The following is a 144,179-nucleotide window of genomic DNA, read 5'->3' on the forward strand; positions in this document are numbered from 1 at the left end:
TTAACTCAGAATCGTCCCCCTTAATATATTCGTTACGATGTCACTAACACCCTGTATAATATGCCTCAGCCATTTCACATCTTCTTCCTAGCGTGAATCCCGCCGTCTTGCGCCGGGGTCCGCTTTCCTACTGTTCTTCCTCCACTTTGCCCTATCCTGGACATCATCTTCGGATAACCCGCAACTCTCCATGTCTTTCTCCACGACATTCAACCATCTCAGCTTAGGTCTTCCTCTACGTCGCTGACCAGTAATATTGAAGTCGAGTGCCACGTTGCTAATGTACCCAGGCGGTCTTCTTTTAACATGCCCATACCAACGCAGCCGGTTTTCCTGCAGTTTGTCAGCCACGTCACGTACACCGAGGCTACTCAGCCATTTCACATACATTTTTGAATAATGACATGAGACTATAGGTAATAATCATGTTTTTAAAACTATACCTACAGCGCCACCTATTTTTTTGACGTCATTGGGTTAAAGTTGAGGCCTAACGTAATGTTGTTTCTATAAAATATCAATAAAGCACAAGTCATAATAAAAACACATAAATCTTCTTCTTCGTGTGGTTTGCGAGGTGGAGTACCAACCTCATCAACCCTGGTGTCAGGGTTACTATTGAGCCGCCAAAACCCTCTGACATGGCTCACGTAACAACTACTTACTTACATCAGTAAGTAGTAACCGGGACCAACGGCTTAACGTGCCTTCCGGAACATCTTACTTTCGGACAATCCGGTGATCAGCCTTTTAATGTCCTAACCAAACTAGGGACCACAAAGTATTTTTTGTGATATGTCCCCACCGGGAATCCGGATCGTGTAAACGTAAATTAACGTGAAAAGTGGGGTATAAATACGTAAACCTTCACGTAGTGAGTAAACGGGACGGTATTTAGCAAGAACCGCCGAGTCACTCAAACGGTATTTGTGTAACACCTGGGGTCGGCCCGGTTGCACACTTAGGGTTAGTGGTGCTAATTCCTGCAGACGCCATCTCATCACCAGCCCATTAACGTCCCTACTGCTGGGGCACGGGCCTTCCCTGTGGATGGATAGGGAGATCGGGCCTTAAACTACCACGCGGGCCCAGTGCGGATTGGTGGTTATTAACGACTGCTAATGCAGCCGGGACCAACGACTTAACGTGCCTTCCGAAGCACGGAGGAGCTCGAGATAAAAACTTTTTTTTTGTTGGCACCCATCCTATGACCGGCCTTTGCGAAAGTTGCTTAACTTCAACAATACAAAACCGAGCGCGTGAACCGCTGCGCCACCGAGCTCCTCATATAAGATATAATAATATTATCCGAGGTTTTTTTTAGTTAACCGTAGTTAACCAGTTAAATACGTTTGTGCAATCGGCGTTCAGAAATGACACCCCTCGTGCAAGATGGAAAAAGTTGGCCCAACTTTTTGTCACAACATTTATTTGGGCCATTAATTAAAATATAACCTTCTCTAGTACGATATAATAAATATTCTTATCTGTCTACTAAATTAGGTTAAAAAATGTTTAGCGATTTGGAAGAACCGTGGTAGCCTAGTTGGTAGAACTCTTGCCTCTCACTTTCAGGTCGCAGGTTCGAATCCCAACACAAGCCTAAACCAATAATTGTCGAATTTGTTTTCGAATTCATGTTTGGATCATAAATGATTATCACGTGCTCAGCGGTGAAGAAAAACATCGTGAGGAATCCCGAGAAATGTATTTTATTTTATTTATTATTTATTAAAAATAAGTACAGCACTTAATACATTTTTTTACAATTGACGGTGCAACAAAAACCAACTTTGGTTTGTCCGTACACCGACATTCACCATCGTTGCTTACAATTTGCAACATAATATCATGCTCGAACAAATAGGTACTTACAATAAATAAAGAACATGTATTTTAGGAGGTATGTGACCTGACCTGTATTAGACTGGTTTTCCCTTCGCGGGTTGGAAGATCAGACAGACAGTCGCTTCTGTAAAAAAACCGGACCTGTCAAATCTTCAGGTTAGGTAAGCGGACCCAGTGAAAAACGGGGTAATTCTAGAGAGCTGATGATGGAAAGTCCCGCATTCAATCTCTGGTCTAATTCCATCCAGGTGTCAGCCAGGTCTATCCAGGTACAATAGGTAGCCTATTTTCCAAGATGGCTTCTCGTTACCTGCCCGGGGTAGGTGATTAGCCACGTTTTTATGCGAACACACGCCTGGTTATGCCCATATGTATAGAGCTCGGTGTCTTTTAAAGGACGGAGTGTTGGAAAACTAAAAAACTAAATTCTTGTGTGGTCAGTACTGGTTGGAGGCCGAGGAAAATGGATTCTGGTAGGGCTCTAGCTAGAACATCACCGATTGAGAAATTGGTCGGTGCACTGCGGAACGGAAGGCGATTGGGGCAACCACCGTTCTACACGCCCTATCTATGGAGTAATGAAGGCGATTATTCCACAATAAAATATTTATTAAATAAAGAGAGAGAGAGAGAGAATACCGGGAATTCTATATAAATAACATAACATAAACAGCCTATGTACAGTCATGAGCAATATAATGTACCCACTTTAGGACTCCGTCGCACTAACATATTTGATATTTAGTGAGACTTACAGTTCAATTTGTTGAAAAGTTAATGTGACATGGTGCCAAAGTGTATACATATTAAAGCTCGTGACCGTACGTCCTACTGCTGGCCTGCAGGCCTCCCCTCAATCAACCAGAGGGGGTATGGAGCGTACTCTACCACGCTGCTCTACTGCGGGTTGACTGTATAAATAATTAGAATAAAATAATTTCTTCTATTCTGGGAGAAAATAAAAAACATAGAACACGTTCAGCTGCCTGTCTCCCCGGGCATGTCGTAAAAACCGACAGAGGGATTGTGTCCTCTAACATGATGGACTGATGTTATGGGCGATGGGCTGATCCCTTATCACCACAAGGTTCATCATATCCAGCTTACGACTTCGTATCAACAGTGGCTGCAAGTTGTCTTTGATTACTTGTGGCTCTACCCACCCCTGGGATTACGGGCGTGAGTTTATATATGTATGTAGAATAAAATAATGTAGATATTGATAGTTTATGGTCATTTTTAATAATGCATATTCGAATCTGTTACGACTATTATACTGGCGTACTAAGTGCTTCTCAACGGCCTCCGTGGTCCATTGGTTGAGCGTTAGGCTCACGATCCGGAGGCCCCGGGTTCGAATCCCGGTGGGGACATATCACGAAAAGCAATTTGTGATGCCTAGTTTGGTTAGGACATTTACAGGCTGATCACCTGATTGTTCGATAGTAACATAATCCGTGCTTCGGAGGGCACGCTAAGCCGTTGGTCCCGGTTACTACTTACTGATGTAAGTTAGTAGTCGTTACATGAGCCATGTCAGGGGCCTTTGGCAACTCAATAGTAACCCTGACACCAGGGTTGATGAGGTTGGTAATCCACCTCACAACCCACACGATAGAAGAAGTGCTTCTTCACGTTTCGGTTGAAGGATCCCATGTTGTAAGGGAACACCTGAGCCGAGAAACCTCTTAAATGTTGTGGCAGAGATACATATGACTTGCCGAATTTTTTTGTGCGCGATAGAATCTCTGTCCTGCTGTCATTTAAATCATAACATAGCCTCACGACTATATCCCAACTGGGGTAGTCAGAGGTACGAAAAGCTGCAAAAGTCCAATAAATTTCTTGCAAAGTAATAAATTAACTGGTTGCACTTAAGACCTCCTGGTTACATGTCGTTTCTGTAATAGACCAAAAACACCTACGAAAATATACATTTTATAATTATGACAATTAATGGTTCAAAATTGTACCACTGTTTACAAATAATTCGCTGGGCTCAGTGACTGAACTTTTGCTCTTTGTTGTACATCCATCGCGAGATGAACTAAGTACCCACACATCACCGAGCGTTCTGTTAGACCAGCGTGATAGTTAATCATAGTACATTAAATAGGTAGATATAAAAGTAAGCGATTCACAAATAGCAAATTACTTGCGCGCACTCCTCGTTTTATCTTTCTTTACTCTGTGTAATTTTTTATTCCGCATCTTTTTTGAGTACAATAAACTATTAAATAATGTGTATAGAACCTCATTTTAGAATTTTATAGTTCCTAAATGGTGCAAGTTTTATCAATTTATATATTTATATTTAAACGAAAACTTCATAATTGGCTCGTCACTAAATATTATTATAGTGTAAAAGAATATTATGCTGACAAAAACTCAAAATTAATTTTATGACGTAAAAACATAATGTAAGAACTTAGTTTATTTATTTTACTGTTTATAGACATTTACCTGTTGACTTGTTTATGACATTATATATTATAATGCCAATAATTGCATTATTTCCTATGATAACCGTTTGACATTTAGTTTAATAAAATTATAATGTTCTTTTTATATTGGATCGGGGAGTCATATCATATAACGAAACATTTTTTGTATGCTACTATAAGCGAAATGTGTGAAACTATATTTTTTATTACTTTCACTACCAAAGGTATGTATGTACCACATTTTTTGCAATAAACAAATTTGAATTTGGAACCACCATTGCACCAGTTTTATCAACCACCTAGTATCTATAGTGAAGTCTGAGATAGTCTTCTTTGGAGTAGTATCACTGGTTAGAACCCCGAATCGGGCGCGAAACCACTTCTTCTTCTATCGTGTGGGTTGTTAGGTGGATTACCAACCTCATCAACCCTGCTGTCAGGGTTACTATTGAGCCGCCAAAGGCCCCTCATGGCTCATGTAACGACTACGTACTTACATCAGTAAGTAGTAACCGGGACCAACGGCTTAACGTGCCTTCCGAAGCACGGATCGTCTTCCTTTCGGACTATCGGGTGATAAGGCCAGAGTAACTTGTAATGTATACCCTCATTGATTTAAAAGATGTGTTGCTGTTGCAGTTTCTTGTCATTTCTCCTCCTCAGCCATAACACCTTGCGAAATGACGTAAATTCAAAAATGTTATATTGACCTTCAACAAGTTTATCCATGATAATTACGTTGAATAAATTATTCTGATATCTGATTTCTGAATAGGTACTGCTTCCATACTTAAAAGGTTTCATTGTAACATTTGAACAATTCAGCAAAGAGATGAACGGGCGGGATCAACCGGGCATTACCAATAACGGCAGATTATGAGGTGTATTACTATGTCGCAGGGCACGGAGGAAAACTGACAGTTTTCGTAACGACCAACTTAAAAATATTTTTCGTTTTTCCACACACCGGACACTTCATACAAACAAAGTTTTACACAGACACCACACATTGACGTTATCGTATAGCGAATGTGTGTGACGTCTGACGCCATACGATTCAAGTCTAAACTCTCTTCGAGGGGGGGGTTAGGTAAATCTAGCTCAGGCGCTGGTGGGGGGGCGGAGAGTTGCTTATTCTAAGGTTTTTCGATTTTTCCACTATCGTGCACTGAAACTAAGCTTGATTCTGTATAGCGCCATCTAGAGACGGATAGCGGAACTAACAAACTTAGAAACTAAAGCTCGCAATAAACAGGGTTACTTACTTAGTCATAAACAATTTAAAGTAACCCTGACACCAGGGTTGGGAAGGTCGGCCATTAATGCAACCTATATGAGCAAATAATATATGAAGTAAACTGTAAAAAGCAGCGTTTATAATAGCGAAGCATTTTTGATTCCTTACTCTTCTAATTTGTCAGTAAGGTCGATGACCTAGCTAACCAACCCAGCCCCCGTAGCTGTTGCACTCATATCGCATGCGTAATATAGTATAACTAAGTACGCGATAAATAGAGCAATTCTATTGGTTTAATTTAAGTATAATTAGCTACCCTCACCGGGATTTGAACCTGGGACCTCCGGGTCGTGAGCCCAACATGAGATTATTGGCCCAAACACCTCCACCAACCTGACTGGAGCGTGATGGAGTATGCTCCATACCCCCTCCGGTTGATTGAGGGAGGCCTGTGCCCAGCAGTGGGACGTATATATGTTATTTTACCGTATACCGGGTATTTTGCCTACATACCTACATTATGACAATAAATAACTATTATAAGACATATTCAAATTTGTCTGAATATGAAAGTTTCACCGTAACAGTGATAGTCTCTTACAAATCCAGACTTATTGCAGAGCGACTGGTGAGTGGCGCGAATCATTCAGGGATGCACTTATTTGGGAACCACATGGAGCTGTTAATACCTCCTTTATTTTTTATACATCTCCCAGAAAATAGAACCTTGTCGAAAAAAAAGCAAAAGATTAATTTACTAATAATTATGATAGTGAAGTGAAAGCCACTGTCCTGACACAAATAAAAAATGAATCATTTAAAAAAAATAACACAAACTCACGACTATATCCCAATTGGGATAGTCAGAGGTACATCCATTGCAAGATAACCTAAGTACCCACATCTCACCGAGCTTTCTGAAAATAAATCTAATAGGTATGACGTGTGTTATCAACTTAATTCAGTCGGTTTATCAGCCAGTGTTAAACTTTGAGAGAGTTGTTTAAATTTCTGCCGAAAATTGACGTATGTGTTCCATAAATTTTATGCCTGTCGATTATACTTCCCTTTCATTTTCGGCGGGCAAGAAAATGACAGATATAACTTAAAATTAAGATTGTGCGTACTGGGTTCAGCGCCATTATGTCAAGAGCTTTATTTTAGTAATTTTCCTAACTTACGCTGCTGTGTGCACCTACAATTAAATAAATGTTTTATTATATAAGCTGTTGTATGATGTACCTTTCATAAATAAATAATTAAATAAAGCTGGTGTGCGATTATTTTATTTTAATAGCAGCTCTATATAAATCCCACATTGTAATAATTTTGGATTAAAAATATGCAGCCACAGGCATGCGTTTTCTTTCAGCCGTCTCCAGTTGAAGTCTAACTTAGGTCTAGAATGTATCTAGAAATCTAGATAGGTCACATTGGACCTCCGGTTCCGGACTTGCACCAATGAGTTACTAATTTATCTTAAGTGCAGTTTTCACTAACACAGTTGACACTCGACCATAACAGACGGCGATACGGCTCACCTATCACGTTGGTCTAACAGAAAGCTCGGTGTAGGTACTTAGTTCATCTTGCAATAGATGTACGATAAGCTGAAAATGTCCAGTCAGATCCTTGCCAAGCAATAATTTAACTGGTTGCACTTAAGACCTGGTTACATGTCGTTTCTAGTGGTTAGAGCGTTGGGCCCACGATCTGGATGTCCGGGTTCGATTCCCGATGGTGACATTGTGGAAATCACTTTCTGAGACTATCCTTTGTTTGGTAAAGACATTGCAGGTTTGAATCACCTGATTGTCTAAAAGTAAGATGATTCTGTGTTTCGAAGGGCACGTTTAACTGTTGGTCGCGGTTATTAGACGTAAACACCATCAACCCGCAGTGGAGCAGCGTGGTGATGATTGATTGTCCCGTTGATTGAGCGGAGGCTTGTGCCCAGCATGGGGACGTATATAGGCTTTTTACGTTATGTTTTGTAGGAGCTCGGTGGCGAAGTTAAGCAACTTTCGCAAAGGCCGGTCATAGGATGGGTGACCACAAAAAAAAGTTTTCATCTCGAGCTCTTCCGTGCTTCGGAAGGCACGTTAAGCCGTTGGTCCCGGCTGCATTAGCAGTCGTTAATAACCATCAATCCGCACTGGGCCCGCGTGATGGTTTGAGGCCCGATCTCCCTATCCATCCACAGGAAAGGCCCGTGCCCCAGCAGTGGGGACGTTAATGGGCTAATGATGATGATGTTATGTTTTGTTTAAAATTTTACTAGACGCATCTAGAATATTTTAACTCTACAATCGACCCTTTTCCCGCCCACAATTTCAATGTTTGAGCAACGCTACTTTCTCCATTTGCTAACAAAAGTAATATTGCACATATGTACATAATTTTTATACATTATTTTTTTATATTCTTAGTAATGAAACAGAGTTGAAGAAAAGAGAACCATAATGAAGACTATAGAGAACCGGAGAGGGAATATAATTGGCCACCTGATACCGACACGATTCATTTATAACAAACATCATAGAAGGAAAAATTTAAGGGAAGAGAGGAAGGGATAGACCTAGGAGAACATTTATGAAACAAATAAAAGAGAAGGTGCAGGTCGTCTCGTATCGGGAGGTGAAGGATTTGGCGGGAAGAGAGGAATGGCGATTACTCCACCGACAAGAGCGCAGCTCTTGAATAGAGAGAGAATGAAACGGTAAATTAACGGCCTCCGCGTTCCGGTGGTTGAGCGTTGTGCTCACGATCCGGAGGTCCCGGGTTCGAATCCCGGTGGGGACATCACAAAAATCACTCTGTGATCCCTAGTTTGGTCAGGACATTACAGGCTGATCACTTAATTGTCTGAAAGTAAGACGATCTGTGCTTCGGAAGGCACGTTAAGCTGTTGGTCCCGGTAATTACTTACTGATGTAAGTAGTCGTTACATGAGTCATGTCAGGGGTCTTTGGCGGCTCAATAGTAACCCTGACACCAGGGTTGATGAGGTCGGTACTCTTACAACCCACACGATAGAAGAAGAACCATTTGTCCGGCCAAGTAGTTAATGCGATCTCACCTCATTAAAGATCATAAGCGTGAATATATGTATGAAAGTAATATTTCCCTTTTTTGTATAACAAAATCAACATATTTTTACGTTTTATCCCGTTATATGTTATCTTGGCAATCAGAAATCAGAATCATTTATTCAACGTAATTACCATAGATAAACTTGTTGAAGGTCAATGTAACATTTTTGAATTTACGTCATTTCGCAAGGTGTTATGGCCGAGGAGAAGAAATATGACAAGAAACTGCAACAGCAAAACATCTTTCAAATCAATGAGAGTACATCACAAGTTATTTAATAACTAGAGAAACACATGCAATACCAGACATTTTTATCATTTAGGTAGTCATTAATCTTATACTTAATTAGCTTTTTTACATAATGTAAGCTTCACGTGAGCTTTAAATTTATTTTCTGACATATTTAAAATATTATCTGGTATTTTAAATTTGTTTTCACTACATGGCCGGCCAAGTGGACTAAGCTTTACGGTGCCGAAACTGCAATGCGTGTACAGTGCAGCGGGTTCACACGTCGTATGACAAACAGCGGTTAACTGTACCGCTGTATAACTTGTTCTACTAGAGGGCTATGAAACCAGCGGGCAGTGATAAGCGGCAGGTATAATAATAATTTTGTTTTTCTTCTTTTTCAAATGCTTTAATCCCCTGTCGGGATGTATGGCTCGAATAACAAATTTCGACTCCTCACGAGCTTTTACACGATCTTTTTCAATAACTAATTCGGTGACAGAACGCTTCGTAAACGAATACCGTATCTGTTCAAAATGCTGCCGGTCGACATACGTCAGGAGTGCAATAAAAATAAATTTAGTAAAACTTTATTTAAACATCTTATGCAAAAGATCTCTTAGCTGTAAGTTAACTGTAAGTATTTAAAAATATAATAACATTAAGCGAACTCCACTCCCACAGACAAACCGGGGTTTTTATTGTCCCAATATTTTCTGTCTTTTCTGTTCTGTGTTTTCTGTGTTTTTTTTTTTGTTTTTTTTTTATTATTTTCTGTATTTTTTATGAAAAAAATAAACATTTTACTTACTTACTTTTTTAGCCTCTGTAGCTTGTTCCCATGACATGCCGAGAGCACAAAGCGACGTCATCAATAAACGTGCTCAAAAATCATACTCAATGTTTAAAAAAAAAACAAAATTCGTAAAAAAATCATAACAGAGATGTCACTATCTCTACAAGAATCATCATCATTAACTTAAGAGCCACGCTCTTTTCGCATTCTCCATGCTACATTTTTTTGGGAAAAAGTGGTTTCTCTCTTGCCTTCCGCACAGTACTCTGTCTGACACGAGTGGGATGGCGCCCAGAGTAGTCTATTTCAAAGTCGTACTAGGACTCCTCCGCCTCTGAATAGTACTGACAGTTACTGCTGCCCTCTGTCAGGTTTCAAGTTACAGTCCCTGTGACTTAGCTACCCCTATCGTCCTGCATTGCCGAAGCGAACCGTGCCGCCGTTCGGTTTTGAAGTTTCGTAAGTCTACTTTCATTAATAGATTGGCATATCTATTTCAAAGCCGTACAACTCCTGTCGCGCTAAGGCGATGCAATTTTATTTATTTAAGTATATAAACATCGTCCACTACAAGGTGGACCAACGATCTGGTGAAGGTCGCGGCAAGCCGCTGGATGCGGGCAGCGCAGGACCGATCGTCGTGGAGATCCTTGGGGGAGGCCTATGCCCAGCAGTGGGCGTCATACGGCTGATGATATAAACATCCTCCGTGGTCTAGTGGTTAGAGCGTTAGGCTCACGATCTGGAGGTCCGGGTTCGATTCCCGATGGGGACATTGTCGAAGTCACTTTGTGAGACTGTCATTTGTCTGGTAAGGACTTTTCAGGCTTGAATCACCTGATTGTCCGAAAAAGTAAGATGATTCCGTGCTTCGGAGGGCACGTTAAACCGTTGGTCCCGGCTATTAGCCGTAAAAACACCTCCACCAACCTGCATTGATGCAGCGTGGTGGAGTATGTTCCATACCCCCTCCGGTTGATTGAGGGGAGGCCTGTGCCCAGCAGTCTGACGTTTATAGGCTGTTTATGTATGTATGTATATAAAACCTTATTACTACCATAACAGACGATGGGTCGTAAGTATACCTCAAACCGCTCGTTCTCTAGCCCTAACATAATCAAGTACTATTTGCCATCAGCAGATTAACTTTTTTCGACATCAGTTCATTGGCTCTGTTTCGACATTTTTCACTACCACAGAATATATAACTAGTTTTTTTAAAATTCTGTTGTAGACATTGGCCTGTCCAAATATTTTTTTGTTTCGTTGACGTGTTTTGATGCCATGGGCGATAATGGGGATCGTGAACTGTCCATGATGGGTTTTGACGTAACTTATTGTAGATTACGGCCTCGGTGGGACAGTGGTTCAGAGTTGGACTCACGACCTTCACCGTCTTGGTTCGATTCCCGGTGAGGGCACAAAAAAAAAATAACACTTTATTTAAACTGTCCGTGGAGCCGTGGTAGCCTAGTTGGCAGAATGCTTGCCTCTCACTTTGAGGTCGCAGGTTCGAATCCAGCACTGCACAGGTGGTTTACCTAAATTTGACAATCTAATTCATCATATCTCCCTAGCATTATCCCGTTTTTTCACAGGTTCCACTTACGTAACCTGAAGATTTGACAAGTCCGGCTTTTTACAGAAGCGACTGCCTGTCTGACCTTCCAACCCGCGAAGGGAAAACCAGCCCAATCACAGGTTAGGTCACAGACCTCCGAAAATGCATTTCTCGGCAATGTGGGTTTCCTCACGATATTTTCCTTCACCGCTGAGCACGTGATAATCGTTCATGATCCAAACATGAATTCGAAAACAAATTCGACAATCTTTGGTTTAGGCCTGTGCTGGATTCGAACCTGCGACTTCAAAGTGAGAGGCAAGCGTTCTACCAACTAGGCTACCACGGCTTAATTGATTTTTTTTTTCATACCTATAAAAGGAGTGAAGATAATTAAAATATCCCTTTTCAATTTTATATCCCACATAAATATACCTAAACCTATAAACACAACCTCATCTGGTGTCTGGTACACCAGCTCATATAAAAGTGCGCAATGCACACAGATGTCAAATAGCAATATTGCTTTCTTAGATGAATTGCTTCAATGTGGCCATTTTAACCCCCAAGGTATGCTCAATCCTATGACAAGGCGTTATTGCTAGCCCTTTGATGACGTAAGCGTTACCACTGTGTTACCATTAAATTGATATCTCCAACATTCCGAGGACGTAAATTTTATTATTGAAAATTAAGTGAATTACTAACTAATGTATTTAATTACTATTATTTGTCATATATATAAAAATCATACTACAAACTGTACGTAAATCTTTTAATAAAAGTTAAATTTTCCTTGCGAAGTAAATTAAAAACATTGGTCGTGGGTAATTTATTTTTTACGAAATGTGTTGTGCAATCAACAAGATATTATATATTTGTATGTATGTTATATATTTATTGGTAAGTTTCACTTATAGTTTGTACTCACAATCTTTCAATTCAATTTTTTTTTACATTTTTCCTCACCCTATGGTTGTCTGGAAGAAATCGCTTTAAGCGATAAGGCCGCCATTTGCCATGTACTTAGTTAAGTCTTTTTGTAATTATTTATTTTTATTTTGATGCACTAAAGTGTATTTCTATTGTATTGTATTGAATTGACATTTTGTTGGTATGGCAACTTTATTGTCCCAGAGAGAGCCCTTTCCGAATACTTTCCCACCAAGACGGGAACCGTCTCGATTCAAAAACAAACACCATTATGTTTCGTTCAAGATAATCTACTAATCCTCTCCAGTCGGCCTCTGTGGTCCAGTGGTTGAGCGTTGGGCTCACGATCCGGAGGTCCCAGGTTCGAATCCCGGTGAGGACATATCACAAAATCATTCATGAACCCTAGTTTGGTCAGGACATTACAGGCTGATCACCCGATTGTCCAAAAGATGATCCGTGCTTCGGAAGGCACGTTAAGCCGTTGGTCCCGGTTACTACTTACTGATGTAAGTAGTCGTTACATGAGCCATGACAGGGGACAGGAGCCTTTGGCGGCTCAATAATAACCCTGACGCCAGGGTTGCTGAGGTTGGTAACCCACCTCACAACCCACACGATAGAAGAAGATCCACAAATAATACTAAAGTTTACTTAATTACGCAAGATATGTCAATGTAACTTCAAGTGCTAACTCCACTATACAAACGGACGGACAGACAAATATTGAGGTCAACGGCTGTTAGGCCGTATACAGAAAGAAAGCTGGAGACTTGTAAGCGCTTACCGACGCTTGAGAGCGCTGCTCCGGTCTATCCAAAGGAAGCAGGTTGAGGCAGACCATGCAAAATGTACCTAATGCAATTTTAAATAGCAGCGCCCAGCGCTGACCAGCGCGTGTTGAAGCTTCTCGGAACTTGTCGGCACCGTTCAGTGCTTCTATGCGCGCGTTCATATATTCTCCTGCGCGGGTCACCAGCGCTGTCAAGCGCTGGTAAGCGCTTATAAGTTTCCAGCTTTCTTTCTGTATACGGCCTTAGATAGCATATATTTATCTACGTTGGGAAATGGTCTTTCGAAGGGCCTTCGAAGGGAATAGCGTTTGTATGTGACATATCGACTATAGGCTAGTTTCCAAGCAATCAAATCAGTTGGTTTTTACTTTTTTAACGTCAAAACACGAAATCTATATAATCCAATGTACGAAATAATGGGGGGGGTAGAGCATATTCCACCACACTGCACCACTGCGGGTAGGTGGAGGTTATTTTTACGGCTAATAGCCGGGATCAACGGCTTAACGTGCTTTCCGAAGCACGTAATCTTTTTTTTTATATAAAGGTACATACAACATTACAGTGTAATCCAATGCGCTGTATGACGAGAAAAAAAAAACAATATAAAAACTAATATAACACAAAATAAACAATGAATGAAAAAAGAAACAAAAAGAAAAATAAAGACTATGAACATGAAAAACACTAAAAAAAAACAATCATATACTTTTTTATTAAATTTATTAATAAAATAAAAAATAATAATTATTAATCAACTATAATAATATATATAATAGTAAACCTACTTAATTTGATATTAACCATCGTTAATGAAGGCTATTATAAAACTCCTAACTAATTTATATTGCATCTTTGCATCTCATAAAATAAGAATTAAATGTAGGTAGGTAATCAACATTTATTATGTGAAGCTTAGAACTCTCGAGTTGGCTTTGTTGGTAGACTCTCGAGCTTTTGGGTGTGGACGCAGTTACAGCGATCTAGCTGAGTAGTTTAAACCGAAACCAAACGGCTTCTGTGGTCCAGTGGTTGGTCGGTGGGCTCACGATCCGGAGGTCCCGGGTTCGAATCCCTGTGGGGATATATCACAAAAATCACTTTGTGATCCCTAGTTTGGTTAGGACATTACCATGCTGATCACCTGATTGTCCAGACCGTCGCATTTGAATTCACAGTCCTGCGCCAGGCGCTTCAGTTCTGCCGTGTCAGTCGCTATGGATTCACCCAATTCTTGAATGAACGATATGAATTTGTGTTGGCACCCAGATGCTAGGTTTTAGGGTCTAAATAGTCTGATAAGGTCTTGATCAGTTCTTCGTACTCTTGCTTGCGTGGGTCTGCTTCAGAAGGCACGTTAAGCTGTTGGTGCCGGTTACTAGGTACCTACTTACTGATGTGAGTAATCGTTAGTACATGAGCCATTTCAGGGGCCTTTGGCGGCTCAATAATAACCCTGACACTAGGGTTGATGAGGTTGGTAATTCACTTCACAACCCACACGATAGAAGAAGACCGACACCAAAGAAGACCATCGATTTTAATGGAGCTATTTCATGATCTCCCTAACGTCATACCGTTTTTCACAGGGTCTGCTTGGCTAACCTGAAGATTTGACAGGTCCGATTTTTCACAGAAGCGACTGCCTGTCCTGACCTTCCAACCCGCGAAGGGAAAACCAGCCCAATACAGGTTAGGTCACGTATCTACCTCCGAAAATGCATTTCTCGAGAATGTGGGTTTTTTCACGATGGTTTACTTCACCGCCGAGCACATGATAGTCATTTACCTACCTATGATCCAAACAAGAAGTGGTTAAACCGAAAACCTCTACCAATGAAAAACGGAAGTAGGTACCTACCTACCTAAATTTCTCAAAAAAGTACCTAAGTAGATAGCCTAGAAGAGATTTCTACTTAGCAATAACTCATTCTATTTCTCTTTTGTTTTGTATTTTGTTTTTTCCTGTTAGTGCAATAAAGTATTTGTTATACATCTAAATTAATTGTTTAAAAAAGTGAAGTAAATTTCTTTAGGAGAAAAAAAACAATTGGGGTGTAGGTAGGAACTAGATAAAAAAATAATGAAATTCTGTTTAATACTAAATAAAGACTGATTTAAAACTAACAAAATTAAATGTTTTCTTTTTTCTATTCAACTTGAAAGAATTTTGATCAAGAAAAACGGAATAATCTCACTCAAGACATTTTATCACGTTTTTTTATGGCGTCACAAGTGTGCTTTTTCATACAAATTCCATAGTAATTTCGTGTTTTGACGTTTAGTAAAAAGTAATTAATTTGACTAGTTGGACACTAGATAGAAAGAAACATTTATTACTCCCGGATACCACAGACACAGAGAGACGGGTACGGTCACGAGCATTAATATGTACATACACTTTGGTACCATGTCACATTAACTTTTTTGACAAATTGAACTGTCAAGTCTCACTAAATGTCAAATATGTTAGTGCGACAGAGTCCTAAAGTGGGTACATTATATTGCTCATGACTGTACATTACAACTCTAAGTACCTACGGCTTTTTGTCGGGAAACGGGAACGGGACAGTTGCATTCTTCATTGAATAATCTAAATAATTAATACGAAATGGTGTTTTGTGGTTAATGATCGCATTAAGTTAGTCGGAAGACATTCGCGAGTGTTATTATATCGGAGTATTCAATAAACAAAGTGTATCTGCCTATTTTCGCTTCGTGCCAAGAAGCAAACAAAAAAAAAATCTAAGTACCTACTCACCGGAATCGACGGCGCCACTGCTCCTGCGGTCCAGCAGGTTCAGAAACAGAAAATTGCACCACGCATGGTTTACACAGTCATCACCATCATCATCACCATATACACAGTCACACATAGAGTCAAGACACGAATGTGATAGGTACTGGCTCGGGCTCCTTCCCATTTCACATTACGCGACTCCCGCCAAAAACCGACGAGGCGACGTCTGTCACCCTCCGCGTTCCGATCGTAACTAAACTCTCTGCCTGATTTGATTAGTCCCCCCACCAACCCTCTATTACTCGCGCCATCTACCGGCGGGTGGCAGGTGGTTCTTTTCTAAACCAATTTACCTTGATAAGCTATTTATATGCACGTATTTAAATCTGTTATAAAACACAACTGTTTGTTTCCCAAATAAACTAAAATAATATTGGCATTTGATAGACAAGAATGGAGAATGCTACACCGACAAGGGCGAGGCTCTTAAATTAGCGATGATGATTTTAATTGGTAGGTATTAGTATTCCTGTGGTATAGGTTCCTTATATGCAATAAGAATTGTGTAACAAATGCGGCAAATCTACAATATGGTATAACAATATATATCTAAAAAAAAAAAGAACGTCTAGGGCCCTGTGCCAAGATTATTCTGGCAGCTTCTTTTTCCCGGCTATACAGGTTGTGAGCAGCTGCAGTAGTTTTATGCGGATGAGACGTTCTTTATGTAAAAATTGACGCTTCAAATGTAACTATGTTACTTCATCATCACCAGCCCATTAACGTCCCCACTGCTGGGGCACGGGCCTTCCCTATGGATGGATAGGGAGATCGGGCCTTAAACCATCACGCGGGCCCAGTACGGATTGGTGGTTATTAACGACTGCTAATGCAGCCGGAACCAACGGCCGGAAACCTTTTTTTTGTGGTCACCCGTCCTATGACCGGCCTTTGCGAAAGTTGCTTAACTTCAACAATCGCAGGCGAGCGCGTTTACCGCTGTGCCACCGAGCTCCTCCTGTTACTTACTGAATAAATATAATTTAATTTGGATTTTTTGACTAATTTAGTGTATTAGGGTCATGTGTGGAAGTGCTACATAGAAAAAATTATTTTAGAATAATATTCCATCGGTAAGAAATTCCAATGTTTTTGATTTGCCCAATGTTTATACTAACAATTTCCTCTATTTTTAAAAAGAAGTATCTTAAACGTTATCCAGTGCTATTTATGAGTGTTATATCCTTTTATAGTATTAAATGTTTGTGGTGTTACCAGTTTCTATAAAGAAACTGTATAAACTCGAGCGAGAACGCGAGTATAAACTCGCTTTAAGTGTCACCGCACCTCTTGTAGCGGTCAGTGTCAAGGCCTCTATATAACTCCCGGAGTTATGCAATTTCACTATTTTCACCTGCCATCTTGCCGTGTATACACGTACGTACATTTTTTTTTTTATTAGTAGATAATTTAGTTAATGATTAGTAGGCAATGTGTGTGTAACCGTGGTTATTGGTTTTATTTCCTGTTTTATTACCTGTGCTTAGGGAATCTCACAAACAGAAAATTTAAATCGAAAAATTTCTGTATCGGAAGCAGCGCTCATACACGCTCGTCCCGGTTTGACAAGAGCTACAGGATCAAGTCCAGTCCGAGTCAGAATGTATTTCGATTTAAATTTTCTCTTTGTCTTCTTCTGTCGTGTGGGTTGTAAGGTAGATTACCAACCCCATCAACCCTGGTGTCAGGGTTATTATTGAGCCGCCATAGGCCCCTAACATTTTCATGTCACTCTGTCGTGTTTCTCTTTTAAAAAAAAGGGTTTTTTTTCTAAATAAATCGTTTCTTTTATATTATACTGCTAGCAACTTCGTTCGCGTGAAGTTAATATTAAAAATACCAAGGACGGATATTGACCAAATTGGAGATGTCCCTAGAAAAGGTTTAGTACGATCTACTCTGAACCGGCGTGCGTGTATGAAACGATTGATGAATGTGGAGGAAGCAAGAGAAGTGTGTCAGAATCGAAGCAAGTGGAATTCCATAGTCTCTGCTTACCCTGCCACCCCTTAGAGCAGTAGTTCCTAACCTGGGGGTAATTACCCCGTCAGGGGTAAAACGCAGATTCTAGGGGGTAACACGGGATGGCACGAAATAGTATTAAAATAGCAATACACAAAATAAAAGCGAATGCAAAGCAATTTCAACCTTCACACTAATTAACTCCGAGATTTATATATTACCTTACTAGTTACCATACCCGATTACTCTAGCCATAGAGGCAGCCAATCAGCTCGCAACACCAAACACTTCAGGACCCCGATACCGACACCGCCGGCGTGGTCGACGATTTCCCTCATTCAGCGCTTATCGCTATCGACCCACTAGGGTCGATTAATTCTTTCAAATATTTTTCCTCTCAGACGACGCCCTGAGCCGAAGTTCGCGCCCAACTGGGCACCCTCAGGCCTGTTGTCTTAAACGTTGTACCGGGTGAGAGCCTTCAGCGCTCCCCATTTGTCCGGCCAAGTAGTTAATGCCATCTGCGGCAAATCTACAATAAGTCACGTCAAAAAAAAATCAAATCAAATATACTTTATTGCATAGAACTAAAATTTCAACTGTGTGGTTTTAATTATTTTAAATTAGGGGTAAACTCATTTTCCATACTTGTTCACCGGGGCATTAAAAAGGTTAGGAACCACTGCTTTAGAGGTTGAATTTCGCATGGTATTTGGCGTTATCTTGTGAAGAAACTATAGAAACAATCGGCCAGTTAGCTGCCTAGAATGGACCGTTAGCCGTTGACCTATAGCTTGACCGAGGTACTATATATTCGAGGTTATATAGCTTGAAGCATAACTTGCTCGTAAAATAACACTCGTAATTCCTGTCAAGATTATGCGACGTCACTAATTCGTCTTAGACGCAGTCTTATAGTCTTCTATCGTGTGGGTTGTGAGGTGGATTACCAACCTCATCAACCCTGGTGTCAGGGTTATTATTGACTCGCCAAAGGCCCCTGACATGGCTCATGTAACGACTTCTTACTTACATCAGTGAGTAGTAACCGGGACCAACGGCTTAACGTGCCTTCCGAAGCACGGATCATTTTACTTTCGGAAAATCAGGTGATCAGCCTGTAATGTCCTAATCAGACTAGGGATCATAAAGTGAATTTTGTGATATGTCACCACCGGGATTCGAACCCGTGACCTCCAGATCGCGAGCCCAACGCTCAACCAGACAACAACTGGGCACCTTCAGGCCTGTTGTCTTAGACGTTGTACCGGGTGAGAGCTTTCAGTGCTCCCTTCTTGTCCGGCCAAGTAGTTAATGCCATCTGCGGCAAATCTACAATAAGTGACGTCAAAAAAAAGTTATTTGACATTTGTTTGTATTGCGCACTTACTTTTACATGCGCGCAATATTGCTTTTTAAGATGAATTGTTTCGATGTGGCGTTTTTAACCCCCCTGAAGAGCAATTTTCACTAACATAGTGGACTCGACCATTATAGACGGCGATACGGCGATAATTTTATAATAAGGTGGTGCATCTAATCCCTGTTTTTACCGACTTCAAAAAAAGAGGAGGTTCTCAATTCGACCGTATATTTTTTTTTTATAAATAGAAGATATGTCCAAATGTGGGATGTTGGAAAATACCATTGACCCTACTTTCATCGTGTTCCGATAACATAAAAAAATAATTTAAGTTATTTTTAGAATAATTTATGATAATTTTATTAATTTACATAAAATATGCGTCGGAAATGTCATAGAAAGTAAATACATTAGAAAATTATGTTCCCGATTTTTATGATTGATCATAAAGTTTATTTAAAAACTTAAATATTAGGTTTTTAATTAAGATATTAATAGTTTATTGGTCTTCTTCTTGTCTTGTTTGTTCACTTGTGTATTTCACCAATTTTATGTTTTTGTTAAGACAGTCTAGGGCCCTGTGCCGAGGTTTTTCTTGCAGCTTCTTTCCCCCGGCTATACAGGTTGTGAGAAGCTGCAGTAGTTTTAGGCGGATGAGACGTTCGTTATGTAAAAATTGACGATTCAAAGTGTAACTATGTTACCTACTGAATTAAGGTATTTTTGAATTTGGAATTTTTGATCAATTTAGTGTATTAGTCTCAATACCCCTAGGCCTAAATACACTTTGGTACCATGTCGCATTAACTTTTTTGACAAATTGAACTGTAAGTCTCACTAAATGTCAAATATGTTAGTGCGACAGAGTCCTAAAGTTCAATATAAATTATGAAATTCTGATTACTAAATAGATACAGATCTAAAGCTAACGAAAAACATTTTCTTTTTTCTATTTACTTAACTTATTTTTATGAATTTTAATCAAGAAAAACGTAATAATAAAGTCCGACATCTTATCACGTTTTTCTATGACGTCACAGTGTGCTTTTTCATACAAATTCCATAGTAATTTTGTGTTTTGAGGTTTATTATTTATTTATTTATGTAATCGTTAACAATTTTTACATTGTGTTCGACATTATATATAATAATAATAATCCATTTAACATATTTAAACATTTCATGACAAGAACATAATAATTTTACATATACAAAAATAATTAATAACATAAAATTTATAGCAATTAATAATAATTTAAATAGCAAAAACAAAGTAACAATGTCAATGAATTGAATTGAATTAAGCAATAATGTCAAAATTTTAAAGGTATTAAAAAGTAACTGATTTGATTAATTGGAAAGTAGAATATTTATAACATACATCATTATGGCCTCCGTGGTCCAGTGGTTTGAGTGTTGGGCTCACGACCCGGAGGTCCCGGGTTCAAATCCCGGTGGGGACATATCACAAAAATCACTCTGTGATCCCTAGTTTGGTTAGGACATTACAGGCTGATCACCTGATTGTCCGAAAGTAAAATGATCCGTAGTTCGGAAGGCACGTTAAGCCGTTAGTCCCGGTTACTATTTACTGATGTAAATGAGTAATCGTTACATGAGCCATGTCAGCTCTTTGGCGGGTAAATCATAACCCTTTTGAGGCAGAGGCTGGTATTTCACCACACAACCCACACGATAAAGAAGACATTCATGATTCATTTTTAATTTATTTATTTACACAGGTAACATTTTTTTTTGACGTGACTTATTTATTGTAGATTTGCCAATAACAGCGTATCAATAGTGGCTGCAAGTGTCTTTGATTGCTTGTGGCTCTGCCTACCCCAATAGGGATTACGGGCGTGAGTTTATGTGTATGTGTTATATAAAACGCTACCTACAAGATGTACTTGGTTGCGCTAGACTCCTCTTAGCCAAGTTGAAAATAAAAAAACTTTATTGCAGTAACATTTGGTACATAGCATTAATTAAGGGTTGGAATTTCTTTTTAAGCAGGCATATTGATTGTATTAGGAGACTTCGCTCTACCGTAACTATTTTGTGTTTGTACCTATTTCATAAATTTCAACTTATAATTATGACAATCAAAAATTACAGTTAATAATTGTAACAAAATAAATATAATAATTATATTTATTTACCAAATGTATTCAACATCACCATTTTAAGAACCACACTCTTGTCGGTGTAGTATTCTCCACGCTACTTTTTAGGGAAAAATAGGGCAGTGGTTTCCCTCTTGCCTTCCGCCCCGCAGTACTCTGTCTGACGCGAGTGGGATGAGACGGTCAAAAAACAAGAAAGCTATTTGACACTAAACTTACTTTTACGTACGCAAATGTCAAATTGCTTTAAACAGATTGCTTCAATGTGGCTTGGACCGCTTTAGTATATTGCGTATTTAATCTGTCTCTTGTGAGATAATAAAAAAATGGAATTCCATAGTCTCTGCTTACCCCGATTGGAACTAGGCGTGAGTTTATGTATCCTATGTGTCCCGAGATTCCAATACCAGTTACGTTTAATGACGCCAAATGGATGGTTACACCTAGTGGTGTGCTCGTCCCGGGAATTTTCCCACTTTGGGAATTTTCCCGGCAGTAAAAAAGCGCGAAAATTATGTAAAAAGACCTTTATTACCTAACTTTTAGGCAAATAACATACATAAACAGCCTATATACGTCCCACTGCTGGGCACAGGCCTAAATCAACCTGAGAGGGTATGGAGCATACTGCGGCACGCTGGGTGGTGAGGATATGGTATCCCGACATGCCGGCAGAGTAGGGGAGTGATTGGTGATAACGATGATGAATTAGAAGCAAGCAGCAAGCAGGAACATACGTATACAGTTTATTAAAAACACTTCACAAAAGAATCAAGAATTAGAGGGCACGGCCCTAAACAGTATAATACACTTGTGTTGTTTTAATGAAGGTCGGGGATGCAGTGAGTCAAAAGAAAGGAAATGCGGAATGAAATGAGAATTTCGTAATTTAAAATGATGATGGTCAGAACGAAAGGCCAGTATGTGCAGTCTGCTACAATACTCCACCACGCTGCTCCACTACGGGTTAGTGGAGGTATTTGGGCTAGTAGCCCAGGACCAACGGCTTAGCGTGCCTTCCGAAGCACGGAATCATCTTACTTTTTCGAACAATCAGGTGATAAGGCGAGTAACTTGTATTGTATACCCTCATTGATTTAAAAGATGTGTTGCTGTTGCAGTTTCTTGTCATTTCTTCTCCTCAGCCATAACACCTTGCGAAATGACGTAAATTCAAAAATGTAACATTGACCTTCAACAAGTTTATCCATGATAATTACGTTTTATAAATGATTCTGATTTCTGTAAAAGAAACAACAATTTGAAAAAGAAAACCGGTCAATTTCTTTACTATTAAAGAGTTTTTACAACGGGAATGTTTCCAAAGTGGGAATATTCTCGTTTGCGCCACATGACTGGGTACATCTAATCTTGAACGTCAAATACATATTATTGGCCAACTTAACTGTTGTGAAATAGCCCCGACAACCGGTCCCTAGTTCACTGAACTTAATATTAGTAGAAAATGAGTTACCAATGCACGGCTACGGACCGTTATGTCGATTGATTATGTTTTTAAGTTGACAAGTTTTGGCTGTTTTCTAAAAATAGAAGGAATAGTTGGTCGCGTTCCCTTTTTTGATGTGTTTGCTTCTTTAGACATTTTGAAGCGCATGCGGCTAATGCTCCTAATCGTCAAAATGGCCGATCACTGTATCCGGTCGGAGTATTTAATTATTTATTTTATTAATTAATATAATAAAAAACCGTCTATGTGGCCCAGTGGTTGAGCGTCGGTCTCTCCGTAGGCCCCGGGTTCGAAACCGTGGCGACATATCATGACTTTGTGATCCCTAGTTTGGTTAGGACATTACAGGCTGATCACCTGATTGTCTGACAGTTAGATGAACCGCACGGAAGGCACGTTAAGCCGTTGGTCCCGGTTACTACTCACTGATGTAAGTATGTAGTCGTTACGTCAGCCATGTCGAGGGCCTTTGGCGGCTCAATACTAACCCTGTCACCAGGGTGGATGAGGTTGATAGAAGAAGATTGACTTGGAAATAATAACAATTTCTTGTGAGAACAAAGTTATATTAATAAGTCGTTTTGCAAATGTCATTAAGTTGAAAATGATTTTATGTTTTATATTTACAGTTACTCTTTATGACATCTTGTCATATTCATGTTCTTGTCTGTAACTAGTTATCTCGACTGATCATCATCATTAATTTAAGAGCCACGCTCTTGTCGGTGTAGCATTCTCCATGCTACTTTTTAGGGATAAATAGGGTAGTGGTTTCCCTCTTGTCTTCCGCCCCGCAGTATTCTGTCTGACGCGAGTGGGATGGCGCCCAGAAATCAGAATCTTTTATTCAACGTAATTATCATGGATAAACTTCATCATCATCAGCCCATTAACGTAACGTGGATAGGGAGATCGGGCCTTAAACCATCACGCGGGCCCAGTGCGGATTGATGGTTATTAACGACTTCTAATCCAGCCGGGACCAACGGCGACGTGCCTTCCGAAGCATGGAAGAGCTCGAGATGAAAACTTTTTTTTTGTGGTCACCCATCCTATGACCGGTCTTTGCAAAAGTTGCTTAACTTCAACAATCGCAGACCGAGCGCGTTTACCGCTACATTTTTGTATTTCAATCATTCGCAAGGTGTTATGGCTAAGGAGTAGAAATGACAAGAAACTGCAACAGCAACACATCTTTGAAATCAATGAGGTCATACATTACAAGTTATTTAATAACTAACGGAACACATTTAATACCAGACATTTTTATCATTTACATAAAGTAACAGCATTTTTACATAAACTTCACATGAGCTTTCTGACAAATTCAAAATATTATCCGGTATTATATTGTAAAAACGTATAAAACATAATCCCAAAAAATATGAATTTAATTTACTTAATCTAGAATTTTGAATAGTAGTCTATTTCAAAGCCGTACTAGGACTCCTGTCTGCCGCCTCTGAATAATACTAACAGTTACTGCTGCCCTCTGTCAGGTGTAAGGTATCAAAATTATTGATAAGATTCTCTTTCATTTTTTGACCTAAGTATACACTGATGTACTTAGGTATGGCCAGTACAAACCAACTTACACAAATAGGTAGATATATTGACTAGTCAGATTTTATTTGCTATTGTTGTACACTTTCGCATTTTCAATAGGAAAATTTCCCGTACACATAGTAGGTAGTATATGCAGTATACGAAATATCTGCTTACCTACTAGCTTATTGTGTTGAAATTCGAAATTGGAAAGTTTTTGTTATATACGAACGGTCACGAGTACTAATAATCACACTTTCAAACCATGTCACATTAACTTTTTTGTCAAATTAAACCGTAAGTCACATTAAACAAATATGATAGTGCGACAGGGTTCTATAGTGGGTACATGATAATGATACTGCTCATGACAATGACTACGTACATACTACTTATTATAAGTACATACGTAATTAATAGACGGCAATACCGCTCACCATCTATCACATTGGTCAAACAAAAAGCTCGGTGAGGTGTGGGTAATTAATTTATCTTGCGATGGATGTATTGAGGAGCTCGGTGGCGCAGCGGTAAACGCGCTCGGTCTGTGATTGTTGAAGTTAAGCAACTTTCGCAAAGGCCGAACATAGGATGGGTGACCACAAAAAACAATAAGTTTTCATCTCGAGCTCCTTCGTGCTTCGGAAGGCACGTTAAGCCGTTGGTCCCGGCTGCATTAGCAGTCGTTAATAACCATCAATCCGCACTGGGCCCGCGTGATGGTTTAAGGCCCGATCTCCCTATCCATCCATAGGGAAGGCCCGTGCCCCAGCAGTGGGGACGTTAATGGGCTGATGATGATGATGATGATTGACTAACCCAATTGAGATATAGTCGTGACGTAACTTTTGGTGGTCATAAACGGCGGTGCCCAAAAACTATTTATACTTCCAACATAATAGCAAAAGTATTTGTTGCTTGCTAGCTGGTTCTGTCTACCCCGTTAGGCACAATAGCGTATTTTATTCAGTATCAAAACCTCTTGTTTTTTGTTTCAGTTACTTGACGAAAGATGGCGTTAAATTCTCTAGGGAGATTACTTGTGCTATTAGCCGCTGCATATAGTGGCGCAGAAGCTAATAATCTCTTTAGATGTAAGTAGTTTTTCTATTCCACCACAGATGGCGCTGTAAAAATATTTTTTGTAATATTTAATTTTATTTTCTTTTTTACCAGCCCCTAGGCAAGCTCCGGGAAGTATATTTACTGTGGGTAACGGTGAACAATGTCTGGGCTCCGACAGATCAACCGGCGGTGTTTGCTTGTCTAGAAATCAATGTAACACTCAGGGAGGAAAAGCCATTGGATTTTGCGGTGTTTTCGCGACATGCTGTTCTTGTAAGTAGTTAAAATATGTATTATGTCCTAATTTTAATATTGACTATTCAAATTCAAGTATACATATTCAAGTATGCATGAAAAATTAAAATATTTTCGTACAAAATAGTTCTGCAGAATCAAACTAGATGGCGCTATACTTATTTTTCAGTGAACGCCTGTGATGTCCGTACAAACACAAAAGTGGCAATTTTCATCAATCCCCCGCTAAATAGAGAGTCTTCCGGTTTGGAGTGCTCATACAATGTGGAGATTAACAATAATAACGTGTGTCAAATGAGAATCGACTTCGAGACTTTCAACCTTGCGCCTCCTACTACAGTAAGTACTGTACTACTCCTTCCCACTAGACAACACTAAGCATGTTATAACTATTCAATAACAGATGGCGCTTATTTCAGAAGTAAAGCTTTTTGTCACTAGATGGCAATAGTTATAATAATACCACTATTTGGCAATAGATGTCACTACAAAAACTTGTAGCTATTAAATAATAGATGGCGTTATAAATGATACAGCTTTTCAACACTAGATGGCCGAGTAATTTAAATATTATATATTTAGGTTGAACCGGTAGAAAATGTGACCCAGAGACCAGGCTTCACCTGCAGGAATGATATCTTCCAAGTGACCAACCTTCAGGCCAACTCCGACTTCTTGCCGCCATTGTGTGGCGACAACAACGGTCAACATTGTGAGTACCTTGACACAATACTTTCTTCCGCATACACGTAAGTAATCCCTATTAGGGTGGGCAGACACACAAGATACCAGAAGATCACACGTAACTACACTTAGTACTTATATGAAGTTCTAACACACGCATAAACCGTCCGTATATTTGTTACACAGATTGTTAGTGACATCGTAACGATAACTTTGCGGGATGATTGAGACCATGATTCTGAGTTGATAGGTATCAAGTGCAATTTTCCGTCGCAAAATTCATGATTTTTGGTTTTTCAAATTATTTTCAGTTCTATACTTTTGCGACGGACACTTCCACTTGATATCAACTCAGAGTCATGGTCTGAATCATCCCTCAAAGTTTTCGTTACGATGTCACTAACACTCTGTACTTATAATTTGTGCAACTACCTTCCCCCGCAGTGTACGTGCGCGTGAACGCCTCCACCAACAGCCGGTCCATCCGCATCAACTTCAAGATCGCGGACCGCAACACGCAGCCCAACCTGCCGCAAGCAACCTGGAAGATCAAGGTCACACAGCTCGAGTGCTTCAACACGCTGGGGTAACTTACATCCATACAAATACAAAATACAAATCACATCATCAGCCGTATGACGCCCACTGCTGGGCATAGGCCTCCCCCAAGGATCTCCACGACGATCGGTCCTGCGCTGCCCGCATCCAGCGGCTTCCCGCGACCTTCACCAGATCGTCGGTCCACCTTGTAGCGGGCCTACCCACTGAGCGTCGTCCGACACGTGGTCGCCACTCCAGAACCTTTCCGCCCCATCGGCCATCGGTTCTCCTCGCTATGTGTCCTGCCCACTGCCACTTCAGCTTTGCAATTCACAAAATACAAATATAGGTACTTTATTGAACCAAAAAAAAAACGAAATCATTACAATGACTCACTAAAAAACTAGTTTATTTGTTGGATTTTATTAATATTACTCATTATAATTCGTAGTAATAATAATTGGTATTCAGTTTGTTAATATACGTTACAGAGTGTTAGTGACATCGTGACGAATACTGAGGGGGATGGTTCAGACCATGATTCTGAGTTGACGTCTAGTGGAATTTTCAGTCGGAAAATTCATTAAATTTTTTGTTTTTTTTTTTAATTATTTTAAGTTCTGCACTTTTGCGACGGAAAATTCCGCTTGATATCAACTCAGAATCATGGTCTCAATCATCCCTCAAAGTTTTCGTGACGATGTCGCATACATTAACAAACTGAATACCAATTATTATTACTACGAATTATAATAAGTAATATTAATAAACTCCAATAGGTAAATAAACTAGTTTTTCAGTTTACACTTCTCACGACAAAATCCGTCTTCATTTGTTTTTGTTTTTTCTTTGAAGTCCCATACGGAAGACCCGCCAAAACTTTTTTTCTTTCTTAAAAATCGATGTGACGTTCCTTTTTTGAAATGGCCAACACATATTACATATCATAACTTAAACAGCCTATATACGTCCCACTGCTGGGCACAGGCCTCGCCTCAATCAACCGGAGGGAGTATGGAGCATACTCCACCACGCTGCTCCACTGCGTTGGAGGTGTTTTACGGCTAATAGCCGGGACCAACGGTTTAACGTGCTCTTTCCTTTTACTTTATCTGACAATCAAGTTCAATTCAAGCCTGCAATGTACTTATCAAACAAAGGACAGTTTCACATTTTTTTTTATTTTGCACCGCTACGTTTTTATTAAGTAAATTTTTTTCCTATACCCAAAGGTTGCTTGGAAGAGATTGCTACCTTAGCAATAAGGCCGCCTATTGTACTACCTATCTATTTATAACAATGTATTTTTAATATTTGTTTTAAGTGCATTAAATAGTTTTGTATTGTAAAGTGATTTCGACAATGTCCCAGTCGGGAATCGAACCCGGACCTCCAGGCCGTTATCCCAACGCTCTAACCACTCATAGCGCTGTCTCTACTTAAAGGGTTCCCCATGGCGGTCTAGTAATTTAATCATGCGTAATTTAACCCTTTTACGGACATGGGTCATTGATGGTTCATAATAGGTAATAATGACACCTTGGAATCGGAACGTCATTAGATTTTCTGTCCTTGAAAGTTTTAATTGATTTACAGCAAATATCGCGACGGTCTCTTCGAAGCCATCACGTCATCTCTCCCTTCCACGCCGCTCAGCTCGTCAGCCGACAGGGACGAATACCTTATTGGTAAGCAACTTGATTACTTAGTAATTAAATTCGTGGGTGACTTTGCAAACTGACGTGTCTGCAATTATTTGCTAAAATAATTGAAATCTTAATTAAAACAAATAATGGTGCTAATTCCTGTAAATACCATCTAATTTCATTTTAAGGTATATCTGTCATTTTCTTATCTGCTGAGAAGGAAAGGGACGGGTAATCGACAAGCATAAAATTTATGGAACACACGTCAATTTTATGCACAAATCTAAAACAACCGTCTAAAAATTTTACATCAGTCAATAACCCGACACAGTTAAGTAGACAGCACGTCAAACGGATTGCAAACCAGCGACGTACCTTTTTGATTCGCCCGGGTTATTCATTCATTTACTCATTCTTCCTAAAATTAAGAGCTGTGAATCATCCGTCCCTTTCCTTTTCGACGGATATGAAAATGACGGATATAACTTAAAATAAAATTAGGCGGTGTCTGCAGGAATCAGGGCCAATAACGGGTTCTTACCGCGTTTAAATCAGGGATATAAGACTCTCGATATTTCGACACTGTTTCAAGTGCCATGATCACGGGATGACTGATGAGATTGGAGTGGAGTAGGTAGATCCATAATTTTCTACGGGCAAATATATCTGTCTACCCTCTTTCTTTGCCGCTTGTTTATGTATTTGATATCGGAATGTTCGGAACCATTTGCAAACAGTGTCGAAATATCGGGAGTCTCATATCCCTATTTCAAACGCGGTAAGAACCCGTTTTTATGTGTTTTAATTATGATAATGGTGCTAATTCCTGTAAATACCATCTAATTTTATTTTAAGTTATATCTGTCATTTTCTAATCCGCCGAAAAGGAAAGGGACGTGTAATCGACAAGCATAAAATTTATGGAACACACGTCAATTTTAAGCACAAATCTAAACCAACCGTCTAAAAATTTTACATCCGTCAATAACCCGACACAGTTAAGTAGACAGCACGTCAAACGGATTGCATACCAGCGACGTACCTTTTGATTCGCCCGGGTTATTCATTCATTCACTCATTCTTCCTAAAATTAAGAGCTGTGAATCATCCGTCCCTTTCCTTTTCGCCGGATATGAAAATGACGGATATAACTTAAAATAAAATTAGGCGGTGTCTGCAGGAATCGGGGCCAATAACCGCGTAAACTTAAAACAATTTATGTCTTATTGACAATCAAGAAGAAGATTGACAATAGCAAAGGGTGCAAATCAGACTCGCCAAAAATTTCACATACGTCAGTTAGCGATGTCGGCGACAAATTATCTACAAGATATGAATGCATGGGATTAGCTGTCTGGGAACTGATATTACACAGCCAAATTACTAAATTATATATCTCTAAAGCTGCCCCCCACACCCGAAGTGGAGCAAAATAGTTATAAGTACCTGTTATAACACAAACAACCTATATCCGTCGCACTGTTGAGTACACTCCCCTCAATCAACCGGAGGGGATATGGAGCATACTCCACCACACTGCTCCACTGCGGGTTGCTGTAGCGGCTTAACGTGTCCTCCGAAGCACGGAATCATCTTACTTTTTCTCACAGTCAGTTGATTCCAGCCCGCAAATCTCTTACCAAACAAAGGACAGTCTCATAGAGTGATTTCGACAATGTCCCCATCGGGAATTGAACCTGGACCTCCAGATTGATGTTACCACACAATCATAAATAGCCTATACCGGGTGTCAGTGACATCGTAACGAAAACTTTGAAGGATGATTCAGACCAATTTGAGTTATACTTTTGCGACGGAAACTTCCATTGATATTCTCTCTGAATCATGGTCTTAATCATCCCCCTCAGTATTCGTTACGATGTCACTAACGCCCTATACATATGTCCCACTGCTGGGCACAGGCGCCCCCTCAATGAACTGGAGGGGGTATGGAGCATTCTCCACCACGCTGCTACACTGCGGGTTGGTTTTGTTTGGTGTTTATGTCACTACAATAACACTTTTAAAATGAGTGCTTCCCCCTCCCCAGCGCCGCCCGGCTGCCTGCAGTACTACCCGGACAGATCCGGGTCGTTCGAGTCGTTCAACTACAACCGCGGTGCTGGCCCCTACATCGCCAACCTCGCCTACTCAACCTGCTTCAAGCGCACACCTGACGTGTGTGGTGTCAAGTAAGTCGCTTCATGGACCAATTGAAAAAAAAAACATACATACATAAACTCACGCCTATTTCCCACCGGGGTAAGCAGAGACTATAGAATTCCATTTGCTTCGATCCTGACACACAAAAAAAGAGAAAAAATAAGAAAGAAATAAATACCTAGTTAGATAACATTTTGCGCTTCCTATAACCTCGTAAGAACCGGATTTGAAGACACAATAGTTTCTTCTTTTATCGTGTGGGTTGTGAAGTAGATTACCAACCCCATCAACCCTAGCGTCAGGGTTATGACACAATAGTTAAACAATGATATTTGGATTTTAAAAGGCATCTGGTTCTTACGAGGTTAAATAAAAATTCTTGATTGTACCTACACATTAAAAAAGTAACAAAACTCAATATGAAAATGTATAACCAAAAGTGGGCTTATCTCTAAAAGAGATCTCTTCAGCCAACCTTGCCTTTTGTAAGTAACATGTAATTTTTACGACTTTTCATGATTTTCGTGCAACACCCGCCATTTTATCCCCTTAGGGGATGAATTTTTAAATGTCACTTTTGAAGTTTAACAGTTATATACTTCACTTACCGCAATATAAGACAGTGGTTAAACGCAAATATAAAAAAAAAAATAAGAAAAAACTTAACCCACTGGTTTTACCTTCAGACTAACATCAGCAAGCTTCGAGATGGCGTACCGCGACGAGCAGAACCTGTACCTAGACACGGACTGTCAGGTGAACCCTGTCACCCAGGGCGCGCCTCAGAGCGAGGACTACCTCTTCATTCCCGAGGCTGAAACAGCTGATGGACTGCGAGGAACTAAGTTCTGCGGCTCTAGCGCTTCGAATCAGATTATTGCTTGTGAGTATTTTTCTCCTTCTCGTCACTAATTTAAGAGCCACGCTCTTGTCGGTGTAGCTTATCCATGCTACTTTTCTTCTTCTTCCTTTTATTTAAACTAAGTAAATGTGTTTTTTTGGCATTGACACGAAAAGAAGAAGAGTCATTTTATATACATTGTTTTAAGTTTACTCGGTTATTATCATAATTAAAACACATAATAACGGGTTCGAAATATAGGGAGTCTCATATCCCTGCTTTAAACGCGGTAATAACCCGTTATTATGAGAATCATTTTATGTTGGGATGTAGGACTCGAATAACAGATTTTCACTCCTCCCGATCTTTTGCAGCCTCTGTAGCTTGCTCCCATAACATGCCGAGAGTTTACAATAACTTGTCTTTATGACGTGACTTATTGTAGATTTTCCGCATGTTGTATTAACTACTTTGCCGAACAAATGGGGAGCGCTGAGGGCTCTCACAAATATGTATATATTTTATTAAAACAAAGTGCTCACGATACAGAAATATAAAATAAAAACACAACAAATGGCCAGACAACCTTTGGGCATGTCGTAGAATACGACAAAGGGAGGATTGTGTTATTTCTAACATGATGGACCGCATTATGGATTCCGGGTGTCAGCTTATGCATGTGTGTAATATTATGTTGGTATCGAAGTACTAAAATGTATTTCCCAACTCCAGCGAAGGAGTGACCTGGCGCTGCAATAAATTACAATATTTTTAACTAAATTAATTACCAAATCAGTAGAATTGAAGTGTGCAGTAGAATTTGCCGATCCAGAATTGGCTTGCACAGTCATGAAAAAGTGCATGACCGCAGAGTCAGTCAGTCTGAATCAGACGTATGAGACCTAGGACCACATTTTTACCACACTACATAAACTCACAACTATATCCCAATTGGTGTAGTCAGAGGTACATCCATCGCAAGATGAATTAAATCACTCCTTTCCGAGCTTTCTGTTAAACCAACGTGATAGGCGGTGAGCTGTATCGGTGTATTTTAATCAATTCTTTCCATTTTCCAGCGACACCCCCTGGGCCGCTGAGCGTGCATTTCCGCAGTGACAACCTGGTGACAGACGATATCCCTGAGTCCGGCTACAGATTCAACTACAACGTCCTTAACAACTGCTATCTTAAGACGTAAATTTAAAAAAATAAACTCTAAAAAAGTAACTTGAAAGTCATAAAATTTAAAAATGTCTTGACCTGATAAACATTATGGTAATTCATAAATTAAGATTGCGAACTTTTTTATAAAATTATATTATAAATTAAAACACAAAATCATATTTTTGGTTATATGCTGAACCGTTTTCTAATTGAGTACATAAATTGAATAAATATTAAAAATGTATATCAGGTTGACACTTTTTCAATTTTTTATAAGTTCATTTACATAATTAGTAAATTATTTTTTAATATAATTATTTTCTATTGCCAGCAGTTGCATTTATAGGTAAGATAAATATTATTTTAGATCTGTGCCAATACTCGATATGTGAACTAGAATATTGTGTTTTTTAAATAATAAATCGTATATTTTAAATATGTTTCTTTTTCTGTATTGGACCCTATTCGCCATCTATCATATTTTTTATGCACTGTAGGCATGCACTTGACCACACCTGACCATAAATTTTATGCCTGTCGGTTACCCGTCCCTTTCTTTTTCGGCGAATAAGAAATTGACTATAACTTAAAATAAAATTAGATGTTGTGTCCTGGAATCGCACCAATATTAGTATATACCTTCGGGCTAATTTCAAGACTCCACTTAACGGATTTGCATGCACTTATTTACTTTTATAGCAACAGACAGAACAGATAAGGAAGATAATAAAGCTTTGATTATGAGATGCAATTGTCTAAGATAATAAGGTAAAATTTTTACCGAGACGAAATTGAACCGGGTCACTAGTAGCTATAACATAAATGAAGATAAACAAAACTATTTCGATTTAATATAAAATATATTAAGTATGTAACTGTTTTCTTAAATAATTACTTACTACTACTTAAATACAATAGTGACAAAATGTACAATATAAATGCATTCTGTTTATTTTCATTTTATATAATTAATTACTGTAAATTATTTATATATTGTAAATATAAAAATAAGTGTATTTCAAATGCGAAATTTTAAAAATGTATCCCCTAAGGGGACGAATTTCCACGATATTATAATTTTATATGTATAAATATTTTTCACCCTTTTTTAACATAATCTCCCCTAAGGGGATAAATTTTAAAGTTTGTAGAGGTCGCAACAGAAACGCGAACTAAATTCCGGGTGTATGACTGTATGGTTGTATATAATATCTGACTATTCAGTAATTAATTTGTTACACGACACATTTTTAAATACAAACGTCAAATGCTATTGGAGCGATAAATATTATTTACAATTAAAATTTGACTTAAAAATTACAATTGTATAAAAATAAAAAAATCTTCAGTCTATAGATTTTCGATGAATAAATTTTAAAAACGTGGTTTTGTATCGATGGCCAGTGAAATAATATTGAAAACAATAAAAAAATAATTATATATGTAACCACCATAAGATTATTTTATTTACATCATAAAATATTATTAGTAATTTCTCTTAAATTTTCAAAATTACTCATTATTTTCATTGATTAATCATGCAATAATTTTAAGTATTTTTTTCATATCAATTATAGGATTTAAAACTAATACTAAAATCATAAATATGCTTAATTATCTAATAAATTGATCACATAATTATTAATAAAAATCGTTGAAAGCAGTCTTATATACATTTTTATACAATTAAACTTATTTTTTATTTATTCGTTATTAATTACTTTATCGTTGTTTCACGGTATGTTTTTAAGATTATTATTTTTATTTATTTAATACATTTTACAAAAATATCAATGTAATAATTTCGACAATTGTATTCAATATCATTTAATTTGTTCGGTTCCTTTTTAACATTTTTTCTCCATTATTATGTCATAAGCACTTCTTCACCACGTTGATAAAAATAACAGGAATTCTAATCTAATCTAATTTTAAATAAATGTAAAAGAGTCAAAGTCTTGTTAATTACAAAACTATACCAATATTAAAATACGATATAAATCGATTTGTTCCTGATCATCATCAATTTAAGAGCCACGCTCTTGTCGGTGTAGCATTTTCCATTCCAGATAAACACAACATAAAGGACAATTACAAAATGACAACAGAAGTAAAATCGGCGGCCATACTGCTCATAATCTCCCTAGCGTTATCCCATTTTTCACAGGGTCCACCGCAGGAAGCGACTGTCTGTTTGACCTTAAAACCCGCAAAGGGAACACCAGCCCAATACATAAATTACTCATCGTTACCGTATGCCACTGGGTAAGTGCGAGCGAGACAATCTATCCACGCTTGCTCCCTCACTCCTTCGTGGCTCACTGCTATTTAGACTAAAGTAAGACCCAGAGGGGGTGAGGTCGGCACCCGATACGAATTGGTGCGGGGCGTAGAGTTACCGTTTGATGTTCGTTATCTAACTCTTCCAGATTAGACGGAAAAACTCTTTTACATTTACTCAAATTCCATAAGATAGGCCAACGATACTTAGAAATACTATGTCCTATAGAAGGGGGGACCCCTGCTGACTGTGTAGGTTGACAGGGGAATTCCCTTGGTGCCGTAGATAGCTTCCGGTGCGTTCTCATACTCTACATCGTAGTAGATTCCGGTTTGGTTCTGAAAAGTTTTAAAAAGGAAAAAAATTGTGAGACATAATTTGCATCTATAATTGCAATATTTATTTATATCTGTACCTACCTACATTTTTGTACAAGAAAAATATCTGTGTTTCTCTTTAAATCTAATCAAAATCTCACAACCCACACGATAGAAGATAGGCCCGGTTACTACTTACTGATGTAAGTATACATGAGCCACGTTAGGGGCGTTGGCGGCTCAATAGTAACCCTGAGTTGATGAGGTTGGTACTCCACCTCACAACCCACACGATAGAAGAAGAACGTATCTTGATCTTTCGAAATTAGCTATATCCTCCAGTGTGAGTACTTACATGCATACTTCTAGCCCGAGACTTGGGCCTTGGCACGAGCAGGTCAGCTCGCTCTTGCACGTGGCTGGACGCTTCTGAACTGGTGGAGTCTGTCGCCATGTGGTTTGTGTAACCTGTAAATATAACCATAACCGTAGCGTCACGCCTGCATCTATAGGTAGAGGTGTATAGTATATATACCCACTCCTCGCCTGCTATGTTTAAGTCTGCTATGTTAATGGGGTTTGGATTTTAAAAGGACATTTGGTCTTACGACTTTAAACATCCTATGTATGCTTCGTTGTTACATACTAGTCTCTTCATCAACCAAAGAAATAGATATCAATGAAAGCACGGCAAGTCTTTCGTCCAAGCTATTATTTACATAATTATTGTTATTGTTAAGTCAGTACGTTTTTAAGTCTGAAGCCTATGAAATGTTAAGATTTATCTTTTATTATCTTTACTTTTTGTTTCGTTAATTTGTAAATATTATTTATTACATGATTTACATATTTTGTTTTATATATTAATTTTCTTTTTAATTTTGTATATCTATGTTTAAAACATTTTTCATTATCCAAATCTAAAAAAACGTGATGATGATTTATGCAGAAATTGTTGTTTAACAATAAGGCCGCCTATTGTGCTTATTTTATTCGTCTGTACATATCCTGTGTTTATGTTTTTGTGCAATAAAGAATTATTGATTGATTGATTTAAATGATGATTGTACTCACCATATAAGTTATGATGCGAGGCAGCTGTGTTGGCTCTAGACGCCACAGTGTTCAGGGTACCCGTGTGATGAGGCCCGTGAAGACCCATCCTAGGAAAATAATAATTGACTGTAATATAATAATAGTGAAGCCCTAACAGTGAAAACCTCTTCTTTTTAATTTATTTATATCATGTATTACATTATTAGGTACACCACTGATACCGTTAAACCACAATACGGTTTGTCTCGGTACCAGTCTCCTCAGTTCGTTCGTCTCACAAACATCAGTAAGTTTTATTATCTAAAGATGATAATAAATGTAGTTATTGATATTAAAAGATTTGAGTGCGTTTGACCGCCATCCAGACTGGTTTTAGGCAGCGATGTGATCTAAGGTGGAGTACGCAAACTCAAATAGTGCCTATTTACTCTTGGCTTAAAATCCCTAAATGTATGTATCGGGGAACAATGATGCAAGAAAAGAATTCCATTGTTTAACAGTTTAGAAGGAGGAAACGAGCCTAGCGATTCGAAGAGGAAGATTTTGTTTTTTTTTTGACGTGACTTATTGTAGATTTGCCGCAGATGGCATTAACTACTTGGCCCGACAAATGGGGAGCGCTGAAGGCTCTCACCCGGTTCGAAGAGGAAGAATGTCGACCTATATGGATGGAATAGCGTGCCGCCCCGCGCCGTGGCCTCCAATGGTAGAAAGGTGCAGGAGGAACCACTTCGTGCAATTCCTGAGCACATTAAGCGTAACAAGCGTCTTTGTAAAAAATCGCATTCAGATGTGATTTTTGTTAACAAAACCTCACAATAGACACGCTAGTTTTAATCCGAGTAAAAAATCTCACTTTTTTTGAGAGAGACAAGATTGAAATTATTTATTGAAAAATATAATGTAATTATTGAAATCTCTTTAAATGGAAATTGTATCGACTACCTTATTATACTGATACCAATTTTAACCATTTAAACCATTTATAAGTACTTAAATAAATCAATCAATCATAAATATATTTTTATATAACATACCTGGGTAGAGGAACGGGTGGTAAGGTGGGGTATGCGCCGAACATAGCGGACGAAGGTCTAGTAGGCATCGTCTGCACCGGCTCTGGTTGCTGTAATAGAATATGCGTATAAGTAATACGCATAAAGTTGGCAAGTTATAACACATAACGTAAGCTCACGACTATACTCCGAATTATGTTAGTAAGAGGTACATCCATCGCAAGATGAACCGAGGACCCACGCTAATGCATAACGAAATTACCAAGTGAAAAAGATCTATTAACAACAACAAAATGTAAATTTTACAATAATATATATAAAAAAGAAAAAAACTGATTGGTATTGGTAAGTCGACAAAGGCAAACGCCAATAAGATTTTTTGGAAATTCATCCCCTAAGGGGATGAAAAAATATTCCGCGCGAAATCACGGGTGACAGCACCCGCTAGATAATATATAAAAAAAATCACATGACTCACCGCATAATGATTAGCCTGTGCCATGGCTTCAGCAATTTGTGCCCAGCGCATTCTTTCTTCCAACGTCACCTGAAAATAGTACATTTTATAATTAATTGTATTCAACCGTTAACAACCTCCGTGTTGTTGTAATAATGATGCGTGAGGTGTTTCTTGCTTGGCCTCTACATACCTGATAAGGTGGCCCCCCTACCGGCGGCGTTTTGATGGTGCTAGCTGCCATGTAGTTGAACACTGGGGACCCCATGCCCGCCGCCTTCTGCTCTCGAGACCATTTACGACTGAAAAAGATAATGATTTTAATTGATTTTATCTTAAGTTCAGTCTTCACTAACACAATCGGCTCACCACCTAGCACTTTGGTCTAACAGAAAGCTCGATGAGGTGTAGGTACTTAGTTCATCTTTCTATAGGTGTATCTTTGACTACACCAACTGGGATAGAGTCGTGAGCTTATGTTATATGTTAAGTTTAGTTGGACGTCAAATCACGACCATAGGTTAGAATCAAGGAGGCAAATATAAAAACCATGGATATATCTTCGAACTACCCGGCACATTACTACAAAAAATACACGTACTTCAAGGTACTGTTTCCATGGAGAAAAGTTGGAGAACCAGGTGGAGAAGAGTCAGCTGAACGGTAGGTGCGTCCTGTTATTCCGATCACTGATCACACAGAGTTAGTTCCGCAAAGGTTGCAGGTATATGATCATTATCTAAACTTGTACAATCAGCAAGCAAATCCAATTATCTCCTGAAAACCACTGCTCACCTCCAAGACAGTAGAGCAGCTAGTGTGAGCGCGATGACGAGCGCGGCAGCTAGAGACGCTCCTACTGCTACGCCTACCACTTCGCCGTCAACCTCGCACGTGGACCCGTAGTAGCCCGAATTGCAACTGGGAAATAATTAAAAAAAAGTTTTAAAATGTAAAATAAATTGTTATTGTTAAATAAAAATGTTTATTTTAAATTATTCTTTATTAGATGTTAGCTGTAATGTTATATTATACGCATGAACTTTTTTTCATCTCCTGAATATCAATAGATATGAATACATAAAAGCATCCCCTTAGGGGATAAATTTCTGAAATTCCCGCTTTATGCTTGTAAAATTCAAAGCCTTTTGTAAAAAATAAAATTCTAATCCAAGCGGTTTTAGTTACTCTAAGACGCAGGAAATGCTGCATGAATATTGATTAAAGACATAATCATGAATTACATAATTAGTGATTTTTATTTCAACGCATAGGTCGTTGTAGTAAGTCACTAGTAGATAGCAAATTCCTTTCTTATTTCCTTCTATCTCTATTTCCTTCTCACCTGCAGTGCGGCTGCATGTTCTGGTAGCGACAGACGCCGCGTTCGTTGCAGTGGGAGGCGGCGCACGCTTTGCACTGCCTGCCTGCTTGTGTGATGGAACCCTGTGACGTGTCTAGCGTTGTGTCTGGGCAGGCGCATCTGTCAGGTACAAATTAAATGTCAAATCATAATTCGTTATATCGACACATTTGCTTGATTGCTGCCCGCGATTTTGTCCGCGAAAAATTATTTTCATACCCTTAGGGGATAAATTCTCAGAACTTATACATACATGCACATACATAAAACCACGCTTATTTCTTTTTGGGGTAGGCAGAGACCACGGAATTCCAGCTACTACGACCCTGGCGCATCACTTTTAAGCATGTATTATTGGAAATACTAACGACCTCCGTGGTCCAGTGGTGAGCATTAGGCTCACGTACCGGAGGTCCTGGGTTCAATTTCCGGTGGGGACATATCACAAAAATCACTTTGTGATCCCTAGTCTGGTTAGGACATTACAGGCTGATCACCTCATTGTCCGAAAGTAAGATGATCCGTGCTTTGGAGGGCACGTTAAGCCGTTGATCCCGGTCACTACTTACTTATATAAGTAGTCGTTACATGAGCCATGTTCGGGGCCTTTGGCGGCTCTATAATAACCCAGACACCAGGGTTGATGAGGTTGGTACTCCACCTCACAATCACAACCCACTTTGTTTGCTCTTGGCTCCAGACTTGCCAGAAGGCATTCGAAAATACAGAAGACGGCAGAGAATTCTACTCCCTTTCCAGATTAAAAATACTTTGTTCAGGATGAGATTTGCACTTAAATTGACGCCCAACTTCACTCACCTAAAACCTCCAAATGTATTAGTACACGTCGCCAACGGATGACAGTCATTGAACTCTGTAGATGCACACTCGTCCAAATCTGGAACAAAACAATAATATTACATAAATGCTATGTTACAACATCTGCACACCTGCATCCCCGAACTATTCCCGGTGTATATTACACCCCACTCCTCGCCAGCTATGTTTAAGAAGAATCCTTACTACAAGCCTCTTAAAAACCCTTCACCTCGATGATAAACATAAAAAAGAACATAAACAGCCTATATATATAATGTCTTCTTAAAGACACAATGAAATATGAAATATGCTTGTGAAATAAAAACTACGTTGAGTTTCTCTGAAATAGAGAGTTTTTATTAACACACTTGTTTTATAAGTAAATTACATTATTCTATACTTAATAACTAAATCTCACCTGAAATAGACAACATTCGAAGCAAATAATTTCACATTCAGATCTATCTAGTTTTACATAACCTCTTCTAGAAAATAAAATTATGATTTTAACATTTGATAAAACAAAAATATTTTGAATAACATAGAGAACGAAATGAGTCCATGGATCTCATTTACATTATATATATCCCATTGCTGAGCACAGGCCTGCCCTCAATCAACCAAAAGGGGGTATGGAGCATTCTCATACATCATACTTCCACACTACTCCACTGCAGGCTAAACCATTAGTCTTGGCTTTTAGCGGTAAAAACACCTCCATCTTGATTATAATGATGATATAATTATATGTGTAAATAGCATGGAAAATGCTGTACCGACAAGAGCGTGGCTCTTAAATTGATGATGATGATAATTATATGTGTACTTACCGTTAAGAGGCAGCACGCTGCCATGTGGCGTGTCGACCCACAGCGCAGACGCACCGACGTTGTTGGAACGTCGTCTGATCACACCCAGCAGGTGTTTCTGGATCTCTGTTGTTATTGACGACCGAATTGTTTCTGGGGTTTCTTGCATCTGTAGGGAAATATATTAAAAATACTTATTTTATTCAAAAAGAAAGCTACGGAGGCTGCAAAAAGTCGCGAGTAGGAAGGTAGGTAGGATTAAAAGAAATAAAGGGAAGACAATATATTTTTTGCTATTGACAGAAACAAAAAATAAATAAAAACTGTTTTTTAATTAATTAAATAAAAGTTAAAACATTACAAAAAAGTGCAACGCACTAAACTCTAAAGTTACTGTTTCTTTTTTGTTCTGCATTTTTGTACTTCCTGTGTGTACGAATACTGAGAGGGATGATTCAGCTCATTACTCTGAGTTAACGAACTCAGAGTCATGGTCTGTATCATCCCCCTCAGTATTCGTTACGATGTCACTAACACCTGTATAACGCTTTGCGTCTGTTGTGTCAGCTCGTCCACACTTCAGTCCAGGTCTTACCAGGATGGTATAGTTGACGAAAACCCCTGGGTTGTGCTGGTCCCCGCGGTGCACGGCGTTGACTGTACCGCTCACGAAGTCATCAGAGAATGGAGTCATTGAAAACGCTGAGTCGATCTGATAACGAAAAAGAAAATGTAAATAAACCCGCATCAGAAATCAGAAATCATTTGTTCTCTTAGGATAGGTAGGTTACAGCATCTCTATCCTGCTAATTATTATTAGCATGCAAATGTCGAAAATTCAAAAATTCTCTAATACTATAAAAACAATTAGTAATTAGCCATTCGCGTAATTTAAAAGTCATAACTTTAGTGGGTCCGTTTTTAAATTTATCAGGTATCTTATTGTATACTTACTTCTATGCACATGTTATGAGGACTTTCTAAACAAAGTGTAGTTTTTGGACAGTAGTTGCTAGTTCGTGAGGTAGCCGTCTCTTTCTAGGATTAATATCAGCTGCTGTCTTAAACAAATGTCCATGCCTTTTAACACATTTTAATACTTCTACTATGAACATACAAGGGACTGTAAAAATTCGTAAGTTTACAAACAGCGGGCGACACGAAATATAAGGCGCTTTGTTACAGATGGCTCTAACATCCTTTCGGCCATCCTTTTTTTGCCGCAAATGGCATTAACTACTTGGCCAGACTTATGGGGAGCGTTGAGGGCTTTCACCCGGTACCAACAGATCATCCGTTCTGGAACTACGATACTATGTTTTTTTAATAAACGTCTAGGGCCCTGTGCCGAGGAACGGCCTCCGTGGTCCAGTGGTTGAGCGTTGTGCTCACGATCCGGAGGTCCCGGGTTCGAATCCCGGTGAGGACAAATCACAAAATCACTTAGTGATCCCTAGTTTGGTTAGGACATTACAGGCTGATCACCTGATTGTCCAAAATTAAGATGATCCGTGCTTCGGAAGGCACGTTAAGCCGTTGGTCCCGGTTATTACTTACTGATGTAAGTACGTAGTCGTTACATGAGAGAGTCATGTCAAGGGCCTATGGCGGCTCAATAATAACCCTGACACCAGGGTTGATGGGGTTGGTAAGTCACCTCCAAACCCACACGATAGAAGAAGTAGATAGGTAGGCATTATAATATATGTACTTACAGCTCGTATGGCTTCGTAGCTTAGCTGCTGGTAGGGGTCTGAATCCTTGTCCAGAAGTTTGTTGTCCCAAGCGACCTGCAAAATTAAATGTTTAGAAAACTCGACCATAGTAGACGGCTCACATATCGCGATGAAAATCTGCACATTAACCCAGGTCATTTTTTTTAAAAGAACGTCTAGGGCCCTGTGCCGAGGTTTTTCTTGCAGCTTCTTTTCCCCGGCTATACAGGTTGTAAGAAGCTGCAGTAGTTTTAGGCGGATGAGACGTTCGTTGTGTAAAAACTGACGATTCAAAGTGTAAACATGTTACCTACTGAATAAAGATATTTTTGAATTTGAATTTTTGTCTGCCAACAATTGCCCAATGGCTCAAATTAGCTTCAAAACGTTTTTCGATTCTGCTCCGCACCACCCAAATCCCCTGGTAGTTGCGGCTTCCGCTTACAGCTGTGTACGAATGTACACCTAAACAAGCGCTATATTAATGATATAGCAGTAAGTAACTACGAGGTGCCAGATATACTTAAATCGCCCAGGCCCGGTCCTGCGCCACGGAAGCGCGCGCAGCTGGCTACGCCGCCCGCGCCCGCGCACGCGGTGGCGCACTCGCAACCCCCCGTGCCGCGCGATCATGGCACTTGCAACAGTGTCGAAATATCGGGGGTCTCATATCCCTACTTTAAACGCGGTAAGAACCCGTTATTATGTGTTTTAATTATGATAATAACCGCGTAAACTTAAAACAATGTATAAATAAATAGCAATAAAATTGACCTTGACCTCTTTAACACTGGTTGTGAGTCGGTAAGACGCGAACTCTCTCGTTCTTTTTTTAATAATATTTTATAAGCAACTTGCATTATATATATTTATTCAATTATTTTGTCATCGTTACTGTAGTTTCACTTTGTTATATAGTTTTCAATATTAAGATAGTAGCGTTATTTTTATTGTTTAAGTCAGCGTTTGTCTTTGTACTGTCTTAGGCATCTGTGCATGTCCTTAAACCTTCGCAGTGCGCTTAAGTTTTAAGTTTTAATATTTTTATACTGTTTTATATAGGTGGAAATCTGTTATTGGCTTAGTTTTTAAGTATGATTTTCTTTTTGCTATAGTTGTTAAGAGCTGTTGGTCTCCCAAATATAAAATAAATAAATAAATAAATAAATGATAAATGTTTTCGCCGCATTTTTGTATCGAGCGCTGTATCTACGGTAGTGGTAAAGCAATGGGCGCCACTGTCATCGATTTAGGCGCATTAGGGCTAATTCTCATTATGGCAACCGACTCGCAAATGGACTACTTCTCATTATGGCAACTTCTCATTTTGGCTACTTCTGATTAGGGCTACTTCTCACTTGGGCTTCTTCTCACTAGGGCTACTTCTCATTAGGGCTACTTCTTATTACCTTCCGGTCATACAGCTTATCAACCCTCAAGTTGAGGACGAGAGACACGACCCGGCGGCACGGGTCTCTGTGGGTGCGCCGCGCGTACCCTGGCCTGCATTGACAACTTGATATACCTGCAAACAATTAATTCAAATTCAATCATTTACCTCAAACCAACGGCCTCCGTGGTCCAGTCGTTGAGCGTTGGGCTCACGATCCGGAGGTCCCGCGTTCGAATCCCGATGGGGACGTTGTCGAAATCACTTTGTGAGACTGTCCTTTGGTTGGTAAGGACTTTTCAGGCTTGAATCACCTGATTGTCCGAAAAAGTAAGAAGATTCCGTGTTTCGGAGGGCACGTTAAGCCGTTGGTCCCGGCTATTAGCCGTAAAAACACCTCCACCAACCCGCATTGGAGCAGCGTGGTGGAGTTGCTCCATACCCCCTCCGGTTGATTGAGGGGAGGCCTGTGCCCAGCAGTGGGACGTATATAGGCTGTTTATGTATGTGTGTATTAATGTTTCAAGCAATGATTTTGAGTGGAAAAGACGGAAAATTCCACTTGATCTTAAATCAGGATCATGGGGTGGTATTAATAAACTAATCTCAGTTTCGAGACTGCCCTCAAGATCATGTCAACGTGACAGTTCTCATATAATAATAAAAACAGAGACTTGAGCATGATCTTGAGAGCAGTCTCAGCTGAGATTCGTTTATTAATACCACCCATGGTCTGAATCATCCCCCTCAGTATTCGTTACAATATCACTAACACCCTGTGTTTATTATGCATATTTTCCGTACCCGCTTCAGTTCGGCATTTCTCATTCTGGGCTTGATCGCATGTGGAGTCGTCGCCGACAATACACGTGTCGATTCTGAAACAAATTAAATATTTTTGACGTGTTTTATTGTAGATTTTTCGCAAATGGCATTAACTACTTGGCCGGACAAATGGGGAGCGCTGAGGGCTCTCACCCGGTACAAAATTTAAGACAACAGGCCTGAGTGCCCAGTTGGGCGCGAACCTCGGCTCAGGGCGTCGTCTGAGAGGAAGAATATTTGAAAGAATTAATTGACCCTAATGGGTCGATAGCGATAAGCGCTGAATGAGGGAAATCGTCGACCACGCCGGCGGGGTCGGTACCTATTGGGGTTCAAATGATCATCATCTCCATAGCATTATCCCGTTTCTCACGGGGTCCACCTAACCTGAAGATTTGACAGATCCAGTTTTGTACGGACGCGCCTGCCTCTCTGACCTTCCGACCCGCGAAGGGAAAATCAGCACATACCTCCAAAACGCATTCCCAAACCCTCTCGACCATGATGTTTACCTTCTCCGCTGAGCACGTGATAATAATCATTTATGGTCCTAATAAGAATTCCAAAACAAAAATCAATTATTGGTTTAGGCCTGTGCTGGATTCTGCGACCTAAAAGTGAGAGGAAAACGTTCTACCAACTTGGTTACCACAGCTCCATGGCAATTCATCTAAAAAAGCAATATTGCAATTTGACATTTGTTTGCCATGCGCACGGTACACCGTTAGTTGCTGATCATTGATAGACACAAGATTTACCTGACAGTAGGTTGCGGTCGTCTATACCCTGGCTGCGGCCGGGGAGCGGCTGGTCGTCTACCCGGGGACGGCGGCAACGGAATATCATCCGCCGGGACAGCCACGCCCGTGCCCAGGGCTGGTCCCAGGGGAGGTGGAGCTAGAGGTGGCACTGAAACAGAATAACATTTGCCAGTTTCCGGTTCGAACCCCGGCACCGGACGTGCACCAATGAACTTCGCTATCGCATTTCACGACCGCTTGAAGACTGCATTATTGAAAGTAGCGCCATCTGTTGCATGTGAGCGGAACTAGGTGGCCAACTAGTTGGGTCCGCTACAGAGTTATTAATTTATCTTAAGTGGAGTTTTCACTAATACAGTTGGCACGACCGTTATAGACGGCGATACGGCTCACCTACCACGTTGGTCTGACTAAATGCTTCCCGTATCTCGGCCTCTAGCCATAAACACGGCCGTCCTGACGTCAGACAGGGACTATTCTGACGTACAGAGTGTGCAGGCTGTTCTACGAGTCATCATCACCAGCCCATTAACGACCCCACTGCTGGGGCACGGGCCTTCCCTACGGTCTACGAGTATGGAATACTTATTTATTTTCTGTTTTGTGTATTTATTTATTTTTTCAGTAAAGAGAAAATTACTTAAGTAAATAAAAAACATCTGACTCGGACGGGACTTGACCCAGCAGCTCTTGTCAAGTCAGGACAACCGTGTTAACCGTAACTATCGGATCCACATCCTGTCCATGCGAATTCGATCTACATAATAACGTCATTAAGCCGACGCCACCGCCATCTATCCGAAAAATTGAGTACTACCATTTCTGTTTATATTTTATTTGCTAATTATTTAGGGACTGGCCGGAATACGCATAGGACCGCGAAAAATGGAAGATGGAGGGGGAGGCCTTTGCCCAGCAGTGGGATCTTGTAGGCTAGATTAGATTAGAATTATTTAAGCGTATATTTGCTTATTGGATGATTTCTGCTATAACTTCAAATAGACCTGAACTCACCAGAATGCGGCATGCTCTGAACTCTGGTGGGCCTTACGCTGACCCCCACCGTGGACGTGTCGAACAGGTTGAGGTAGGTCCTCTTGCCGTCTATGGACACGAACCCCTGCTCGCCTGATCCCTGGGCTGAGACTATGATGTCGTCGTGCTCTGACTGCCCGGATAGTGGACTCACGTTTTCTATATGCACTGGAGAAAAAACATAACATAAGCCTTACGTCTGTTTTTCCGAAAGGCTAGAGGCAGAATTGTCCTCAACAGCCATGTTTAAGTCCTAAATAGAAAGCGAGCTTCTAGAAACCATGTACTATACGACCAGGGTACTTATACGATAAATGAATTTATAAATGATAAAAAATTACATATAACAAAGCCTATAAAATAACAATTTTATGAATAAAATGACGAAAACGAGACAATAACAAATAAAATACTAAAAATAAAATATGATTCTACTAATAATTATAACATATCATAACAATCATATAACAATCATGATCAAATAAAATTCTTATAATAGAATCACAAATATGATATATATATAGCATGATCCAATACCACTAATTGATATCTATATTTAATGTTTTATTTATTTGACCATCACGCAGTCCGCTCAAATTTTGCAACACCCTACCAGGGTCATGTACTTACTTTATTAATCATAAAACGTTATAATTATGTACACGAAGCAATAAATAAAGAAATGTTTTACCTGCATCTTAAATTGAAAGAAACGAAAAATTTTAGCTTTTACCAGGCTATTTTGCACCCTGGTGAAATGAGATAGTTTTTACGAAACATCAAAAAAGTTAATATGACATGGTTTCAAAGTGTATACATAATGCTCGTGACCGTACGAGGGGCGTGATCGGCACGTCAGGGTGAGTGGAAAACCTCCAGGTCTTCGAAAACCCGTGGCCGAATCGGTCAAACGCAAAGCTGCTTTAGCAGCGAGCGCACCACCCATCATCTAGTTTTCTACTGAATTTGTATGGAAACACTATCTTAGTGACACCATCAATCAAAAGCAGTCAACCATCGCACTCGCGATTTAATACGATGAAAAATTACACTTGATATTAACTCAGAATAATGAGCTGAATCATCTCCCTCAGTATTTGTTACGATGTCACTTACAAGTACATACAAGAAGCCATACAAGTATAGGGTAGTGACATCGTAACAAATACTGAGGGGGATGAATCAGACCATGATTCCGAGTTGATATCAAGTGGATTTTCCTACCGGAAAGTAGTTTTAAATTATTTTCAGTTCCATACTTTTGCGACGGAATATTCCACTTGATATCAAATCAGAATCCATGGCCTGAACCATGTCCCTCAGATTTCGTTACGATGTCACTAACACCTTATATAATTCTTACCCGAAGCCCCCTTCTTCCCACCAGGCCCCTGTATCGCCGACACTGTGACATCGAAGATCTCCCCATACCCAGGCAGATGTGTCTCCGCGGCCGTGATGACGGCAGCTTCTGTCGGCGGGTGACGAGACCCGTGGGGCTTGAAATCAGGGTCGTCCAGGACTATACCTGGACGAGGCCGGTAAGGATGGTAGGGGATGCCTTGTGATGCTGGAAGAAAGGGTTCGTCTTGTATAATATCAAACATGGGACTTGGTATCAAAAGTAACTGCAGTAGTTTGTGATTTGTGGTTTTACTCAGTTTAACTCCGTTCAATGCCGTGATAGCCCAGTTGGTAGAACGCTTGCCTCTCACTTCGAGGTCGCAGGTTCGAATCCAGCACAGGCCTAAACCAATAATTGTCGAATTTGTTTTCGAATTCATATTTGGATCATTGGAAAACATCGTGAGGAAACCCACATTCCCGAGAAATGCATTTTCGGAGGTATGTGACCTAACCTGTATTGGGCTGTTCCCTTCGCGGGTTGGAAGGTCAGACAGGCAGTCACTTCTGTATAAAACCGGGCCTGTCAAATCTTCAGCTTAGGCAAGCGGACCCTATGAAAAAACGGGATAATGCTATGGAGATGATGATGATTGGTTTAGGCCTGTGCTGGATTCAAACCTTCGTTATAGTGTCTTCTTCGTGCATCTTTATCATATCGTTGCCTTATTATGAAAACCACAAAAGAACAAACCACAAATCACATCCGAATATGATTATTCAATAACACGCTTACGTAGAGGGTGAGATTAGAACAAATTAAAGGTAGCAATACCTACATTTCCAGAAAATAAATTGGTAGACAGTTATAAATCTTTACACATTAAAAGGAGTTTGGGCGTTACAATTTTGCTGTATTGAACGGGACCAACGGCTTACTCGATCAGATTTTGTGATATATCCCCACCTGGATTCGAATCCGGGGCCTCCAAATCGTAAGCCCAACGCTCAACCACTAAACCATGGAGGCGGTTAACTCCATTCAAACCATCGTTCGTTGATGTCAGGGCATCTATTCTATATTCAATTAAAATACATTACATTATACGTTGGTCGAACAGAAAGCTCGGTGAGATGGGGGTACTTAGTTCATCTTGCGATGGATGTACATCTGGCTACCCCAATTGGGATATAGTCGTGAGCTTATGTCATGTCATGTCATGTTATTATGTCATACATACATACATACATAAACTCACGCCTATTTCCCACCGGGGTAAGCAGAGACTATGGAATTTTATTTGCTTCGATCCTGACACACTTCTCTTGTTTCCTCCACACATGTCATGTCATGTCATGTTATTATGTCATATACATAAAATAACTTACTTGGCAAAGGTTGTGTGTTTATAGAAGACGTCTTAATAACGTCGTTGGCATTAGGCGTCACACTCATCGTCGGAACATGTGATATCAAACCCTCAGTAGGAGTAGGAGCAGCGATTGATATCGTAGGAGATGTTTTAACCTCAGAAATCGATGATTCTATATCTGCAACTGTCTCATTCTTAGTCGTATTTCTAATCTGTTGCTTATCTTCTACTGGTTTAAACTTCTCTTTGCTTGGCTTATCTTTTTCTACAGAGTCCTTTTTCTTCTCCGGTTTTGACGGTTTATCAGTCTTTATCTTTTCTGTTGTCGTAGTAGGTTTCTGTGTTGTTGTTGGTTTTTCTGTTGTTGTCGGCTTCTCTGTCGTTGTCGTTTTTTCTGTTGTGGTCGGCTTCTCAGTTGTTGTCGTAGTAGTAGTTGTAGTGGGGGTGGTTGAAGAAGTAGTGTCAACTGTAGTAGGTTTTTCTTCTTCTTCATCAGTAGGATAAATTTCAGGCAGAGTTACTGGGGCAGAAGACGCAGCGTTTTCTTCATGATGAATATTGTTTTCTGAATGGGTTTCATTCTCGCTGATAGTCAGTTCTTCATCAGGTTTAGAGTCGTCTAAGTCAGGAAGACCTTGAGGTAGTGGAGGCATGGGTTTGTACATAGGAAGGCCAGGGTTTGGCCTACGATTTGGAGGCCTGGGCCTAGGCCTCTGCCAAGGTGGTACCGGCCGATGCAACCCTGGCCTGTAAGACATTGGTGGGACAATTTGTTCAGGCAAATTGACACCATGAAGAGGTGGCCTATCAAACGGATAGGGCGGAGGAGTTTTCGTCGGGACGTAGACATGGGAAGGTGGAGTGATGGGTTTATCGAACTCCGGAATGGGTGGAACATCAGCTATTCTAGGTGGACCTCGGTTGTTGATCCTGGAAGCCATAGGGCGACCCGGCCTGCCGTTCAGAAGCTGAGAGTTCGCTTGTACGTTGACGTTGCCGTTTAATAACTTGACAATTCCAGTGATAATGTTTTGGATTTCTGTGTTTTGTCGACCCTGGTCCCTAGGGGCTATAGTCGCAAATATCGGCTGCACTGCAGTAGGCCGTATTTTGGGCCCCGCAGGCGGTAGTGCACGCGCCTTCGGGACCCTCACCCCTTCCCCCGGAAACCTGGAAGTGAGCACAAAGTCTTATTGCAAAAGATGGTATTTGAAATGAAAGTTAGTATTGAAGTAAAGCAACAAATACGCACCTAAATTCCAAGCGGTCTCCAAACCCCTCAGACCTGAGGATTTCATCGTCACTCCTGAGATAATCTATCGTCTTCGTCGGATGTATCTCGTAATACTTTCTCTTGTTATGCATTTCCAGTTCATTATCAATCTCATTGTTGTGCGGGACCTCATCTATGTTAATAGACCTTGATTCCCTATCTGCTGACCTGGGTACTATAACGTGACCTGGCTTTTCAGGTATGTTTATATCTTCTAAGGCATCTTTAACATCAAACGCTTTATAAGTCGATGCTACATGATCTTTGGGTTCAACAACATCGTCTATAGAGACAGATCTAGCAATTCTATTGTAATCTTCTTCTTCTTCATCACCGATTATCGTTTCAGGAGCTACGTCTACATCGTCGATGTGTTCGTCGAATCTGGCGCTGGGTTCTATTCTGAATTCTAAGTATTCTTGGCTGGTTTGAAGTAAGACTCCTCGTGGTAGATCTATCGAGGCAGATTTTGGGGACAACTGCGATATTGTGTAGGATTCTTCGTAACCTGAAACGGAAAATAATGTTATTTTTTTTTAATTATTCTTTTTGGGACTGTAATCTGGAAACTGACAGAGAGCAGCAGTAACTGTCAGTACTATTCAGAGGTGGAGGACAGGAGTCCTAGTACGGCTTTGAAATAGACTACTCTGGGCGCCATTCCACTCGCGTCAGACTGCTGCGGGGCAGAAGGCATTTTCCACTACTCCATTTTTCCTTAAAAAGTAGCATGGAGAATGGTACAGATAGCCATACAAGTACGTATGGGTCTTAATGACACCGTAACGAATACCATGAAATCATCCCTCTAGATGATTCATACCATGATTCTGAGTTGATATCAAGTGGAATTTCCTGAAAATTCCCTTGTCGGAAATATCATGAAAATGTTAGTGTTTTTTTAATTAATTTCAGTTCCATACTTTTGCGACGTAAAATTCCTCTTGATAAACTCGGAATCATGGTCTGATTCATCCCTCAAAGTTTTCGTTATGACGTCATAAACACTATGTATACATATTAAGTAGTTTACTCATCGAGGCATAATAAACTAAGGCACTATATCCTCTTCAAATCACCTGGCGGTCGCTCACCCCTGCCGTACGACATGACAGCTCAGTTTCGAAACCATGACATAAGTGTGCAGAACAATAGGACAGACAGACAGCCTTACTTTCACTAAGTATGTTATAGTGATGTCGTGTAGTGACGCGTACTAGTCCTGTGATTATACTCGCTCCTTGTTCGAGAGGTTAAACAGTGTAGTCTACGTCTTATGCTCCAGCATCGTCACAAAAACAGTAATACACTGTTTAACATTACTTACAATACAAGGAATAAAAATAAAATTGTTGTTCAAAATTCTAGATTAAGTAAATTAAATTCATCTTTTTTGGGGTTATGTATACGTTTTTACAATAAAATACCAGATAATATTTTAAATTTGTCAGAGAACAAATTTAAAGCTCACGTGAAGCTTACTTTATGTAAAAAAGCCTATTATAAGATTAATGATTACCTAAATGATAAAAATGTCTGGTATTGAATGTGTTCCTCTAGTTATTAAATAACTTGTAATGTAACTGTTGTAATATAACCCTGTTGTAATATAACCCTCATTGATTTAAAAGATGTGTTGCTGTTGCAGTTTCTTGTCATTTCTTCTCCTCAGCCATAACACCTTGCGAAATGACGTAAATTCAAAAATGTTACATTGACCTTCAACAAGTTTATCCATGATAATTACGTTGAATAAATGATTCTGATTCTGATTCTAACCTCTCGAACAAGGAGCTTCGTATAATTGAGATAGAACTTCACTTACAGGCAAGTTCGTATAATCTCATAATTATACATACAGTCATGAGCAATATCTTGTACCCACTTTAGAACCCTGTCGCGCTAACATATTTGACATTTCATGAGACTTACTGTTACAATTTGTCAAAAAAGTTAATGTGACATGGTTTCAAAGTGTATTCGTTTTTATTTTTTATTTTTTTGACGTGACTAATTTTAGATTTGCCGCAGATGGCATTAACTACTTAGCCGGACAAATGGGGAGCGCTGAAGGCTTTCACCCGGTACAACGTTTAGGACAACAGGCCTGAGAGTGCCCAGGTGGGCGCGAGCCTCGGCTCAGGGCGTCGTCTGAGAGGATTATATTTGAAAGAATTAATTATGTGAAATAGTTTTTGATTTATGAGGGGGTCAAAAGTGGCTCCAAATGGTTCGTGTAATATTACACACGGTGAGGCTCGCCAGTTCTGTTCCTTGAACTTGGCTTGACACGCGACCGCGTGTCTAGATCGCTACGTGAATGGGACAAATCGTCGACCACGCCCGCTGGGTCGGTAACGGCGTACTGAAGTAATTAAAGTAAGGAAAGTCTCGCCCTTAGATGAGCCCATTACTTTCCATTATGATGGCCACTCGAGCATCATAATCATAGTATACCCATGACTCTGATTCTATGTGTTTATTTACCGTTTCCATGGCCAATGGAGTCATTTAACGGTTAGTCATTGAATACTTCGACTTGATAAGTGGTGATTGTATGGATGTTTATTAGTTGGGTTATGGGGTGTAAAGAAATTGACATCAGAAAGTAATTATACTAATTGCGTTCTAACTATGCTGTTCTGGGAGCAAATAAAAAACATAGAACATGTTCCGCTCTCTGTCTCCCCGGGCATGTCCTGTCCTTTAACATGATGGACTAATGTTATGGGCGGTAGGCTGATCCCTTATCACCATACGGTTCATCATATCCAGCTTACGACTTCGTATCAACAGTGGCTGCAAGTTGTCTTTGATTACTTGTGGCTCTACCCAACCCTGGGATTACGGGCGTGAGTTTCCCGATACCAACCCCGCCGGCGTGGTCGACGATTTCCCTCATTCAGAGCTTATCGCTATCGACCCACTAGGGTCGATTAATTCTTTCAAATATTTTTCTTCTCAGGCGACGCCCTGAGCCGAGGTTCGCGCCCACCTGGGCACCCTCAGGCCTGTTGTCTTAAACGTTGTACCGGGTGAAAGCCTAAAGCGCTCCCCATTTGTCTAGCTAAGTAGTTAATGCCATCTGCGGCAAATCTACAATAAGTCACGTTAATAAAGGTGCCTGGCGCAGTGTGCATTCGATATGCACTTTTATTGTTATTCTATAATGGTATATAATGAGGGATTTTTCAATCGGCGTTTCCCAAAAACACGATAGATGGCGTTGTTAAGTTTTTTCTTCGTTTAAACTTCTAATTTCATGGATAACAGACATATGCAATATCTTTTATCTTTGTTTTTGATTATAAATGATGACCCTTTTTATTACACTAAGGTACAATTACAACTCCCACCCATTATTCTCTCTCTCTCTCCTTGGCATTTATTATTCCCATCTGATGGTGAACTCCCACCCATTATTATTCTGATTAAAATAAAGAGAAGCAATATAGATAGCAACATCATTCTATAGGTACATAATGGCCCCGATTCCTGCAGACACCGCCAAATTTTATTTTAAGTTATATCCGTCATTTTCATATCCGTCGAAAAGGAAAGGGACGGATGATTCACAGCTCTTAATTTTAGGAAGAATGAGTAAATGAATGAATAACCCGGGCGAATCAAAAGGTACGTCGCTGGTATGCAATCCGTTTGACGTGCTGTCTACTTAACTGTGTCGGGTTATTGACGGATGTAAAATTTTTAGACGGTTGGTTTAGATTTGTGCTTAAAATTGACGTGTGTTCCATAAATTTTATGCTTGTCGATTACCCGTCCCTTTCCTTTTCGGTGGATAAGAAAATGACAGATATAACTTAAAATAAAATTAGATGGTATTTACAGGAATTAGCACCAATATCAATATAAAATCAAGCAACAATTAGTTTTATATTTGATTCTGCCATTAAATTACATTTTTGAATAATGATGTACCCCAGCAATGAGAAAATGGGTAATTATCACGTTAAATGTGAACAACGCCATCTATCGTGTGTTTGGGGAACGTCGATTGGAAAGTCCCTCATTGATATCACTAGTTTACAGACACTCTATTTTTTTTTAAGATTATGGCCTGGAATCAAGTCCTTTGGGCCAAAGACAAAGACACACCAAAATTATGCATTACAGTGTTGCCTATGTAATTAAAAACCGTTTGTCTATTAAGGGTCTTTCTCACAATCCCACGTCATAGAAATAACGGGCGCACCCAAATACTTGGATACCTGTCTAACTAGTATCTATAAAGTAACAGTTACTTTGCTGTTAGGTTATTTACATAATAAACTTGTAACAACACTTAAATAAGTAGGGCAGATGGGAATATTTTAAAAATAATAATAATCGCGAAAAAAAATCAATATCATTTACAAAAAAAATTGGCATTGAATCTATAAAATTATACCTTAGTCGGTATAACATACATACAAAACTCACGCCCGCGATTCCTAGTGGGGTAGGCAGAGCCACGAAATAATTAAAAGCACGCCACATACAAAAACAAGACAGTAACATCATTTTAAATTACTAACAAAATAACAACAGAACAATAAGGATCATAAGTATAGATTTATAGTACAGGGAATTGATTATTTTTTTTACCGGGTGAGAGTCCTCAGCGCTCCCCATTTGTCCGGCCAAGTAGCTAATGCCATCAGCGGCAAACGTACTACTACAATAAGTTACGTCAATAAAAAATGTCCCCGAATCTTATATACACAACCTAATTTTATTTTAAGTTATAAGTACTTACCCGTCATTTTCTAATCTGCCGAAAAAGAAAGGGACGGATGCTTGACAACTGTCAATTTTACAAGTGAATGAATGAATAACATCTCGTTGATATGCAACCCGTTGGACGTGTGCTGTCAACTCAATTCTGTCGGGTTATTGGCCAATTAAAAAATGTAGTTTTACCACATCCGTACACTTTATACAAAACACCTCGTTTTACACAGACACTACACATTGACGTTATCGTACACGCGCGTCTGTGTGTGTGACGTCTGACGCCTATACGATTGAATGCTAAAGCGGCCGAGGGGGGTGAGGTAAACCTAGCTAAGCGGCTGGTGGGGAGCGAAGAGTTACCCTTCTATATGTAGTATTATTCCTTATTCTATCTCTCTTCTATCGTGTGGGTTGTGAGGTGGATTACCAACCCCATCAACCCTGGTGTCAGGGTTATTTTTGAGCCGCCAAAGGCCCCCGACATGGCTCATGTAACGACTACGTACTTACTTCAGTTAGTAGTAACCGGGACCAACTTAACGTGCTCTCGGAAGCACGGATCAACTTACGTTCGGACAATCAGGCGATCAGCCTGTAATGTCCTAATCAAACTAGGGATCACAAAGTGATTTTTGTAGTATGTCCCGAGGGTTTCGAACCCGGGACCTCCGCATCGTGAGCCCAACGCTCAACTACTGGACCACGGAGGTCCTTATTCTATGGTTTTACCCCAGACAGGATGACATGGCGGGTCGCTGGGACCTCTAGAACCAGTCCTTTCAAGGTCGACCAACATACGCTCATTTCGCCGGATAAGACTCATCAAGTATCAAGGCGTAACTATTTTAACGGTTTTTTGTCGTTTGTGTTCATTTGTTTTAGTATTTGATATTTTGTATTTAGAAAAAGGTTCAGTACGATCTACACTCAACCAGCGTGCATGTCTGAAACGACTGATCAATGTGGAGGAAGCAAGAGAAGTGTCAGGATCGAAGCAAAAGGAATTCCATAGTGTCTGCTTACCCCGGTGGGAAATAGGCGTGAAGGCACGTTAAGCCGTTGGTCCCGGTTACTACTTACTGATGTAAGTAACTAGTCGTTACATGAGTCATGTCAGTCTTTGGCGGCTCAATAGTAACCCTGACACCAGGTTTGATGAGGTTGGTAATTCACCTCACAACCCACACGATAGAAGATTAAGTACATGGAAGTTTCGGTCCGGAGTCCGACTCACACTTGGCCGGTTGTTTCTTTACCAGCGAGAACTGACTTTGCTCCAAATGTTCATGCAATAAAACTAATACTGTGACTCTTAGAACGGCGTTATTTTATCACTTTCACTAAAAACTTACTTATGTAGGTATATTTAATTCATACGGCTTTCATTTTCTTCATAACATTACCCATTGCGTTTAGTTTATCTTAATTGGCATTATATAGTGTTAGTGACATTGTAACGAACACTCAGGAGATGATTCAGACCATGACTCTGAGTTGATATCAAGTGGAATTTTCCGTCGCAAAGGTATGAAAATAAGTGTTAAAAAAACACTTACATATTTATCAGTTTTCTGACAGGAAATTCCACTTAATATCAACTCAGAATCATGGTCTGAAACATCCCCTTCGGTATTTGTTACGTTACTACTCACCCCATAACGAATACTGAGAGGGCTAATTCAGCTCATTATTCAGAATTAATATCAAGCGGAATTTTCCGTCGCAAAAGTATAGAATTGAGAATTTAAAAAACACAAATTTAAAAAGCACAAAAATATCATGAATTTTGCGGCGGAAAAATTCCTCTTGATATGAACTCAGAATCTTCTCTTCTATCATGTGGGTTGTGAGGTGGATGACCAATTAACTCAGAATCATGGTCTGAATCATCCCCCTCAGTATTCGTTACGATATCACTAACACCTTGTATATTTTAAATACTTATACTTATAACGCAGCAATAAAAATATCGGAAAAGTAGTGTTACTAGTGAATTATAGTTTATAATTTCCTACCCAAATTAGGGACCACAATTTCACAAAGCGATTTGTCCCTATCGGAATTCGAACCTACGACTTCCGGATCGTAAACCTAACGCTCTAAACTTTATAACCGACTACCGTCCGATATAAAACGTATTGACTCAGATCGATCATTTAACCTTTCACAACCCGAGAATCGCGGCTCGGAAACCGTCAAAACCCGGCCGTTTTTCGCGTCTTTCGAGGTGGCTCCCTGGGGAGCCACTGGGGAGTTCAGGATTTCATGTACAGGTTGATTCTTTTTTACAAAATCAGACGATTATAATAATTTTATTAGCTAGATGCACCTATTGTATCCAATTCATTATACTATTTTCAGTAATAAATCTTAATATTTTTTATTTTATAACTACTTCTTATTAGATAACTGTCAATATGCTGTTTTTCAATTTTTATTATGTAATGTAAATAATTGGAAGTAGGTATATAATACTTAGTAAAATTACGTGTCTGTGTGTAAACATATATTTACTTTTTTATTTATTTTATTTATAATTAAAAAATATATTTTTAAAGCATGCTTTTATAAAAATGCTCGTCAAGACAAACAGATGAACCCAAATTCAATAAGTTTACGTTGTTCCTTCATCAAGTTCCAGTGATCACCTTCCGATTACGTCATTCATCAGATCAGCTCACTGCCACCAAAATCATGCTGCATTGTCATCTAACGTACATATCTCGGCAAAATTTTAGCGCAATCGGATATCTTCTCGGGGCAGGGGATGCTGTCCTTGGCGTAACCACTGTTGGCGTCGTGGGTGGTACCTAGGTCTAAAAAAGCAAATAACATATTTAGTTATTGATGACATATCTAGATATGATTGAGGTCTGGAAGTGATTATCTGTTTTCACATAATTACTTTTCACAATAAAGTCTAAAATGAAACTAAGGTAAGGTATGGGGCCAGACCCACCGGGAGTTACCGATACTGGGTAGGCGAGGGATAATGGTATCGGATTTATCCGAGATTGTACCGGGTCTTCTTCCGAATCACTCATTTCAATCCCTAAAATGATAACATCGCACGTGTTAAAAATACATACACATATTTAGTACGTGGCTCCCTGGGGAGCCGACGGATTTTCTGACATTAGTTTTAAAAAATAACAGCCTGTATAAACCAAAATGGCGGCGTCAGTTATTCCGTGATTGATTTATCAACTAAAATAAAATTTATACGTACATATTTTCATGAACTTATTACATAATTCGATTCCTGGATAAATTTTAGATAAAAAGAAGCTAGAATGATATAAGAATTTCATTGAAAATACGCAATAAACACTTTGCGAAAACGCGATGCCCAATCGCCGATTTTACTGAGTTATTTTTTGGTAATTCCTTTGAAATTTCAGGTTTCTTTTGATAAATAAACTATAATTATAATAAATACTTACCTTTTTTACCCGAGGAAATCCAAAAAACACAATATTATTCACAAGATATGCAAAAATGTGCACCACGCGCAGCACGACTTTTCGATTCCAATTTTTTTGCAGTAGAGTTGAAAAGTTCTTCGTATTTGGTAGCATTATGTTGCTCACTTAATTACCTTGTCAAATATATATAATACAAGCCAATATCTGCTATAATAACTGAGAAATAAGCGCGAAATCGGAGCGCAGTAGGGTTGGCTCTTTGGGGAGCCGGCGGGAGTTAGTTGTTTTTGACGCTGGCTCTTTCAGGAGCCATCGGGTTGCGAAAGGTTAAGGCCAAACTTTCCCATTATATAATACAAAATATTTCTATTTAGAGCATTCTATAACTTTGTTTCTGTATAGCATCGTAAGCATGATTATTATTAAGTAAGTATTTCTTATGTAAGTGACTGTAAGTCTTTAATAAGAAATAAAGATTCTATAAACCTAACGCTCAACCACTGGACCACAAAGACCGTGTAATAAACTAAAAACTATTTAAAACCTATATCAATGTTATGATTTATGAACCCAATAATAATACCAATCATGGTACGACTAGTTTCTAAACTGCCAAAAAGTTCGAGTCTGAGGTGAATGACCCCAAGTCCTTGACTGTCTTGACTTGACTGGTCACACTCCGTTGGCTATAGACCACTTTGACCATTTTGAGCTTCGAAAGTTGTTAATAAGCTAGCGTATAGTGGGAATGGGAATGTTTGTTGAGTGGTTGAGCGTTATGCTCACGATCCGGATGTCCCGGGTTCGAATCTCAGTGGGGATAAATCACAAAAATCACTTTGGGATCCCTGGTTTGGTTAGGACATTGCAGTCTGATCACCTGTATGTCCGAAAGTAAGATGATCCGTGCTTCGGGAGGCACGTTAAGCCGTTGGTCCCGGTTACTACTTACTAATGTAAGTACGTAGTCGTTACATGAGTCACGTCAGGGGCCTATGGCGGCTCAGTAATAACCCTGACACCAGAGTTGAAGAGGTTGATAATCCACCTCACAACCCACATGAGAGAAGAAGAAGATAAGCTCACGACTATATCCCATTTGGGGTAGTCAGTGGTACATCCATAGCAAATCAAATCAAATCAAATCAATTTATTTGCGAAAACACATAGAATACAAAAAAGGTGGTAAAATAATTTAAATAACAATCTTGATAAACTAAGTACCCACACCTCACCGAGCTTTCTGTTAGAGCAACGTGTCAAGTGTGACGAATTATGCTTAAAATTATGTGAAAACTGCACTATAGAGTTTTGCTTCTATGCTGTTCTGGGAGCAAGCAGTTCTTGTAAACAGTGGAGATATTATGAACCATTGGTTGTCAAAATTATAAAATGTATACGCGCGAGGAGGTCGGTGGAGCAGCGGTAAACGCGCTCGGTCTGCGATTGTTGAAGTTAAGCAACTTTCGCAAAGGCCGGTGATAGGATGGGTGATCTCAAAAAAAAGTTTTCATCTCGAGCTCCTCCGTGCTTCGGAAGGCACGTTAAGCCGTTGATCGCGGCTGCATTAGCAGTCGTTAATAACCACCAATCCGCACTGGGCCCGCGTGATGGTTTTAAGGCTCGATCTCCCTTTCCATCCATAGCGAAGGCCCGTGCCCCAGCAGTGGGGACGTTAATGGGCTGATGATGATGATGATGGTAGGTGTTTTTGGTCTATTACAGAAACGACATGTAACCAGGAGGTCTTAAGTGCAACCAGTTAATTCATTACTTTGCAAGAAACTGATTGGACATTTACACCTTATCGTATATTACAAGACTACACAAACGTACAAAATGAACACTTTTAAATCGAATTTTCTTTAAAAAGTTTCGTGCCAAAGCAATTCGTTTCGGTAAACAAAAAGTTTGATTACTAAGAAGTTGTAGGTCTTTCTATCTCTTTCCATTGCCTGTGTAAGAGAGAGATAGTCACGTTTTTGTTGGGGTTATTTGCACCTGCCCCTAACTGAGTACACCTTTCAATTTAAGTACTTTGAGTCAAGTAAAGATATGTTATATTTTACCGACTTCAAAAAAGGAGGAGGTTCTCAATTCGACCGTATATTTTTTTTTATGTTTGTTCGGGCATAACTTCGTCGTATATGAACCGATTCTGATAATTCTTTTTTTTGTTCGAAAGGAGATATACCCAAGGTGGTCCCATGTCAAGGAAGTCAGGGTCTGATGATGGAAGACCAGAGAAATCGAGGGGCATTTTCAAAAATCGTAGGGGCGACTAATGCGTTTGTAAGGTCAATGTGGTCTGATCGGTCTCTAGGCCCCGGGAAAACTTCCCGACCTTCGGAAACTGGTCAGCATCAGGGAGACACCCTATGGCCTGGCTAGTTTTGCCAAAAACCCGGAGCAATTTTTCTTCCACGAAACGTATTCAAATCTTGATCAAATCCAATCGCCGGTAAAAAAAACAAAATGGCGGAAAAACAAGATGGCCGCCATACGAAATTTTGTTTATTTTAGAAAAAGCCCCTACGGGTAACAATAATGTATGGGGCGCTTGCTCAAATTGCTTTTTAGTTTTGCGTTTGAAGTCGGTTTTTTTTTGTTAAAAATTTTGTGCTTAGCATTCTTGAATCAAACGGGGAGCGCTGCCGGTTCAAACCCCAGTATCGGACTTGCACCAATGAGTCATTAACTTAAGTGCAGTTTTCACTAACACTGTTGGTCGACCATTATAACGTTGACGTCACGTTGGTCTAACAGAAAACTCGGTGAGGCGTGGGTACTTAGTTCACCTTGCGATAGCTGTACGGTCACGAGCACTAATATGTATAGATAGATAGATAGATAAAATACTTTATTGAGCACAATGGACACAAAATACAGAGATAAGGACAACATATACAGAAAAGCACAACAGGCGGCCTTACACTACACACCTACGGCCCTACGGCCTTATACACTTTGAAACCACGTCACATTAACTTGTTTGATAAAAAGTCTCATTGAATGTCAAATATGATAGTGCGACAGGGTTCTAAAGTGGTTACATGATATTGCTCATGACTGCACCTCTGACTACCCCAATTGGGATGTCATGAGCTTATGTTATGGTTAGTATGCGTTTTTTCACAGGGTCCGTTTACCTAACGTGAAGATTTGACAGGTCCGGTTTTTTACAGAAGCGACTGCCTGTCTGACCTCCCAACCCGCGAAGGAAAAAACCAGCCCAATACAGGTTAGACCACATACCTCCGAAAATGCATTTCTCGGAAATATCGGTTTCCTCACGACAGTTTCCTTCACCGCTGAGCAAGAGACAAAAATCATTATAATCTAATTTTATATAACTGTACATGTCTAAGTAAGAAGAGCGGTGTCTCCTAACACAGGTTTATATTAACTTAACAGGGGACACCTGCACCTAAAATAATGTAATCGCTGCTGCAAATAAATACATATTTTATTTTATTTATTTATTATTTTATCTACTTCTTACGGAGATAGGTTGTCTGCGACCTGGTGACCCCCCCCCCCCCCCCCCACAAAAACTGGATCCGCTCCTGAAACGGACTCTGTGAAGACGGGATAACGCTAGGAAGATGAGTGGTTAGTCTTAGTTGATGGGTTGGGTTGGACGGATGGGCGAAGTTAATAAGATAACTTACCGTGAACAACCTGCACAAGCATCGCGACCAGCACCGCGCCGACCCGCACCCGCCATCTTGTCTCGTCGGCGGCCATGTTGTTGACTCACTTCACTCTGGTCCACTCGCTCATCACTTCACTCCACTACTGTCACATCACTCAGTTCGAAGTACGTTACATTTGCTTGGGATCTGTAACAATAAAAAAATGGATTTTACATACTTACTTAGATAGATAGATCATTTATTTGGTCTACAGTCACACATGCATACAATACAAATCAACAACAATGCACGTCACGTGCGCTGCAGCAGCGCAAAACGGTCATAGGTCAGCGCAAGTATTTGTTTCAAGATATATGTTACGAGGAGGATGCTGTTGTAAATAAAAGCAAATTGGCTGTTCCTATGTACTTATGTGTAATGTGTGTGTAGGATAGGTACTAACATAGTTTAAGTTCACATTGTTACTAACAAATATAGATTTAGATCTGAAATAAAAATAATTCATTCATTCATTAATTTGCCCTTTCGAGCAAATCGCTGATTTTCAGCTACAACCCTGATAGTGTGCGTCAAGCTAGCGGCCTCAAAAAAAAAATGGGCACGAAAAAATAATTTGACCATACCAAAAAATAGTACTCTTATTGAAAAAAATAGTACCTGTTGTAAAAAAATTAGTACCATCACGGTTCTGGATTTATAGCAATGTTTTATTGCACTTGCTAGCTTGACGGTGAGCAAAATTTGGCGAGAGTTAACGACAAGGTCTTTCGCTTTGATTTAAACGCCAAAAAATAGTACTGAAATAGTACTCACCCCCTGCAAAATACCGAAATGAGTACTTCAACGGTTCCAAAGTTATAAAGGCAGTTCTTTGATCCCGCTGGCTTGACGTTTTGAAAATACCTATTATCTGGGGAACGCTTGCATACTTTAGTATGTAACTAATTTCAATAAACTCGTATGAAATAGTACTTCCTACCATCATAATTTTGATCCGATTCTCTTTCTAGAAATATGTTAAAAAATCATCATAACCTATGCCATACATTTGTTGTTGATACAGACACGTAGACAATTACATAACCTCACAATTTATTCGTAAGTATTGCCATCGCCAGTATTGCCATTTTGGAGGTCTACCCTACCATTTCTTTGCACTTCAGAGTGTTGCTATTACAAAAAATTGCTATTGCATACACCAATATGCAATAATTTTAATAGAAAATGGCTGCATGGGTCTAGTTCTTATTGAAAACAATCTGTGATTTGAATACATCATAATACATTTTTAATCTGCTGTTTTATTTTATAATTTATACCTTCATGTTCAATTTGTTACGGATCGAAGTGTTTGTTAATAAACAATTTGCAGTATTTGTAGAATAACTCAAAGAGTTTCAACAATCATATTACTTTCATCTGACAACCCTGGCACTTCACCAATTTTTACCCAAAAATGGGGAAAAATACTAAAATCTGACAACATTCTTCTTGAGCATGTGTAATAATTTTGTTCGCGACTGTACCTGTCTTGATAAATGTATGACATAGGTTATAATGACTTTTTGACATATTTCTACAAAGAGAATCAGGTCCAAATTATGATGGTAGGGAGTACTATTTCATACGAGTTTATTGACATTAGTTACACACTGAAGTATGCAAGCGTTCCCTAGATAATAGGTATTTTCAAAACGTCAAGCCAGCGGGATCAAAGAACTGCCTTTATAACTTTGGAACCGTTGAAGTACTCATTTCGGTATTTTGCAGGGGGTGAGTACTATTTCAGTACTATTTTTTGGCGTTTAAATCAAAGCGAAAGACCTTGTCGTTAACTCTCGCCAAATTTCGCTCACCGTCAAGCTAGCAAGTGCAATAAAACATGGCTATAAATCCAGAACCGTGATGGTACTAATTTTTTTACAACAGGTACTATTTTTTTCAATAAGAGTACTATTTTTTGGTATGGTCAAATTATTTTTTCGTGCCCATTTTTTTTTTGAGGCCGCTAGCTTGACGCACACCCCTGATAGAGGAAACCGCGGTAACCGAACTAATTGACGTTGTTTACAAATAATAATTAAGTAATAAATAATGCATGCAGAAAATAATCGTAAAATGCGTTGCAAAATTAGTGATATACCTACGTACCTAATAAAAAGATTCTTGTTTATAATTTAAGTAAGTACATGATATTCGTCACTAACTTCTATATGTGTGGTCATGACGTTTATTTATATATTTATTTGTACAGAATAAAACAGACACAAGGAACATACAAAAACAGATAGTGATAATCGGACATCTCTACCTAGCGTTATCCCGTTTTCCACAGGGTCCGCTTACCTAACCTGAAGATTTGACAGGTACGGTTTTTTACAGAAGCGACTGCTTCTCTGACCAACCCGCGAAGGGAAAGCCAGCCCAATACATGTTAGGTCACATACCTCCGAAATACATTTCTCGGGAATTTCCTAACGATGTTTTCCTTCACCGCTGAACACGTGATAATTATTTATGATCCAAACATGAATTCGAAAATCATTGGTTTAGGCCTATGCTGGGATTCACCCTGCGACCTCAAGTGGAGAGTCAAGCGTTCTACCAACTGGGCTACCAAGGCCGGCCATCTCAACCCACATTATATTAACACCTACTTACCTCATAACACGTAGAACATAAAAATGCGTTTAAAGTAATTCTTCACATTTTCTCCTCTTAACCATTGTAAGTTATCGCGGTCAAGCTATTACTATTATTTGGTACAGTTTGCGGTAGCGGCAGTAGGCCAGGCGGTCTTATTGAATAACAAGCAGTAACAGTGCGTACGCGCACTGTGAATCACAAACAGTTTGGCAACTAGGTACTATTAGCCTATTTTTATACTTATGTCCTACTGATTGCCTCGCCCGATTCATGACTCAAAAGTAACACCAGCATTTTAGAATGTTCACTCATTCCTCCACTCGACTCGGCCTGAGCTAAGCATTTTGGTATTATAAGTTAACCCCTTCACGGGCAGAGACCATGGGACATTGATGGTTCATAATAGGTAGTACGACACCTTGGAATCGGAACGTCATTAGACGTTCTGTCCTTGAAAGTGTTAACTGTTACGTCCTCGACTTGAAGACTTTACTAATTGGAGTTGTGGAGGACCCAACTAGTTGGCTAGCTAGTTCCGCCCACATGCAACAGATGGCGCCACATTCAATTATGCAGTCCTGAAACGCGATATCGAAGTTTACAGCATCATCCCACTGCTAAGCATAGGCCTCCTCCATTTTGCAACACCCTTTCCGGTCCTGTGCTAACCGCATCCAGAACGTTCCCGCCGTTGCAACCCCAATGACGCGAATTTTTAAAATTAACAAGTAAGTACCTGCCTTCCGTCAACACAAGTTGCCTCACCGTATGAATTATTGATATTGTGTCATTTGCAATTTATCGGCTACCGACGAACGCGGGGTGAATACGTTAATACTGACACAATTCTTAGCATGCGTTTGCGATTAAAAAACATAACATTATACAGGAGGCAATAACGGAAGGAGCGATGAGGAGTAGAAGCAATAAGTATTGCAATTTGACATTTGCACATGTAAAAGTAATTTGTTGGGATCCTTGATAGCAGTAAATAAAACTAGCGGACTGTAACTATATCGCTGTCTATTAGTTCCAAAATATTACAATATATTTAGAAAATTACAAATCGAACGCGAGCGCGAGCGAGGCGCGGAGAGAAGTGGATTTCTTTTTTTTTATTAGTGTTGCCAACGAGCGGGTCGGCGAGCGACGAATGAACGGCGATCGGTGGCCACCCCGCGACCCCTCTAGTGAGGTGCGTAGACAGCGCAATGCAAACAATTATCATCATCATCAATTTAAGAGCCACGCTCTTGTCGGTGCAGCATTTTCCATTCCAGTCTATCAAAGGCCAATTACTTGACTTCTCTATAAAACACGACGTTAACCTTTTCTTTAATCTGTTCCATGCTTCTATGCTGTTCTGGGAGCAAATAAAAAACATAGAACACGTTCAGCTGCTTGTCTTCCCGGGCATGTCGTAAAAACCGACAGAGGGATTGTGTCCTCTAACATGATGGACTAATGTTATGGGCGATAGGCTGATCCCTTATCACCATAAAGTTCATCATATCCAGCTTACGACATCGTATCAACAGTGGCTGCAAGTTGTCTTTGATTACTTGTGGCTCTGCCCACCCCATTAGGGATTACGGGCGTGAGTTTATGTATGTATGTATGTATGTTCCATGTAAGGTCTTCTTTGTCTTCCCCTTCCTCTTTTTCCTTCTAGCTTTCCTTCTATGATGTTTTTAATAAATTCGTCGTGTCTGATAACAAATATCAAATAGCATTATTGCATTTTTAGATGAATTGTTTCGATGTGGCCTTTTTAATCCCCCAGGACCAGGACAGGATACAGACGTCAAATTCATTAACGTGAAGGCAAAAATATCCTAGAAACTTTAGGCTTTTTGCAAATATCCCAATAGAACCTTTTTTTTGCAACATGGCCAAAGATTTTAGAATATTTTTGGGTTAACGATTAATGAGATTGATCACCGATGTTCGAAGATCTTATCGATAACTAGCGGCCTCCGTGGTCCAGTGGTTGAGCGTTGGGCTCACGATCCGGAGGACATATCACAAAAATCACTGCGATCCCTATTTTGGTTAGGACATTACAGGCTGATCACCTGATTGTCCAAAAGTAAGATGATCCGTGCTTCGGAAGAAACGTTAAGCTGTTGGACCCATTTACTACTCTCATGTAAGTAAGTAGTCGTTACATGAGCCATATCAGAGGTATTTGGCGGCTCAATAGTAACCCTGACAGCAGCCACCACCACACCATAGAAGAAGATGGATAGCTAACAGCCTTTAGTTTTAGAATCCAAATCGACATATCTTAAGGACAAACCACCATAACATTTAGCAATACCAAGCCCTCATCAAATACCAGGACATACAAGCTCGACCCACATAGTTGCGCCTGCGACTCACAACTATTCGAGTTCCGTTATATCTATACGCTTGGGTTGTCGTCTCAATTCCATTGCTTCGAGTAAATTATTTCGCAAATTGTAACTGATGTTCGTGTTTTCCGTGCTAGTTGTGTTCAGAGAACATGTAACTTCCTCGCAGCGTCAGGGTTTGCATCCCGGCTCGGGCGTTATACATAACATAACATAGCCTATATACGTCCCACTGCTGGGGACAGGCCTCCCCTCAATCAACCGGAGGGGGTATGGAGCATACTCCACCACGCTGCTCCAATGCGGGTTGGTGGAGGTGTTTTTACAGCTAATAGCCGGGATCAACGGCTTAAAGTGCCCTCCGAAGCACGGAATCATCTTACTTTTTCAGACAATCAGGTGATTCAAGCTTGAAAAGTCCTTACCAAACAAAGGACAGTCTCACAAAGTGATTTCGACAATGTCTCCATCGGGAATCGAACCCGGACCTCCAGATCGTGAGCCTAACGCTCTAACCACTAGACCCACTGAGGCTGTTGAATTCGACTTAATGAGTATAAATTCATGTTTGGATTAAGAACACGTGATTTCCAGGATTTGTGCCCGGTTAATGGATATAGACTGGCCTCCTATTACATTAATTATAGCTGTGAGGACTGGGTGTACCCTCTACACCTCTACTTATCCATTCCGGTATTCAGAAATGATGCTATTTTTTGTTCTGAAAATCCCAGGGCCGAAAAAAAGACCTGTGGGGTTAAAATGGCCACATCGAAGCAATTCATCGAAGAAAGCAATATTGCTATTTGACATTTTGTTTGCATTGCGCACTTACTTTTATATCATATGCGCAAATGACAAATTGCATTATTGCTTTCATTGATGAATTGCTTCGATGTGGCCATTTTAAATCCCCTGTTCTTGTTCTCCGGTAACGTCACTTCTGATGAAGCCAAGTGAAAGAAAAAGCAAAGAAGGCAGACCCCTTCAGATGGGAATATATATGGGAATATTCTTCTATCGTTTGGGTTATGAGGTCGATTACCAACCTCATCAGATTTCAAGCTTACAAGACTTGTATCCCATTGTCGACGATTTCCCAAGATACAGTCTCCGTCTAGTTTGAGAACCTATGTTCATTTTGTAAAACTTATATTTTAAGTATTGTACCCTACCTCAAAAAAATGCCTTCTTTTGTTGTATATTATTTCTGATAAGTACTAAAAACATTTTTGATTTTAATTTGATCGAGGTTAATATTACCGCCACAGGTCCCTGGCATGACTCATGTAACGACGGCGTACTTTCATCAGTAAGTAGTAACCGGGACCGACGGTTTTACGTACCTTCCGAAGCACGATCAGATGGGAATAATAAATACCAAGGAGAGAGAGTAGGCGACTTAGAAGGACGTACCTACATTGACCAAATTGGAGATGTCCTTAGAAAAGGTTCAGTACGATTTACTCTGAACCGGCGTGCGTGTATGAAACGATTGATGAATGTGGAGGAAGCAAGAGAAGTGTGTCAGGATCGAAGCAAATGGAATTCCAGTCTCTGCTTACCCCGGTGGGAAATAGGCGTGAGTGTAAGGAAGCATGTATGTAAGGAGAGAGAAAAAACCAAAACACCATCTCCGCAACACTAACGTCTTACGTAATTTTTGGCGCGAGTCGCCATTTTATTTCGCCTGACGCACCAGTGTTGCAAGCATGTCACAGTTTGGCCGCAATGTTGCCATAATACGTCGCATCCGGCTGTGATTCACCTAGTGGCGTAATGGCTTTTACGCGGATAGGAGACGGTAGGTCAAGATGTGAACTGATGGATTGTTTTGAAAGAGCGATTCATGATTATTTTGACCCCGATTCCTGCAGACACCTCCTAATTGTACTTTAAGTTATTATAAGTACTGCGGCTCGATGGAGTCTCGACGTGACGGCAGAATAGGTAGTTCAAATTCAAATTCAAAAATATCTTTATTCAGTAGGTAAGATAGTTACACTTTGAATCTTAAATTTTTACATAACGAACGTCTCATCCGCCTAAAACTACTGCAGCTTCTTACAACCTGTATAGCCGGGGAAAAGAAGCTGCAAGAAAAACCTCGGCACACGTCGGGTCCTAGACGTTCTTTAAAAAGAAAAGTGGGATGATTAGTAATAACGACGAAAATAGTAACACCAACAGGAATATCCAGTTTATTAATAATCCATAGTTTTCAGGCCGGCTTCTTCTTCTTATCGTGTGGGTTGTGAGGTGGAATACCAGCCTCATCAACCCTGGTGTCAGAGTTACGATTGAGCCGCAAAGGCCCCTGACATGGCTCATGTAACGATTACTCACTTACATCAGTAAATAGTAACCAGGACCAACGGCTTAACATGCCTTCCGCAGCACGGATCATCTTACATTCGGTCAATCAGGTGATCAGCCTGTAATGTCCTAACCAAACTAGGGACCACAAAGTGATTTTTGTGATATGTCCCCACCGGGATTCGAACCCGGGGCCTCCGGATCGTGAGTCCAACGCTCAACCACTGGACCACAGAGGCCGCCTACCACGCGTCAATAGATACGAAGCAACGGATAATTCCACGTGTGTATCGGAGCACAGCGATGCTTGAACAGCATTGCATTGTTCGGTTGCCTGGAAGAAATTGCTTTTTGAGCTATAAGGCCGCCTATTGTGACCGTTCTATTTGTGATTGTTATTTTACTTGTAATTTAGTGCAAATAATGTAACATAATATTTATGTATGTAAGAATTTATGTATATACATTTTATTTATGTATTTTATGTCAGTTGTTTCCTTTTTGTAAGTATTTATTTTATTTTATACAAGATGTTGCACCGTCCTGCACCAAATTGTGATAAATGTTTTCTTGCCTGGAAAAAATTACTGCTTAGCAATAAGGGCGTCAGATTGTACTGTATCTTTCGTCCATGTGTGTTTTGTTTTGTATCTTTTGTTTATAAATAAAACAAAGTAACTTGGAAATATGGATTTCACTATTGAAAAAACATTAATTTAAGGTCGGACATCGTCCGGCTGCTCGCAAGACATTGGTGCTAATTCCTGTAAATACCATCTAATTTTATTTTAAGTTATATCTGTCATTTTCTTATCCGCCGAAAAGGAAAGGGACGGGTAATCGACAAGCATAAAATTTATGGAACACACGTCAATTTTAAGCACAAATCTAAACCAACCGTCTAAAAATTTTACATCCGCCAATAACCCGACACAGTTAAGTAGACAGCACGTCAAACGGATTGCATACCAGCGACGTACCTTTTGATTCGCCCGGGTTATTCATTCATTCACTCATTCTTCCTAAAATTAAGAGCTGTGAATCATCCGTCCCTTTCCTTTTCGACGGATATGAAAATGACGGATATAACTTTAAATAAAATTAGGCGGTGTCTGCAGGAATCGGGGCCATTGTCGAGAAGAGAGAAAAGACAAATGGCAATGTTGCCAAATTACAAAAATACTAAAGTTACCATTTTAAAAGTATAAAAATAAAAAGTTGTTATACACTTTCAATATTTATGTTCATGTATTGAACAGTGCTATGAAGTATATTTAATTTGTTGTTTATTGTAGGTTTGTCTCAGATCGCATTATCTACTTGGCCGGACTGAACACGCTCAGCAAATGCCTATTCATTCTAGCTGAAACTTTTCCTTTTTCATGTTTTGTTGAATTCTTTACAAACCAATGCGAGATTGGCGTTGTTGGTATTGTAGATATTCTTGGCATAATCCGACACTCATGCGCATAAAAGGAGACGACGCGTTGAATAGAGTTTGCATTTTGCGAGCACATAAGATAATTTGTATAATCACATAACAATTTGTGAATGTCCTTATAAAAGGTTCAGTACGATCTACTCTGAACCGGCGTGCGTGTATGAAACGATTGATGAATGTGAAGGAAGCAAGAGAAGTGTGTCAGGATCGAAACAAATGGAATTTCATAGTCTCTATCTACCTTTACTTTAATATAACATAAACAGCCTATATACGTCCCGCTGCTGGGCATAGGACCTCCCCTCAATCAACCGGAAGGGGTATGAAGCATATTCCACGGCTTTACATGCCCTCTGAATCACGGAGTTATGTGACTTTTCGGACAATCGGGTAATTCAAGCGTGCAAAGTCCTTACTAAACACAGGACAGTCTCATAAAGTGATTTCGACAATGTCTCCCCATCGGGAATCGAACCCGGACGTCCTCAGATCGTGAGCCTAACGCTCTAACGTTCACAAGCTAAAAATACGTGTGAATTACTTTTATCAAAAATGTAGAGGGGTAGTAAAATATACTTGTGAAATAAATATTGACACTTGTAATTTGTAATTTACATGTGTAGTTATAATAGAGTGATCAACACGTTCTTGTAATAATGAAAATCTTTACCTAAACTACCTAATCTAACCTAATCTACCTATCTATCTACCTAAGCTATCAATTCAATTCAATTCAATAATACTTTATTGCACAACGACATTTACAAAGGATATAAATATACGATCAACAGTGGCTGCAAGTTGTCTTTGATTACTTGTGGCTCTGCCCACCCCATTTGGGATTACGGGCGTGAGTTTATGTATGTATGTATGTATAAATATACGAATAAAAATGAGCACCATAGGCGGCCTATCTAATCTATCTAAAAATCTATTTAAGTACCTAATCTTTTCTTTTTTATTTTTTTATATATTATTTTTTCTTTTTTTTTTCTTGTAATAAAGGGCTTGTAAGCTTTGATAAAAAGACCTGTTAGCCCAGTACCCACTGGACCTCCAGATCGTTAGCCAAACCACCAGGCCACGGAGGCTGTTAGCAGTGGATGTATTTGACTTTTTTTTTGACGTGACTTATTGTAGATTTGCCGCAGATGGCATTAACTACTTGGCCGGATAAACGCGCGCGAACCTCGGCTCAGGGCGTCGTCTGAGAGGAAAAATATTTGAAAAAATTAATCGACCCTAGTGGGTCGAAAGGGAGGGAAATCGTCGACCACGCCGGAGGGGTCGGTATCGGGGTCCTGAAGTGTTTGATGTCGCGAGCTGATTGGCTGCCTCTGTGGCTAGAGTAATCGGGTCGTCGGGATCGTATATTACGTACTTCGGACGCCGATACTTTTCAGTAGTATTTGACTCAAAAGCCGCGCCCGCGCCCGCTCCGCTTTCATCGCAAACGTATCCACACCCGGCCAACTGACAGTTGACGAATAATGACGTGTTATTCCGAAGATTCGCAACTAGCGTGGTTTGTGATAGTGAAACTTAAACGCTTCAAGTTTTGACGTGAACACGCCTTGAAGAATGTTTCTACACTGCTGTAAATGATCAAAGAATACCGAGTGACGTACGTGGTTTCCGTTTTTTCTTTCATTTAATTTATGGAAGTAGATAACTTAAATAAACTTAGATAGACACACCATCTCATTTTATTTTAAGTTATACACCTGTAATTTTTTATTCGTCGGAAAGAAAAGGGACAGGCATACAATTTCCCTCTCCTTTTCGGCGGATAAGAAAATGACAGGTATAACTTAAATAAAATTAGGAGGGGGAAGCAGGAATCGGGGCCCATAATAACTTCTTTACGACCAGGAGAGTTAAAACGGCCACATCTAAGCAACTCATCTAAAAAAGCATTATTGCAATTTGACATTTGCGCATATAAAAGTAAGTGCGCAATGTAAACAACTGTCAAATTTAATAGCAATATTGCTTTCTTATATGAGTTGCTTTGAAGGGAATTCAGATTCAAAATATCTTTAGGTAACATAGTTACACTTTGAATCGTCAATTTTTACATAACGAACGTCTCATTCGCCTAAAACTACTGCAGCTTCTCACAACCTGTATAGCCGGGGAAAAGAAGCTGCAAGAAAAACCTCGGCACAGGGCCTTGACGTTCTTTAAAAAAAAACATAAAATATTGGTATACAATTGAGTAATTTAGCTGCCTACTATCAGTTCTCAGACAGTTAATCCCATGCATTCATATCTTCTAAATAAGTAATCACTAACTTTATAACAACCTTTTTCGAAAAGTTTTTGTTTAACTAGATTAGATAGAAAATGAATTAGCATTTTACTTTTATGACCTACATAAGCTAACGAATATACCCCAATTCGGGTATAATAGGTACATCGCAAGATGAACTATGTACTGACACCTCACGGAGCGTTCTGTTAGACCAACGTGATAGGTGAGCCGTATCGCCATCTACAATGGTCGAGTCAGCTGTGTTAGTGAAGTGTTATGTGTTTCAGTTCTCCAAAAATACTGTAAGGGTCAAAACTTTACCCAGACGCAGCTGGGTCGTGGTGCTAGTATAACAAACAACGGAATTCAAGAATAACTTGCCGTAGGAATGGTCATCGGCAATAAAACTCGCCCACGTCCGTTATAGAAACCGTTATCGAGTAGCAATAGACTTCAATAAATACCTATAAGTAATAAGTATATAAGTACCTATTGTGATACTGCTGTGCCATGTTTATCAAAACTTATTACAAGTGTTAGGGTTCGTAATGTTTATTTTATTATTTAATTATTATTAGATTTTATAACTTAATAATAGACGGAATAATAGTCGTGAATCTGTGTCACGACTTTATTATTTTTAATTTGGAACTGGCATATTATTTCATTTGTTTTTATTTTGATTTCTTCTTTTTCGAACGGGCACGTTTTCCCGCCTTTTTAAAAAGGCGGTGACGTGGAATTTTGTTCGGTTGCGGTAATCTGTTATGAAGAGTTGGAGAGTTAACATTGTTTATGAAAATATAACATTATTCAAGAGAATTGCTGAATTGTTTGATTACGACGAGCACCTCCCTACCTGAGAGCAGTAGTATTATCACACAAGTCAAGTAATGTTGAGCCAGATAGCGGGCGTAAAAAGACTTGTAGGGCGTCCATCCTTACGATTTAAGGACTGCTGCAAGCGGGACATGAACAGCTTCGGTATTCAGACGGATGGGTGGGAGAGGCGCGCCGAATGAGACCTGAATGGCGCACATGATATTAACGTCGGGACTTCAAGACATGACGATGACTGGCTGGAAAACCTGAAGCAAAAAGTCTTCGTCGTGCTTTACCACCTCCTGAGGAGTCGCGTTTTGTGTGCGAAAGATGTGGCAAGAAATGAAATAGAAATAGAAATAGAAATGTTTTATTGCGACCATGTGTTCGTACAAATTGTGGTGTTATAAAAATACAGAAGTAAGTATTATAGTATCAACATGGACCCGGTAAGGGCACTGCAACTGGTAGAGAGGACAACATACTTAATTATTAGTCAGTGATACAACTTGTATTTATTATACTTACTATATTTTAACAATATTATTGCACTTATATTTTAAGTATTGTTTTATATGTTTATTATGATTTAATTTATAAAATATTAAAATTTGTTTATTTTAGTTTATCATTTATGTATTCATTGACTGTGTAATAGCTTTTAGTGATAAGTAGTAGCTTTAGTTGTTTTATAAAAGAATTAACGTTGGTTTCATTTTTAATAGTATCCGGAAGGTGGTTATATATTTTGATTGACATAACTAGTGGGCTATTGGTGTGCAGAGTTAGATGGGAGGTGGGTAGCATCAGTCTGTCTTTATATCTTAAGGAGTGACCAGTGGACATATCGCCTCGTCGTTTAAAAAAATTAGGATATTTTCTAACAAATTTACAAGTTTCTAATATATAAATGCACGGCAATGTAAGAAGTTCGTGTTTGCGGAAAAATGGTTTACAGGAATCCTTTTGTTTTATATTGACAAGTATTCGGACAAGCTTTTTCTGTATCGTAAATAGTGCAGGTGCTTCTGTACTGTTTCCCCATAATATTACACCGTAGCTTAGCCAGGAGTAAGCGTAAGCATAATAAGTTGTGAAAGCTGTTTCTAGGTTTGTGGTCTTTTTAACTTCATTCAAAGCATATGAGAATTTAGAAAGTTTATTTCTGATTTTTTTAATGTGTGTCTTCCAATCTATGTATGTATCTATATTTAAACCGAGAAGGGTGACATTATTAACTACCTCTAATTGTGTGTTGTTAAATGAAATATTTACGTGTAATGGCTGTTTTTGGTAAGGGTGGAATGTAATTATTTTAGTTTTTTGAAAGTTAATGCAAAGTCCGTGATCGTTCATCCATTTGACTGTGTTGTTTAGTATTTGATTGATTTTTGTATTTAATCCTATAGCATTCTTACATGAAGTCATTAATGAGATGTCATCTGCAAAGAGCACGCACGGTTCTTTCATAGTCTTGGGAAGATCGTTTATATAAATTAAAAACAATAGACACCCTATCACACTTCCTTGGGGTATTGAAGCATTAATGATTTTACGTTCAGAGCGGATTCTAGATATCTGTAGTGTTGAAGTATTGTAATGTTCTATGTCCACGTATTGTTCTCTATTTTTTAAGTACGATGTAAGCCACAAATGGGCGGATCCGCGAATTCCTATTCCGTATAATTTATTTAAAAGTATTGGGTATTGAACTTTGTCATAAGCTTTGGACATGTCTAATAATATTCCAACCGCGTATTTTTTATCGTTAAGAATATTATATGCTTCTTGCATGTATTTATACACTGCTAAGGTGGTGGATCTATTTTTACGAAAACCGTTCTGGCATTCGTCAAATATTTCGTATTTTTCGCAGAAGGCATATATGCGGTCACACAACGCTTTCTCAAAAATTTTGGAGGCTGTCGGCAATAGGGAAATAGGTCTGTAATTAGTTGGGTCAGTTTTTGAATTCTTTTTGTGAATGGGTTTAATTATGGCTATTTTCAGAAGATCAGGAAAGACGCCTTCTTCAAAGGATTGATTAATTAACATACAAAAGGGAAGTGTTATTTCTTCCGCTATCTGTTTGAATAGAGCTGGTGGCAGTTCATCTATTCCGTAACTATATTTATTTTTTAGATTTTTTATTATTTTGAATACTTCAGTAGTAGTTACAGGGCTGAGAAACATAGTATTAGTGGTGGGGCGCAGCACGGGCCTGCCGGCCGCTCCCGCGCCTGCGGTTCCAGTGGCTGCGCCTCCCCCGCTCATCCCCGATGTATTCTGTTCCTCTCCCACAGACGCAAAAAAGTTATTAAAAGTATTAGCTATATGTTTTGGATTTGAACTTAAAGTGTTATTTAATAATGCCGCGCTGCTATAGGTCTCTAGTCATCGGCAGCGCTGCTGGAACCCGTACAGTCACAAGTGCTGCAGGAATCATCTACGATAGATGCTGTGGCCAATTATGATGATTACAAGTCTACACGTTCACAAGCTAATTACAAGTTACTCAAGCACGTGAAACCCAGGCAGAACACATCTTCCAGTCATTAGTATTATTCTATATTTATTAAGTATATTTTATTTTTCATCGGAAAACCAACAGTAAATAAATAATAGATTATGTTATAACTATACAATAAGCCAATTATAGCTTTTCGCAAATAACAACTTAAAGAATCTCTGATCAAATAAGTACATATTATTATAACCTCCTGAGTCCTCGCGTACTTGGCAAAGAACAAAATGGCGTTCATAGGTGAGTCCTGACTATCGCGAAACAAAACTTGTCAAATTTACCGGGCGTTCTTTGTGAAGAACAAAGTCGTTTTTTTTCGTATTGTACTTATCTTTGTAGATAAATTTGAGAAGAGTGCAGTTATTATGGTAGTGTATAATATATTTGTTTTTGTCACACATTTCGTCTGAGCTAGAAACAGGCAGCCATATTTTTTTTGTTAAAAGTAGCCATAGTTTTATTAAAGTTCAGGACTCAGTGATGATAAAAGATTTGTTCTGCCTATAGAACACCCGGTATTAGCAACAACTTTCTTTCTCGGACCTTGGGGCTCAGGAGGATAAGTAAATGCTAATCTAGAAATAGAAGCCAGTCAATTTAAGAGCCACGCTCTTGTCGGTGTAGCATTTTCCATTCCAGTCTATCAAAGGCCAATTCCTTGACTTCCCTATAAGACACGACATTAACCTTTTCTTTAACCTGTTCCATGTAAGTAAGCTCTTCTTGGTCTTCCCCTTCCAGAAGCCAGTATAAGATGATTGAAACCAATCTTTATTTTTGTCTGATTTACGAATTTGAATTAAGAAATACATAACAAAGAGTACGGCGTGACCACGTTTATTGATGACAAATACCTGGTTGAAACGAAGCTGCGCAAGAAACTCTTCAACGCTGATATGTTTACGCCCTTTAATCGCGTATCAACTCGTGCGCACTACAACTTTCGACGTCGGCGCATGCGCGCTACGGTACTACAATGTGGGCCACCTGCTCACCGTTACACACCGCACATATGGTTACCGTCTTACCGTCATGGCATTGCATGACTTACGATGCTTCTTAACTTAGTTAATACTAGTTTTCGGCGATTGTGGGTTAAAAGTTAGTTATTATTTTAGGGTGAATTAGGGTGAAAAATAGTATCGGAAGCAGAGATAAACAATAATCTCTATTTAAAGTTTAGTTTAAGTGTTAATTGTACATAATTTATTTTATTTTGAGTTTTGTTTATTTGTTTTTGTTTTATTTACTTAATTTTATTTTTGTTTTGTTTGATTATTATTACGTATTTATTTATTTTATTTATTAAAAATAAGTACAGTACTTAATACAATTTATTTTACAGCTACCACGGCTATTAAATATGTTATTTTTTTCATTTTTTTAAATCGTGTCGTTGTTCCCATAGCTTCAGTATTAACTTTTAAAGAAAATAAACATATTTTTTCCCCATTGACATTCTCAATCCATACTTTTGCGCAAACAACATTTAATAGCTTGGCATGCCGAGTTATCGTAAACGAACACCAGTTTATCAGGATTCCATTCTGTGACCCACTGCAGGTAGAATACCCACGTACAATTACTTTAAAACGATAATTTTACTACTCGTTGAATGAACAACACTACCCCGACACTCCACAAAATAAAAATGGCGAAATCAAGTACCGGGGTAACGGCCTCCGTGGTCCAGTAGTTGAGCATTGGGCTTACGATCCTATCGATCGATAGTGGTCCTGGGTTCGAATCCCAGTGGGAACATATCAAAAAATCACTTTGTGATCCCTAGTTTGCTTAAGACATTACAGGCTGACCACCTGATAGTTCGAAAGTAAGACGATGCGTGCTTCGGAAGGCACGTTAAGCCGTTGGTCCCGGTTACTTACTGATGTAAGTACGTAGTCGTTACATGAGCCATGTCAGGGGCCTTTGGCGGCTCAATAGTAACCCTGACACCAGGGTTGATGAGGTTGGTAATCCATCTCACAACTCACACGATAGAAGAAGAGTACCGGGGTTCGAACCGATGCTCCCCTTTTAAGAGGCATGCCGGTGAACCACAGGACCACAGGCCCCGATACCGACCCCGCCGGCGTGGTCGACGATTTCCCTTAGGGTTAACCTTACCCACTAGGGTCGATTCTTCTTCTATCGTGTGGGTTATGAGGTGAATTACCAACCCCATCAACCCTGGTGTCAGGGTTATTATTGAGCCGCCAAAGGCCCCTGACATGGCTCATGTAACGACTACTAACTTACATCAGTAAGTAATGACTGGGACCAACGGCTTATCGTGCCTTCCGAAGCACGGATCATCTTACTTTTTGGACAATCAGGTGATCAGCCTGTAATGTCCTAACCAAACTAGGGATCACAAAGTGATTTTTGTGATATTTCCCCACCGGGATTCGAACCCGGGACCTCCGGATCGTGAGCCCGACGCACTGGACCACGGAGGTCGTTTTAGGTTCGATTAATCCTTTCAATATTCTTCCTCTCAGACGACGCCCTGAGCCTATTAGGTACCCTCAATGGGCACCTTCAGGCCTGTTGTCTTAAACGTTCTACCGGGTGAGAGCCTGCAGCGCTCCCCATTTGTCCGGCTAAGTAGTTAATGCCGTCTGCGGCAAATCTACGATAAGGTTCATGCCATGACAGTAGTCATAAATATAAGTAGTTTTTTTAGTTTCAAACATGTATGAGTGATCGATTTGCGTGCTATGCCCGCATGTTCCACAGAACATTTATTTTACGATTTAAAAGTGAAAACGTTTTTAAAGATAACAGGCAAAGTAAGTTGAAATTACCGCGCGGATGATACGAAGTATCGACTGCGGAACACTCCCGCTATTTCATATAAATGGGTCGCGTACGGTCACGAGCATTAATATGTATACACTTTGGTACCATGTCACACTAACTTTTTTGACAAATTGAACTGTATAAATGTCAAATATGTTAGTGCGACAGAGTCCTAAAGTATAAAGGGTACATTATATTGCTCATGACTGTACTAGGTTCAAGTTTGAGCGGAAGTCGAGAAGGAAATCACTTTCCTATCATTCCCTAAAAAGTAGCATGGAGAATGCTACACCGATAAGAGCGTGGCTCTTAAATTAGTGATGATGATGACTAGGCTCAAGATAAATTATGAAATTCTGATTACTAAATATAGACAGATCTAAAACTAACGAAAAACATTTATGAGTTTTAATAAAAAAAAAAGTAATAAGTCCGACATTTTATCACGTTTTTCTACAATGTCACAGTGTGCTTTTTCATACAACTTCTATACTTAGTAATTACGTGTTTTGACGTTTTAGTAAAAAGTAACTGATTTGACTTGTTGGAGACTAGCCTAATATAAAGATTGTCTGGAAGAGATTTCTAGTTAGCGATAAGGTCGCCTATTATATTTTTGTTATTTTGTAACTATTTATTTATTTATTTTTTGGGCGATAGGCTGATCCCTTATCACCATAAGGTTCATCATATCCAGCTTACGACATCGTATCAACAGTGGCTGCAAGTTGTCTTTGATTACTTGTGGCTCTACCCACCCCATTAGGGATTACAGGCGTGAGTTTATGTATGTATGTAACTATTTATTATGTTATAAACGGCGATACGGCTCGCCACGTTTGTCCGGCCAAGTAGTTAATGCTAACTGTGTCAAATCTACAATAAGTTACGTCAAAAAAAAAGGCTCACTACCTATCAGGTTGGTCTAACAGAAAGCTCGGTGAGGTGTGGGTACTTAGTTCATCTTGCGATGGATGTACCTCTGACCACCCCGATTGGGATATAGTCGTGAGCTTATGTTTGTGTCATTATTTAACGCCTTTACTATTAGCGCGCCAAGATTTGAATGGTCATATTTTATAGTTTTCATATGGCATCAAACGAACTTTTCTTGTCTATGTATAGTTAGTTCATTTCATTCTGACGGCCTTCGTGGTCCAGTGGTTGAGCGTTGGGCTCACGATTCGGAGGTCCAGGGTTAGAATCCCAGTGGGGACATCTTACAAAAATCACTTTGTGATCCCTAGTTTGGTTAGGACATTACAGGCTGATCACCTGATTGTTCGAAAGTAAGACGATCCGTGCTTCGTAAGGCACGTTAAGCCGTTGGTCCCCGTTACTACTTACTGATATAAGTACGTAGTCGTTAGGGGCTTTGATGATGAGGTTGGTAATCTACCTCACAACTCACACAATAGAAGAAGAAGAAGATTTCATTCTGCGTTCATTCATGTCAATTTTATGTGATTTTAACTATTATTTCAACAGCAATAAGGATATAATGTCGGCTGTGGCCACTAAACTCGAATAAAAAATCGGTAAGCGACGCGCCTTAAAGCCGAACATCGAAGGACGGGCTCGGAAAGTAACTATCTTTCTTTCGATTCTCTGTCAAGATCATTTAAGCATCGCCACGGGAGACCTAATGCCATCAGAGAACTGGGTAAGGGCCTCACACCAGTGACCCAAATGGTCAGACCGGTTTGGCGGGCCATAAGGGGCGACCGGCATTCCACTAGCACGGGTCTCGAGGCATGATGCGCCGTTCCCGAGAATATTCCCACTTCAGGAACATTCCTACAGGTAGAGCGGATGAATGATAATAGAATCGCAAAAGCGGTATATAAAGCGAAAGTTGATGGCAGAGGAAGACCGAGAAGGACTTACGATGACCAAATTGGAGATGTCCTTAGAAAAGGTTTAATACCATCTACTCTGAACCGGCGTGCGTGTATGAAGCGATTGATGAATGTGGAGGAAGCAAGAGAAGTGTGTCAGGATCGAAGCAAATGGAATTCTATAGTCTCTGCTTACCCCGGTGGGAAATAGGCGTGAGTTTATATATATATGTAATAGCTAAGTAAAATAACAACCGGGATCGACTGCTTAACGTACCCTCTGAAGCACGGATCATCTTACTTTTGAACAAAGTGACCAGCCTCCGACATTACAGGCTGATCACATGATTGTCCAAAAAGAAAGATGATCCGTGCTTCGGAAGGCACGTTAAGCCCTTGGTCCCGGTTACTACTTACTGATGTAAGTACGTAGTCGTTACATAAGTCATGTCAGGGGCCTATGGCGGTTCAATAATAACCATGACACAAGGGTTAATGGGGTTGGTAATCACCTCACAACCCACACGTATAGAAGAAGAAGAAGGTTGATCGTTGAGGGTCCGCGGAGGTCCGAGTTGCTCTATCGTTGAGTAGATACCTAACCTCTGCACTGCTTGTTCGAGATTTAACAGTGAAAGTCCATGATTTGCACTAAATCTATAAAATTACGTAAACATTGAATGAAAGTGTCTGTCTGTAAACATTGGCTAGAGTAGACATCTTGAAAACTGTATGAAAGTTGTAAAATGAATATAAACTACTTAACGGGGCTATTTACGGCACGACTTCCTTGGTCAAATTGGTGAGCGTTGGGCTCATGATCCGGAGGTCTCGAGTTCAAATCCCGGTGGGGAGATATTCCAAAAATCACTTTGTCTTCCCTAGTTTGATTATTCCATCGCAGGCGGTCACTTTGTTCAAAGGTAAGATGATCCGTGCTTTAGAGAGCACGTTAAGCAGTCGGTCCCGGTTATTATTTTACTTAGCTATTACATATATACATAAACTCACGCCTATTTCCCACCGGGGTAAGCAGAGACTATGGAATTCAATTTGCTCTTCTCTTGCTTCCTCCACATTCATCAATCGTTTCATACACGCACACTGGTTCAGAGTAGATCGTACTAAACCTTTTCTAAGGACATCTCCAAATACTTAAAAGTATTAGCCGTTAGTATTAAGCGTGGGTCCATGCTTCTATGCTGTTCTGGAAGCATATAAAAAACATAGAACACGTTCAGCTGCTTCTCTTCCCGGGCATGTCGTAAAAACCGACAGAGGGATTGTGTCTTCTAACATGATGGACTAATGTTATGGGCGATAGGCTGATCCCTTATCACCATAAGGTTCATCATATCCATCTTTGGACTTCGTATCAACAGTGGCTGCAAGTTGTCTTTGATTACTTGTGGCTCTGCCCACCCCATTAGGGATTACGGGCGTGAGTTTATGTATGTATGTATTAAGCGTGGGTCCATAAACAACCCCCCCCCCCCCCAACGAATGAATAACCCGGACGAATAAAATAGACATCTCGCTCATATGCAACCCGTTTGACGTGAGTGCCGGCAACTTAATTCTCTCGGGTTATTGGTCAATATAACATTCTGGAAGGGCTTTTTAAATTTCTGCCTAAATTTGACGTGTGTTCAATAAATTATATGCCTGTCAATTACCCGTCCCTTTCCTTTTCGGCGGATAAGAAAATGACAGGTATAACTTAAAATAAATTTAAATGGTGCGTACTGGAAGCGGCATTTTATTTTAATAAGTCCCTAAGTACGTATTTAAAAGCCAACTCTAGGGTTCTTAGTTTTAAATAATTATATTATGAAACTTATTAAATTATAATTCATAAACATAATAATACAGTTAGTGTAGAAAGTAAAATAGTGGATGCACAGTTAACAGTGCCTTCGCCACTCACTTCACGTGCCGTGGATACGATTCCAGCTTTTTCAAAATTGATGTCTTTGTTACTTTCATGTCTTCTTCTATAGTATGGGTTGTGAGGTGAAATATCAACCTCATCAACCCTGGTGTCAGGATTATTATTAAGCCGCCAAAGAAAGACTTGGTTTCGGTCTCGTAAAAATATTATAATTACTTAGGTACTTATAAAAAAAAGTGTAATTTGGCTGTATGGGGGCTTTGTACCCTTTGCCTGTCCTACGGGCAAAATAACAAGAAACAAAAAAAAAACTATTGCGAGGTTTTCTTGACAAAATTACACACGATTACAATTCCCGTGAAATGCTTCTTTTTTGACGTGACATATTGTAAGTTTGCAAATGGCATTAACTACTTGGCCGGAAAATGCGCTTCACAGATATGTGACCTAACCTTGATATGCGAATAAGGAATAATAGTATTGAGTTCGCTTACGCTTGGGGTTGGAAGGTCAGACAAGCAGTCGCTTATGTAAAAAATCGGACGTGTCAAATCTTCTGGTTAGGTAAGCGGATCCTGTAATAAGGGAAACCTTATCCGAGAGACCGTTGCGAATTTTCCGACTGTCGTAATGAGTTCATTTTTTTTCTAAACATTGTGTTCCGTCCTGATGAAGAAGCTTTACGTGTTAGGTACTAGGTAGGTACTACCACCCACTCTTACTTTTGGACTTTTAGCATAGAATAAAGAATATTAGTATTGGTTGCCTACCGACTATAATTTGTGGTAAAAAACGTTCAAAATAAGTAGAGACCTACCTACCTTTACCTACTTACCTAACTGTTATCCTTTATAAAAAAATTACAAATAATATCCTTTATTTTTAAACATTTATCACAACGCCATTCTTATTCAAAAGTGAAAGAAACCATCCAAGTACCTAGTTAACAAAAAGCTTTTTGCGTATTTTATGAGTGACTTAGCGCCACAGAGTATCATTTAAAAATTAGAAACAAAACACAGTGTGACTTACCTTCTAAAATCAAAATCTCAAATTGTAACCCAAACAGCTGTTTATCACAAAAAAGTAGGATAAATCTCGTAAAAGAACACTGTTTTCTTATTGTAACTTTCACATTCATACACTGCTTAGCTTACACACGCGTGGTAGTCACTCTTCTATTGAAATCCACAGTTTTTCAAACAAATCACCAAAAAATATCATTCATTAAATTATATCCAAAAGTAAAATCTAATCCAATAAGTTTTTAATCAGGTTTTTTAACGTAAAAACTTCGTATTATTTTTAAAACAGGCGCGCGTTCGATCGAAGCTAAAACCGACTGACGGCTTCAAAATGATTCCAACCGGACCCATGTGTAAGAATGAGACAGTTATAGCGTATTTCACAAGAAAGAAAGTGATGGATATTGGGTGTCATGTAGCGGTAATTTTTTTTCTCCTTTCGCGCGGCAACTTTCTAAAACGCCGCGAGGTGTCTACTGAATTGTTTTGGTGCTAAAATATACCTATTTAATTTCTAAACTAATTGCTTTTACCAGTCATATATTATTATATTCTATTTACAAAGGTAGAGCACTTCTTAAAAGTATTTCGTTTCTACATTTCTTCTCGAAAGTTTAATTAACAAATAAAAATAATTGAAAAAAAATAAACTTTCAGATTTATAAATAAAAAATGAAATAACATCTATGAGCAAGGTTGCAGAAAGTAATCTATAAATTCACCGTTTCATAACACGGCTCGTTGGTCTAGGGGTATGATTCTCGCTTCGGGTGCGAGAGGTCCCGGGTTCAAATCCCGGACGAGCCCTGAGTTAAATCTCTTTTACTCTTTTTCTTCACGTAACTTTTTAGTGCTTCAAGCTTTTTTATGCTTAATTAACATACTTTTATTATAACAAAAGTACAAATACTTAAAAAACACCATCGAAAGAAATCTTGTTCAGAGCTGAATGGTAGTTTGTCTGAATATGTTACTACTGCCATCTGACGAAACTGGCTCGTTTGATTTTATGCAGTTGTTTGTTTTGAAAAAGTACCGCTATTGAACAACAGATGTCATACGTAAAAAGGTTGGAATTGTATTGAATTGCAAACTAATAAATAGTTTGATAACATTGATATGTTTTTTTAGAAGTTTTTTTAATTTCATATAAGATATTTATTGAATGATTCATTATTATTAAAATAATTATTTTTTTATATCAAACTTAGGTTTTAGAATTATTAACTAGATGGCGCTCTTTCCCTGCTAAGCAACCACGTCATAAGGTAAATAATTTCTTTGTATTTGTAAACTCGTACAGACTTCTTCATTTAGTCGCGTGAAACGACAGGTGTTTAGCGCCCTCTCCTCGCGTCCCACCACCCCTCAAACTCCCTCAAAAGTTAACGATAGGCCAAACAACTTTTAGCTATCAAAGTTTGTTTATACGCATTTTTTATTATAAAAATACGTACAATTTCTTAAGACTATGGTGTAAAAACTGAAATTTGTAACGATTAAGCGTGATTGTGTTGTATTTTGCTGTGTAAATATTGGATTGTGAATATTTGTACTGAAAACCTGTGATAAAAAGACGCTTAAAAATGTCCGGTTCTAGTTCTTCATCAAATGTTTCGAGTCAAAATACGCCGAATATGGCATCAATAAACGATGTCAGTGCTTTATTCCAGACAGCTAAGAAGTATGAAGAGCTTAACGTCATTGGCACAGGTATTTAGTCTAGAATGAGGTCTGATTTTCGATCTAGATATAAGAGTAACCTACATAGCCATGTGCCGGCTGACAGCATGATTTTTATTTTTTAATTTTCTGATCTTTTTTAGGGCTTTGGACTTGATATAGTAAGCTTTCGAGGTTTTTAAGGGTGCAATGTATTATTTGTTTTTGTTTTTATTATTTGTAAATATTATGAAAGTGATAAGCAACAGGTAGGTACTTTGTTGACCTTGTCTAACTTCTTTCACATGTACCCATTTTTAGGTACTTAACTATATAATCTGTTAGATTATTGTTGCATTATTTTTATTATTACGTGGTATATTTACTTGTGTACTAGAAGTCTATGTCCACCAATGAAAAGTCTATCTTTGTGCCAATTTTCATCCAAATCGGTTCAGTGATTTAGGCTTAATAGAGTTATTAATTTGACAGAAATTCTTACACATTTATGATATTGTTATGGTAATTTTTGGTATTTTTTTTCTTTTGCATCTTTATTATTATTAGGCCTGAAGACTCCCTACTCCTACTGTATATTTGGTGGAGGTGTGTTCATTGTTAATAGCCTGGACCAATGGCTTAATGTGCCCTCTGAAGCACAGAATCATCTTAGTTTTCCAGATAATCAGGTGATTCAAGTCACAAAGTGATTTTGATAATGTCCCCATTGGGAATTGAACCTGGACCGGCAAATCCTGAGCCCAATGTTTTAACCACTACAACATGGAGGCAACAGCCACTGCAGGTTGGTGGTGGTAACAACCATCACCAACCAGCAGTGGAGCAGAGTGGTGGAATATACTCTATAGAGGGGAGCCCTGTACCCAGCAGTGAGACATATTATATAGGCTGTTTATGTTTTTATATTTATTTTTATGTATTTCAGGAGCCTACGGCACTGTCTACAAAGCCAGAGACCTCCACAATGGTGGTCAGATCGTAGCAATGAAGAAAGTGAAGGTGGCCCTCACAGAGGACGGGATCCCTCTCTCCACTCTGAGGGAGATTGCCCTCCTCAGGCAGCTGGAGGCCTACCGGCATCCTAATATTGTTCGGTGAGATGGTTTAGTATCTAGATGTACTTTTTATATTTCACTCATTTACTAAATTATTTCCCTAACATTTTAAAATATATGTAACTCTTGCTTTTCGCTGAGATTTTACGAATTTAAAATTTATTTATTTACTTTGAAAACTCACGCCTATTTCCCACCTGGGTAAGCAGAGTCTATGGATATCTATTTTCGTCGATCCTGACACGCTTCTCTTGCTTCCTCCACATTAATTATTTGTTTCATACACTCACGCCGATTCAGAGTAAATCATACTCCTGTATAATAAAAAAATCCTGTCAAATTAAGTTGGTGGCACCATTGTTGCTCCTTACGACCATTTTAGCCTTCTTCACATTTCAGTATAGTTTTTTTTTTCTGTAGCCTATTCAATGTCCCACTGCTGGGCAAAGGCCTCCCCCTTCTCTTTCCAACCCTCCCCGTCCCCTGCATCGTTCCGCCAGGTGTGCCGGAAGGCGTCCAGCTCGTCCCTCCACCGTCGTCGTGGTCTACCTCGACGTCGACGACCCTGTGGGGCCCAATCAGTTGTAATTTTGGCCCACTTTTCCGGATGCATACGGCAGACATGTCCCACCCATCCCCACTTCAGTTTAGCGGATTTTTCTCCGACATCTGCCACTTGAGTTTTGGAGCGCAGTGTCGTGTTTCTAACGCGATCGATCAGTTTAACAGCTACTATACTGCGCTCCATAGCTCGTTGGCATTTTATTGTATTTATTTTTTATTTTTATTTATTCGGAATAACAACAGCTAGTTTTACATAAATATTTTAAGTTATAATTTTACAATATACGCCAAAATAGTTATCCACTTTGAAATTTTGTTTTTGTTGAGAGTAGAAACTGCAGAACCAAACTGTCTTAGTAACCCATCCAGCGATCCCATCTCAATCTCTGCATTTCAGTATAGTAACAACAAATAATATTACATTCAGTGGCTGTCCTAGGGTGGTGCAAGCGATGCGCCGCAGTAGGGGCGGGGAGGTCAAAATCAACAAGACTGGTCCCCCCTGGCCAGCAGCCCAGTATCTAGAGCGGAGCAACTGGGTTTTTGTATTTTGAGGAGCTGAGGGGCCCCATTGAGGTCTCGTACCACCTGAATATTTTGCCAAGGCCACCACTGACTAAATTCCACGTCATTTCTCTTCCAGGCTCCTAGACGTCTGCCACGGTGGTCAGTCCGTAGACCGAGATCAGCAGCTGGTGCTATTCCTGGTCTTTGAACATGTGGAGCAGGACCTGGACTCCTATTTGAAGAGAGCTCCCGGACCATTGTCAGAGAACCGGATCAGAGTGAGTGTTTTTTTTTGCCTATTCATCATTGATAGACCCCGGGAACTCCATACAAAAATTTCATTGATGCCATGTCATTTGTTATTTAGAAGATATGAATGCATGGGATTAACTGTCTGAGAACTGATATTAGGCAGCTAAATTACTCAATTGTATAACAATATTTTATGTTTATTTATTATCTTTAAAGAACGTCTTGGGCCCTGTGCCGAGGTTTTTCTTGCAGCTTCTTTTCCCCGGCTATACAGTTTGTGAGAAGCTGCAGTAGTTTTAGGCGGATGAGACGTTCGTTATGTAAAAATTGACGATTCAAAGTGTAACTATGTTACCTATTGAATAAAGATATTTTTGAATTTGAATTTGTCGACTAACGCGTAAGTGCGAGCGAGATAAAATTCGCGCGCTCTCTCCCTTACTCCTTAGCAGCTAACGCCATTTAAGATTAAAGTAGGGCTCAGAAGGGGTGAGTTCGGCGCTCGATACGAATTGGCGCGGGCGGAGTTACCATTCTATGCTTGTTCTATGCATAGTAGTTATTTACTTAAATCAGGCAACAAGGCCGAGGCGTTCGGTACTCTAGGCTAATGAGGCGTCCGGTCGTAGACAATCCTATTGTCGATTTATATGATGATGATGATGATGATGCAGTTTTGAAACTAGTTATTACGAAAATGGAATTTCTGGGGAAAATATTGTATTTTTAAATTGGTCTTATTTATTTAAATTTTTCGGTTCCGATGCACATTAGACAAAATATGCAAATAACAAAAAAAGCTTTGTTTTGTTGTATATTATCTACTGTGTGAATTTCATAGCTGGCTATACATAAAATAAGATGGCCGGAATCGGGGAGCGCTGGTTCCAAACTTGCACCAATGAGTTATTAATTTATCTTAAGTGCAGTTTTCACTAACACTGTTGGCTCGACCATTACAAACGGCGATACGGCTCACCTATCACGTTGGTCTAACAGAATGCTCGGTGAGGCGTGGGTACGTACTTCATCTTGCATTGGATGTGCGTCTGATGTCCGAAACAGTATGATGATTCCGTGCTTCGGGGGGTAAAATCACCTCCAACCCGCAGTGAGCAGCGGAGTATGCTCCATACCCCCTCTGGTTGATCGAAGCCTGTATCCAGCTGTGGGACATATGTGGGAGGGAGCGGAGAAAAACACCCGAACACAGTTCCCACTGTTTATTGTTGCAAAATTTAACGGTTCTACCACAAATGCACTTGGAAATCTTATTTTAGAGTAATTTAGAAAAAACAGTTCCTCGTACCTCGCGCACACACTTCCGCCATTTTTCTTAATCTCCCATCCCCTTCACTCCTTACCTCTCACTCTTCCGCTATATTCAGTTCCTTCCGTCTTCGCTCGTATCTTCCCTCTTTCTCGTACATCTGTTCCTCGCATATCCCGTTTCTCTGTCTTTCAATTCTGTCTCATTCCTTCTCCTTTATCTTACTATCATCTTACTCTCTTACACTTCAAACACCTACACACACTCATATCCCACACGTATATAGGCTGTTTATTTTTTATGACCATACTTGTTCTTCCTTCCAGAGCATGTCATACGACATATTATCCGGCGTGGACTTCCTCCACTCACACCGCATCGTCCACCGTGACCTGAAGCCCCACAACTTGCTGGTGACGAGCGCGGGCCGCGTCAAACTGGCGGACTTCGGGCTGGCCAAGACTTACGACGCCGACATGAAGCTTACCAGCGTGGTATAGTACTCATTTCATACTTTTATTACAAAATATTTTTTATGAAAGAGAGGAGCTCGGTGGCGCAGCGGTAAACGCGCTCGGTCTGCGATTGTTGAAGTTAAGCAACTTTCGCAAAGGCCGGTCATAGGATGGGTGACCACAAAAATAAAGGTTTTCATCTCGAGCTCCTCCGTGCTTCGGAAGGCACGTTAAGCCGTTGGTCCCGGCTGCATTACCAGTCGTTAATAACCATCAATCCGCACTGGGCCCGCGTGATGGTTTAGGGCGACAACCAACATTTCAAGACCGTTCCGTATCTCTTCATTCCAGGTGGTCACCCTCTGGTACCGTCCCCCGGAGGTGCTTTTAGGAGTCTCGTACAACACAGCGGTGGACGTGTGGTCATCGGGCTGTGTGCTGGCTCAGCTGCACACCAGGGCACCCCTACTGCCTGGGACTTCTGACTCGCACCAACTGCATTGCATATTCAGGTAGAACGCTTGCCTCTCGCTTTGACGTCGCCGGTTGAAATCCAGCACAGGCTTAAACCAATGATTTTCGAATTTGTTTTCGAATTCATGTTCGGATCATAAGTGATTATCACGTGCTCAGCTTTGAAGGAAAACGTGAGGAAACCGACATTCCCGAGAAATGCATTTTCGGAGGTTTCGGAGATGATCCGTGCTTCGGAAGGCACATTAAGCCGTTGGTTCTGGTTACTACTTGCTGATGTAAGTGAGTAATCGTTATATGAGCCATGTCAGGGGCCTTTGGCGGCTCAATAATAACCCTGACACCAGGGTTGATGAGGTTGGTAATTCACCTCACAACCCACACGATAGAAGAGAAGAATATAGTGATCTGTGGGAAAATAAAACAAACAACTAAATATATGAATAAGAATAAAATAAATTTATTGCCAGTAACAATTTACATTTGCTATAAGAACTAGGTAATTATGAATATTACGAATACGGGCAAAAGGAAATGGCTCAGCTTGTGCTGTGATGGAGCCATGCTATGGCGCCATCCAGCGCTGGTTTTTAGTCATTTCCTCTTCCTGGGATATTGTGCGGAAGTATTTGTCAATAAAAAATTGAGGAGCTCGGTGGCGCAGCGGTAAACGCGCTCGGTCTTCGATTGTTGAAGTTAAGCAACATTCGCAAAGGCCGGTCATAGGATGGGTGACCACAAAAAGAAAAGTTTTCATCTCGAGCTCCTCCATGCTTCGGAAGGCACGTTAAGCCGTTGGTCCCGGCTGCATTAGCAGTCGTTAATAACCATCAATCCGCACTGGGCCCGCGTGATGGTTTAAGGCCCGATCTCCCTATCCATCCATAGGGAAGGCCCGTGCCCCAGCAGTGGGGACGTTAATGGGCTGATGATGATTTGTCAATATAAATCCAATTCTTTTCTCCGCAGATTGCTGGGCCGCCCAGCTAGACAAGAGTGGCCCCAGAATGTTTCAATACTCGTGGACAGCTTCCCTGAGTACCCGCCCAGAGACCTGGCCGACGTACTGCCCAGAGTCAACCCACACGCGCTCGACCTCATCAAGGTAACATAATGTACTCGCACTCGTTGCTGTAACTTTAAAATGTGACAGTCTCAGGGTTTCCCTGAGTAGGTATCCTCTCAGACACCAAGCCGACGTACTGCCCAGAGTCAACACACACGCGCTCGACCTCATCAAGGTAACATAATGTACTCGCACTCGTTGCTGTAACTTTAAAATGTGACAGTCTCAGGGTTTCCCTGAGTAGGTATCCTCTCAGACACCAAGCCGACGTACTGCCCAGAGTCAACCCGCACACGCTCGACCTCATTAACATAAAATACTGACATGTTCAAATATTATTGTGTCAGTATTGCTAGGCCTTCTCTAAGACCCCAGAGCCTTGGTCGACGTACTGCCCTGAGTCAACTCACACATGCTCGACTTAACCAATCTGTACCTACATATACGACAACGGCGACCTCAGTCTGTTCTCTGCTGCGCTCGAAAGTGACTGGCAAAGCAAAAGAGTGTGAGTGCGTGGTAAAAACTTGCAAAAATAGAAGCTCAAAGCGAAAAGGATGGCACATCATATTTCTAATAATTAAGTTTATAATATGACCATTTTATGAAATTGTCGAACACATCATGAAATGATCAATTTTACGATCTGGCCACGACATATATATCGCTGTGTACGATTGTATAGCTAAACAAGCGCCAAGTTTTCGCCGCATTTTTGTATCAAGCGCTGTATCTACGGTAGTGGTAAATCAATGCCCCAGAGACTTGACCGACGTACTGCCCTGAGTTAACCCATTCATGCAATAAAGAGCTATTTTCTCTCTCTCTTTATTTAAGAGTTGTCGGTCGAGTAATCGCCTTCATTACTCCATAGATAGGGCGTGTAGAACGGTGGCCCCAATCGCCTTCCGTTCCGCAGTACACCGACCAATTTCTCAATCGGTGATGTTCTAGCTAGAACCCTACCAGAATCCATTTCCTCAATCTCCAATCAGTACTGATACCGCTGCTGCCCGGCATCAGGGGTGCGCTTTTGAAGTAGCGGCGCCTACTCGCTACGTCACAAGATCGTCATAGAACCTAAGTAGCATTTTATAGGTTAGCCTGTCCCAGTGAGCTACCCACTACGTTCTGCTAAGAGCTATTTTTTTAATTAATTATTAATAACTTTGTATATTTATGTTTCAGCGCATGTTAGTATTCGATCCCGCCAAGAGACTGACCGCACTAGATTGCCTCGACCACCCGTACTTCACTGAGGAACCGTTGACGTAAGCAATTATACTATAACAATCTCTTTGGTTGTCTTAGAGCTCAATGCAAACAGAGGCGGTATGGCGGTCCGGGGCGGAAATCAGGGGGGTTAAAAAGGCCACATTGAAGCATTTCGTCTATAAAGAAATACTGTAACTTGACATTTGCGTAATGTCAAAAAATGTCCAATAGATGTTTTTAGATGAATTGCTTCAATGTGGACTTTTTAACCCCCCAGGATGTATGTTATTCAGCGCATGTCGAATTTAGCGGTGTAAATCCCGAGCCTTAGAATTAAATTGGAATTACATATACACATACATAAACTCACGCCTATTTCCCATCGGGGTAAGCAGAGACTACGGAATTCTTTGCTTCCGAGAAGTGTGTCAACCCCGGAACGTTTAGCGTATCGCCTCTGTGTGTGAGTTGTAGTTAGTAATACGGTTGCGCCACACAGACCCCAGAAATCGGATCAAGCGAGCCGGGTTTCTTATGAAAGCGAACAAAATCCCGCAACGGCCCGCTTTTCCAAATCTGTGTGCAGCAATCATTATACATGGTAATGATAATAAGATTCTACTGAGCCGAAAGTGATAAAATTTTTAAGGATTCGAATATCGTGATAATAAATTATGATGTTTTCGAGTAAGGGTTATATTGTTTGATTGTTTTTTGTCTGTCTGTATTAGGAAGTAAATTTATTATGTTCATTTCATAAATGGAGCACAGAATTCGCTGCTCCACTGCTGGTTGGTGGAGTAACCAGACCCTAGTCAACATCGAAATGGTTGCTAAATTGGCACGGGTATCGAACCTAGGACCTCTGGGTTGGTGGTGATTAGCCTTACAGGTAAAAAATAATAATATAAATCGGCTCAAGTAGATAATTCCCACCAGCATTTTCGTAATAATTCTAAGTTAGGTACCTACATAAATTGATAAGTACATTTTTTGTATTTCATTTTTATTAAATAATTATTTTGTTAAAATGTTATTATTAATAAGGACATAATCAGAAATAAATTGCAGTATTTCATAAAACAATAAAATAATAAAGTAATTTAGAATGAAAATTTGGATTTGTTGATTATTTTTCAGTTTCAATTTGTTTTATTATAAAATTAATTTCCTTATTGAATTAATTATAATATCACCGATCTGTGTTGTCTTTTAAGTGTTTTATTTAAATCGTAAAATAAAATAAGTAATTATTATTAATAATAAGATTAATAAGGATTCGTCAATTTTTGAAACTTTTACGACAATAATTAATTATTAAGTTTACTTCTAATTATAATAATAATTGTAAATAATAATTTTTAGAACTGATCTTTAATCGTACTTTTTGTAATACAAAAATTGTTCAAAATGTTCCTGTACGAATCGTAGCCAAATAAATTTATTTTTTATACCAATTTTATTAGTGTTATTTTTGCTCCTTTTGTGCCGGATGAGAGCTCTCAGCGCTCCCCATTTGCCCGGCCAAGTAGATACTGCCATATGCGGCAAATGTACAAAAAGTCACGTGCATAAAAACATTGTCTATGGTCGATGATTTCTTCATTCAGCGCTATCGCTATGGGCCCGTTAGGGTCGATTAATTCTTTCAAATATAAACCTCTCAGACGACGCCCTAAGCCGACGCTCGCGCCCAGCTGGACACCCTCAAACCTGTTTTTTTTTTTTTTTTTTTTTTTGTACCGGTTGAAAGCCCTCAGCGCTGAAGTAACCAACAAACCGTTTTTCACAGAGTGCGCTTACCTAACCTGAAGATTTGACAGGTCCAGTTTTTTACAGAAGCGACTGTTGTCTAACCTTCCAACCCGCGAAGAGAAAAACAGGTTAGGTCACATACCTCCGAAAATTCATTTCTCGGGAATGTGCAACGAACTTGTAATACTGTAAAGGCTAAAAATCCACAAACCATAAACCCGCAATTGGCTACCGCAATTGCTTAATATTTGGATCACATTATGTATAAAATTATGTTGCTACCTATATTACTTCTCTTTATTTTGTTCAGAATAATAACAGGTGGAAGATGTGTTGTGCCTGGGTGTAATAACAAGGGTCGTCATTAATACCCAAAAAAAGACAAAAGATGTCTGTAATTAAAACACATAATAACGAGTTCTTACCGCGTTTAAAGTAGGGATATGAGACTCCCGATATTTCGACACTGTTGCAAATGCCATGATCACGGGATGACTGATGGGATTCGAGTGGAGTAGGTAGATCCATAATTTTCTACGGGCAGACATATGTGTCTACCCTCTTTCTTTGTCGCTGGTTTATGTTTTTGATATCGGAATGTTCGGAACCATCTGAACTAACCAGTTATTATGTGTTTTAATTATGATAATGGCCCCGATTCTTGCAGATACCTCCTAATTTTTTTTTAAGTTATACCCGTCATTTTCTTATCCGCCGAAAAGGAAAGGGACGGATGATTGTCCACAAGTAAATTTTAAAATGAATGAATAACCCGTGCGAACAAAATAGGCATCTCGCTGGTATGCAATCCGTTTGACGTGCTGTCTACTTAACTCCGTCGGGTTATAGGCCGATGTAAAATTTTTAGACGGTTGTTTTAGATTTCTGCTTAAAATTGACGTGTATTCCATAAATTTGAATTTTAGAGAAGTGTGTCAGGATCGAAGCAAATGGAATTCTATAGTCTCTGCTTACCCCGGTGGGAAATAGGCGTGAGTTTATGTATTCCATAAATTTTATACCTGTCGATTACCCGTCCCTTTCTTTTTCAACGGATAAGAAAATGACAGGTGTAACTTAAAATAAAATTAGATGGCGTTTGCACCAATAACCGCGTAAACTTAAAACAATGTAAAAGATGCCTGTTATCCATGAAATTAGAATGTTAAACGAAGGCAAATGTGTACAGCGCCATCTGTATATTTTTGGGGAACGTAGCCTGGAAAGGCCCTCATTGAAAGTAGACAATAAAGTCATTAATTAATATGAAAAACCGCCGCCGTATAGATTACGTTTTAGCACGGCAACTTTCTACGCGATCTACGTGGCTAGTTAGTTATTCACTCGAATCAGTTTTTCTTCAACTTTCCTTTTCTGCTCTCTTCGTTAGCATTTCGTAGATGTATAAGGATTGTATTCATTGATATATACAGGGTGTAAGTGACATCGTAACGAATACTGAGGTGGATGATTCAGACCATGATTCTGAGTTAATATCAAGTGGAATTTTCCGTCGCAAAATTCATGTATTTTTTGTGTTTTTTTTATTATTTTCAATTTTATACTTTTGCCTTTTGGTCCGGGTTCGATTCCCGATGGGGACATTGTCGAAATCACTTCGTGAGACTGTCCTTTGTTTGGTAAGGACTTTTCAGGCTTGAATCACCTGATTGTTCGAAAAAGTAAGATGATTCCGTGCTTCGGAGGGCACGTTAAGCCGTTGGTCCCGGCTATTAGCCGTAAAAACTCCTCTACCGACCCGCAGTGGAGCAGCGTGGTGGAGTATGCTCCATACCCCCTCCGGTTGATTGAGGGGAGGCCTGTGCCCAGCAGTGGGACGTATATAGGCTATTTATTTATGTTATGTTATACTTTTGCGATGGAAAATTCATCTAACATTTAATACTTAAGTCTGCGGTCCCTTGAAATCCCTCATTCAGCGCTTATCGCTATCGACCCACTATGGTCGATTAAATTAATTCTTTCCAATATTTTTCCTTGCCCTGAGCCGAGGTTCGCGCCCAACTGGACACCCAGGTGTTGTCTTAAACGTTGTACCGGGTGAGAGCCTTCAGCGCTTCCCATTTATTCGACCAAGTAGTTATAATGCCGTATGCGGCAAATCTACAATAAGTCACAAAAAAAGAAAACAAAGACAATAACATCACACCTACTGACGCATAATTATATTTAATAACAAAAATGATATCATGAAGTCGTGATGGCCCAGCAAATCGTGACCGACGGAACATGAAGGCCATATAGTGATGATTGCAAGAATTCCTCTCTCTTCATTAAACAGTGACAATACAGGGACGAACAATTATCGAAATTAATAACCTTTGTGATCCCTAGTTTGGTTAGGACATTACAGACTGGGGGGTTAAAATGGCTCCATCAAAGCAAATCATCTAAGAAAGCAATATTGCAATTTGACATTCGCGCATATAAACGTAAGTGCGCAATGCAAACAACTGTCAAATTGCAATATTGCTTTTTTTAGATGAATTGCTTCGATGTGGCCATTTTAGCCCCCCTGATCACCTGATTGTCCGACAGTAAGATGATCCGCACGGAAGGCACGTTAAGCCGTTGGTCCCGGTTATTACTTACTGATGTAAGTACGTAGTCGTTACATGAGTCACGTCAAGGGCCTATGGCGGCTCAGTAATAACCCTGATACCAGGGTTGGTTGGTAATCCACCTAACAATACACACGATAGAAGATGAATAATAATATACAACATTTATATATTCCATAATATTTACCTACCATTCATTGGTTTTTTTATTTTGTAACTGTCAGTACTATTCAGAGGCGGAGGAGAGGTGTCCTAGTACGGCTTTCACTCTGAGGGGCACCGTAAGCGCACGACTCTTTCTCGCCTCGACATGCGTCACCCGTCACTCTCTCACAGTACTGCACAGAAAGAGACAGATGATCTCAATCGCGGCGAGAAAGAGTCGCCTGCTTACGGTGCTAGGCCCGCTGGGCGCCATCCCACTCGCGTCAGACAGAGTACTGCCGAGCAGAAAAGGCAAGAGGAAAATTCTACTTGATATTAACTCAGAATCATGGTCTGAATCATCCCCCTCAGTATTCGTTACGATGTTACTAACACTGTATAAAAAAAAAAAATCATAAATAAATCACAATTGCCCCGATTCCTGCAGACACCTCCTAATTTTACTTAAAGTTATAGCTGTAATTTTCTTATCCGCCGAAAAGGAAAGGGACGGATGATTGATAGCTCTTAATTTTAGGAAGAATGAGTAAATGAATGAATAACCCGAGTGAATCAGAAAGGTATCTCGCTGATATGCAAACAGTTTGACGTGTGCTGTCAATATAATTCTGGCGGTAATGTAAATTTTTTAGACGGTTGTTTTAGATTTGTGTTAAAATTGACGTGTGTTCCATTATATTTTATGCTTGTCGATTACCCGTCCCTTTCCCTTTCGGCGGATAAGAAAAAGACAGATATAACTTAAAATGAAATTAGATGGTGTTTACAGGACACCATTGTCCGCCGTTGTAAATTGATACTGTATTGATTTGTTATGTTATATTGTATTATCATTCACATATCGAATATGAAGCGGGGTATCCGTGTATAAATAACATTCATGAGAATTCATAATGATTTATTAAATTCCTCGTGTTAAAATACATCGTTTCTGACATAATGAGATCTTAATATACATATAACTACAGCAATTTTACATAATAATTGTTAAAAGTTCAAGAACCGAACTCCCAGCCTTGGCCAAGAACAAATGATTACGAAAACCGACAGTTTTTTTACGATTTATTGTAGATTTTGGTTGTGTCTTATAGGGAAGTCAAGGAATTGGCCTTTGATAGACTGGAATGGAAAATGCTACACCGACAAGAGCGTGGCTCTTAAATTGATGATGATGATTGTAGATTTGTCGGAAATGGCATTAACACTTGGCCGGACAAATGGGGAGTAAAAACTCGGTAAAAAAAGACATTCGAGAGTGGTAAAAACGTAAAAACGTATTGGATTGATATGTATGGGATTGACATGAGGTGACATCAGTTTACGGCAATCCCATACTTTTTTATCACTGTCATTATTGCCTTTTTTAAAAAACCGGACCTGTCAAATCTTCAGGTTAGGTAAGCGGACCCTGTGAAAACGGGATAATGCTAGGGGGATGATGATTGTCGCTTTTCGTAACCGTTTGCTACTTGGCTAAGACCCCTGGTGTCAATGTCTGTCATCAGTTTGATTTTTCATTCTGATGTGTGATTTTCTCCAACAAAATCTCGAATTTCATTCTGGTTAAAAATTGAGACCATACAATTGGACCTGCCGGGTCTGCTTGACAACCGCAACCGCGATATAAAGCGCGCCACGCGCGGCGCGGTTGTCATACAGACCCAGCTGGATTGAAACGAGCTTGTCTATTGCGAGGTTTTGCTAGCAAAAATTACATTCGAATGTGATTTTTCAAAATGGCGCTTACGTAGTTTCACTATAAAGTGACGATATGAGATAGACATATCACTTTGTGTCAATGCCATACATTTTTATCACTTTCAGTGTCGCTTTTTGTAATCCTTTGCAACTTTAATTAAAATCATCAAAATCGGATCTATCCCTGGCAAATTAGAAGTTAGTTAGGGAGCTCGGGCTTTAATGACTCTATTGTAAGGCTCTAGACAGACGGATCGCATTTCAACTGCAATCCGACTGCCAAATTGCAGTTCCGATGCAGTTTGAATGCAGTTGACACGACTACAATAGAAATGCAAACCAAACGGGCAGTCCGATTGCAGTCGGCGTGCAGTTGTGTGAACTCTCGGTTGGATTGCAGTTGAAATGCGGTCCGTCTGTCTAGAGCCTTCGAGCACACCCCGGACACTTCATACAGACAACCTCGTTTTACACAGACACCACACGTTGACATTATCGTACACGCGCATCTGTGTGTGTGACGTCTGACACCATACGATTCAAGTCTAAACTATGTTCGATTAGCGGAGAGTTGCCGCTATACGTAGTATTATTCGTTATTCTATGGTTGCGGGCAGGATTTTTGACATCCGCGAACGTAGATGCAGATTCGGATTTGTTACGCCTAAGGCCCTGCGCAGACGACAGACTATCCGTGACGCACTTTTTAGTCTGTGAAAATATAACCTATGCCTATGCAGTAACGCACACGACGCGCAAAAAGTCCGGCGCGTTACTGCATATAATTGCATAGGTTATATTTTCACAGACTAAAAAGTGCGTCACGGATAGTCTGTCGTCTGCGCAGGGCCTAAATCTGAGTTTTAGTGTTTTTTTGCACTGACACCCGTATTCTAAGATACACGACTCTTCGTCCATTCGACTCGGCCTCAACTGAGCATTTTGGTATTTTAAGATGACATTTACGTCCTCGACTTGAGGACTTTACTGGACTTTACTTACTGGAGTCGAGCATATCGTACTGCCAACATAATAATACTAAATTAATTACGTCATTTCTTGGTGGATTAAACTCGAGTTAAGGCTGAGGCGCCATCTAAGAATACCAATTCTGAGCTGAGTTTGACGATGACCTCGGTGACTGAGGTCGTGTGTAAAGCTATAGAAAAAGGAATTATACTACGTATTGGTGAAATTCAGATTTTGACGTAACAATTTCGCGTACCATTGATGTTTTCAGTGTCAACCAAGCGTGTTTTTTTTTTGACGACAATCTTTATTTTGTTATCATGATCAATTTAAGGGCCACGCTCTTGTCAGTGTAGCATTTTCCATTCCAGTATATCAAAGGCCAATAAATAAAAGTTGTTTATTTTGTAATAAACATATTATCTACGTACAAAATTTACATTACAAGATTTTCTTCCTTTTATGTGGACAGGCCTGCTTCTGTCAGCTAGCTCATAAAACACTGTTTCTGTGATAAAGGCACATAAACTCTTTATTTTTCACTTTCCTTCCACCGGCTAATTGGAATACCATTGTATTTAAGTCTATAAATTATGTAATACAAACTGGATTTAAAAAAAAGAAGAAAGGAAAATATGAAACAGTAGGACTAGGGCCCTGTGCTGGGAGGTTTTCTGGCCACGTCTTTCCCTCAGCGTTACAGATTCCGATGTGGTAGTAGTTTTACAGCTAGTTACATAATATTTATGTTGTAATTAATTTTTTTTGACGTTCAAAAAGCGCTAACTTTGTAAGCCAATTTTGAAAAATAAATATTTTTGTTTTTTTTTTATGAAAACTAACTTGCACTACACATATAGGTATTACAATTTACATTCTAAAGTCATACTTGCGATTTTATTTCTTTTTTATCAAGCTTGATCAAGGTAATCAAGACGTCGAATAAAGATAAAAAAAATGTTACATAAGTAATTAGGTATATATACCATGCAACCACACAAAACATACCATAAACATTTTTTCTTAAATTATGAACACTGCACTTAACCATTTTTTAAATTTATACCTCTAAATAAGTATTTCACAACCTAATCACTTGGCTTATCTTTTTCTTCATGAGTGTCGTCAATTTTTTCTTCTTCTTTCTTAAAATTAAAAATCTTTTCGAAATTAATATTATTCTGGTTATAAATTGTGTGATCCGGGGTGTCACCCCAACTTACAGGGGTCACTCTATTGTCTTTATTGTCATTTTCTATCGTGACTTCAACGTTCGTCACCTCAGGGATAGCATTAAGTACGGACTCTGAGTGCTCGCTGGGAGTTATCATCTCAGAGTTATTCGCCTGAGAAGCGCATCTGTTGAGGAAATTCATCATTCTTTCTTTGTAAAACTCTGAGCTTGTCTCAGTGTTCTTCGCTTTGTTATTCTGGTTTTTCAAGTAGAATCCATTGTCACTTTGAGCTAGGAATATCCTCTTTATTTTCGTGCTGGGATAGTGGTCTATCAAATCAGGTTTTGGCGGTATGAGTTTAGCGTTTCTCGGCAGCTTGTTCGTGTTACCTTTAATCGTTGTCACAACTGATATGCAATTCCCTCTTCTATCGTTATCTTCCTTATAATTATTCCTCATTCCTTTATATGAGATTTTTACGCTTAAAATCGACCATAGCAGTTCAAGAAACGAAGCAATGAGTATGTTTATAGATAGAACGCGTTTTGTAAACAAATGCGAGTGGTCATCTTCGTTTTCGTTGGAAGAAGTCTTAACAACAATATGAGATTCGTTTTTGTGAACGACATCACTCTGTTTCACTACAAAATAGTCTTTAAAAGGCACTTTGTCTTTGTAAAACTCTGAAATGTCATCTTCTGTCATAGCAAACCATGTTGCTATCATTATGAAGGATGTGAGGGCAAATAATGTTGATAAAACCGACATACAGAACAACCACGTTATGTTTCTGTCGATATACCATCTTGCTGAAGCCATAATTGATGCTATGCCGGCGGCTAAAGCGAAAACTGTTAGCAAAGTCGGTGCTAAAACTAGAATGTAGTTGTTATCTCTTTTATCAACATTTATATCTTCTTCAGCTTTCTCTTTACTCTCTTCATCGTTCCGCTCTGTAGTAATACCATCCGTCGTAGATTCAATGTAATCAGCAGATCTTTCTTCATCATAATTATTAGTCAAATTAAATGCTAGTTCGTGTCTATCAACGACTGTTTCTTCAGTGTCATTTAAAGTTAGCCGCTTTATATCCGAAGTAGGGTTGACCAAAGCTAGGCAAGCTAGGAGAAATGACGTCGCGGCCAATGCAATGTGCACCCAGGCCAGTCCTGATACGGTTGAAGCTGAGTACCTTCTCTCCGAAGGGTACAGATTCCTCGTGTCAGGCTTCGTCTTAACCTTTATCGTGTAAACATCCTCCATGTTTATTTCACTGTAATTCACTTCAATTATCCGGCCGTTATAATCGACAATACATCACTAAACTCGTCATTGTCCTTGCGATTTCACTTTGAACACAGATAACAGTCTAAATACACTTTAAATCTCACTTGTAGCTAAATTCACTTTGGAATTTTGGGAGAAATTCGATATAAACGGTTTTAACGGTAATTTGATTAAAAACAAAAGGTTTTAAATGTGGAACTGTGGCGGACGCGGCGCATGCGCCTGGCGGTTGGGAGTCGACTGAAGTTGGCCGCAGGTTGTCGAGCTAACGGGACGTATTCGATGAGGCTGTTGCGATTCCAAAGCGATTATTTTACTAATGGTTTTTCGGTTGCGTTCGGCTGTCAACCCTTAATGAATTTAAAACGGATTTAGGTGAGGAAAAAAGAAAACGGCTCCGGAGTTCTCTGTAAAAACAAAGAAATTGACACGGGTCAGCAGGCAGAGCAATAGACAAAAAAAAATACACGGTCGAATTGAGAACCTCCTCCTTTTTTGAAGTCGGTAAAAATAGTCTTAACATTTTTCCTTTGTATATTTACTTTTTTTATAGAAATGTTACCATCACTAACTAGAACCTTAAGCAACAAAGCGTAGTAGGGCGGGTGGTTCTAGAACACCGTTTGTCAATTTAATTATTGTCATCACATTCCTAATTTATATATCATGAAATGATCGAACACAAAGTGAAATGATCAATTCTAAGATCTGGTGACATGTGTAATAACTGTGAGAGCCTTCAGCCCTCCTCATTTATCCGGCCAAGTAGTTAATGCCATCTGCGGCAAATCTACAATAAGTCACGTCAAAAAAAAGTGTATTAACTAATAACTAAATCTAGGAACCTAACAGCCAAATCTGATAACGGCTTGACCAGAATACGCCCGCCATTTTGGAATGTGGTGGGGTAACATTGTATAGAGCTGAGAACGCCGAGATATAGTGTTCGCTGCGCGTAGGCATAAACTATTATATTTTGTTGTGCTTCGTTGGTTGGAACCGTTGGGCAATATCTGGCGGTTCATGACCTCGGTCACTCACTCAAATCACTTTGTCATCCCTAGTATGGTTAGGACATTACATGCTGATCACCTGGATGTCCGAAAGTAAGATGATCCGTGGTCCCGTTGGTCCCGGTTACTGCTTACTGGTGCAAGTAAGTAGTCGTTACATGAGTCATGTCAGAAGCCTTTGGCGGTACAATAGTAATCCTGACACAAGGGTTGATGGGGTTGGTAATCCACCTCACAACCCACACGATAGAAGAGAGATGACTTCGGTGCTTTGGAGCTCCGGCAAAGTAGTTAATGCCAAAATCTACAATAAGTCAGGTCAAAAAAAGAGTACGTTAAATACGTACAGTATAAGATCCGACGGCCTCCGTGGTCCATTGGTTTGAGCGTTGGACTCACGATCTGAAAGGTCCCGGGTTCAAATCCCAATGGGGACATATCACGAAAATCACTTTGTGATCCCTAGTTTGGTTAGGACATTACAGGCTGATCACCTGATTGTCCGAAAGAAAAATGATCCGTGTTGCGGAAAGCATGTTAAGCCGTTGGTCCCGGTTACTACTTACTGACGTAAGTAGTCGTTACATGAGTCATGTCAGGGGCCTTTGGTGGCTCAGTAGTAACCCTGACACCAGGGTTGATGAGGTTGGACACCTCACAACCCACGCGAGAGAAGAAGTCATAGATCAAGTAGGTTTTGAAGTCTAGTGTTATGTGAAGATGTAGCCTAAGGTGATACACGACTACCAAGTAATGTTTTTAGATTATTTTAGATTCGCCGCATATGGCGGTAACTACTTGGCCGGACAAATGCACTGGCTGGCACTTGGCACAAAAAGATAACAGGCCTGAATTGCGTACCTATCTCTCTCTCTATTTAAGAGTTGCGCTCTTGTCGGTGGAGTAATCAAGTATTCCCATGCTGCACTATCCCGCTATATTACATAATATTCAATATCTCCTATACTTAAAGGTTGCCTGGAAGAGATTGCTACTTAGCAATAAGGCTGCCTATTGTACTAATTCTATTTCTCTTTTGTTTTGTATTTTGTTTTTTTCCTGTTTGTGCAATAAAGTATTTGTTATGTTATGTAATCGCCATTCCTCTCATCTTCCCGCCAAAACCTTCCCATCTCGATACGACACGACCTGCACCTTCTCTATTATTTGTTTCATAAATGTTCTCCTAGGTCTACCTATACAAAAGGCATTTAATTTTAAACATTTACATAGGTACCTATAGTTAAATTAACCCGTGCTTTTTTATATGTATACGTAGATAAACCGTTAGTTATTGTCATCAATTCGTCATAAGATTTAACTTTAACTTTACTGTTAACTCGGTCAAATCTTGACCTCAAAGAGCACGTTAAGTAATATCATTTTTTTACACTGATGATCTGATTTTAGTAAGGTTGGGTTAGGTTACGTTGAATTAATGTGATCATTCAATATTACAACACTCTTTGCTGTAGATACAATAAAATACAATGCGCTCACAACTTTGGGGTACTCAGAGGTACCTACTTCAGGGCCCCGATACCGACCCCGCCGGCGTGGTCGACGATTTCCCTCATTCAGCGCTTATCGCTATCGACCCATTAGGGTCGATTAATTCTTTCAATTATTTTTCCTCTCAGACGACGCCCTGAGCCAAGGTTCGCGCCTTGACTGGGCACCCTCAGGCCTGTTGTCTTAAACGTTGTACCGGGTGAGAGCCTTCAGCGCTCCCCATTTGTCCGGCCAAGTAGTTAATGCCATCTGCGGCAAATCTACAAAAAGTCACGTCAAAAAAAAATAAACAGGTACCAACATAAATATTATAATTATAAACAAAAAAAATATCGTGTAATGGCACTGGGACATAACACACCTGCTAGTGTTGCTCGATAATCGACTGTATTTCGATTAATAATCGATTTAATTGATAGTATTAAAGATTACATCTAACAAATATTATAATCGATTATATTGATAGTATTGCAATAATCGATAGTGCCGACTTAATCGATTATATCGACTAAATACCCACAATTTATCGTGCTTTTTTAAATAATATTTTTGACTACCATATCCCCTGATGGTAAAGTGACGACGATGTGGTTAAGGGTGGATCATGCTTACCTAGAGCAACTGCCTATTAACTCTAGCCTTGAAGATTCCCAGATTATAAAGAGCTGGAAAATATGACGACGGCAAAAGTTCCTTCGCTGCTCTGCAAGCATTGTTTATCTTTGTTTTTGGGTATAAATGATGACCCTTGTTATTACACCCAGGCACAATACATCTTCCACCTACTGGTACACTCACGAGCATTAATATGTATACACTTTGGTACCATGTCACATTAACTTTTTTGACAAATTGAACTTTTAGTCTCACTAAATGTCAAATATAACAGAGTCCCAAAGTGGGTACATTATATTGCTCATGACTGTACATAGGTACCCAGTAGGTACTTAGCGGGTACATAAGTACCCAGTACGATAAGTACTTATAGGATAGAATGTTCTGGAAGCATACTTTTGTTTCACTCGGTACTTACATGAAAGGACCAAGGTCGAAACAGAATAAGGTATTATTATTCATCTGACCGCATCTTCTTAGGTTTACCTTGTCTTAGGACGACCTAGGTGAGCCTAGATCTTGCTAGACCGGTTTTAGTACTAGGTAATAAATAGGTAAGGTAATATGTAGGTGGTCCAGTGTTTGAGTGTTGGCCTAAACGAAAGTCCCAGATTCGAATTTCGAATCCCGGTGGGGAAATATCCCTGGTTTGGCTTGGACATTGCAGGCTGATCACCCGATTGTGAAGTGAAGACTATAGAATCAAAATCTATTCAAGTCTTTTGAGGAGCTCGGTGGCGCAGCGGTAAACGCGCTCGGTCTGCGATTGTTGAAGTTAAGCAACTTTCGCAAAGGCCGGTCATAGGACGGGTGACCACAAAAAAAAATTTTCATCTCGAGCTCCTCCGTGCTTTGGAAGGCACGTTAAGCCGTTGGTCCCAGCTGCATTAGCAGTCGTTAATAACCGTCAATCCTCACTAGGCCCGCGTGATGGTTTAAGGCCCGATCTCACTATCCATCCATAGGGAGTGCCCCAGCAGTTGGGACGTTAATGGGCTGATGATGATGATTCAAGTCTATTTAAAACACTCACCCGATGGAGAATTAAAACACTACACTGTGGGTGAAGTATGGACGTGCGCATAAGACTTGCACATGGTGTTCATTGACTTGAAGAAGGCGTATGATCGCGTACCCCGAGAGGTTCGGTAGTGGCTGAAGAAAAAAGAATGCCAGAGAAGTACATTTGGTTTCTTACCATAATCTACATAGAATAGAATAATTTATTTGCCAGAAAATAGTATTTACAGATGTTATTGTATACAGTAGTCCGTGTTTTCAGCTTACGAGTAAGCATGCAAATTTATGCTGTTGTGCTACACATGCATCTACAATTACATAAGAATCAATCATATAAAATAATAATAAAACTCTTATTAACAATGTCAAAGTTTAGTTTTTATAATCTAGAAATTCATTAATACTATAAAAGCAATGTTGTGGCAACCATTTTGTCAAATTAACTTTAAAAGCAGCTTTGGTCATATTTTTAAATGCGGTGGGAAGTTTAGTATTTATATAACTATACACATATAAGATATATTCCTATTATAAATACAATAATAATCACATGTAGGAAAGTGAGAATACTATGGAAGGATAATGAATGGGAATTTGATTATTTATGGTATGAAAGGAGGATGGTTATTGAATGGGACGTAAGGCAGTTTTAAAAAGTAAGAAAGATAGTCTATGGTGGGATGTCGGTCAGGGTTAGAGGATAAGGGAAGACGTTTTTTTGTTTTGTTAAAATTAATTAAAATAGGAGTAAAGATATTAAGAGTAAAATCTTATCTTATCTTATTTAGCCTATACGATCCCACTGCTGGGCAAAGGCCTCCCCTTGATTTTTCCACTCCTCTCGACTTTGCGCGACGTAAGCTCGTCGACATGTGTATCCTGCCGATCCTAACCTACGGTGCCCAAACATGGTCACTGACAGCATCTCAAAAGTCCAAGCTCAAGGTCTGCCAAAGAGCAATGGAACGCAGTATCCTAGGCGTTAAACGAATCGACCGTGTCCGAAACACTACACTGCGCTCCAAAACGCGTATCACTGATGTAGGGAAAAAGTCCGCCAGACTGAAGTGGGACTGGGCCGGACACGTCTGTCGGATGCATCCGGAGCGGTGGGCACGAGTCGTTACCCACTGGATACCTCAGGGCGGGCTTAGAAGTCGAGGCAGACCGCGTAAAAGATGGTGTGACGACCTCAATGCTTATCGCAAGGATTGGCCGGAGAGTAAAATATCCCGTTTTATTTCTATATCCCACATACATGTGTAATTGCAATAAACGTTTGTTTTGAAGCAACTTATTCTTAGTCGTGGCTTTGAAAAAATTACCCGGCGGTGCCGGGTATTCGGCGCATTACCCGGTACCCGGCCGGATCCTTAAACAATTGCCAGAAACCGGGTACCCGTCCCATTTCTAGTTATTTCTATTGAGAAAATATCTCCCACCCAACCTGAGAGAATGGACCACTTGTAAAGTTATCGAAGGGCACGTAAAATAAACAAATAATAGTATTTTATGCAACAGTTGTATAAGAAGGGTCAAAAAATGCGAGTGGCGTGAGTTGCGATGTGAGCCTTGGCGAACATCGCAATAAGAGACGCCACGAGCATTTTTTGACCTAGTTATACAACGTTGCATACAATACTTTTTCTACGACGACGTAATTTTAAATGAAACAAAAATTATACAAAGAAAAATTTTATTTATAAAAATGAAGATGTAAATTTTGAATGGTATTGTGTGATATGGTAATATTGGGTACATTGGTAGGTTTTACTGCAGTGTTGATATGTAGATCGGTATTTTGTCCAATTTATTTTCCAACGCGCGGGAAAATGGCGGCAAATGTATACTTTTTTTTATAGTATATCTATGGCACCAAACAAAGTAAAGGTGCCAGTTTCCAGGTCAAAAAAAAAAAAACAACAATGCTTTTTTGGCGACATTATAGTACAGTTACACTTTGTAAACAATGCTTTTATAGGCCATAGAGCGTACACTTTTTCAAAGAGTTTAATTATGTATGTACTTATATTAGACTTTTTGGTTATTTAAATGCCAGATTAAAGTAGAGGAGTAGAAAAAAATAATAAAATAGTTACTTAGCAAATATTTGGAAACTATTGCAAACATCGGCACGTGCTAAAGTCACGACGGATTAGCTTATCTGGAAGAAATTACTCTAGCATTGCGATAAAAAAATGGTCAAGTGCGAGTAGGGCTAAAGCGCTGATGGTCCCGTAGCGTAGGTACTCGTAACACCCGCTTAGCTCGGCGCCCGATAGGAGTTTTTGCGGGGCGAAGAGGTACCGTTGTATATATTCGTCATATTTTGTAATATAATAAACAGCCTCCGTAGTCTAGACCGGGTGAGAGTCCTCAGTGCGCCCTATTTGTCCGGCCAAGTAGTTAATGCCAACTGAGCAAGTCTACAATAAGACAAAAAACTGACTGCATAGTATTTTGTTTTTTTTTTTCATAAATGTACAGTCAAATAATACAGCATAATATCTACAATAAGTCACGGAAAAATATATATAAGTAAGTAAATAATGTTGGTGGTAAATATTTTAATTTCATTTGTTGTTTTATTGACATTTTCGTCCCGCAACTGAATACGGATCTCTAAAAATAAAGGGTGACAAAATGTCGAGTTTTGCGACTTAATTCAATTGTATAGTGTTGTAACCGTCGATTGTTTATGATTTGAACATTTGCATCACAATGGCCGCGGAGTGAACTCATTCGAGTTACTATAGTTTATCGCTTCGGCTAGTCTATTCCCAATATTCCGGTCAAGTGTAGAAAGAAAAAAGAATTGATTTTTTATAGTCATGTGGTTTCTCATTTCGTGGGGAGGGCCGGTTTGAACCCTGGACCCTGGTACCGAACTTGCACCAATGATTTATTAATTTATCTTAAGACCAATTTTCACTAAAACAGTTGGTTCGAAGTTTTAATCTCGAGCTCCTCCGTTCAGTTGGGCGTGAACCTCGGTTCAGGGCGCTGTCTCAGAGACGAACGTCAGTCATAGAATAACGAATAATACTACGTATAGAACGGCAACTCTCCCCTCCCCACCACCGGCTGAGCTAGGTTTACCTCACCCCCCCTCGGTCTTACTTTAGTCTTCAATCGTATGGGCGTCAGACGTCACACACATAAGATACGCGTGTACGATAATGTCAATGTGTAAAACGCGTTTTGAATTGTAGGCTTGCTGGAGTTATAAACACATGACAATTGTAGCTAAATAATTCCATAGCCTATTCGTTTCTAAATACAGTTCTAATTTCTATGCTCCATTGAAATAGCCATGGTACCTTGCTATGGTTGTTAGAATGAAAATACAAATTTCTTGGCCAAATCCGTTTTAAAAAAATAGGTTGGAAAATTCTGTACTAGGGCAGCGTGGTGGAGTACGCTTCATACCATTTCCGGTTGATTGAGGGGTTGCCTGTGCCCAGCAGTGGGGCGTATATACGTAAGTTGTTTTTTCTTATGTGTGTGTAGGTTGAAAAATGCATTTCGGAGGTATGTGACCTAACCTGTATTGGGCTGGATTTCCCTTCGCGTTTATGTTGCTTCTATGATCCATGAAAACCGGACCTGTCAAGTCTTCCGGTTAGGCTTATGTGTTGATTTATGTTTTAAAAGAATTATTGTTATTTAATTGATGCATGTTGTGTTTATATGAATTTCTATGATTGTAATTGTATTGTATTAAGCATTATCGAATTGGGCCTGGCCTGTAATGATAATGTGATTAGATATATAAATAAATAAATATGTAAATAATAAATAACATATAAGACTATATTCCAATTGGGGTAGTCAGGGACACATCTATCGCAAGATGAACTAAGTACCCACGCATCACCGAGCTTTCTGTTAGACCAACGTGATAGGTGGTGATTCGTATCGCCGTATATAATGGTCAAGCCAACTGTGTTAGTGAAAACTGCACTCTTCATCTTCTATCGTGTGGGTTATGAGGCGTACAACCTCATCAACGCTGGTGTCAGAGTTATTATTGAGCCGCCAAAGACCCCTAGACGGCGTTAACTACTTGGCCAGACAAAGGGGAGCGCTTAAGGCTCTCACCCGGTACAAAATTTAAGACAACAGGCCTGAGGGTGCCCAGTTGGGCGCGAACCTCGGCTCAGGGCGTCGCACAGTGATCGAGTTGAACAAGCTAGCTGGACAAAATTATTAGTTTTTTTAAATTATTTTCAATTCTATACTTTTGCGATGGAAGATTCCACTTGATATTAACTCAGAATAATCAGATGAATCATCCCTCTCAGTATTCGTTACGATGACACTTACACCCCGTACAAGTACATACGGTAGCCATATAAGTAGGTATGGGTGTTAGTGACACCGTAACGAATACTGAGGAGGATGGTTCAGACCATGATTTTGAGTTGATATCAAGTGGAATTTCGTGTCAAAAAATTCATGAAAATTTTTCTTTTCTTTTTAATTATTTTCCAATCCATACTTTTGCGACGGAAATTTCTACTTGATATCAACTCAGAATCATGGCCTGAACCACCCCTCAAAGTTTTCGTTACGATGTCACTAACACCCTGTATGTATATTTTTTTATGCAATTTAGACTAATTCTTTGCGTGGTCTGAGAGGAAGTGAAGTGTTTGGTGTCGCGATCACATTGACCGCCTCTAGCTAGACTTAATCGGGTCGTCGGGGCATGACTGACGTAACGCCTACGTACTTACATAAGTAAGCAGTAACCGGGACCAATGGCTTAACGTGCCTTCCGAAGCACGGATCATCTTCCTTTCGGACAAACGGTTGATCAGACTGCAATGTAATCGGCCGCCGGCGTCAGTGTTTCCTGTATCTTATAACCTGGGGTCCTTTAAATCACGGGTGAATAGGCATTTTCTGAGTAAGCTCGTTCCAACGTCGATCTCTTCCTCGTGGAAGAACGAAGTCAAGAGCAAACCCATCTTAATTAAAAAAAAAATGTCCTAACTAAACCAGGGCGTGGGTACTCGGTTCATCTTGCAGTGGATGCACCTCTGACTACCCCGATTGGGATATAGTCGTGAGTCGTGTTGTTGATGTAATCTGTGGTCATATACCCATTATCTAAACAGTTGAAGCTGTATCGAGGTCAGTTCAACGTACTACTCTAACGGACTTCTCAATTGATAACCGCCGAGCGAACCGCCAAATGATAACGGCCTCCGTGGTCCAGTGGTTGAGCCTGGGTTCATGATGCGGAGGTATCGGGTTCGATCCCCAGTGGGGATCACAAAAATCACTTTTTAATCCCTAGTTTGGGTAGGACTTTACAGGCTGATCATCCGAAGTAAGATGATCCGTGCTTCGGAAGGCACGTTAAGCCGTTGGTCACGGTTACTACTTACTGGTGATGTAAATAAGTTTGTGTAGTACTAGGTACTTAAGACCGCCTTTTGTACGTTTATTTAATTTGAATTTTTGTGTTATATTGACCCCGATTCCTGCAGACGCCTCTTAATTTTATTTTAAGTTGTACCTGTCATTTTCTTATCCGCCGGAAAAAGGAAAGGGACGGATGATTGATGACTGTTAATTTTAAAATGTATGAATAACCCTGGCGAATAAAACTGGCATCTCGCTGATATGCAACCCGTTTGACGTGTGCTGTCAACTTCATTATGTCGGGTTATCGACCGGTATGAAATTTTGGAGGGTTCTTTTAAATTTCTGTCTAAAATTGACGTGTGTTCCATTTTTATGCCTGTCGATTACCCGTCCCTTTCTTTTTCAACGGATAAGAAAATAGGCATAATTTAAAACAAAATTAGATGGCGTCTGCAGGAATTAGCACTACTGTCGCACTTATTATTATATTTTTCTTTATTAAAATTCATAAATAAGTTAAATAGAAAAAAGAAAACGTTTTTGTCAAGTTTAGATCTGTCTTTATTTAGTAATCAGAATTTCATAATTTATCTTTGACCTAGTAAACTACCCAATTGCACCTATTTTCTAAAATGTAACGTTGACAGAAGAAAAGTGTAAAAAAAGCATTATTTACAAACAAATAGGCATAAAATGTCACAAGTCCAAACGTGAAATGCTGAAATTCTAAATTATTATTTTATAATATTTTAAAAGAATATTTTTATGAAAATTTCGTGTTGTCGATAATGTAAGTTTTACCTTAATTTGTACTGAATAGTAATTTAGTTTTTTAATAAGTAAGTCTTCTTCTATCGTGTGGGTTGTGAGGTGGATTACCAAGCTCATCAACCCTGGTGTCAGGGTTACTATTGAGCATTACTCATGTAACCGGGACCATCGGCTTAACATGCCATCCGAAGCAAGGATCGTCTTATTTTCGGACAATCAGGTGATCAGCCTGTAATGTCCTAACTAAACTAGCGATCACAAAGTAATCATACAATTGAGTAATTTAGCTGAGTAATTTAATCCCATGCATTCATATCTTCTAAATATTCACTATTCTCGGCTCAGGGCATTGTCTGAGGGGATTATATTTGAAAGAATTAATCGACTCTAGTGGGTCGATAGCGATAAGCGCTGATTGAGGGAAATCGTCGACCACGCCGGCGGGGTCGGTATCGGGGTCCTGAAGTGTTTGGTGTCGCGAGCTGATTGGCTGCGTCTATGGCTAGAGTAATCGGGTCGTCGGGATCGCTTATTACGTCCTTCGACATCCTGTATAACATACTTCCTACTAGGTATACTTAAGTATTATAATTTTTTTATGTTCCCTAGGCCAGATTCTTCTGTTGACAACTGGCAGGGCTGTTTCAAGCCTGATATACTTCGGTTTCTCGAGAAGATACTGAAAATGCGCGTGAGTGTTTAAATTGAACTCGTGTCATAGAATAAACAATAAAGATCACTACAGAAAGGACACTCCTCTGCCCCGCAAGTGATACGACCTTGGAGCGAACTTAACAGCCTCCGCGGTCTAGTGGTTAGAGCGTTAGGCTCACGATCTGGAGGTCCGGGTTCGATTCCCGATGGGGACATTGTCGTAATCACTTTGTGAGACTGTCCTTTGTTTGGTAAGGACTTTTCAGGCTTGAATCACCTGATTGTCCGAAAAAGTAAGATGATTCCGTGCTTCAGAGGGCACGTTAAGCCGTTGGTCCCGGCTTTTAGCCGTAAAAACACCTCCACGAACCCGCATTGGAGCAGCGTGGTGGAGTATGCTCCATACCCCCTCCGGTTGATTGAGGGGAGGCCTGTGCCCAACAGTGGGACGTATATAGGCTGTTTATGTTATGTTATGTTTAGATGGCGTAAGTGTAGCCACACTATTCGATAATCGAAATTATTATTTTTGTCATAGATAAACTAAGCTAAATGAGCTCTACACTTTATTGCCGAACGGCCTCTGTGGTCCAGTGGTTTGAGCGTTCGGCTCACGATCCGGAGGTCCCGGGTTCAAATCCCGGTGGGGACATATCACGAAAGTTGGTTATCCCTAGTGGCTATGGAATTTGAGAAGCAGTAGAGCTATCGTAGTTATCTGTTTGCAAGAGTACGAATAAAAGAGAGTGGGGTTGAGTTAAAATTTGAATTATGTTATTGAATTATTCTCAAGTTCATTATTATTATGTTGATTTCTCAAGTTTAGTTTGTTATATGCATGACAATTTTAAATTCGTATGCCAATTCTTGGCTGAATGTGCTGAGACCGATGACAATACTGTAACACGCAACATTCACGAATAAATATTTTTGTCATCATCATCATCATCAGCCCATTAACGTCCCCACTGCTGGGGCACGGGCCTTCCCTATGGATGGATAGGGAGTCGGGCCTTAAACCACCACGCGGGCCCAGTGCGGATTGGTAGTTATTAACGACTGCTAATGCAGCCGGGACCAACGGCTTAACGTGCCTTCCGAAGCACGGAGGAGCTCGAGATGAAAACTTTTTTTTTCGTGGTCACCCATCCTATGACCGGCCTTTGCGAAAGTTGCTTAACTTCAACAATCGCAGACCAAGCGCGTTAACCGCTGCGCCACCGAGCTCCTCCAATAAAATATTTTTGTATTTGTATTTGAACCGGCGACCGCGGTTCTCATACAAAATGAGCGTCCTAAAGCCATGAAGGGCCCTAGCCCTGCCTACCTCTTTCTTCTTTTCCATGGTGTGTTCGGTAAAAAAGTAGTTGTTTTTTTTTTCAGCACATTTCTGGTGTCAGCGCGTAGAGTATGGACACTGGAGGCGAGGGTCTGGTGGCTATTGTCCAGGGCTCGCACGGCGCCGGGCTTACCGTCACTGTCGCGGACGCGAGCCACCTCCAACGGGGTAGGCAGAACAACGGACTATTTATTTGCTAATCAAGTCTTATTGAAAAAGGTCTTCACAGACGGACGTACAACAAAGTGGTTCTGTAGAGGTCCCTTCTTCCGTTTGAAGTTCCGAACCCTAAAAAAATAAAAAGTAGATGGCTTGTACTGGAATCGGCACTAGCTATAGAGGCGGCCAATCAGCTCGCGACAACAAACACAGTAATAACACAGACTAAACATATTACCGTTTCTTACTCCGTATGCTGCTATATTTTATAATTATTATAATAAGCCTTGGTCTGTACCTTAGCACTAAAACTTTCCGGATTCGCTGATCCCCCAAAATACAGGTTTTTCCTAGTTTGGGGGACAGAGAATCACTATTTGTATCAAAACTCTGTACGATCAACTGCTATTGTAACTTTTCGTTTGTGTTATTTTTGGAAATAAAAAATACTTACTTACTTACTTACACTTCAGAACCCCGATGCTGACCCTCTCAACGCCCTGAGTCGAGGTTCGCGCCCAACTGGGCATCCTCAAGCATCGTCTTCAGTGCTATCCATTAGTCCGACCTTTTAGTTTTCACTAACACGTTTGGCTCGACCATTATAGACGGCGATGCAGCTCACCACCTTTTTATTACGTTATCCTAACAGAAAACTCGGTGTGGGTACTTAGTTCATCTTGCGATGGATGTGCCTCTGCTCATCCCAAAAGGGATATAGTCGTGAGCTTAGGTTAATTCTGGATTGCGCAAAGGAGTATATCTGTACCGTCGGTGAAAAGTAATACAAGTCCAAAATTCAAGTTTTGAGAAAATCGAGTTTAAAGTTAAAAAAATTCTAGCTCGCCACTTATAAGGAATAATGGAACAAAAGTTAGATGTGTCGATAGGTGATGATGGAAGGTTTCTTTTCTAAGATAGCCTCTCTTCTTTTAGGTATAGCGGCCGCGTGCGCCGCCAACAACCAAAGCCTCGATAGCTCCCTGCAAGAGGCCCTCCAGGGTCCACTTCAGGGCCCCAAGAAGGTGTGCTCAGCCGTACAGACGTGTGGCCCCCCCTCGTACAGCCACCTCGACGACGCGGCCCCCGGGAGTTATCCTTATCAGGTAATCTATTTAATTTCACCATATCATATATCATCAATTAAGCCCTTTCATTTGATACCCAAATGGCCTCCGTGGTCCAGTGTTTGAGCGTTGGGCTCACGATCCGGGGGTCCCGGGTTCGAATCCCGGTGGGGACATATCACAAAATTCACTTTGTGATCCCTAGTTTGGTTAGGTTATGATCCTTGTTTCGGAAGGCACGTTAAGCCGTTGGTTCCGGTTACTACCTACTGATATAAGTTAGTAGTCGTTACATGAGCCATGGGCCTTTGGCGGTTCAATAGTAACCCTGACACCAGGGTTGATGGGGTTGGTAATCCACCTGACAATCCACACGATAGAAGATTTAGTTACGTGAGTATATTGTATATTTTTAACCCCCGACGCAAAAACGACGGGGTGTTATAAGTTTGACGTGTCTGTGTAAATGTTTATGTGTCTGTCTGTAGCATCGTAGCTCCCAAACGGATGATCCAATTTTAATACGGTTTTATTTCAGCCAAAAAAAAAGGTATGTAGGTGTTCTTAGCTATGTTTGGTGGAAATCGGTTCATGTCTTCAAGGTCATCAGGTCGTTTGTTAGGTGTGATAGGAATGTTACACGCTCAGTTTGCTTGCAAGCATATGTGGGATCTGACATTTGGAACACTAATGTCTTCTGGGACCACTGAGCTGGTCTGCTGTTAGCGTACTTTTTTCTGGTCGGGGGTTTTTTAAATTGTATTTTTTTTTCAGATTGCACCTCACAGCGTGGCGTCTATGCCGCGTCAATTGGCAGAGACGCCCAATCTATGCGCGCTATATACAGGTGAGAAAGTAAAAGACAGATATGTAATGCATAAGTGTGAGAAAGACACGGCTCGCGCGCTGTCACTTTCGACTTACCAGCTTTCGGCCGTTTAGAGAAAGAAATAAACATTTATTAAGACTTAGATTTAGAGTTTTAGATTTTTTTTAAAGACTTGTGGCGAATGACAAGACCGAATAATGTTGTAGTCAGTGCCGAATAAATTCGACTCACGCTTGGCCATACGTCACACCGCTCGCCCCGCACCTCTCCCCTTTCTCATGCTGAAAGGTTTACTAGGCGACAGGTACATTTTAAATTCGATCCGGGATTTAAAAAAAATATATAATTATTAAAATGCATTTATTTCAGGTAGGTACCCATATTGTAAGATATAATTACGTCCCTTTAAAATTAAAAGTTATTACAATGAAAAAAAAAATGTAATAGAGTTTAAAAGTATTAAAATCAAAAATTAAAATTAAATTCATATTTATTAAAATGAAACATTAATTAATATTGAGTTAAAAATAAATATAATAATAAAATCCATGTAGGACCCCCTTTCCGGCACTGGCACAGAGAGGTGTCTCTCACAGCAATGACGAAGAAAAGGGCAGTCCAGTCTGGATGCAATCATCATCAGGACGCTGTTGGCGCTGTTGATTTTAGATAGTTTTTTGTATGTAACCTTCTGTGTTCTGTGTGTGTGTAACCTTGTGTGTTCTGTGTGTGTTGATGGACAACACAAAATACCCGTCCAGTTCTGACTTTTATTTATAAGTAAAGTAAAATCTTTATTTCCTCTACAAATAATAAAACACATGGATACATAAATACATACAAAAATACAATATTTGTAGAGGCTGGAGCCTAAACTAGGATACCCTGTGTTTTAGGACTCCAGGCCACCCCCAAAAAGTCATGGTCAAGAAAAAATAACAAAATATAAAAAAATAAAGTTTTTTTTTTAAATTGTTAGACTAAATCATAAAATAAATGGAAGCCCATCTCCTCAGAACAAAGCACACCCACCGGACACTTCATACAAAGCACCTCGTTTTACACAGACACCACACATTGACGTTATCGTACACGCGCATCTGTGTGTGTGACGTCTGACGCCATACGATTGAAGACTAAAGTTAGACCGAGGGGGTGAGGTAAACCTAGCTCAGCCGCTGGTGGGGCGCGGAGAGTTGCTGGAAAGTCCATCATTGTCTATGTAATAACTTAATAAGTTATGTATCATTTATGCAAATTTTTTACAGTTGTTGTATTCAGAATGTCATGATTTTAAACAAATCAAACATATTTTGTAACACTTGTCCAGTTATCAGTTATTAATCTATGCTCTAACAATGGTAATTCTGCGGTATTTAGTCTATGATTAACAGTGGCGCCATCTGTAGGGATATTAATTGTGGAAGTAGCACGCGATTGGTGAGTTACATTCCCGCGCAAATATAAAAACGTACAATGTGACGGAGGCGGGAATGAAATACTCCCTCCAGGGTTTGGGAAATTGGGACATCCATTCTGATGGTAGACACGAGCAAGGCAAGCAGCGGCGTAGCGTGGGTGTCAGCCGCCGTCGGCCGCCCGGGGCGGAAGACAATTTTCCCGCCCTTTTATTTAGATATTTCAAATTACTGTAAGAACGTTGTGCAGATTATTAGTAAACGTTTACACAAACAAACGCGACAACGGAAAACGGGTTTCATTAGGGTTCCGTAGCCTAATGGCAAAAAACGGAACCCTTATAGATTCGTCATGTCTGTCCGCCCGTCTGTCTGTCCGTCCGTCCGTATGTCACAGCCACTTTTCTCCGAAACTATAATAGCTATACTGTTGAAACTTGATAAATATGTGTATTCTGTGAACCGCGTAAAGATTTTTATGCAATAATAGAAAAAAAAAAACAATAAATTTTGGGGGTCCCGTTACATAGAACTGACTTCATCAAACCCATACGTTTGGGCTATCTATGGTATAGGTCTTCCAAAATGGTATTGAGGTTTCTAATATCATTTTTTTCTAAACTGAATAGTTTGCGCGTGAGACACTTCGAAAGTGGTAAAATGTGTGTCCCCCCCCTGTAACTTCTAAAATAAGAGGAGGATAAAACTAAATAAAATATATGTTGTAGATTAGCATAGAAACTACCAAAGAAAATTGGTTTGAACCAGATCTTGTAAGTAGTTTTTTTAATACATCATAAATCGTAAACCGTAATTTACTTTTATATTATGTTACTTGCTGTTACGGAACCCTTCATGGGCGAGTCCGACTCGCACTTGGCCGCTTTTTTATATATGTCACCGTAAAATTGTAAATAACGTTAGATTATAATCGATCGATTTGAATCTCGCGAGATTGTGAACTGTCGAATAATTATGAATCGTATCATATTGCTTACAATTTAACGTATTATTTTTCGGTAGATTATAATTTATCGAAGTGAAACCGTCAAATTGTGATACGAAACTCGCGTGCTATACCATAGAGTTACAAAACTATTAGAGTGAGCATAATGTTAATTTGGGATTCTCTTAAAATGCATAAATGTTTTTGTCATAATTTTAATTATCATAATCCTTTTTGCATAACGTTTTTTAGCATAATAGTTTTACTTTCCCATAATAACATCTAGGAATACTGGTTTGTTAGGTATAACTTATTTTTGGGATTAATAAATAGATATCCATAATTCTTTTTTAGAATAATAGTGTTTTGTCATAATTTTTACAAGGCATAACAGTAGGTTAGGGTGCGGCGGGGGTGGCCCTTGGGCCACCCCTATGCCGCCAACATGTTTATCTTACACACGAAAAGTATACTGAATGATACGTTTCAGATTTTTTAATTTTGATACATTTTTTCTTACCATGTGATGTCAGAATTATTGATTACTTACTAAATAATTAATAAATACGTACTTGATTTCACAATCTTGAAGAGCATTTATTTTATTTGACTGACACCTGTGTTTTATTCCTAACTCTATGGACACAGAACGGTCTACTGTAAGGCCGACCAATCAGGGACAGCCGTCGGACAGTTGACAGTTTGACAATTGTAAGATTGTGATTTAACAGTTTTACTTCGATAGATTATAATCTGACGAATAATAATACGTTAAATTGTAAGCAGTACATTACGTTTCACAATTTTTCGACAGTTCACAATCTCGCGAGATAGATTATAATCTAACGTTATTTACAATTTTACGGTGACATATATATATTATAGATTGTGAAAATTTGCCGCCCCCTAAAAAGTTCCGCCCGGGGCGGCCCGCCCCTGCCGCCCCCACTACGCTACGCCGCTGAAGGCAAAACACAACAAGAAGAAATCTTAATACGAATAATATTGTTAGTTCCAGGGAAAACTAACCTGTACAACAGTCGGCCCACGACATACACTGTCAACCCTGTCACGATGCCAACCACGGACTTCTTCAGCCGTCAACCGGCCCTGATGCCCGTCCGGGATGCACAGCCACACAAGAGTGCACTTGTCTGGGATGATAGAGGTATATGTCTGATTTCAAATAATCAATCACACACACAGCCTATATACGTCCCACTGCTGGGCACAGGCCTCCCCTCAATCAACCGGAGGGGGTATGGAGCATACTCCACCACGCTGCTCCACTGCGGGTTGGTGGAGCAATAATCAATCAATTTATTATTATTTATTTATTTAGGTGATGATCTGGGTACCACAGGACGGACACCGTAGACGTGGTAGACCCCGGAAACGATGGCGCGATGATCTCGACGGTTATCGAAAAGACTGGATGGAGCTCGCACAGAACCGGGATACTTGGAAGAATATGGAGGAGGCCTTTGCTCAGCAGTGGGATCATATAGGCTAATAATAATAATAATAATAATTTATTTAGGTACACATACAGAAGAAAGAAAACGGAATATTATTAGAATGTCCCGAGAGAATAAGAAACAAAATCTTTGTTTCTTTTTTTTTGCTATCCTAGGCAACATAGCAATGGCCCAGTAACGTAGTTGGTTAAGCACCATCTAACGAGTTCTTGAGAACTATTTTCCTTTTAAATTGTAAAAAAGAAAATCCAGGTATGCTCAATCCTATGACAAGCCGCCATTGCTAGCCAAAGGCTATGGTCTTTGTTGCTAGCCCATTGATGACGTAAGAGTTACCACTGTGATACCATTAAATTGGTATCTCGAACATTCCAAGGACGTAAATTTTGTTACTGAAACTTAAGTGAATTACTGACTGATGTATTTAATTAGTAAAAATCATTAAAACTGTAAGTAAATCTTACAAAAGTTTAAAATTTCCTTGCAAAGTAAATATAAAAAACACTGATCGTGGGTAATTTATTTTTTACGAAATGGCAACGCAGGGAGGGATGACATCAGCTGGGCTAACCTTGAAATGTTAGCTATCAGTTTTGAGCATACTTGCGGGACCTAGCACCGTAAACACGCGACTCTTTCTCGCCGCGACAGAGATCGTCTGTCTCTTTCTGTGCAGTACTGTAAGAGAGTGACGGGTGACATATGTCGAGGCGAGAAAGAGTCGCGCGCGTACGGTGCTAAGCCCGCAGGTCTTATACCGTGTTAGTAGGTAAGTACTAGTGTTGCCGAAAAATCGATAGTTTTACTATCGATAGTAAACAGCCAAAATCATCTGCCCAACCGATAGGCCTATCGATAGTATCGATACCATCGATAGTATCAATAGCTCTTTTTTGGCGATACTATTGATAAGCAACGATAGTATCGATACTATCGATAGTATCGATAGTTAAAAGATGAAAAACTATCGATAGTATCGATAGTTGAAAAACAATAAACTATCAATACTATCGATTAATTATCGATACTATCGTTTTTTGGTAAACTATCGATAGTTCGATCGAAAACTATCGATAGGGCGCTATCGAGCGGCAACACTAGTAAGTACCTAAATAATACTGTTCAGGCACTCGCTCGTCGCGCGGTACGGACGCGTTCGCGGAGACACTGCGCAAGTACCCGCAATGTACGGAGCGATGTCCCTCCGCTGACCTCATACATCGTTTGCTGACGTACACGCAGACTAAGAACTGTAAGTTACATACATAATACATACAATAAGAAATCATACTACCAAATAAGAAATAAGGAATGAATAAGGAATATAGCCCAATTGGTAGAACGCTTGCCTCTCACTTTGAGGTCGCAGGGCCTAAACCAATTATTGTCGAATTTGTTTTCGAGTTCATGTTTGGATCATAAATGATTATCACGTGCTCAGCGGTATAGGAAAATATTGTGATGAAACCCACATTCTTAAGAAATGCATTTCCAGAGGTATGTGACTTAACCTGTATTGGGCTGGTTTACCCTTCGCGGGTTGGAAGGTCAGACTGGCAGTCGCTTCTGGAAAAACCGGACATGTCAAATGCTCAGGTCTCTATAGAACGGCAACTTTCCGCTCCCACCAGCGTCCGAACTTGGTTTACCTCACCCCCGCTCGAACATAGTTTTAAACTTGAATCGTGAAGGCAGTGCGCGGACCGTTGCTTTTTTTTTATCTTCTTCTTTTTATCTAAATAATGTATTTAAGAGCGCGATTTTGTGTAGTCGGTTTTTAGTTTTCAAACTTCTTCTATCGTGTGGGTTGTGAGGTGGATTACCAACCTCATCAACCCTCGTGTCAGGGTTACTATTGAGCCGCCAAACGCCCCTGACATGACTCGTGTAACGACTACTTACATTAGTAAGTAGTAAGTTTTTAAACTTATATTTTTTATTTCCAGTTACGAAGAGCTCGTACCACTCAAAAAGCCTTCGATCCTTGCGTAAACAGGCGCAGGAGTCGCCTAAAGATAATACTGTGCCTGCGAAAAGGTAAGTATCGTATTTGGTTAAAATGGCATCTAAGATAGCAATATTGCTCTCTTAGATGAATTGCTTCGATGTGGCCATTTTAACCCCCCAGGGCCCTATCACTTACAAGGGTTATTTACTCGTACTCTGGTGTTGTAATAGAAACGACCAGCGGACTGTAAAAACTGGCAATGATTTGGTTCCAAGAATAATCTGGGAGTCTTCAAGACTAGATTGAATAGGCATTTGCTAGATAAGCGTGATCCTCCCTAGACCACATCGTCACTTACCATCAGTAAACGCGAGCCTGTTTTTTTTTTAATTGTCTTATGTTTATAAAGGTCGTCGAAGAACATACAAACATACACACGGAGCCGTCAGGACTCCCCGTCAAGTAGCTACCACGCTGAACTCAGCTCCATATACGGGAAGTCTGAGAGGAGGCGACGCGTCACTAGTCCGGCCAAGAGTGACAGAGGGAATACCAGGTATGATTCATCTCTTAAACAGCCTTCTTATATACGTCCCACTGCTGGGCACAGGCCTCCCCTCAATCAACCGGAGGGGGTATGGAGCATACTCCACCACGCTGCTCCACTGCGGGTTGGTGGAGGTGTTTTTACGGCTAATAGCCGGGACCAACGGCTTAACGTGCCCTCCGAAGCACGGAATCATCTTACTTTTTCGGCCAATCAGGTGATTCAAGCTTGAAAAGTCCTTACCAAACAAAGGAAAGTCTCACAAAGTGATTTCGACAATGTCCCCATCGGGAATCGAACCCGGACCCGGATTATCGTGAGCTTAACGCTCTAACCACTAGACCACGGAGGCTGTAATGATTAAATACATTATAATAATAATAATGTTGTTGCAGTTTCTTGTCGTTTCTTCTCCTCAGCCATAACACCTTGCGGAATGACGTAAATTCAAAAACAATAAACTTAACAATAAAAAAAAAATGATTTCTGATAAGAAAACACTTGTAGCGCGAGGAACGGAACGTACTACCAGACGACGCGAGCGCCGCCTACCGGCCTGCTTCGATAGTTGCGTTTTCGAGTAAAATCAGTTGATACGGAATTCCCACCACGCGCGCCGCGTATACAGGTTGTTAGTGAAATCGTAACGAATACTGAGGGGGATGATTCAGACCATGATTCTGAGTTGATATCAAGTGGAATTTTCCGCCGCAAGATTCATGTATTTTTGCGTTTTTTTTTGATATTATTTTCCATTCTATACTTTAGCGATGGAAAATTCCACTTGATATTAACTCAGAATAATGAGCTGAATCATACCCCTCAGTATTTGTTGTGATGTCACTTACACCCTATACATACAAGTAGCCAAACAAGACATCCAATCCAAATAAAAGAGAAGGTGCAGGTCGTGTCGTATCGGGAGGTGAAGGTTTTGGCGGGAAGATGAGAGGAATGGCGATTACTCCACCGACAAGAGCGCAGCTCTTAAATAGAGAGAGAGAAATACCTATATTCTTCATTCTCTGTTTGCATTCTCTAGTGACATCGTAACGAATACTGAGGGGGATGATTCAGATGACGATTCTGAGATAATATCAAGTGGTCCATATACTTTTGTGACAGAAAATTCCACTTGATATCAATTCAGAATAAAAGTTTTCGTTACGATGTCACTAACACCGTGTATAGGCTGGAATCAGGGCCATGCTGATTTTCTTATATTTACATCCAGCTCTCCGACGCGGCAACGACCCGACCATCTCACCACATCATACGACTACCTGAAGATAGGCGCTCCGAAGTTCAGCACCCGCAGCACGGATGTGCGGTACCTCAATGACGTTACCAGATACGTGAAGGACACCTTGAAGATGATATACGACGAACAGGCGCAACCGCAGGTGAAGATATTCTCTCTTCTGTCATGATGTGGATTACCAACCCCATCAACCCTGGTGTCAGGGTTACTATTGAGCCGCCAAAGGCCCCTGACATGGCTCAAGTGACGAGTACTTACTTTCTCTTCTATCGTGTGGCTTGTGAGGTGGATTACCAACCCCATCAACCCTGGTGTCAGGGTTACTATTGAGCCGCCAAAGGCCCCTGACATGGCTCTTGTAACGGCTACTTACTTACATCGGTAAATAGTAGTCAAGACCAACAGCTTAACGTGCCTTCCGAAGCATTTTCCGTCGCAAAAATATGGAACGGAAAATAATTTAAAAGGTCACTAAAATTTTTATGAATTTTCAGACAGGAAATTCCACTTGATATCAACTCAGAATCATGGTCTGACTCATCCCCTCAGTATTCGTTACGGTGTCTCTTACACCCATACGTCCTTGTACATGGTGAATGTGACATCATGACGAATACTGAGGGGGATGATTCAGCTCATTATTTTGAGTTAATATCAAGTGGAATTGTCCATCGAAAAAGTATAGAATTGAAAATAAATTCACAAAAAAATACCTGAATTTTACGACGGAAAATTCCACCGGATATTAACACAATCATCCCCCTCAGTATTCGTTACGATGCTACTCATCATCATCATCATCATTAGCCCATTAACGTCCCCACTGCTGGGGCACGGGCCTTCCCTATGGATGGATAGGGAGATCGGGCCTTAAACCATCACGCGGGCCCAGTGCGGATTGGTGGTTATTAACGACTGCTAATGCAGCCGGGACCAACGGCTTAACGTGCCTTCCGAAGCACGGAGGAGCTCTAGATGAAGACTTTTTTTTTTGTGGTCACCCATCCTATGACCGGCCTTTGCCAAAGTTGCTTAACTTCAACAATCGCAGACCGAGCGCGTTTACCGCTGCGCCACCGAGCTCGTCATCATACCCTGTAGAATTAAAATACGTTTTCTCGTTTCTCATGTAGACGTGTCCGCGCATCGCCAGTCGCTACAGCCAGCACAGGAGAGAGCATCACCAAGCAGAAACTGTGAGTTTGTTATACCACACTCTTTATTGACCCCGATTCCTGTAGACACCTAAATTTATTTTAAGTTATACCCGTCATCTTCTTATTCGCCGAAAAGGAAAGGAACGGATGATTGACATTAATTTTAAAATGAAAGAATAAAGTAGGCATTTGACGTCTGCTTTCTAAATATTTTCGGAGGGTTTCTTTTTAAATTTCTATCTAAAATTGTGGTTTTTATTTGACGTGTGTTTTTTTTTTCACACCCACACACCCACACCCTCACACACCCTCATACCCTCACACACATAGGAATTTAATAATATTTGTTACTTAATTTACCTATACCTATTATTAAGCTCCTCTGGAAAACTATGTTTAACTATAGTTATTGGTTATACTTACTTGGTTTAGTTTTCAATAAAATGTTATGTCCTTGTATTATGTCTGTTGTAAACCCGAAAATAAATGAAAAAAAGTAGTTAAAAAAGTGAATTTCTCGAACGAAACATTCGGTAGGAAACCATTTTCATTCTCATTTAATAGCATAGTTCACAACTATAAAAATACGTTTTTCATTATAATTGCATTCATTCATTATAAGACAGAATCGAAATTCGTTATAAAATAAAACAACGCAATTGGAATAATTTAAAATATTATCTCTTCAGGGCACCACTACTAACCCTGTCCAACCCAGTGACGGAAAGAATGAAAAAGTGCAAAGTAACTATTTCTTTTATTTTACGTACACCTTCCTCTTTATTTTATTTTTTATTCCATTGCGATTTATCAGAACCAAGACACCTAGAGAGATCAAGAGGCAGGCTGGTTCGGAATCTAAGTTTTACTGCTCAATTATGACTTATTTCGTATGATAATACCTCTCGACTGTAAAACGTAACTTTATACTTTATTATGAAGAACCTCCGACAAAAACAAACATTAGACATAGACAAATGGCGATTATTTCGCCTTTGAAAGAAAAACGCTAGCGCGTCGTGAGAACTCCTGCCATCTACATTTTGCGATACGTACTATCTCAACTTCGTAAAATTAGTAACACCATCTATACTTCTCCGTTCGAACTAACTCGTTTGTTTTGCGACTTAGTATGTTCCGCTATTGCATAATAGATGGCGCCACTTTATAATTTAGTTAGCTAAGCCCGCGGCCGCGGTATTGATGATGTATCAATGTACAGCTATGGCGCACAAGCGAGTAGCCAGCCTGTCGCCATGCAATGCTCCTGGACCTTCGGTAAGTGAAATGTTCTTATCTATTATACTCATAATACCTATATTATGCCTACATATGCATGTGAATGTTGATGATATTTATGATATTTTCAAAGCACGAGAGATTTCTTAGTTTACGCAAAATAATCTTTCACAATAATCATTACGAATTATGTTAAAATTCTCCTCTCTGGTAGATTATAGGTACTTAAGTCTGTGCTAATGATTGTCTGTGTGTGTCTGTCGAGTGAGTGTGCCTTTTGTGTTTTTTTTTCTACATACGTGTCCCTCTTGTGCAACAAAGTATTGTGTATTGTACATTAGATAGATAGGGTTATTCTTCAGAAAAAGTAATGATATTAATCATTACTTTTCAGGCTCCACAGGGCTCGGCGAGATGTCGAGAAATGTTCAAAAACAATGTACTTCGAAGAATCTGTCGAATTTGCCAACAACCTTTGCCTTGCGAATGCCTTGACAGCTCACCGCCTTCCCCAAGAGAAATGAAGCGTCTCAAGTCCTTAGACCTTGCAAAAGAGTTGCTATTTAGAATGTGTCCTAGTGATGACGATGATGATTGTATATGTCTCGAGAAAATACGCATCATAGTCGACGAATGGCTGAAAGAAGTACCAATTTACGCCAACTTCACCCGTCAAGAAAAGGCGGACAGAGAGGAAATAGTAAACCATTTGAGAGGCAGAATAAGGCTATATATTGACGACGAAGAAAACTGCAAGAAAGAAATCATGACGTGTTTAAGTAAACTGCCAATGTGGCTACCTTCAGAAGAAGGTGACCGCAAACAGTTTAAAGACAGTTTGACTGCTAAATTGTGGCATATGCTAAGAAGTGGACGAGAAAGAGATCGAATAGAAGAAATCGTCAAGGAATGGCTTGCTACTGTACCTTTTAAAATTAGGCCGCCTGTAGATAAAGACAGACTGGCATATGATTTGACGTACAAACTGACTAATGTGTTTGCTGTAACCAAACTTGGGGAGTTGAAAGACGCATTAAAAGAGTCTGTACTTGATGAACTCAACAGGTTGCCGGTTCATTGTGATTGTTCAGATAGAGATAATTTCTTACCCGAACTAGCTGATAAGCTAGTGGACACTTTGTTATTTGAGAAATTTCATGACGACATTCGCACTTGGGTAAACAATATTCCTTTCAAGCCCACTCCACCGATTGATAAAGAAAAACTGATCTCGGACTTGACTCATTTACTGAAAGACATAATTGAAACGACAGATCCTGATATGGTTAGAGAAAAGTTAGGCAAAGCTGTATATGAAGAGCTTTGTAAATTACCCGTAGATTGCAATGAAGCAGATAAAGATACCTATTACCCAATACTGGTTGACCAACTTTTGCATAATTTTACAAGAGACAAATTGAGTCAATCAGTTCGAGACTGGATCGATACTGTTCCATTCAAATCTAGGTCAAGGATGGATAAAGAGAAACTTGCTGTTAGCTTGACTAAGAAATTAAGAGATATCATCGAAATTACTGGAACTGTAGAATTGAAAGATGCTCTGAAAAGGGCTTTGGTTGAAGAACTAGTGAACTTGCCTGTTGACTGTGATCCTTCGGAGCAAAACGTATTTTTCCCGGATCTAGCAGAGCCTCTAGCAAACGACATAGCTAATGATGAAATGGCTTATGTGATACGAAAATGGATAAAACATATCCCTTTTGTAACACCAGTGTCTGTCGATAAAAAGAAGCTTGCAGCTGATTTGATTACTAAAATTAATGAAGTAGCAGCAACAACCGACTCAGAACTTTTAAGAGAAGCTTTGGAACAAACTTTATTTAACGAAGTGTCGAAATGGCCAATAGATATGGATCCATCTGAAATGGATGAATATATACCGGAGCTAGTAAATAAATTACTTGATGACTTAACTAAAGACAAATTTTGTCAAACTGTACGAAATTGGGTTAATAGTGTTTCATTTAAGCCCGAAGTGCATGTAGAAAAATATTTGTTAGCGTCAGATTTGACTAAAAAACTTAAAGAAGTAGTGGCAATGGTACACCCAGATAATATTAGAGATGCTTTAAAAGATGTTTTACTGTCAGAACTCGAAGAATATCCAGTAGACTGTGACCCTGCAGAAAGCGAGGAGTACTTCTCTGTCCTAGCAGATAATCTGATTGATGACTTGGCAGTTGATAGAATCGGACAAACAGTCCGTAATTGGACAAAGGCGATTCCATTTAAAGCATCTCCACCGGTAGATAAAGAAAAGCTTGCCGTAAATTTGTCAAAGAAATTAAGAAATATAATTGCAACTACTGGACCAGCAGATTTAAAAGAAACTCTGAAACAAGTTTTAATCGAAGATTTGGCAAATTTACCTATAGATTGTGACCCTTCAGAAAAAGAAAGTTACATAACAGAAATAGCAGAAAACTTAGCAGATACTTTAGCAGATGATGAGATAAGTAGCGCTGTGAGCAAATGGGTTAGCAGACTTCCTTTTGATCCTACGTCGCACGTGGATGGTGAGGAAATAATTTCCAACCTAGCAAATAAATTAAAAGGAATAGTGTCTGATACTGACCCTAGTATTTTACGATCCGCTTTAGAAAACACAATTATTGAAGAGCTACAAACATTACCACTAGATTGTGATCCGATACTGAAGGATAATTTTTTGCCAGCAATCGCTGGGGATCTTGTAGACATCATAATGAAAGACAATTTAGGTGAAACTGTTCGCAATTGGGTCGAAATTATTCCACTACTATTAGATCCACCAGTTGATAAAGACCAATTAGCCACTGAAATCACTAAGAAGCTTAGAGATATTATAATGATAAGTGGACCCCAAGAATTGAAAAATGCTCTGAGGGACGCTCTCTTTTCGGAACTTGAAAAGTTGCCTATAGTTTGTGACCCTTCAGGAAAAGAAGACCTACTATCATCGTTAGCAGATAAACTTGCTGAGGAAATAGCAAATGACAAAATTAGTAAAATTATTCAAACCTGGGTCCAAAAGATACCATTTAGATCATCACCGTATATTGACAAAAAGAAAATCCAGGTAGATCTGACAAACAAATTTAAGGACATACTTTGCATGGTGGATCCAAGTGAAGTTAGAGACGCACTAAAGGGAGCTGCTCTAGAAGAGTTGCTAGGATTACCTGTCGATTACGATCCCTCAGAAAAAGAAAAATATTTACCGCAACTTGCTGATAAACTGGCAGATGATTTGACGAAAGATAAATTTGGTCACACTGTTCGCAATTGGATTGCCAATGTTCCTTTCGATTCTAAATCTCCACCAGATAAAGAGTTTGCGAATAATTTGGTACAACAATTGCGAAGTACGTACGCCAAATCAGAACCAAACGAGAGAAAATCTAATTTAAAACAGGTTATACTCGAGAACCTACAGGACGTTGATTTGCGATGTGATACAGCTGAAACTGGAAATTTGGCAGAGAAACTAGCTGACGAATTGGTTACATTACCGAGGCAAATACCAGGTGAAATAGATCTTACTAACCTTACTGAGGAAGAAGCTCAGATGTTAGAGATGCTTAAACAACGGCCAGAATTTGCAAATATGACAGACGCAGAAATTAAGTCAGCTCTCGAAGAAATGGTTACCACCAATAGTGATTTACAAGCACAAGGATTAAGCCCGGATGAGATAGAAAGAAGGTTACAATGTCTTTCTATAGGCCCTATTGACCTTAATAACCTTACTGAGGAAGAAGGTCAGATGTTAGAAATACTTAAACAAAGACCAGAATTTGCAACTATGACCGACTCAGAAATCAAGAAAGCCATTAAATTAATGGGTGCAACAAATAAAGATTTACAAGCACGAGGGTTAAGCCCAGATGAGATAGAAAATCAATTGCAATGCCTTCCTGTGGTTAGTGCCCCTATTGATCTTAATAACCTTAATAAAGAGGAAGCTCAGATGTTAGAAATGCTCAAACAACGACCAGAATTTGCAAAAATGACAGACGACGAAGTCAAAAAAGCTCTTAAAGAAATGGTTGCGACAAGTAATGATTTACAAGCACAAGGATTAAGCCCAGATGAAATAAAAAAAAGAATACAACGCCTTTCTGTAGTTACTGGCCCTATTGATCTTAATAACCTTACTTCGGAAGAAACTCAGATGTTAGACATGCTCAAACAACGACCAGAATTTGCAACAATGACCGATACAGAAATCAAGAACGCTATTAAAGAAATGGTTGCGACAAATAAAGATTTAGAAGCACAAGGATTAAGTAAAAACGAGATAGAAAAACGATTGCAATCCCTTCCTGTGGTCAGTGCCCCTATTGATCTTAATAACCTTAATAAGGAGGAAGCTCAGATGTTAGAAATGCTGAAACAACGACCAGAATTTGCAAAAATGACAGACGACGAAGTCAAAAAAGCTCTTAAAGAAATGGTTGCTGTAAATAGTGACTTACAAGCACAAGGATTAAGCCCAACTGAAATAAAAAAGAAATTGCAACGCCTTTCTGTCCTCACGGGAACTATTGACCTTAATAACCTTACTAAGGAAGAAACTCAGATGTTAGACATGCTCAAACAACGACCAGAATTTGCAAAAATGACAGATAAGGAAATCAAAAACGCTCTTAAAGAAATGGTTGCGACAAATAATGATTTACAAGCACAAGGATTAAGCCCAGCTGAAATTAAAAAAAGAATACAACGCCTTTCTGTGGTTACTGGCTCTATTGACCTTAAAAACCTTAATAAGGAGGAAGCTCAGATGTTAGACATGCTAAAACGTCGACCAGAATTTGCAAAAATGTCAGACGACGAAGTCAAAAAGGCTCTTAAAGAAATGGTTGCGACAAGTAATGATTTGCAAGCACAAGGATTAAGCCCAGCCGAAATTAAAAAAAGATTACAACGCCTTTCTGTAGTTACTGGCCCTATTGATCTTAATAACCTTACTACGGAAGAAACTCAGATGTTAGACATGCTCAAACAACGACCAGAATTTGCAACAATGACAGATAAGGAAATCAAAAACGCTATTAAAGAAATGGTTGCGACAAATAAAGATTTAGAAGCACAAGGATTAAGTAAAAACGAGATAGAAAAACGATTGCAATCCCTTCCTGTGGTCAGTGCCCCTATTGATCTTAATAACCTTAATAAGGAGGAAGCTCAGATGTTGGAAATACTGAAACAACGACCAGAATTTGCTAAAATGTCAGACGATGAAGTCAAAAAAGCTCTTAAAGAAATGGTTGCTACAAATAGTGATTTACAAGCACAAGGATTAAGCCCAACTGAAATTAAAAAAAAATTGCAACGCCTTTCTGTCCTCACGGGAACTATTAACCTTAATAACCTATCCGAGGAAGAAGCTAAGATGTTAGAGTTACTTAAACAACGACCAGAATTTGCAAAAATGACTGACGCAGACATCAAGAAAGCTCTTACAAAAATGGTTGCATCAAATAAAGACTTACGAGAACAAGGATTAACTCCACAAGAGATAGAAAAAAGAATGCAAGAGAGTGCAAAGCAATGCGCAAACGAATTTAAAAAGGGAAACCCCAAATTATTTGCTGTTAACATTTCTAATATGCTGAAAGATATAGGCCCGACGTTAAGCCAAAAAGAGTCAGAAAAAATAGTTAAAGAAGTCGTAGGAAAACTTAGAGAGTTGAGAGAAGGCGGGGCAGAAGAAAGTTTAGTCCATGATCTAATTAAAAAACACATAGAAGACAGTGTTCGTAAAATATTTCAGGGGCGAGGTGAAAAAGCACCACCAGAGACGGTCAAAAGTTTAGCAAAAAATTTTTATACCCAATTATTTAATACGTCGGATAGTGATACTCCCAAAAAAATACAACTTGCGCAGGCTTTTAAAACAGACGTACAGAATTGGCTTAAGGATAGCCCTGAACTAGAGAAAGTTAGTAAAAATAAGAAAATGGCCCAAAATATAGCCGACAAACTTGCTAATATACAGGTAACTGGCGTCGATGATCGTTTAATTAAGGAAAATATGCTAAAAGAAATAAAAAATATACTTAAACATGAAGACAAGTCTCTAGCTTCAAAAACAGCGGAAAAGTTAGCTGAGAAGCTTTACGATAAGATGAAAGGAACTATAAGTGCTATGGGAGGGTATACCACTGCCTATTCTGCAACATCTACTGCTTTTGGTAAAAAAGGAACAGCATCTTCTAGTTACCCGTCTACTCCAGATGCACCCACTACAACAGTTACGTCAGCGTCGTCTTCATCAGTTGAAAGGACAGCTGAGCCGTCAGCAGTTTTACAAAAGCAAGTAAAAAACTGTATCGAGAATATCCCTGCGCTTGCAAGTAAAACGCCAGCAGAAAAGAAAGCCAATGAAAATCTTGTACAACAATTAACTTCTAAAATGGCCAGTTTACAGTCTCAGGGCCTAGACAATAAACAAATACAGAGACAAATTGCCTCGGAACTCGATTCTGCTCTTGCCGCTACAGGCAAAGCTTTAGATTCGAAAACAAAAAATAAACTGGTAGATCAATTATTGAATCAATTACCTAGTCCTTCTAGCAGAAGGACATCTTCTGTCGGAAGAGATAAGAAGAGAACAGATTCGCCAGAGGTTTTTCAAAAAGAGATTAATAACTGGCTACAACAGATACCTGAATTTTCAAGTAATACTCCAGCAGAAAATAAAGAAATTCAAAATATCATGAAAGATTTAGCTGGAAATATAATTAAATTGAATGCTCAAAATCTAGATGATGATGATTCACGACAGAATATACTCAATCAAATCAAAGGTAACCTTGATGCTGCTTTACAAAAGAAAGGAATTAAGATGAACTCTAAGGAGAAGTTGTCCTTAGCTAATCAATTACTAGACAAGTTGCAAGAAGGTGTTCGAAATCAGTCGTCCACTGTATCATTTACAAGGGAACCTGGGGCTGACTTATCTGATGCATTTCGGGGGACCATTGAAGACTGGGTTGAAAGTACTCCAGCTCTCAAAGCCGATACTACCACAGAGAAGAAAAAGAACAAAAAATATATAAGAAATTTAGGCAAAACACTCTCAAACTTATATAATGAAAGTAAAGATGATCCGAAAATTAAAAATAAGATGTTGGTAGAAATAAATAATACTCTCGATTCGATCCTCGAATCGAAAGGTGAAGAATTGGAGCCGAATACAAAAAAAAGTATGGCTGACATGTTGCTAACTAATGTATTAAGCGTTGCGGACCAAATAGAGTCTGAGCTTTATCCATCTAAAGGCACTGCCACAACTAAAAAACAATACGCAACAAACGTTTCCCAAAAATCAGCCGCTGAAAACAAAGAAATCAAAAATAAAATGCTCGTAGATATCCAGGACAAATTCAGTACTGCTATAAAAACAAGACAAGAATATATTGATTTAAAAGCTAAAAATCAATTAGCTGGACAATTAGTAGATAATGTGTTCGAACTTGAGAAGTTGGACAATAAGCTTAAATCAAATATCAAAGCCTTGCTTCAAGAACTACCTGGGGTGTTTACTGGAAGTCCATCTGACATGCAGCACCTTGAGGAGATCAGCACTTGTCTTGCTAATGATCTCAAAAGCGTTCAACCTGACCAGTTGCAAGACGATCCAGAGTCTAAGAAGCAAGTTTTAAAACGAATAAAAGAAACCCTTATAACTGCATTTGAGGACAAAGGTGGCTTAGATTCTAAAACTGCGAAGATGTTATCCGAAAAAATACTAGAAAACACGACAGATTTGCTTAAAAAAATTGCTCGCGAAACTGAGTTACTTAAGACTTTGCAGAAAGACAAAGATTCTGCTGGAGTAAGTACCGCTTACATGGTAAGTTCAGGAAGTAAAGAACCCAATTCAAAGTCAAAAGATCCTGATGACGTCAAGAAAATGATGGCTGACAAAGTTAACGCGTGGATCGAGAACATCCCACAGTTAAAAAGTATGAATCCTTATGAAAAAGAACAAAATACGAATGTAAGCGAGGCATTAGGCAAAGAATTAGCGGAATTACTATCAAAAGATTCTGATGACCCAAAAATACAGGAGCAAATAATTGGAAAAATAAAAAATGCACTTCATTCAGCTTTGGACGAAAGAGGAGAAAAACTAGACCCGAAGACGAAAAAGCAGCTGGCAGAAAAATTATTTACTCAAGTGATTGAAGTTTATAAAAGTCCTGCGGAGAAGAAAGACTTGATAGAAAGGGCAATCATAGATTGGTATGAATGTATACCGGAACTAACATCCGGTAGTTCTTCTGAAAAAGAACACATTATAAAAATTAGTAAGAAATTAGCTAAGAAAGTTAGGGATTTGCAATCATTAGGTAAAAGTAAAAATGAACTCAAGGCTAGAGTCAAAGTCACAGTTGGAGATCATCTTAAGTCGGTCTTCCACGAAAAGGGCCAGTATTTAGATAATAGAACTAGGGATAAATTAGTTGATAAATTATTGCATAAGTTAGTTGATATCATAGTTGCATCCGACATGATTGAGCCGTCAAAAGTAGTGCAGAAAACAATTTCAAAATGGATAGATATAGTTCCGGAACTAAAAGAAAGATTTTTCCTCACGACTCAGGAGGACCTCTTTAGTTACGAATTGGTAAAGAGTGTGACAGAGTTATTATCTAATGAAATGGACGATAAAGAAGTAAGATGGCAGGTGTTTAAAGAAATCAAACGTCGTCTAGATATAATGCTCAAATATAATGGAGCAAGATTAGATTATAAAACTAAACACCAATTAGCAGAACACTTTTTTAATAATATTCTTGAGTCCGTGAAAAAAAATAAACGGATCAAAAGAAAATTGCAGAGTGCAATCGAAGTAGATGTAAAAAACTGGATTAAAGAAATGTCAACATTATATACGAATAGTCTCAATGAAGAAGAGACATTGAAAACTAATGTTTTTGATAAAAAAAATAATTTACAGTCGACAGGTATTGAAAAAAAAGCAGTCAAAGATGAAATTTTAGAGGACATTATAGGCCAAGCTAGTAGTTCTTTTAATGAAAACGATAAATTTTTGAATATGAAATTAGGGAAAAGGTCTCAAGGTGATAGGTTAAAAATGAATAGGGCAGTTCACTCTGAGGATATAACTGGTAATAAAATTGATTTATTACAAGTGTTCCAGAGAGACGTGTTGGCTTGGCTGCAGGAAATTCCAGAAACAGCTATTACTACCCCTACGGAGAGGAAAGCGATTGATAGAATAAGTCATGCTCTAGCTAGAAAACTTGCTGCGTTACATTCTAAGGGTATCGAAACCAAAGACGTATACCAGGAAATGGTTGAAGAAATCAAAGATCACCTTGACGATATTTTAGATAAAACAGGGGAGCATATTACAAATAAAAATAAAAGGAAGTTTGCTGAAAAACTGATGATTCAACTGACAACAACACCAAGACCAACTCAGAACGTAAGATATAAAGATACTCAAAATATTACAAATGTGCCGTTGGATTTAAAGAAGTCGCAAGACAAAGATTTACAACGAAGTTTACTTTGGGAGTGGTTTAACAATATCTCATTGTTGTCATCTGGACATAGATGTGAAAATCTAAGAATGATTGATAAATTAAATAATAAATTGCTAAACATACTGGAAATGGACGTGGACGATGAACCTAAGAGAGAGCGAATGGAAAAAGAGATTTCTAATTGGTTGGATGATGCGTGTAATGTAAAAGGTCAGAAACTCGATAGGAAAATGAAATATAAGTTCATTAAAAATCTTGCCAATAGTGTAAAAAAGTGTCATTCCCAGAATCTAATATCTAGCGTAGAAGATGCAACATCGTCAAATCGATTGTACTGCAAAATATATGCTGATAAAAACATACCAAAAACAGTAACCAATTATGAGGAGGATTCCTCTAGTGACAAATATTATATGGATAAAAATAAAGCACCTAATAAATCGAAACCTATTCCTCAAAAGCGATCCACGAAAGAATTTAGACCTGTAATATTAGCCAATCACTCTGGCTCCGAAGTCGATGAGAACTTAAAACCAACTGATAGAATAAAGACTCGAAACAAACAAAAGGCATCGACATCCCAGTTTGCTAATAGTAGTGGAAGATCCAAATCCCCTAAAGTTAAAGGTAGACCATTAAAAATATCTGGCACAGATTATTATGGTGTAAGACGACCAAGCGCTCATTTTACGGACAAGAAACCAGAAGTTTACTACTTAGGAGAAACAGGCGAAAACGATGACAGAGGCCGATCAAAATCCAATCTTGCAATGGTGAAATCTATGAGTGTGAAAGAGCTCAGTAAAGAAATAGATCCTGATGTACAAGAAAAAATCACTTCTATTATAAGACTGAATATAGATAAAATGAACACACCGGAAAGTGAGGAAGTAAGACAAGAAATACTTACTATACTATTAGATGAAGTTGGTTTACCAAATGCGGAAGCTGAAGAGTTGGTCGATTCAATTCTAAGAAGAGCGGAAATTAAAGCAATTGATGCTGGCAATGCGGAACTGCAACTGCTGGCGTACATAAGAGATGAAATAGCTGAGTTTATAGCTGAATTTGAAGTAAAAAAGGAGCGGCAACTTGAATTAGAAGCCTACCTTGTGGAATTAGTACATGAAAAGCTTCTCAAGGGAAGTCTAGATGCAAAAACAAGGAGAGAAGCTTTAGAATTGATTGCGGCTAAGGGGCAGATGTCAAAGGAACAAGCGGAAGAGATATTAGATAGACTTGTAGGAGAAACCAAAACCATGATGTCTTCTCCTGCTATTAGCAAATCCGTTTCAAGAATAGAATCTGGAAATAGAACAAATAGATCTAGTTTAACGTTAAAAGAGCAAACAACTTTCGAAAAGAAGGCAAGGAGGATAATTACAAATTTTATATATGATCATATAAGAGAGGCGACTGAAGAACAGAAGGAAACTATAAGAGTAGTAGTTGAAGATGCAATAGTTAACCTAGAGGATATTTTGACTGACACTGATTTAGATGGCTTGGAGAAAAGGAGACAGATGGTAAAGGAGTGCGAAAGACAACTCGGAAGATTGACTCTCGATAGTAATAAACCTTTACCTGACTTAGCAGAGGAACTAATGGATAGATTGGAGAGTATCAATCTGAAGACCTCAACTCCCAAACGTTCGACCTTCGATGTTTTTGAGTCTACTACGTCGTCATCGCCAAACCCTGCTAGTGATTCTGATGCGGGTCTATCTAGTCACTTGAAAGATAAAGCCAGAAGACCGTCGCAACTGAAAGATAATTTCTCGAAAAAAATAGAACGTGTAATTGGAGACTGGCTAGATGAATTACCGCTAGATCCAGATACTCTAAAAGATATAAAATTTAAAGATACTATGATTAAAGACTTAGCTGGAAGTGTAGCAGATAGAGAACAGTTTCTACAACTAAACCCGGAATCTAAAACTACCGATGCTGAAGAATCAGATCATTTGAAATATCAATGTAATAGATGGTTAAATAAATTTATGGAAGGTGATGATTTAGACATTGCAAACTCAGGAGTGGACAGATTAATAGCAGCTATCAGAGGAGTTGAAGTCCCAGATATGGTTCCAAGAAAGCAAAATCAGACATACGAAGACGCATTGAAAGATGAAATAATAAAATGGGTGGACACTTTACCTCCTGATACACAACCAACTGTAGATAGACGTAAAATGGAACAACTAGCAGAAACTATGGCAAGACGGATAAAAAATCATAAAGGTCTCCCTGACGCAGAAGACAAAATACGAAACGAAATAGCTGAAATCCTACCATTAATGTTCGAGAATCTTGACGATGATGAGTTAAGTAGGCTTGAGTCGTCATTGTTTAACGCATTAGATAAAAAAGGATTCGCAGATGACACTTGGGTTGGCACTCAAGCGCTTTCTGGTGGAAGAGGATCTGGTGCATCAGGTTCAAGGGCTTCTGGTACAAGGAGATCTACTGCGTCGGCGTCTGGTGAAGAAATTTTAAATACATTACTACATGATTGGCTCAAACAGTTACCCTCTTATCAAGCAGCGTCATCTCAAGAAAAAAAAGGACAAGAATTAGCTACCTCGGAAATGGCAAATGAGTTGAACAAAATTTTAGATAAAACTAAATCGCCATCAGACCGAGAAAAAATGCTCAAAGATGAAATTATGAAACATTTGCCGAATATTATTACAGATAGTGAACTTAACAATGACAAAGAATTTCTAAATAGCACTGCAGATCAACTAATTATATTTTTAAACGGACAGCAAAAGTTTCAAAATTTAATGAGGAGATCCTCTGTAGATTTATTAGCTGTTGCAGTTGATGATTGGGTGAGTAGCCTACCAATCGAAGTAGAAACGCAGCAGAAAAAGAAACAGCTTGAAGATGCGAAAAAAGATCTTGTGTCAAGTTTGAAACGAATAAGACAACAATACCCTACATCCTCTAAAGAACACGAACAATCAATGAAGGATGACCTGTTAAAATTTATGAAGGAAAATATTACTGACCTGAATAAGAAATCTGATGAAGAATATTTAGAAGAAAAAGCAAATGAATTCATGAAAATACTTAAAAATGTCCCTATACAAAGTGCAAAACCAGATACCTACAAATCGAATAAAACCCTCAAACATCCTGCTGATTTACTGTATAGATACATTGAAGAATGGTGTAGCGATCTTCCTGTAGAAGGAGAGCCAGATAAAGTACAGTCTATCAAACAAAACCTAGCAAGCAGACTCATAAATAAAATAGGTGAATTAAACATGGACCCAGACATTTTTAATGACGACATTTTGTACGAAGATCTTCTACATGACGAGGTAGATAGATTATTAGAGGAAATGCCCAGAAATCCTGAATTAGATAAATATTTGCCTGCATTAAAGAAAGACTTAATATCTAAAATAATGGAAGCGAGGCATGCTCTACGTGCCGAGCTTGCAGGTAAAGCTTATAAGCAACAACTTCGTGATACTGTCTCCACTTCGATGCACTTACCTAAAAGTTTGCCACCAGATGAAATGGCTTCTTTAGAACTATTAAAAGATAAAGTAGCTGATGCGTTTATCAACCTTAATTATTCGAGTGATAACGAAGACCAACGGATTAAGTACAAAAGAAAAATTTCAGATGAAATTGATAAATTTTGTGACGACATCGTACATAATTACCCGTGTGCACATTTAGATTCAAATAAAATAAAACGAGATTTATTTGGCGCCCTCTTAAGGATACCGGTGCCCAAGGATGATAACATGAAATCGGAAGTAGAGCAAACCAGAATGAAAGATATAATTAATGACTGGATGAAAGAATTACCTTTACGTCAAGAATCTCCATCAGAAAAATTACTCAGATACAAACTAGCGACTATTTTGTCTAAACGTCTCCATGACATAGAACTTGAGAAGGAAAATGACCCTTCTTTGGACAGTGACCATAAAATGAGCGAAGATATAGGAAAATTTTTGGGAAAGCTGCCTATAAGATATGACCAAGAACACAGGATTCCTGATCTCATTCAAAAATTACTAAACAAACTGAAAAACTCAGAGCAGTCCCGTAAATTCATCTCGGCCAGGCGATCGAAATCTATTGACACCCAATCTGATGTTTGTAATCATTACCCCTGTACATTGAATCAAAGTGATAGGGAGCATTTGATGAAAATTAAGGAAAGAGCAGGTAAACGATGTTATAGAGACGCGTCCGTTTCACCTGTTATTGCAGACACTAGTTGTCAGACTGACTCAGATCAATGCTGGCAACCCAGACCTTGTGTAATTATAAAACGGCAACCAGTGAGAGAAAAGCCTTGCTATTTGAAAGACGCATCGTGTATGGTGAGGTTACCAAGTCCCTGTCATTACCCTCCTGCAACTTCACCGTGTCATATGCCTAACGTAATTATAAAAGAATACACATGGGACAGCACTGATGCATCACAGATACATCAAGGACCAACGACAACAGATACACGTATGTCACAGTCATCACAACCCAAAGCCTCTCAAACTGCGGGTCTTGAAGCTGCGTCTTCAAAGCGGCTATCGACAGTACAAACTGAAGAATTTCCGCAGCACGAAGCGCAGTCTACGCCGATAGTGCCACCTGTGCGGTCGTCACAACAGGAATGTCAAACGGGCCCACCAGCTCAAACTTCTCGTCCGTGTTGGTGCCGCCCTCAACAGCCGGAAAAAGAAATGTCGCGTCAAAACACTCCACCCTGTGCTCCAGATTATATACCTACGGAGCCGACAAGTGGGGACGAAGCCGCTGCGACGAGTAAAACATTCTGGAGGAAATCACGGGCTGAATCTATGGAAAGCGTCCCTTGCCGAAAGGATTGCAAATATACTAGACCACGTAAGACGAAGGCTCCTGCTGAAGATCAAGAGTCCGATTGGCCAGGGACCAGATTTAATGAGGAAGAGGACTTCTGGGATACTTGCTGGCGCCATCGCGGCCGCAAAGCGGATGCTCCTCATACTAAAAAAAGAGAGAGAATGCAGGAAAAAATGAAATGTAAATGCAAGGAAAGGATTTTAGTTAGTTGCAGAGGACCTAACAATAGGAACCGGTATCATGACATGTGCCAAGCTTGCGGCAGCTCTTGTCCGCATCCAAGTTATATGTATTTCAAATGATAGTAAGGATAAATGAGAAGTGTATGAGCATTATAATAATTGTTTGTGATTGTCTTTTTTTGTAAATTGTGTTTTTTCTATGTGACATGTTTTTGTGACGTATATTGTCTGTTTATTTGGTTGATTAAATGTTTTAAGAATATTGGTTCTATTATGATTTGACTCTATTACCTGCAGTACGACAAAGAACGAACGAAATTTTTAGTTTAGTTAGTTAATGTAGGTATTTAATTAAAATACAATATTTAGATAGAAATAACACACCAAAAACAGGATTCACACTTTTTCACTAACGATACCAGCTTAGTAAGTAGCTTGTGATAAAATAATGTATTTTTTGAGTTTCTTTTATATATAACTCAGATTAGCGCCTTAAATCGTTATTCTCTGATACAGGGATAAAGAAGTAGATATATCACAAACAGACGATAAGAAATTTCAAAAGGACCTCACGGAAGAAGCGCAAGGTGGCGTTATGCAAGCCCGTGCTACGTCATCAGAGGATAAAAGACGGAAAACAAAAGGAGGTCAAGACTCAGTATCAGCAACGCGAGGAGGTAACAAAGACGATGATGAATATGAGCAAAATAAAAAGAAAGAATATAAAGTTTCACAACAAAAAGGCGCCGCCACTCAATTCCCACATAAAAATAAAGAAGAGATTAACATGAATCAGCAGAAAGGCGGTACTGATGTAAAAGATATGCCACAAGGCCAAAAACTTCATCAAAAGGCTGAACAACTACAAAAAACAACGACTAAGCAATCAAAGCAAGGGACTTCACTGGATAAGGATATAAATTCTCAAATATTAAAAAATGAAAAGAATTATACAAGACAGTTAGAAGATGCCATAGAAGATTGGCTAGACGGATTGCCTATTAACCACGAACACATCTTATTTAAAGACATAATGATCAAAGATTTGGCTGAAGATATAAAATATAGACAGAAACATATACAATGGGATCCTACAATACAAAGTGCTGACCAAATGGATTACCTAACAGTTCAGTGTCACAGATGGCTGGATAAATACTTAAAAAATGAAGATCTTATAATTGCTAGAGAAAGAGAAGACCAACTAATATCAGCCATATTGGGTATATCCGTTCCAGGTCTCGTTAAACGACTTAGTTTAAAGAAGTCCGAAGAGCATATGGATCGCATTCAACACCGTAAACCTGCCCCAAAGGATGAAATAAAAGAAAGTCATAAAAACACTGGCGTACTTTTTAAAAATAAGTTGGAACTTACAGAATCTCACACTTTTCAACCTGACGATACATTATCAGTAAAAAAAGGTAAAGAGAAATTAACTAAAGAATTGATAGAACAAGCACGGCGTAAAGGAAATGAGGAAATTGATTGGTCGAGAAAGGTGGGCAAAGATGAAGTGGAGATAAAATATGAAGACCACGTAAACAAATATACAAAAAATCTAGAAAAGGCAATTGAAAAGTGGATTGACGACTTACCTGCAAACATAGATAGTTTTAAATTCAAAGATGCAATGATCAAAGATTTGGCAGAGGACATCAAAGATAGACAAAAACTTCTCCAACAAAGTTCTGACATTCAAATTACGGAGGCTGAAGAAATTGAGAATTTGAAATCTATCTGTGAGAGATGGATGTATAAATATTTTGATCCTGATGATTTGGAGGTCGCTAAGCCAAGAGAAGATGGGTTAATAATAGCTATTCAAGATATTCCTGTTCCAAATTTAGTAACAGATTTCGACGTTCTAATAGATCCGAAGGCCAAGGAAGATCAGATTACAACTCACGAAGATGGTTTTCAAAAAAGAGCTTCAGCAAGATCTGACGATGTACCATCGGATACAGAAGAAAAAATGTCAAAAGCTGTTGAGAAAATTGTTAACGGTTTACCTATTGTAACTAAAACCGCAGCAGAAAAACAACGCTTGGAAGATGCAAAGAAACAACTTGCACTGCGTCTTGATCAAATCAAGCAAAATCATAACCCATCTTCTCCTGAATATAAAAACATAGTGGCAGATGAATACAAGAAATTCATGAAGGCAAACATTACAGATCCCAAGAAAAAGAATGATGAAAGGTACTTGGATGAAAAAGTGAAAGAACTCATAAAGAATCTAGAAGAACCAGAACCAGAAGACAATGTAGCAATAGTTATTGAGGACACAGTTAACGGATTACCAATTGTTGTTAGAACAGCAGCTGAAAAGCAACGATTGGTAAATGAAAAAAACAATCTTGCTGAACGTCTTGATCAAATTAAAGAACAATATGACCCGTCATCATCAGAATATAAGGAGGCAGTAGCAGCAGAATATATAAAGTTCATGAAAGCTAATATTACAGATCTGAACAAAAAGAACGATGAAAAGTATTTGAATGAAAAGGTTAATGAATTAATAAAGGCTCTTGAAGAAGGTGAACCGGCACCAACAGAAAACGTAGCAAAAGCTATTGAAGGGACAGTAAGTGGTTTACCAGTTAAAACTAAAACGTTAGATGATAAAAAATATGAAAAAGTAAACGAATTGATAAGAAATATTGAAGAGCCCTTGCAAAAATCAGAAGAAAACGTAGTAAGAGTTGTTGAGGATGTTGTTAATGGTTTACCTATTGTAGCTAAAACAACAGCAGAAAAGAAACGATTGGAAAATGCAAAGAAAGATCTTGTAGAGCGTCTTGATAAAGTAAAACAACAACATGACCTATCATCTCCAAAATACAAAGAAGCAGTGGCAGAAGTATACAAACAATTCCTAAAAGCAAATATTACGGATCCGAAAAATAAGAACGACGAAAAATATTTAGATGAAAAAGTAAAAGAACTAATTAGAAATCTTGAAGTACCA

General features: G+C 39.4%; 4 protein-coding genes and 1 non-coding gene across 6 annotated transcripts; 3 read left to right on the forward strand and 2 right to left on the reverse strand.

Annotated features, from left to right (window-relative positions):
* The first annotated feature begins 25,208 nt into the window (after positions 1 to 25,208).
* Positions 25,209 to 32,596, forward strand: LOC126378292 (uncharacterized). Its single transcript, XM_050026485.1, has 9 exons — positions 25,209 to 25,295; positions 25,378 to 25,539; positions 25,691 to 25,860; positions 26,104 to 26,233; positions 26,650 to 26,791; positions 28,342 to 28,433; positions 30,442 to 30,583; positions 31,241 to 31,437; positions 32,475 to 32,596. The coding sequence occupies exons 1-9, from the start codon at positions 25,214 to 25,216 to the stop codon at positions 32,594 to 32,596; spliced, it is 1,239 nt and encodes a 412-aa protein (XP_049882442.1). The 5' UTR covers positions 25,209 to 25,213.
* Positions 32,597 to 34,117: 1,521 nt separating this feature from the next.
* Positions 34,118 to 84,449, reverse strand: LOC126378338 (uncharacterized). The gene is made up of 21 exons (XM_050026593.1): positions 84,132 to 84,449; positions 62,227 to 62,397; positions 50,376 to 50,904; positions 49,140 to 50,293; positions 47,770 to 47,976; positions 46,386 to 46,574; positions 45,369 to 45,519; positions 44,590 to 44,663; positions 43,805 to 43,920; positions 42,396 to 42,470; positions 41,276 to 41,392; positions 40,702 to 40,849; positions 39,872 to 39,950; positions 39,035 to 39,172; positions 38,485 to 38,610; positions 37,883 to 37,991; positions 37,711 to 37,779; positions 37,254 to 37,342; positions 36,235 to 36,323; positions 35,516 to 35,628; positions 34,118 to 35,181 (listed from the first exon to the last, which is right to left on the reverse strand). Exons 2-21 carry the CDS (start codon positions 62,300 to 62,302, stop codon positions 35,059 to 35,061), a joined length of 3,771 nt encoding a protein of 1,256 aa, XP_049882550.1. The 5' UTR covers positions 62,303 to 62,397; positions 84,132 to 84,449; the 3' UTR covers positions 34,118 to 35,058.
* LOC126378481 (cyclin-dependent kinase 6) lies at positions 76,419 to 93,857 on the forward strand. 2 transcript variants are annotated; one of them, XM_050026881.1, is made up of 7 exons: positions 76,419 to 76,623; positions 86,733 to 86,901; positions 88,070 to 88,211; positions 89,782 to 89,949; positions 90,262 to 90,422; positions 91,354 to 91,489; positions 92,639 to 93,857. In XM_050026881.1, exons 2-7 carry the CDS (start codon positions 86,792 to 86,794, stop codon positions 92,723 to 92,725), a joined length of 804 nt encoding a protein of 267 aa, XP_049882838.1. In that variant the 5' UTR covers positions 76,419 to 76,623; positions 86,733 to 86,791; the 3' UTR covers positions 92,726 to 93,857. The 2 variants fall into 2 exon arrangements, with proteins under 2 accessions (XP_049882838.1, XP_049882837.1); XM_050026880.1 differs by lacking the exon at positions 76,419 to 76,623 and adding an exon at positions 85,446 to 85,837.
* On the forward strand, positions 84,860 to 84,931 carry Trnap-cgg (transfer RNA proline (anticodon CGG)). Its single transcript has one exon. It is a non-coding gene; the product is annotated as a tRNA-Pro (tRNA).
* A 6,363-nt stretch (positions 93,858 to 100,220) lies between the features above and the next one.
* Positions 100,221 to 102,522, reverse strand: LOC126378431 (uncharacterized). Its single transcript, XM_050026788.1, has one exon. It carries the CDS (start codon positions 102,270 to 102,272, stop codon positions 100,923 to 100,925), a length of 1,350 nt encoding a protein of 449 aa, XP_049882745.1. The 5' UTR covers positions 102,273 to 102,522; the 3' UTR covers positions 100,221 to 100,922.
* Between the last annotated feature and the right edge of the window lie 41,657 nt (positions 102,523 to 144,179).

This window comes from Pectinophora gossypiella, chromosome 26 (assembly GCF_024362695.1).
Source record: "Pectinophora gossypiella chromosome 26, ilPecGoss1.1, whole genome shotgun sequence".
Lineage (NCBI taxonomy): Eukaryota > Metazoa > Arthropoda > Insecta > Lepidoptera > Gelechiidae > Pectinophora > Pectinophora gossypiella.

Coding starts and splice junctions, on each gene's coding strand:
- LOC126378292 (XM_050026485.1), top strand. CDS start 25,214: ATGGCGTTAAATTCTCTAGGGAGATTACTTGTGCTATTAGCCGCTGCA. Junction 25,540..25,690: donor TTTCGCGACATGCTGTTCTT/GTAAGTAGTTAA, acceptor CTTATTTTTCAG/TGAACGCCTGTGATGTCCGT. Junction 25,861..26,103: donor ACCTTGCGCCTCCTACTACA/GTAAGTACTGTA, acceptor TTATATATTTAG/GTTGAACCGGTAGAAAATGT.
- LOC126378338 (XM_050026593.1), bottom strand. CDS start 62,302: ATGGCCGCCGACGAGACAAGATGGCGGGTGCGGGTCGGCGCGGTGCTG. Junction 39,173..39,871: donor AATACATTTGGAGGTTTTAG/GTGAGTGAAGTT, acceptor TGTACCTGACAG/ATGCGCCTGCCCAGACACAA. Junction 38,611..39,034: donor AACATGCAGCCGCACTGCAG/GTGAGAAGGAAA, acceptor ATTATTTCCCAG/TTGCAATTCGGGCTACTACG.
- LOC126378481 (XM_050026880.1), top strand. CDS start 85,711: ATGTCCGGTTCTAGTTCTTCATCAAATGTTTCGAGTCAAAATACGCCG. Junction 85,838..86,732: donor GCTTAACGTCATTGGCACAG/GTATTTAGTCTA, acceptor TATGTATTTCAG/GAGCCTACGGCACTGTCTAC. Junction 91,490..92,638: donor ACGCGCTCGACCTCATCAAG/GTAACATAATGT, acceptor TTTATGTTTCAG/CGCATGTTAGTATTCGATCC.
- LOC126378431 (XM_050026788.1), bottom strand. CDS start 102,272: ATGGAGGATGTTTACACGATAAAGGTTAAGACGAAGCCTGACACGAGG.